The sequence below is a fragment of the Chenopodium album genome, chromosome 24, assembly GCF_948465745.1.
Source record: "Chenopodium album chromosome 24, dcCheAlbu1.1, whole genome shotgun sequence".
Lineage (NCBI taxonomy): Eukaryota > Viridiplantae > Streptophyta > Magnoliopsida > Caryophyllales > Amaranthaceae > Chenopodium > Chenopodium album.
The window spans coordinates 4,814,398-4,928,945 of NC_137857.1; the positions used below are offsets into that span (position 1 = coordinate 4,814,398).

At 33.9% G+C, this 114,548-nt stretch overlaps 13 protein-coding genes across 13 annotated transcripts; 7 read left to right on the forward strand and 6 right to left on the reverse strand.

Moving 5' to 3' along the window:
• Positions 1 to 772: 772 nt before the first annotated feature.
• LOC145610422 (uncharacterized) lies at positions 773 to 3,851 on the reverse strand. The gene is made up of 3 exons (XM_081665767.1): positions 3,378 to 3,851; positions 1,265 to 3,185; positions 773 to 1,146 (listed from the first exon to the last, which is right to left on the reverse strand). The coding sequence occupies exons 1-3, from the start codon at positions 3,849 to 3,851 to the stop codon at positions 773 to 775; spliced, it is 2,769 nt and encodes a 922-aa protein (XP_081521893.1).
• A 375-nt stretch (positions 3,852 to 4,226) lies between these two features.
• Positions 4,227 to 6,867, reverse strand: LOC145610423 (putative glycosyltransferase At5g20260). Its single transcript, XM_081665768.1, has 4 exons — positions 6,607 to 6,867; positions 6,240 to 6,412; positions 5,047 to 5,407; positions 4,227 to 4,895 (listed from the first exon to the last, which is right to left on the reverse strand). Exons 1-4 carry the CDS (start codon positions 6,865 to 6,867, stop codon positions 4,227 to 4,229), a joined length of 1,464 nt encoding a protein of 487 aa, XP_081521894.1.
• Positions 6,868 to 9,307: 2,440 nt separating this feature from the next.
• LOC145612346 (putative glycosyltransferase At5g20260) lies at positions 9,308 to 12,531 on the reverse strand. Its single transcript, XM_081667719.1, has 3 exons — positions 12,392 to 12,531; positions 10,171 to 10,531; positions 9,308 to 9,967 (listed from the first exon to the last, which is right to left on the reverse strand). Exons 2-3 carry the CDS (start codon positions 10,516 to 10,518, stop codon positions 9,308 to 9,310), a joined length of 1,008 nt encoding a protein of 335 aa, XP_081523845.1. The 5' UTR covers positions 10,519 to 10,531; positions 12,392 to 12,531.
• Positions 12,532 to 19,776: 7,245 nt separating this feature from the next.
• Positions 19,777 to 21,617, reverse strand: LOC145611778 (protein transport protein SEC13 homolog B). The gene is made up of 2 exons (XM_081667147.1): positions 21,479 to 21,617; positions 19,777 to 21,002 (listed from the first exon to the last, which is right to left on the reverse strand). The coding sequence occupies exon 2, from the start codon at positions 20,920 to 20,922 to the stop codon at positions 20,014 to 20,016; it is 909 nt and encodes a 302-aa protein (XP_081523273.1). The 5' UTR covers positions 20,923 to 21,002; positions 21,479 to 21,617; the 3' UTR covers positions 19,777 to 20,013.
• Positions 21,618 to 23,644: 2,027 nt separating this feature from the next.
• LOC145611299 (putative 3-beta-hydroxysteroid-Delta(8),Delta(7)-isomerase) lies at positions 23,645 to 25,939 on the forward strand. The gene is made up of 5 exons (XM_081666612.1): positions 23,645 to 23,796; positions 23,948 to 24,114; positions 25,049 to 25,195; positions 25,293 to 25,401; positions 25,505 to 25,939. Exons 2-5 carry the CDS (start codon positions 23,976 to 23,978, stop codon positions 25,758 to 25,760), a joined length of 651 nt encoding a protein of 216 aa, XP_081522738.1. The 5' UTR covers positions 23,645 to 23,796; positions 23,948 to 23,975; the 3' UTR covers positions 25,761 to 25,939.
• A 1,065-nt stretch (positions 25,940 to 27,004) lies between these two features.
• Positions 27,005 to 28,947, forward strand: LOC145612533 (putative 3-beta-hydroxysteroid-Delta(8),Delta(7)-isomerase). The gene is made up of 4 exons (XM_081667886.1): positions 27,005 to 27,143; positions 27,629 to 27,775; positions 27,903 to 28,011; positions 28,686 to 28,947. The coding sequence occupies exons 1-4, from the start codon at positions 27,005 to 27,007 to the stop codon at positions 28,939 to 28,941; spliced, it is 651 nt and encodes a 216-aa protein (XP_081524012.1). The 3' UTR covers positions 28,942 to 28,947.
• Positions 28,948 to 50,910: 21,963 nt separating this feature from the next.
• LOC145611308 (heptahelical transmembrane protein 1-like) lies at positions 50,911 to 53,772 on the forward strand. Its single transcript, XM_081666628.1, has 4 exons — positions 50,911 to 51,494; positions 51,646 to 51,735; positions 52,795 to 52,852; positions 52,950 to 53,772. The coding sequence occupies exons 1-4, from the start codon at positions 51,241 to 51,243 to the stop codon at positions 53,613 to 53,615; spliced, it is 1,068 nt and encodes a 355-aa protein (XP_081522754.1). The 5' UTR covers positions 50,911 to 51,240; the 3' UTR covers positions 53,616 to 53,772.
• Positions 53,773 to 62,118: 8,346 nt separating this feature from the next.
• On the forward strand, positions 62,119 to 63,388 carry LOC145610424 (uncharacterized). The gene is made up of 2 exons (XM_081665769.1): positions 62,119 to 62,629; positions 62,853 to 63,388. The coding sequence occupies exons 1-2, from the start codon at positions 62,119 to 62,121 to the stop codon at positions 63,386 to 63,388; spliced, it is 1,047 nt and encodes a 348-aa protein (XP_081521895.1).
• Positions 63,389 to 67,988: 4,600 nt separating this feature from the next.
• Positions 67,989 to 70,589, forward strand: LOC145610425 (uncharacterized). Its single transcript, XM_081665770.1, has 2 exons — positions 67,989 to 68,159; positions 68,268 to 70,589. Exons 1-2 carry the CDS (start codon positions 67,989 to 67,991, stop codon positions 70,587 to 70,589), a joined length of 2,493 nt encoding a protein of 830 aa, XP_081521896.1.
• Positions 70,590 to 79,298: 8,709 nt separating this feature from the next.
• LOC145610426 (serine/threonine-protein kinase/endoribonuclease IRE1b-like) lies at positions 79,299 to 81,696 on the forward strand. Its single transcript, XM_081665771.1, has 4 exons — positions 79,299 to 79,420; positions 79,647 to 80,602; positions 80,695 to 80,941; positions 81,252 to 81,696. The coding sequence occupies exons 1-4, from the start codon at positions 79,299 to 79,301 to the stop codon at positions 81,694 to 81,696; spliced, it is 1,770 nt and encodes a 589-aa protein (XP_081521897.1).
• Positions 81,697 to 83,032: 1,336 nt separating this feature from the next.
• On the reverse strand, positions 83,033 to 91,686 carry LOC145610239 (putative sucrose-phosphate synthase). The gene is made up of 13 exons (XM_081665536.1): positions 91,261 to 91,686; positions 90,974 to 91,063; positions 90,113 to 90,339; positions 88,362 to 88,425; positions 87,564 to 88,277; positions 86,545 to 86,658; positions 86,243 to 86,374; positions 85,963 to 86,139; positions 85,788 to 85,841; positions 85,635 to 85,697; positions 84,599 to 85,522; positions 84,387 to 84,514; positions 83,033 to 83,681 (listed from the first exon to the last, which is right to left on the reverse strand). Exons 1-13 carry the CDS (start codon positions 91,441 to 91,443, stop codon positions 83,402 to 83,404), a joined length of 3,150 nt encoding a protein of 1,049 aa, XP_081521662.1. The 5' UTR covers positions 91,444 to 91,686; the 3' UTR covers positions 83,033 to 83,401.
• A 5,737-nt stretch (positions 91,687 to 97,423) lies between these two features.
• On the forward strand, positions 97,424 to 102,890 carry LOC145611202 (calmodulin-binding receptor-like cytoplasmic kinase 3). Its single transcript, XM_081666494.1, has 7 exons — positions 97,424 to 97,569; positions 98,430 to 99,118; positions 99,342 to 99,658; positions 101,011 to 101,170; positions 101,258 to 101,347; positions 101,828 to 102,126; positions 102,358 to 102,890. The coding sequence occupies exons 2-7, from the start codon at positions 98,806 to 98,808 to the stop codon at positions 102,562 to 102,564; spliced, it is 1,386 nt and encodes a 461-aa protein (XP_081522620.1). The 5' UTR covers positions 97,424 to 97,569; positions 98,430 to 98,805; the 3' UTR covers positions 102,565 to 102,890.
• A 465-nt stretch (positions 102,891 to 103,355) lies between these two features.
• On the reverse strand, positions 103,356 to 108,722 carry LOC145610277 (putative chloride channel-like protein CLC-g). Its single transcript, XM_081665595.1, has 7 exons — positions 108,313 to 108,722; positions 107,975 to 108,175; positions 107,675 to 107,852; positions 106,877 to 107,139; positions 106,352 to 106,621; positions 105,068 to 106,196; positions 103,356 to 103,853 (listed from the first exon to the last, which is right to left on the reverse strand). Exons 1-7 carry the CDS (start codon positions 108,459 to 108,461, stop codon positions 103,722 to 103,724), a joined length of 2,322 nt encoding a protein of 773 aa, XP_081521721.1. The 5' UTR covers positions 108,462 to 108,722; the 3' UTR covers positions 103,356 to 103,721.
• Between the last annotated feature and the right edge of the window lie 5,826 nt (positions 108,723 to 114,548).

Below are 114,548 nucleotides of genomic sequence, written 5' to 3' on the forward strand. Positions count from 1 at the left end.
AAGTAACCTAAACTTAAGGAATTAGATGTATAGATGATCAATAATAAATAATGATCCAAATTCAGATGACTCAAATGCAATTACTTATTCCAGAACAAATATATAAACATATATACCTAATTATGATACACAATGGAGGAGAGTTTTGACTATATATACCTAATTAAGATTGTTTGGATGAAGGGCATGTTCACATTTACTTAATTTCAGTTCAGTTCTGTTCAGTTCAGCTCCAATCAGTTCAGTCCAGTTCAGCTCCAATCAGTTCAGTTCAATTCAGCTCTTAATTTCCCTCTCTCATAAAATATTTGTTTCAACTCAATTCAGTTCAGTTTAGTTCAGTTCAGTTCTAATCAGTTCAGTTCAGCTCCAATCAGTTCAGTTCAGTTCAGCTCAGTTCAGTAAATGTGAACAGGCCCTAATTCAATTTTGGTATTAAACTGTTAGCAGCCTGCTAAGTGCTAACATAATGTGTCTGCCATCTTGCACCTTCCCTATTAATTTCAATGTATGTGGGATAATTAATTTTGACTTACACTAAATTAAAGTTACTATCTTTGTGACTAGTTAATATTTTTGAATTACTTGACACTTATATTTCTAACTTAGTAAACTTAATTAGATGAACTTTTGACTAGTTAATACTTTTGAATTACTTGAAACTTATATTTCTAACTTAGTAAACTTAGATGAACTTTTGAATGTGTTAGATATGCTATCTTCTTGTATTTGTTTTTTTTTTTTTTTTTGACAACAGCAAACCACAAAGAAACTAAATAGAAAAGTTACAACCGTTAACCCGGCACTTATTAGCCAAGTCATGAGCCCGAGCAACTTGATCCCTGCTTACCTTCCAAACCAAGCAGACCTCTAGAGTGGAAGCCCACTTACGAATATCATAAAGGACCCAACAAATACTTACATCAGTCGTAGTAGAATCATTCAGCATTGTAACCAGGGCTTCTGAGTCAGAGAAGAGGATCAAGCGAGCGATACCTTTATCAATAGCCCACTCTAGAGCCATCAAACAAGCCATAGCCTCTGCATGTAGAGCTGTAGCTGCCTTACCGTAGCCCCTCCTCCATCTTGGGGCTCCACCCCATGTAGAGAGAAATCCCATCCCATACCCGCATTCTTTGTTCTCTTCTGCCAGGAACCATCAAAGAAGACTCGCACTCCTTGGAAGTCTCCCAATGTATTACCAATGACAAGCGCTCTCTGTCCTAAGGAAGTGTGGAGGAAACCAGGCGGAAAAACCCCCCACCTCCCCCTGAGGGATGACTCACACCCTCACTGGGTAAGGGTCTATCCTGAAAAATCCTCAGGTGCTCTGCCGATGAGTCTGCATGCCTTTGTAAAGCAGCAGAGTCAGTAGCCTCCCCTCTAAAGACTCTGGCATTTCTTGTGACCCAAATAGTCCATAGAGTCATTATCAAGGTAGTGATTCGGCTACTATGAATCCCATCCTCGCTATAAAAAAGCAGGATATATCTCTGAATCCATTGTCGCAACGTAGTAGATTCAGCAAATTGAAGTTGATTGCCTAGGGAGCAATTATCCCAGGCCACTTGAGCGGTCACACAGTCTCGAAAAAGATGTTGGACATCCTCATCTTCTTCTCCACACAACCCACATCCCATGTCAACTGGTATCCCTCGACAGTGAAGATTGGCCTTAACAGCCAGACCATTTAGGACTAGTTTCCACATGAACAGGCTCCATTTCGGCGGAATATGGAGCCTCCATAAGATCCTAAACATCAGTGGGTCTATATCATGCCGTAAAGAAGGGGGATTCTTCCCCTGCAAGAAAGCATATCCTGTCTTTGTCGTGTAGTTCCCCGACTTGTGAAAGGCCCAGTAAGTGAAATCCTCCCTCCTAAATTCAGGGAGCTCAAGTTCTAGAATTTCCTCCGCACTGCTTCTTTCAAATTTCTTCCTCACAAGAGACACATTCCATCTTGTAGGATTATGGAGTAAAACATCCCGCACCAGCTCAGACCCGACACCTCGGATAGAATGATCCGAGCAAAGGACCGGGACTTTCCCGTTAACCCAGTTCATACTAGCTAGTTTGACAGCTTCCCCAGAACCAACCTTCCAAGCAAAACCATCCTGGAATTTAGAAGAGGAGTTGTGAAGACCACGCCCACGCCTTCCCCAGGAGGGAGATGCCTTTAACAAAATACTTGGTTTGGAACCCCCAGCAGATCCCTCTCTACCCCCGGAGTAAACCCTCGAAACCAGAAGTTGAGGATTACAGTGCATCCTTTGAACTTGTTTGAAGATCAAGGCATCATTTAGATGGGCCATGGCCCTAATGCCTAGGCCTCCCATCCCCTTCGGAAGGTGAATCATCTCCCTGCTAACCCAGTGCATCCCTCTTTCACCATTTGAAGCCCAGAAGAATCTCGCAATTATTGAGTCTATGGAATTTGCAATCGAAAGAGGAAGTTTGAAACACTTCATGACATGTGAAGAAATACCAATGAGAACTGTATTGATGAGGATAATCTTTGCCGATTGTGAAAGGCGAACAGCGGTCCATTTAGCCACTTTTGCATAAACCTTGTCAACCAGGTATCTGAAAGCATCCCTCTTTTTATTTGGCAGGTCAATTGGCGCCCCAAGATGTTGCCCAAGATTATCCCGATCCTCCATACGCAGTATCCCCTTGAAAATCTGTCTATCATGGGCAGGAGTTTGAGGGCTGAACTTAATAAAAGATTTATTAAGGTTTAGCTGTTGCCCTGAGACCTTCTCAAATCTAGCCAAAATACTCACAATGGCCTGGCAAGACTGTGGATTGGCTTTGAAGAAAATCATAGCATCATCCGCAAAAAATAAGTGTGAGATTGATGGAGATCTCCTGGTAACCCTGATCCCTTTGATGAGATTAATATCCTCAGCCAATAACAGCATTCGAGAGAGGATATCCATACAGAACAGAAACAAATATGGTGATAACGGATCCCCTTGTCTCAATCCACAGCTTGGCTTGAAGGAATCGGTCATCTTTCCATTAACAAGGGCAGAATAAGAAACCGTTGAAATACACTGAGCAATCCATTGCACCCACTGATCGGGGAACCCATAAGCCGAAAGTATACGAAGTATAAAATTCCAGTTAACCCTGTCATAAGCCTTAGACATGTCAATCTTTAAGGCCGCCATCGAGCTTCTAACCTATGAAGTGTTAATAAAATGTGTCAACTCATGGCTAAGCAAGATATTATCCTCCATATATCGGCCCGGAATAAAAGCATGTTGAAACTCCGAAATCAGGGGTGGAAGAGTCCTCTTCATCCGATTTACTAGACACTTTGCAATACATTTATAAACCGTATTGCACAGACTAATCGGGCGAAAATGAGTTGCCGTCTCCGGGTTGTCAATTTTAGGAAGCATCACTAAGATAGAAGAATTAAACTCCTTTAGAAGAAAACCTGTTCTGAAAAAATGTTGAACTGCTTCAACTACCGTAACCCCGACCACGTCCCAGTGAACATGAAAAAATTTAGCTATAACTCCATCTGGCCCGGGAGATTTGAGGTGATGAATAGAGAACATGGCCTTTCTAATTTCTTGACTAGAAAAAGGTTTGATCAAGGCATCCGATTGCTCACAGTCGATTTTTGGTAATTCCATTTCTCGGAACAAAAGATCGATCTCAAGATTGACATCCACACTGTCATCGGTTTCCGGGACATAAACTTTTTTAAGCGACCCTTGTATGAGATCAGCAATATTATCATGATCGGTCACCCAAATATCATCATCATTTCGTAAAGTTATAATTTCCCTCCGCTTTTGCCTTTGCTTCACCCTATTGTATAACATTGGAGTAGCCATATCTCCTTCCCGCACCCACCTCTCTTTGAGGCGCTGCTGCCAAGTGTGCCCTTGATCTTCTTGTATTTGATGGGAAACTATAATCCCATCTACCAAAATAATGCATTAAATGGTTGTCCCAAAAGTTATTGCTTCCAAAGTGCATATTCCTTATAGTGTATTCATCAATTAGTAATGTAAGGTTTGTTGCGTTTGGCACCCTATTTAATATCAATATTGACAATTGTCTACTCAATAGAATTAAAATGTCAGTATACATACTGTTGCCATGCCAATAATTCTAATTTCAAAGAAAAAAAAATCAAATTTGCATGAATAATATACATTAATACAAATTTTATACAATTGGTGATGTTTGATGATTTTTCAAAAATATTATTGATATGGTAATCTTAGATCAAGCCTCCTTAACCATATAGAATGTAACATCATATGAATTAAGTCAAACGGCTTAGAAGGCCTATTCAAAGTAAAGTGCCACCTTACACTCCTTACTCCTTTAACCAACTTCAAATATTCTTTAGTGGAAATTCCTTTCAAAATTGTCTTAATATCAGGAATTCTAGCCACGGGAATATGAATTGAAAATTTACTCCAATCGAGAACATCATTAAACGGTAAAGAGTAATTATCTTTGATAATCACTGGTATACATTCTGCATGTATAGCTTCAACTACCCTTGGACTTGCCACCTCATAACCACTAGGGCACAAGCAATACTTGCTTTGCCCTAGCATTTTGAAGTAATTTAGGGTTTTGGGAAGGTACTCAAAAACTCGAATTTCTTCGTCCTTCTTATCCTTCCATTGCTCAAATAGGTATTTTCTTACATGGCCGTGGGCACCACCGGCGAAAAATGCAAAGATGTTACGTTGACTTATTCGTAACCCTAAGTTTGGTGGATTTAATTTTCTGGGTGGTACTTTAACTTCTGGGATGGAGACATCTCTCATTGGTTGGAATCCTTCTGAAGAATTGGCATTACAAAGTGCTCTTATGAGATTGTTGAACAATTTTGGATTGGCATCTGAGATACCTGGTGCCTAAAATACATATTATGCAACACTTTCATTAGAATTCTATACTTTGTTATCATATTTAGCCAACTAGTGATTAATTAAAAAAGAAAGAGTAACAAAGCTATTATATATACGATGTAAAATTGTGTAAATTAATTATGTAAAACACACATACCCAATCATGGCAAGAGAGCATGAAATGATCTGCTCCATGACTTCTATTCCAATAAGGATACTTCTCAACGACCACATTGACATAGTCCAACGCCACCCTATGTAGAGGACCACGGTTGTAGGAGATGAGGGGTCGATAAAGAAATTGCACCGCGTTGGCTACACTAAAAGGAAGAAAGAAAACGTGTGCCTCGTTAGGGTGGTGAGCCGCGAACTTGTTTAAGCTCGTCTTACCCTCTATTTCGTCAATGAATTGCCCTTCTATGCCATATATGTTTTTCAAAGGTCCAAGGTGCACTAACGGTTGTTCCCCTTCTCTATACGTCCATATTTTGAATCTTTTTATCATCTCTATGTGGCTCCTGCTTATTTTTACTTCATTCGTTAATTGTTCATCATCATCATCAATTCATCATAACAAAAATAGTTAATAACCTACCAATCAACTACATTGAGCCTTTTAACTATAACGAACTCCTATGTCACGTTCAATTCGGCAAGAATTACAAGTATACGTATATCAATAAATTATTCTAATGGTAATCACTATACTAACAATTAAGCTCTTTTAAAGCTCAATTTTCTTATGCTGTTGTCATACTCCGTAACACCCTCAAATTAAGATTAAACAATAATACTAGAACAGGGAATATAAAGTTTAATATAGACTACATTGTCTACATATAGATTTATCAATTAATACATATAAACTACTTCACTAATCACTATCACTAGTAAGTTATTACTCATAAGTTTAGTAAAATGATCTATCACTTGTCTAACACGTAAATAATATAAACCAATAGAACATGCTAGTAGTTTGCAGATGATCTATAAGAATCTGTACGTCTCGAAACATATTTAATTAAATCAATCTGCTTAATTAATTAAGGTACCAATCAATAATGGGTATATACTACTACGTATAATATAGTACTTGTTTGTTTTTAAAAAAATACTCGTAATAATTATGATGCAAGAAGCCAATTTAAACACATACCATTAAACAAGAGCTCTAAAACGCATGTAAAAGAGATTGTTTACTCAAAAACAGCAAATTGCATGTTGCTGCTAATAATTTACTTAAAAAATTAAACAGCTAGTGCCAATAAATAATTGCAGATTTTTTTTGGAATTTTGTAATTAATGAGGAGTAAAATGAGGAAAAACAATAGAGAAAAAGAAAAACTCAACTGATAAAAAGCATGTTGATTTCTGTAAACGGATCCTCTTGGTATGAAAGTTGTTACTTCTTCCTTTAACGTATAATTCCGACTCCGGGCAGCTTCTCGGATTGCTGCCCGAGCCCGAGCCAACCCTTCCTCAATCTTCTCCAAACTACTTTTCTTCTTCTTCTTCTCCTTCTTCTGTTCAATTCCTCATTTCAAAAATGAAAAGTCAAACTTTTTTTTTTCAAGAAAAGTTTATATTTTGTTACGAGTAATAATAATTCAAAACAATAAGATTAACATCAAATCATTGAAATGCATAATAAAATAAAAAAATATAAATTTAAGATCAGTTGTACGCAACCTTATTTGAAAAATACATAAACTTAGACATTTTCACAAAAAAATGATGGAAGAGGTATGTAGTAATAGAAACTTACTTCTAGTACGGTGGAAAATGAGACGTTGTGACGAACGTGATCATTAGGTTCATTATTAACGTTTATGGGTAGATTTGATGGCGGATTCGAAAGCTTCTTGTTAGAAGTTGGATTAGAGTTGAAGTGATTTTGGTTGAAGAAAGATGAATAGAAGAAGATTATTAGAAGAAAAGTAGGAATTAGAAGTAAGAATTTTGTGGTTGTATTAGCCATGAAATCACACAAACCATGCAATAATCTGTTTTCAAGGAGTACTTCCTTTTGTTGTGTATAAATACTTTACAACATATATTTTTTATTATAAAAAATGTAATTAATAAAACTATAAGGTCATTTTTATTGATTTTAGTTCCCTCGAAAAATAAAAATAAAAAATTGATTTTATACTATAGTTTTGTGGGGTCCTCTTCTAGTTAGGCATTGACCTTTGTAAATGGTTGCGCAATCATTGGGCCGGCGTTTATTACCAATTAACCAATTAGTCCGGCCCAAATATTCAACTTGTCAGCAGGTCCATCATACCAGAGTACACGCCACGTCACCAAGTGTTAGTCTAAGCATGAGCTTGAAACAAGTTTAATAAGTCATGATTATATTGCTTCAAAGTGCTCCATTAGAAGGTTAATTGTAATAATTCTATTACATTTTATATTTATTTGTTTATATTATTTTTATTTAGTCAACAAGCCAAGTACAAGCACGAGCCTTGGGTCAGTTGAACTGCCCGAGAAATTTATAAATTAAAAAGATGAGATACTAAAAATAATAAGAGATTTACGTTAGGGAAAATAACATTTTGTGATAACTATTGAGTTGTACACTTGTATAGAAGTAAGGGATACAAAGTTGAAGATACTAGGCGTGAAGGATGTATTAAGATGATGTTGAAGTTGATCATGACTTTTCCTTGGATTTTATCTATTTATATGCAATACTTTTTTTTTGAAAAAATGAGAGCGTCTCATTTTTAATTACTTTCGACGTTATCAAATATATATGACAAAATTTTCTTTTGTGATTATACATATTTCACCCTTACAATTAACATCATGAATATTCAAGGTCAATGAACAAGTTATTTATCTCATGATTAGATTAATGCACTTCATTCACTTCACCTTTATTTGTTAACCATTATGTCCACGTCTAACATCTTCCAACTATCACTAAGCTAGTGGTTGAATCTGTGGAAATTCTATCATACATACTTTGATTAAGTATTCAATAGGATAAAACCTATATAGATAAATAAATTTTGATATAAGTTTTCTAAAATAATCAAATTAAATAATTTATGGTCATAATCCTAAGTCATCAAATAAATGACCATTATAAATTTATAATCATATGTGTCTGATAATTGGAGCAAACAAATGGAAAGCTACACCTATGACTTCTTTCTTAAGAAGCTAATTAGTGTGACGTGAAACCATATTGTTTCTTAAATTATGCACTTATTGCAACATTATTATTCTTTGGAATTTGGTACTTCACTGAAAACAACATTTGAACCTTTGTTGATATCCTACTCTTAAAGTTATTAAAAGATTTCAAAATTTTATGAATGAATTTGCACCAATAATAGATGATATAGTGACCCAGTGAGTGAAAGTGATAGAGTATAAAACATATTTGTGGGCTTCAGCCATCAGCTTAAGCTTTTGCTTGAGTTGGTCCTTTAACATGGTATCAGAGCCCAGGTTTGTTGAGCCGTAAAACTTAAGCTGATGGTTAAGGCCCAAATAATATGTTTTATACTCTATCAGAAAGAAAGATGAGGCAGCAACAAGATGCATTATTCTTTTAGAAAACATGTACTAGTATATTAATGTGGATCATTACTATTATGTAGTAATTAGGCTCCAGTATAAGTATATATTTGGGCGCTTAGTGTCTTGGGTAATTAGTAAATGTATTATAGCCTACATGGCTACATGTATATAATTGTAGCTTATATAAATAGTTGAAGTGCTAAACCTAAACTAATGATAAGCAGATTAATCATTATTATTTCACATACGAGTACATGCTAAGATATTTCATGTATAGTTAGGGAGTAGTTTTAGGATAAATGATTTCTTAAGAACTTTCTCATCAGAAGATCGATGTATTATGAGTGAAGACAAAATGCACCAAAAGAAATTTTGTTGCAAGGTTGAAAACTAATTGTAAATTTTATGAATACTCTGCATATGATAATTATATAAGAGAGGGACTACCATTATTTCAAAAATAACAAATACGAGTCAACTAGATTGTACTAAATGTCAATTGGTAACTTGTGTAAGCAATAAGATGTGCAATCATGCATGAAAAAAGTGTAGTCCGTAATATATTTCTACCATAATATATGTATTTAATGGTGAATCTAACATTTTATATGAGTAAATTACGTTAAAATTAAAAACATTGTAATATAATTAATTATCACGTATATTAAATAACACATTATTGATACAAATTATTGGTAATAACTATTAATAGATTAATTATGATTTCATATCATTTTTATCATATTATATAATTCTATATTAAATAACAATCTTTTAAATATTTGCAACATTTTTTTTTTACAAAATCAGTGGGGTCAATTGACCCATCACAATGAAGATAAATCCGCCCCTGTATGTATTTGAGATTTTCGACAATAAAATTAATAAGGCAGTTTTATATTAAGTCTTCGTAACCATACAGAATGTAATACCATATGAATTAAATCAAATGGTTTAGCAGGTCTATTTATAGTAAAGTGCCACTTTACACTCTTAACTCCTTGTACTAATTTCTCGTACTCTTTTGAAGAAATTCCTTTTAACATCGTCTTAATCTCAGGGATTTTCGACACCGGAACATGAATCGAAAATCGACTCCAATCAAGAACATCACTGAAAGGAAAGGAATAATTATCCTTAATGACTACGGGTACACAATCTGCACGTATAGCTTCAACTATACGTGAACTTGCTACTTCGTAACCACTAGGGCATAAGCAAAACTTGCTTTTTCCTAACATTTGGAAGTAATTTAGATGCCTTGGAAGGTGTTCATGGAGTTGGATTTCGTCGTCTTTCCCCCATTGCTCAAATAAGAACTTTCTAACATGGCCATGGTTACCACCCGCGAAAAATGCAAAGATTCGACGCTTACTTGTCTGCAAACCCAAGCCTGGTTGGTTTAATTGCCTAGCCGGGACATTTATCTCGGGGATTGGTACATCTCTCATGGGTTGGAATCCCTCGGATGTATTAGCGTTACAAAGTGCTCTTATAAGATTTTGCAACAATTTTGGGTTAATAAATGAAATGTCCGGTGCCTGAAATATATATTCAACCATAATTACACTAGATAGGAAATTATATGAAAGACAACTCAAGATAATATCACTTTTGTATGAATTTGAAGTGACTATCATGTCAGCCTATCACGTATATATGTAAATTATAAGGTGGCTTGATTAAATAACGTGATTGTTAGTTAAATCTGAACATAAAGAGATATTAAGTTATAAAGACTCACCCAGTCATGGCAAGAGAGCATGAAATGATCAGCTCCGTGACTTCTATTCCAATAAGGATACTTCTCCGCCACCACATTGACATAGTCCAATGTCACTCTATTGAGCGGTCCACGATTGAAGTCGTGGGGCTTGTAAAATGATATCCTTATGTTTACTATACTAAAGGGAAGAAAGAAGACATGCGCCTCGTCAGGGTTACTAGCCAAAAACTTGTTGATCAAGCTCAATCCATCTTCCAGTTCTTGAATGAAATGCCCTTCTATGCCATAGAAATAGCTCATTGGTCCTTGGTGCACCAAGGGTGGCTCCCCTTCTCTGTAGGTCCATATCTTAAATCTTTTTACCATCTCTATATGACTCCTGCTTATGTTATCAATTTAGCTTACAATTAGTTAAATATAGTAAATCTATGTATTCGTATGTATCACAATGATAATTGCATAATGGATGTGTGTACACATCACATGTAACAACTATTTGATAAAATAACCTTTAACAATTAAATTACTAAATAAATGTAACATGTAACAACTATTTGATAAAATAACCTTTAACAATTAAATTACTAAATAAATGTAACAGTGCTATTCCCATGATTAACAACTAGTTTTGCCGAACTAGGCCAATGTATGATAAAAGTCCTTGCAAATCGCCGGGGCATGCACGAGTCATCATCACTCATGCCATAATTCATGATCGATTACTTAACCCATACAAGCTTGCGCATAGAATGATATGCATGCAACATACAAGTGCATGTGTACTCAAGATGTACAACATATAACATATATTACCCTAAAATTCATACAACTTCTCTTCCAAATCACTCCACCATTAATCATACTTTAAACCATCATTAATTCCAATAATAGGATCATGTGCCATTTCAAATATAATGTACGACCATGTGAATTTGCTACTTCATTCTACTTGTAATACCGTCAAATTCAACGAGTGTAAAATTATATGTAGCGATAATCGTGTAATCATCGTATAATATAAGGTTTTATATTTTCCACCTTCAATTTGTTTTCATTTTTCTTGGATCTCTCAATTCAAAAAGGAAACTTGTTTACAGTATAGTTTAAGGTATGTAATGAGCATTTTCGTACAATGAATTACTTCTTTTTAATAATTATTATGTGCTTCACACCCCGTTAATTAAATTAATTATTACTAAAATCATGTGTATTAGTCTCTCTAAGAATGTTTTTAACTCAAAATTTTGTGTCATAAAAAATATAAATATAATGATCAATAGTAAATTGATTATATTAACAAGTTTGGCGAAAAAGGACCAAAAAATAGCTAATGTAATATAAAGAATGGAAGTGTTACAAGTAAAAATTTATAACGTAGTTTTTTGTGCATTTCCTGTTATGCAGGAGGCAGAGCGAAATTTTAGAGATTATATTATTTTTTATACTTAAATTTGTTAGTTTGTCTGTTAGCTAGCTTCGTATATCATAAGGAAAACCTATTAATCAACTAGGGCACATGCTACTATATGTTATATGTGCATGCATTTATTATTAGAATTGTGATTTAATTGCTTTCTTTACTTTAACCTGAAGACCTTCCCATTTAAATAAATTACGGAAAAGCTCATTTTAAAAATATATGATAAAAAATATTTAGTCAACCATTTGGAATTCATTAATATTATTCCATTATTCCCCTGATTTTATTTTCTTATTGATATTCTATTTATTTTTCCGTCAAAGAAAGAAAGAAAGAAGTCCAAGTTATACATAGACAATATAAGGTATGACATGTTGTTCCCCCTCTTCCTAAAATTTCTCTTAAACCATAACCATTGCATGTATGGAATTATGAATTCTCCATGTACATTTTTCATCCTACACTCGAATGTAATTTTCATCTAGCACATCTTAGAAGATGTTGAAATTTTTGTGTTTGATTAAGAATTAACCTATTCATTAAGTGTAACAATTAGTCGACTTAGACGAAATCCTCATCAATATACTTTAGTAGACTATTATATTCCTAAGCTATATTATATGATCAACACCTCTAAGAAAATAAGAAATTATAATAATACTCATACTAGGTAGGTAGTATTACTATGTATATTTGTCTGAATTTAATAATTTGGCGTATCATCAACGTAAATATAAATTACTATTACTTCAATTTTGAAAGGAAAAAAAAAAAAAAAGAGTAATTAGTTTTAAAAATAAGATAAGAGTAATGACTTACTGATGGAAAGCATATGGATTCCGGTAAACTGAACCTCTTGGAATGAAAGCCTCTTCTTCTTCCGATGTATAATTTCGACTTTGGGATGCTTCCCTAATCGCGGCACGAGCTCGAGCCAATCCATCCTCAATCTTCTCCAAACTACGATGGTCGATGTTGTTGATGTTGGTGGTGGTGTTAGTGTTAGTGTTGTTGCTGAAGTTGTATTTCTTCTCTTCTACCTCTTTCTTCTATACATGCACAAGGAAAATTAATTTAGAAAAAAATTTACCAAGACATTAGAAAAAAATAAAATTCAAAAACAAATTAAAGCAACATAACCAATATATAAAGAACTTACAACTAGCATGGAAAAAATTGAGATGTTATTATGAGAATGGTGTGTATGATTATTAATAATGTTGATTGGAGGATTAGTATTAGAAGGAGGTGGAAAAAGATAAGAGAAAAGATTGATTTTTATATTAAACTTGTTTTGGTGAAAGAAAATCAAGGTTAGAATAAGAAAAGAAGGAAGAATTAGCAAAAATTTTGTGGGTGTGTTAGCCATGGATGAAGTTTATAGTGTTTTAAGTGCTTTTATAATTTTACCTCTCTTTCAAAATCTCTTCTAGGTTTTTTCAAGTAAGAGTTTTTATATTTCTTTGCTTCAATTCTTTCACTTGGTTGTGATCTTATATACTATGGAGTGAATAAAATAAACGATTTAAATTTTCAACATATACAAAGTACAAGTGGACATACTAGTATTAATGTATTATATGCTAGCTTGATTATTATATTGTTACACTTATGCAAAGTAATTAATTAGTTGATTATAATATATGGAAAAGTCAAAGTTTAGGGACTTAGGGTCATATGATGAAGATTTTATGAAGTATTTTAGAATATATGCATGGACTACTAAAAAAGTATCCCTTCGTTTATTTGTATGTTTTATAAGAGTATATTTACCCGCTCTTGTTTATAAGAGAGATGAGTAAATGTAAGAATAAAGGTGTAGATAAAAAATTACTTAGCACATGCCTAAATTAAAGTTTTTTTTTAATTAATTTAGTGAAAAACGGTATTAATAAACTTATACAAAATAGTTGATTGGCTATCTTAATTCCAATATGTATATATAAGCTAATAAGGTTAGCTTATACTCAATCAATTGATAAAGTACTACACATCGAATTATTATAATTTTTTTTCCAATTTTTTAGTAACGTTAATGTCACGGGTCATCTCCCATACTAAGAATGGGCATCAAGAAGTTCACTAGGCAGCAAGGCAACAATCGGGGCTAGGGGGCTTTCCTTGGTGCTCAACTAAGCACTTCCCCTTATAGATTTTTATTTAGTAGGTGCCTTGTAATTTTAGTGAACACCCACTTCACAGTAACACAAGGGCCATTTGGACGGACTAATGGGCTCAAATATGGAGGTCCACCATATGTTGGGCCAAGGAAGACCATGGTGGTGTCGGTTTTCCAAGATGAAGTCCCGAGGTATGAGTTTGGGCAGCGAGCAGTCCGGAAAACGTGAGATGTTTCTAGAAGGTTCCGGGCTTTTCTGAGGTGTTTTTTTTGATAGAGTATTCTAGAGGGGATGTCTCTAGAATATTCAAGGGTCTTCATGTACATAGTAGAAGTGTCTAAGGTCCTCTTTGTATGTACATAAGTGTTGTACGTTCTAGAATGTTCTAGGGTGGTCTTGGACATTCTAGGCGAGGAAGTGTGTAGAACCTCCTTGTATGTATATTCCTTTGGAGGTGAGAACGTTCTAGAGTAGTTTAGAGAAGGGTATACTAGAACCCTCCATTTGAGGAGGTTAAGAACTCTCTAGATGCTTAGAATAGGAGCTTGGATGCCTATAAATAGGCCATCCCCATTAATTTTTACATCTAGCCTACACTTAGCAACAATTGTAAAGTTCTCTCAAGTAATCAAGGTTTTCCTTTGAAATCTCTAGTGAGCATCATACTTCTCTTACTTAGCCAAATTCGTAGCACACTTAGCAAAAAGAAAAGAAGGAAGAATTAGCAAAAATTTTGTGGGTGTGTTAGCCATGGATGAAGTTTATAGTGTTTTTTAAGTGTTTTTATAATTTTAACTCTCTTTCGAAATCTCTTCTAGGTTTTTTCAAGTAAGATTATTTATATTTCTTTGCTTCAATTCTTTCACTTGGTTGTGATCTTATATACTATGGAGTGAATAAAATAAACGATTTAAATTTTCAACATATACAAAGTACAAGTGGACATACTAGTTACCTCACCAAAAAACAAGCTAGCCATACCTTTCAAGCTAGCATAGCTAGCGAGACTAAATGCTTTCGAAATTGCCTCAAATAGCCAAGGTCGGTAGCTTGATTATTATATTGTTACACTTACGCAAATTAATTAATTAGTTGATTATAATATATGGAAAAGTCAAAGTTTAGGGACTTAGGGTCATATGATGAAGATTTTATGAAGTATTTTAGAATATATGCATGGACTACTAAAAAAGTATCCCTTCGTTTTTTTGTATGTTTTATTAGAGTATATTTACTAGCTCTTGTTTATAAGAGAGATGAGTAAATGTAAGAATAAAGGTGTGGATAAAAAATTACTTAGCACAAACCTAAAGTTTTTTTTTTTTAATTAATTTAGTGAAAAACGGTGTTAATAAACTTATACAAAATAGTTGATTGGTTATCTTAATTTCAATATGTAACTTGACAAAAGCTAATATAAGGTTAGGTTATACTCAATCAATTGATAAAATATTAAAATGCTACACATATAAGTTTATAATAATAAATTTCAGTCCTTCTGTAACGTTAGCTATCTTAATTCTACGAAACTAGGCATAAACTTATACTAATAGACGACCCATGGTATTTTTGTAGTTTTAATAAAATTATGAATTTTGGCTAATATTACAATGAATGATATAAAACCAAAATCGGATCAAATCACATTTTCCTACCCTTAATCCCTTATGAACCATATTAGTTTAATTCTCAATTAAGCATATAGCTAGTAGATTGAAAAATCTAGGTTATTTCATAAAATCAAAGCTATTTTGATGGTAGGTTTAAGTTAAGAGTCAATTACGAATTTACCCCCATAGTTGGACGAGATACATCGTCCTTTTTTTTTTCTTAATTAAAGTGGCAAACTAACAACAATGTCCCTATCTTGTACACTTACTTCTTCAAAAAAAAAAAAAAAAAAAAAAAGAAAAAAAAATGTACACTTACATAATGTAAATGTATACTGAAATTATCTAAAGTAAAGTGACCTATAGTTTCTATATAAAATTATTATATTTAAGCTTCAGAAATCACTCCAAATGCCTTATAAAGCCAATGTGTAATAAATTAACGTAGATTGAATGTACCTAAAAGTTTTTGTATTATCTTACAAATCAACGTTGATATAACATCTTATTAACATATATCAGTTCGAACTCATTTTTTAAATATTCATATTTTAAAAATTACTTGATTGAACATAATCTCATCAATCGTATTTACAATTGTATCTCAGTCGTTCTCAAGCTAGTTATCAGTCAAGGCGTCAAGCCACCAAAAAGATAAAGATTAATACACACCACGGTGGCACCTGACACGGACACATGAATAAATCGATGTTGGATTTGTATTAACGTGTTGCAAAGCCTAAGTTTTATCGATTTACTTGCGAAGAACCACCAAGTAGGTTAAGTGAACAAAAACTGTTTTTCAAACTCATCCAGCTACGCTGCTCAACTATGGTGTTCATCCACCACTAAAAACCTTTCATAATGCTTCAACTTAGGAAACCAGTCGGATCATTTGATGAAAGAAAAGTATCATTGCGACCACATAATTAAATCGTGACTGCATAACGGTTGATCGACGATAACACAAAGCATATGCCACTAACCAACCATATACCATATCAGAGATACCGACACGCTAGAGTAATTAAGGTATTCCAAATTCTATGGATTCGTAGATAGCATTACTGAACAAGAAGCATCTTCAATTTTTATGTCATTAATATGATAATTCTAATATTTTTATACATAATGTATAAACTGAAAGTAAATTGAATGTCTATTATAGTTGAAATAAAATTAGTTAATATGAAATGAAAAAATAAATAAAATTAGTTGAAAATACATAAATAAAAATTATTTATGTATTAACAAATTGCGTGACATTATTTATAAATTGATAAATTATGTATAATTATTAGGTAAATATATATTTTGATTATGAAGGTTAAAAATCCAAAAAAAAATCTTAGTTTAATAGTACTCTGTATGTGTTTAAATTGACTTCTTGTATCACAATTAAATATAATTATAATAATATTGTAATTAAAAAATAAAACTTAAAAAATGGATGGTTAGTTTCCAATTAGCTTAAACGTTAAATGAAATGTGCGAAAAGGAGTACATTATTTATGATGTGACATTTGTTGTATACATGGTCTGATTTGTTATTAATTTCTAGACTTCTATAATGTTAAGTGCTAAGAATTCAAAATAAATTCTTTATAATTCAATGTATACCAATTAGGCGTCAATTTGATTAAGATTGTGATGAAAAGTAGAGTTTTTTAGTGGTGGATGAGAGTAAATTTAAACAGATATACGTTATTGGAGTTTTGAAAAAAAAAATCATTCAATTTGCAAGAAACTTTATCAGATCAATTTCATTATGTTTTGCAACACATACATTAATACGAGTTCAATATCGAGAGTCGATCCATTAGCTAAACATACTCACCTAATATTATATTTCGCACTTGTAACTATCTTTTTGTTATACGTGAAATTAAAAAAAAAAAAATCATATGTGAAATTGATAAACTATGACTTAAGCTTTCATTAGCACAAGCACAGCCATTAAATAATACAAAGCTTTAGCCGTGTAGAACAAGTACTCTACAGCTAAGCCAAGAAACAAGATAAATTTGGAAAATATAATCTAGAAAATATATCCTAGGAAATAATATATTCTCCAAACCTAAATATTTCCTAATAATATCTTAACACCTCCCTCAAGTTGGAGTATTAGGGTTGAAAATGCCCAACTTGGAAAGAAGATACTCAAACTGAGCCTTGCCGAGAGTTTTAGTGAATATATCAGCCAATTGATCCTTAGTAGACTCATGTGATGGTGAAATTAAACCTTCATTGATCGTATCACGAACAAAATGACAATCGACCTCTATGTGTTTCGTACGCTCCTGAAAGACCGGGTTCCTCGCGATATGCAACACAGACTGACTATTACAGAACAACTTGATTGCTTTAGGGTGTTGAATTTCCATACAGAACAATAAACCTTTGAGCCACTTTAATTAAATTTGGAAATTAAATCCACTTGTGAATTAAAGTGGCTCCAGACATAGACCTGTATTCCGCTTCTGCAGAAGAAAAAGAAACTGTAGGTTGTTTTTTAGTTTTCTAAGAAATTGGAGATTTTCCTAGAAACACTAGCCATCCGGTCAACGAGCGCCGTGTGAGGGGACACGCCGCCCAGTCCGAGTCACACCATCCCTCTAGAGTGAGTTCACTATCTGGACGCAACAATATTCCTTGACCGGGAGTTCCTTTTAGATAACGAACGACCCTTAAAGCAGCTTCCCAATGTTCTATGCGAGGTTCTTGCATGAAATGTGATAGAATGTGAACGGAGTAGGCTCGATCCGGTCTAGTGGCTGCGAGATATATGAGTCGTCCCATAAGACGACAATAAGCTTCAGGATTCTGCAGTAAGTCGCCACTAGCATGAGCGAGTCTGTGATTTATTCCATGGGAAACCCACTAAGCTTTGCACCTATTATACCTGTTTCAGAGATAATATCCAGAGTATATTTTCTCTGACACAAAAATAATCCAGATGAACTACGAGCCACCTCAATGCCCAAAAAATATTTAAGAGGACCAAGATCTTTCATTTTGAAGCAATCGCTAAGATATGCCTTGAAAGCCTTAAGTGCAGCAGAAACATTCCCAGAAATAATAAGATCATCCACATACACTAAGACATTTATTTGAGTTTTGCCATTAGTATATGTGAATAAAGAATAATCGACTAGGAAACCATACCGTTTCAAAGCAGTCGTCAACTATGCAAAGTCCAGTGAAATGAATTGGCCTTTGATCATACTACCTCCGTTTCATATTATTTGCAACAATTTGACATAAACTAGAGAGGAAAAATGTCTAATCGTTGCAAATAATATGTAATGGAGGTAGTACTTAAATTTTGTTTGACACAATGTCGATCGAATTAAGTTGCAATTTGATGATCAAAATAATTACTCTCTCAGTTTCATAATATATACATATTTGATTGTCTTTCTATTATAATAAAAATCCAATATAATTTGATTGTCTCTCAGTTTCATAATGTTTATTTTTCTTTGTTATTCTAGTTTTAGTACGATAGATAAATTATTGCCATTTCCTTACTCTTTTCTTTTTATTTATTTACTAGTATATTATGTTGAAGAGGGCAATATACATATGCTAATATGCCAATATATATAAACCAATTTGTTGTTGGTGTAGTGGTGATTGGGACTACACTTAGTAGGGAGGACCCGTGTTCGATGCTCCGCAACAACAATTGGGAGGGGATTAGAACCTAACCACCCAGAACTGATCCCCAAATCCGGATTAGCCCAAAGGGTAAACCGAATAGAACACACACACACACACATATATATATATATATATATATATATATATATATATATATATATATATATATATATATGTTTTTTTTTTTTTTTGATTCATATGAGCCACAAGGGCGGGTACAACGGGAGGCGGGGGAAATTCCAGGGCAAGGATCGATCCCGTAACCTCGAGGTTACGAGATGGGAGTGCTACCAGCCTACCATCAAGCCAACTCCACATCCTTATGTATGTATATGTATATGTATATGTATATATGTATGTATATATATATTATATGTATGTATATATATATATTATATATGTATGTATATTTGTATGTATATATGTATATATATGCAATAAATCACCAAACAGGCAAAGACTAGATGAATATTGGAATCTATTAATCGTATAAATTAATCACCATATAAATTTAATAATTAACAACTTTTATAATGAATCATATATTCGCATTGCACTACTTTTTTGAAATCATCATCAATTCTTCTTCACCATTTACCAACCTTCGAACAACAATCCAATTGAATACAAGAAGCAACTTCTAAGACCTTCTTAGACTATGGGAACTATGTTCTTACTAAAATCACCAATTCGCAACTAGCAAACTCAACCCCTATCTGCATTTCTCAGATCTATGTACATTATATCACAAACACAATATGATAATTTGCAGATATTACTAATGAGAAAATGAAATCAATGAATTAAACAATGGGCAAATAACAAATTTTGATGCTGTATAAAATCTAAAACACAAAGGATCACCAAGTATGTCTCTCTCTACCTTGAGTGAAAATGTTGTAAACCAATATCATACTAAAGCATACAATCAACAATATTCACCACACAACAAAACTGCAGCAGAATCGGACAAAAAAACTAGTTCGGTCAAGTCCATAAGAAAAGATATTGTAGTATGGTAGAAATTACAAAGAGAATCAGCAAAAACCTATGGCTCCACCGTTGAAACCTGCTGCCACTCTCCATCGACCGCCTCTTTCCACAATGTAACATTGTTGTCCCCGTCTGCAACAGCCAACAAGTTCCCAGTCAAAGACCAAGATACTCTCCAAACAGGAGTCTTGAAGTCCTTCAATACTCTGCCCTCCCATTGCTCCCCTTCTTTGCCTACAGTCCATATGACCACAGTTCCATCCTGTGAGGCGCTAGCAATTGTCGACTTTGGAAGCCCTAGATTAGGAGCCCAAGCAACATCCCTGACCCAATCTGAGTGCATCTGAAGAGCAGGGAAGCAGTCCATCTTCCATGTCCCATTGTAAAGCTTCCAAACTTTCACGGTGTTATCACAACCTCCAGAAACCAATTTATGAACGGGTTCAAGCAATCCAGATCCAACAAGAGCCCCTGGAGCTGTTGCAGGAGCCCATGAAACAGATGTTACCCCAACTGGATGAGCCTGATCAATCCTGTTTGTGTCCCAACTACCATCAGCCTGAAGGGTAAGAACAGAGATGGTCCCATCGGACGACCCACAAGCCAAACAAAGCCCTATTTCATGAGGTGCCCAAGAAATGGAATTAACTGAAGATTTGTGCTCATGGAACACATGAGCTTGTGCCCACTCATTCGGATTGCCCTCCTTCCAGATAATAACCCTACCATCATAAGAGCATGAAGCAAGAACTGAGCCAAATTTCGGGTGTGCCCACGCAACCTGCCAGACAGGCCCTTGGTGGCCGGTCAATGTGGCAAGAGGTTGTGTGGTGGAATTACTGCTCACACCAATTATCTTAATCGAGGTATCAGACGATGCAGTGGCAACACGTTTACCATAATAATCCATTTGAACATCATGAACAACATCATTATGCCCGGTTTCGATCTTCTGTGCAGGCATTTTCGTTCCTCAGTCTAATCCTTCCTCAACAAAATACAATTTCTTTTTCCAGTCCTCAAATTCAACAAAACTTCCACCAACTACATGAAAAGTGCATTACAATCCAAGTAAATTAATCAATCAAATTTCCTCAAACAACCCTAAATCAGTAAACAAGCACTTAAACCAACATAAAGAAAATGATAAAATCACATCAAACATGCAATGAAAAATGAATTGCAAGCAAAATTCACCCATTTTAAGAAAACCCCAGATAAGATCTGATGTGGGATTCAACAATCCAACGTCAAAATTCAATTCTTTAACCCTAATTCTTCAAATTTTCTTCAGTATGACAATAGAAATCAGATCTATAACATATAAAAGCACAAAATCAAGAATACCCAGAAACTAGTTTAGAAAAATCATGAAAAACAGATCGGAATAATTCACACTAATCAAACAATCAGGCATCAAAATGAACACAAAGAATGAAATCATAATATTTGGGTCTTGTAATAATTCATCAAGTTTCAAAGTTAGAGATCTAAATCAGAAGAGAGAAAGAGAAACATACCCGAAGAAAAGAATGTGCGTGGCCAAAATAATTAGAGAGATGATTGTGAGAAATTTAGGAGAGAGAAATCGGAGTAAAATGTACAAAGCCGAAGAGATTTAGAAATGGGGGTTCATGAACTGCTGAAAATCGGTGTACATATTTTGTCAAATGCAACCAAAAATATAGTAATGTACTAAATTAACCTTGATTTTTTTACATTTTTTTAAAAGACAAACCTTGATTTTCTTTTTTTTTTTTTTTTTGAAAGAACAAACCTTGATTTTAAATAGCCCTTGTTATTATTCTTTATATTTTGAGGAGTTGTGAATTGTGATTTCTAGGTGGGGTGTGTGTGATGTTAGACTTGAGAGCTTATGTTTTAATTCATGTGCTTTTTCTCTTGTAAAACGAGTATGTAATATGGTTGCCCATTGTATTGCTAGGTAGGATACTGGTGTGTCCGTGTGTGTGATGTTAGACTTGACAGCTTATGTTTTGATTCATGTGTTTTTTCTCATGTGAAACGAGTATGTAAAACGGTTGTATTGTATTGTTAGGTGGGATACCGGTGTTTGTGATGTTAGATTTGACAGCTTATGTTTTTTATTCATGTGTTTTTCTCATGTAAAACGAGCATGTAATACGGTTGTCCATTGTATTGCTAGGTGGGATACCTGTGTGTGATGAATTAGTTTGTACTGGTCCTTTCCCTCAAAACATTATTGCTTTGGCGGAAATTGATTTAACTTTAATAAAATGCTCGTCCTACCTTTTCCTAAAAAAAAATTGCGATGGCTTGTTCTACGGTAATTTTGTCTTTAAATATATTTTTGTTTTTCCATAACATTTAGTGATTTAAAAAAATATGTACTCCGTATTATAATGAATGGACATTTAACGTTTTCCCAAAAAAAGAGGCATTTGACATTAATATAATAACATTAAAAATAAACTTGAATGTAAATGTGTGCGAAATGAAATAAAACTACTCACCAAAGATATATTACTCGTCAAAAATAAAAAGTTATACGGTGAGCATGACAAGGAGCAATAATACGGTTTTAATGATTGCTATAAGGATGTGTATATGTACTAGTTGTACACCTCTATGCTCTAACCACTTAGCCATATGATGTTCATATTAGTTAAGTTCGAGAAAAGTTAGGGTTTATTACGTTTGATTTTAAAAGGACTAAATGAAGAAAACATATACAGTTGCATTATTATAAGGGTAATGTTATATGTAGCCCTAAGGGCTATATATAAGCATTAAATACATTCTTGGAAATAATATAAATTTAGGAATTCATGACAAAAACACGCGTAAATCAGTGTAATTAGTGTTTATATTTTGATGATTTCTTAACTTTTTACGATTTTCAAGGGTAAATTTAATGCTTATATGTAGCTTTAAGGGCTATGTATAGCATTTTCCTTATTATAAACAATTTGTATACAATTTTTTAAAGCTACCCAAATATAAGAAAAACTAAAATTTATAATCAAAGAAATAAATATAAATAAGTAATAAAAGCAAATAGTACATGCAATTTAAAGAATAAGTTGGAAAAATAAACTAAGCATTCATAATATTTTGATGTGTAATTATGTCACGTATTTCAAAAACAATACTTTACACGTTTTGATATTCATGTTTCTTTTAAAACCGATTTTATAGGTATTAAACTATTAAAGCTAGAAGAAATTGACATGAATTTAATGGGTGTCAGAGGGGATATGGTTTAAGACGTATCTTTGATCATCAATGACTATATACTTCATTTTTTTTTTTTTGTGTATTTTGAAAACATATGGTCCTTTGACCAAAAAAAAAAATGAAAATTGGAAATAAAAACCATATAACGAGACCAAAAAAAAAAGAAAAGATAAACACAAATTAATTGAAAACAAAAAACAATAACGAACACGATAACTAATTAAAGAGGGGATACCGTTTAAGACGTACCTTTGATCATTAATGACTATATACATTACTTTTTTTTTTTTTTTTTTTTTTTTTTTTTTTTTTTTTTTGTTTTTTGAAAACATATGATCCTTTTTCCAAAAAAAAAAATGAAAAATGGAAATAAAAACCATATAACGAGACAAAAAAAAAAAAGATAAACACAATTTAATTGAAAACAACAAACAATATCGAACACAATAACTAATTAATTATCCAGCTCATGAGCTCCTACTAATTAATTATCCGTTTGTCCAATGAGAAAGACAGACACTACAAAAGAAGTGGTGGAAATACAAGAAGAATTTGGCATTTCCCCTCCATTTTTCTGCACTCATTCTTCTTACCATCTCATCCATTAACCATCTCAAAGGTCAAACTCTCTCTTAAACTCTAATTTATTAATTTAATTCGATTATTTCTTTCCAAATTGTATATGCAATTTTAATTTTTTTTTTTTTTATGAGTTGGGTTGTTCCTTTTAATATTTCTAAAATTTCTCCATTTTTTTTTTCTGTTTGTAGGAAGATCTAGAAGAAATCTTGATTAAAAATGGAGGGTCATCATCCTTATTCACCAAAAGATTTGAACTTGCCTGGATTTGTCCCTAATTTTCTTTCTGCTTCTGAAATTTTGGGTGTTTTTGGTGTTGCCACTGTTATTGTTTTCTCCGTCTCATGGATTCTTCCTGGTAATTTTTTCAAGCTATTCTTAATTTATTGGTTTTTATTTTGAATTGTGCTGATTTTTTTCATAATTATAATCATTTTGTTAAATAGAAAAATTTTAAATTTGATTAATTTTCGTTGACTTTTGCTCTGCATTGGATAATTGTGTTGTATACATTGATTCTGCGACTTAGATTGCTGACTAGCTAATGCATTGTTAGTGAACCACGATAAATCCGTGTTTGTTTGCCCGGGAACTAATTATTTGTGGGACAAATACAGCACTAATGACCTTGTTATAGTTGTTGATTTAATGATTCATGGTGATATGTTATCTCCAATGTATGTTAGGATCTCAAGTGTTTTATCATATGAGATTTGGCACTGTAGGTATATCGGTTGTGTTCGAGTTTATATTTGCTGATTTTGGTTTCAATGTATGCCAAACCATGTACTCAGGCATCAGAAAGTTGCATAGTTTGTTATGCCATGTCCTATTCTGGTTAATTCGGGTTTGTGTTGTGTGTTCATTTCGAATATGTTGGTGTTCTTGTATCATGCACAGATTGCCAACTCCAATAACGAGTAGCGTTTTTTTTTTTTTTTTTTTTTTTTTTTTTTTTCAATTGGTTTGTGCTTGTATTGAATGAAATGAGAAAGTTTAAGTTGAGTAGGACTAACCATATATCTGAACTTTCAAGTCGTTTGTCAAGTCTAGACGATATGAAAATTTCTTCCATCAAGTTGGTTAGGAAGGTTCGTAGGAAATATTTAGTTGTTATTCATCCTTAAAGTAGGGATTCACCTTAATGGTCAACTGTTGTCTGAAATTAGAGGTCGTGAAATCCTGTAAGTTGGTTAGGATTGATCATAGGAAATATGTAGTTGTGATTCACCTTAAAGTACTCCGTATATTATTACTCTCCATTCTCATACACCAAGTTCTCTGTCACACAGGTTTCTTTTCAAAGACAACAAAACTTGAAAGGTTGCTCATATGCTGGTTTACTCTCACTGGTCTAATACATATGATTGTTGAGGGATACTTCGCTTTCTCACCAGATTTCTACAAGGACAAGAATGGATTTTTCTTGGCCGAAATTTGTAAGGCTCCTGTTTCTTAATTGGATTGATATACATTTTTTTCCCCTTGACATTTGAAGGTTGTTTTGCAATTTGTCTAATAATATGGATTTCACAGGGAAAGAATACAGCAGAGGTGATTCAAGGTATGCCTCTTTCGACTCTGCAATTGTTGCTGTTGAAGGAGTAACAGCCGTTATAGAAGGCCCTGCTTGCCTTTTAGCAGCGTAAGTAATTAGCATGCTCTTCATCTTTTATCGTGCTGATAATTTAACTGAGTTTTAACATATGATTATTGACATGATTAGATCTCTCATATAATGCATGCAGGTATGCTATAGCAACCCACAAATCCTATCGGTATGTTCTACAGCTGGCTGTATCTCTTGGGCAATTCTATGGTCTCGTGATATATTACATAACCGCAATATTGGAAGGGGACCATTTCTCTGTGAGTCCATTGCACTACTACGCATATTACATTGGAGCAAATTCACCATGGGGAGTCATACCGTTTCTCATAATCATCAGATGTTGGAGAAAAATTTGTGAATCTGAGGGTAGAAGTAAGATAAAAACCAAATGAAACTTAAGCAGTAGTTAAGTCAATGTTACATGAGTTTTTATTTTTTATTTTTTATGCACATTGAATATAAGCTTCCCATTCTTCATTTACTCAATTTAGAACAAAAATTTCGCAATATTTACTAGTATTATGGATCTTTAATTGTTGAATTAAAGCAACTCCTCTTTTCTGCTGTGCTATTATCATTATGTTACATGAATTCTTTTCATTATATAGTACTCGTAAATTCAGTGTAATTCTGCTTGTGCTACTTTGATCTTACATTCATAATCCTTCAGTCGGTAATATCTTTGAGGCAATTCTATAGTATTTTTATAATACTTGAATAACAATTTGGGAAGGGGGTAATTATTCCTCGAGCCCATTTTACTACGGAGTACTATGCATACTGCATTGGAGTGAATTCACCTTGGTGTTTGATAATGTTCCTCTTATTCAACAGTTGTCGGAGAAAGTCATGTTAATCTGATGGTAGAATCAGGAGAAATTTTATATGAAGTTGATGGTAATATTACCTTATTATCTGTTTGTTGAAGACAATGTTTGGACTTAGTAGAGAGCGGAGAATGTTGTAGATAGGCGGACTAAGTTTAAACTCTGTTCGGATGGTTTTCTACAATGCATTGATGTTTTAACTGAGTTCGATCTATGTTTATAATGTGTTACCCTTGGCCCTTTAATCTCAAGAAAATGCAACCTGATCTGTTTCTGTGCATTACTGCAAGTTTTCGATTTCTTCTGTTACATTGCTACCTCATGGAGAGTTGACAGTTAATTTTGTGCTATCAAGTCATCCTCCTGTAGTTACTGTCATTCAAAGTACAAACTCCCACAGTATACGAGGCAGTGAGGCTGATGAGGAGCATGGTTGAAATCTACTCGTATTTTTTTTTAGCAGAAAGCTTAAGGATTACCTCGACTTCAAAATTCCCCCCGGTTAAAACCGGGGTGGTGACCGGTGAGGTTATACAACTCCATTAGCTCAGGGTCCCTGATAAGTTTAAGGCGGCCCTGAACTTAGCGTGTGACAGCAACCAATTAACTACATGCATTTATTTTGTAACTATATTACTGTATATAATAATCTTGCTTATAAATAAAGTATTAAATATTATATTACATGTTCATGATTCAGGATTGTATATAAATCTAAAATGTGTATGTACTGTCATACAAATCTCAAGTCAAACTTCTCTTTCTCTTAATTATCCAAGATCATTTTTTGGGGAAGAACAGAAAGAAGAATGGAGGTTCATCTTCCAAATTTTCCAAAAGATTTTAATGTTTCAGATTTTATCCCTAATATTTACTCTGCAACAATCATTTTGGGTATTGTAGCTGCTGCCTCAATCGCTGTTTTCTGCCTCACATGGATCCTATCAGGTATATTTTTGTTCTACTCTGTTTATCTCTATTATCACGCCCCCCTTACACGGGATAAAATCTTGGTTCATACAGTCGACCCCATCTTTGGGATTAAGGCTTTACTTGTTGATTTTCTCTTTCGATATATTCATGTTCATTAATTTATCTTATATTAGTGGTAAGTAACTTTAAATGAGTTAATCTTTGTTAGTTGATGGGTTATTTGCTTTGTTTTATGGTTTAACTATAATACTATATATACATCCGTTGTGCCTATTACAATTTGCACAAAAATGTTAGATGTAAATTCCGGTGTCAGGGTCAGATTCAATAGGGTTAGGTTGGGTCAAGTTTAATTTGAAGTTGAGTCCTACTAAATAAATATGCACAAACAAGTCAAAATTTGAATCGGGTTATTTTCGGGTTAGATCAAGTGAGTTTTTAACACATGAATTAACCATATATACTATTTAGCCCTCATCAGTTCATCTTCTGTGACACAGGGTTGTTTTCAAGGACAACGAAACTCGAAAAATTGATCATATGTTGGCTAACCTTTAATGGTTTAGTACATTTGACACTCGAGTTCTACTTAGCCTTCAAACCTGATTTCTACAAGGATAAGACTGGATCCTTCTTCGCCGAAATATGTACTTCTCTTGCTCATATCAATTACTTCAATTTCTTCAGTTAGTTTAAAGAGTGATTATTCTCACTTCACTATAATTTGACTACATTACCTTTTTTTTCGATTTGCTAATATTTTTTATTTTATAGGGAAAGAGTACAGCAAGGGTGATTCCAGATATTTGTCTCTTGATTCAACAACAATAGCTCTTGAAGCTATTTCAATCTTCGTATTTGGTCCAACCAATCTTATAGCTGCGTAACAATTAAGCAACATTTATCTTTTATCTAGCTACTCCGGTAATAGTATACTTCTATGGGTGTGGACTTTCATTATACTCCATGCATTAGCACGAGCACATGCTAGTTTAATTTCAACAATGATTAGTTAAAAATTAGAATGTAGACTAATTTATTTATTATGAGTGTATCAAATGGATGGAGTTATTCTTAGCACGATTATATCGTATTTTTTTGGATGGTGTGATGGGACCTTAATGGACAACATATATCCCGTATAATTTATTTAGTCCACTCGCCCTTATGACTCTCTAAAAAAAAAAAAATTCAATCTAGTCCAACTTTGTAGGTTGGATCCTTCCCTAAGGAGCTAAAGGCAGAGCAAAGGATAGCGAAATATGTACAAATTCTTAGTAATCTTAACATTAATAGATTCCTAGTCACAATGACCTTGATTCGAATAATGCAATGAACCAACTAGATTGAGCTTTGGTACAGAATAGTTGTTAATGCTATAGTATGAGTTAGAGTTCGTTGTTAATTCGATTGGAAACCAATCTGTTTCGAATTTGAATCATGCTAATTGCTAAACTGTGATGTTTTTAAAACCTAATTGGTTACGACTTACGAGTATATAAGATGTCAATATAGCATTACTAGCTAGATTTCTTACATTGTACAACATTTTTGCAGGTATGCCTTAGCAACACACAAATCCTATAGATATGCTATTCAATTGGTTGTATGTTCGATGGAGTTGTATAGTGTTGTAATATATTATATGACTGTTTTCATAGAAGGGAATCAAGTTTCAGCAAGTCTATATTTCTTCTATGCATACTTTATTCTAGCCAACTTACCTTGGGTAATAATACCATCACTCTTAATAATCACATCTTGGAGAAAGATCTGTGAATTTGATGGTACTAATAAGAGCAAAGTCCAGTGAAATGAATTGGCCTTTGATCCTACTTAGAGTTTGTTTGACACAATGTCGATCGAATTAAGTTGCGATTTCATGATCATAATATTTACTCTCTCAGTTTTATAATATATACATGTTTGATTGTCTTTCTATTATAATAAAAATCCAACATAATTTTGGGTTTGTTTATTTTTCTTTGTTATTTTAGTTTTAGTACGATAGATTAATAATTGCCATTTCCTTACTCTTTTCTTTTGATTTATTTACTAATATATTATGTTGAAGAGGGCAATATACATATATATATACCAATTGGTTGTTGGAGTAGTGGTGATTGGGACTACACTTGGTAGGGAGGACCTAACCACCCATAACTGATCCCAGATCCGGATTAGCTCAAAATGTGAACCGAAAAAAAAAAAAAATGCCAATGTATGCAATAAATCACCAAACAGGCAAAGACTAGATGAATATTGGAATCTATTATTAATTGTATAAATTAATCACCATATAAATTTAATAATTAACAACTTTTATAATAAGTCACATATTCGCATTGCACTACTTTATTGAAATCATCATCAATTCTTCTTCACCATTTGCCAACCTTCGAACTTCAATCCAATTGAATTGAACACAAAGTCTGATCCAGCAGGTCACGGAGAAGGTTGGTCACATACTCACATTGAACTATTTTAGAGTACGACCTTTGTGAATGATAATAATTTCTTTATTTTTTTCGTACATTATTACATGTAAATTTACTCAGTTTCATAAAAATTACTGTATTTCCATTTCATATTATATTATGTGTCTTCAATCATAATAACTTTTACAGTCTATTTATTTATGGCTATGCATTAATTTTTCCAATTCATGCATTGTCGGGATAATCAATATATATTTTGAAATTGCTACCCATCTATTGTAGGTGGGTTACAATCTATTTATTTAGTTCTATATAATTGAAAAAATTTAAAAAGGAAAGTTGTGATTTGTTTCTTTAACCGCTGATATATGGGAGTTTCATAAAATTAGAAACGTTGTAATTTTTAATATATACTATTATACTATTTATAAATGTATAAATTCGGTTTAGGCAGTATTTTACAACATTTTACTTTTTCTAAGGTAGTTTTTTACAATATAACATTTTTTTTTATTAGGTAGTTTCTCACAAAATATGGGTTTTTTTAGGTAGTTTTTGACAAAAAGCCCATATAAAAACTAAAGACATATTATCATTATTATTATTGTTATTATCATCGATTGATCAAGGGCCTGTTCACACTTCACATTTACTGAACTGAGCTGAACTAAACTGATTGGAGCTGAACTAAACTGATTGGAGCTGAGTTAAACTGAACTGAACTAATTGGAGTTGAACTGAACTGAACTGAATAGAATTGAGCTGAAATGAATATTTGATGAGAGAAGGAAATTAGGAGCTGAACTGAACTGAACTGATTGGAGCTGAACTGAATTGAATTGAACTGATTAGAGCTGAATTGAACTGAACTGAAATTAAGTAAATATGAGCAGGCACCAATTGTTTGTTTTATTTCCGTAGATGGAAAACAGAAGAGTGGTGATGGTAATGGCGGTAGCAATGGTGACGATGAATATAATATTGTGTGGGTAATGATGTTTGTAGCATTGTGAAAGAGTATGATAAGCGAGCGACATGAAATGAAAGGGGAGTTTGACTTGGTCAAGATGGAGTGAAGGCGAACCCTACGAGCATACAAAATATGGATATCCCTGGAATGAGTAGGGGAGAAATCGATGTCAAAGTCGATAACACGAGCCGTACTATAGTGGTTAGTGGACTACGTCGAAAGCCGGTAGACAAACTTCTCATGTCCACCCTTGGTGATGAAAAGAGATATGGTTACTTCTGGAGGCGTTTTTTTTATACCTAATAGTGTTGCTAATTTCAATAATGTTCATATCCGTCTTTGGAATGGTGTCTTGGTTATCTCCGTGATGACCACGAGGCATTTTGTAAGAGTGTAGAGTGCAATATTATTAATTTATCTTTATATTTTAAAAAATGGTTTTAGTTCGTAATTATGTTGATTTTGTCTTAGGTATTTGTATATTAGTAAGCTTATAACAAAATCACTATGTTTATAAGTCATAAATTAACTCATATTACATAGTAATTGGAAAGAATCAAATAAATTAAAAAAAGGGAAAGGGGCTTGGGTTAGGTTTTAACAAAAAGCTCATACGAAGTATCTTATTGTAACACAAATCAAACTCGTAAAGTAATAATAAAGTATGGCCAATTAGCCAAATTGGTATAAAAGTTAGCACCCATGTGACATATTGGTATAAAAGTAATCACCGGCGACAGATTGGTATAAAAGTTAGCAAGTTGTGATTTATTGGTATAAAAGTTAATCACCGGCGACATATTGGTATAAAAGTTACCATGTGATGACATATTGGTATAAAAATTTTCCAGTGATGACATTTAACCCTCTTTCTTGTTGGAATAATAAGTGTATATTGTACAAATAATTATTTTTATTCTTGTAGCGAGCTCAAATCTATTGTTTTTCTTTATTTTTATTTTTTTTTTGCTTCAAATATTTATTGTAAATTTCTTGGATGCTATTAAAAGCCCAAAAGAAGTTAAAGAATAAAAAAGGGAAAAATAGAAAAATATAGAGAAATATTAAGACTAGATGAAGACCGTGCGATGCATGGTTTGTTTGAATTAATTAAGAATTATTACAAGATCAAGCTCTTTGATTAAATATTTTCAATATTGTATGGAGCTTCTTTTTTTTTTCTTCCCAATATTCAGTTTTATATAAATACATTTGCTCCCTAACTTCTTAAATATTTATTATAACTTATTACATGCTAATTTTAACTTTTGAGACATTAAATCATAAAAGTTTCTCTTTTTATTCTTTTTTTTTTTGAGATTATTTTTTAACTCACAATTTTTTATTTTATTTTATTTTTTTAGTCGTTATCTTAGGTGCATGAGCATGGAGGAGAGAATTATTTGGCATAAAATGAGAATTAACAACAAATAAAATTAATAATTAAAAAAAAAACTCCTTTGGCAAGAAAAAAAGGGTGAAATGTCACAACTTGTTAATTTTTATACCAATATGTCTCAATTTGTTAACTTTTATACTAATATGTTGCCGGTAGCTAACTTTTATACCAATTTGTCACAACTTGCTAACTTTAATACCAATATGTTGCCGGCGATAACTTTTATACCAATCTGTCACAAAGGTGCTAACTTTTATACCAATTTGGCTAATTAGTAATCCGTATTCAACTATTCATACACATAAAACTTTCAATTCACAACATAAAAAACACACGAGATTTATTTAATAAATATAAATACTCCCCGAATAATAAATGATCACAATTATGCAGGGGAAAAGCAAACCTTTGCTTCTTTTCCAGTAAGTGGTTCGTTACATGTCAATAAATTCCGATCTTGATGATCATAAAGATCGTAGACTACCATGTAGCCTGCGATGTGCTTGTGGCCGAGTATGTTGATACCATCATTGGACGTGGCAAAGCTGGTGTAGATTCTCCAATTGGTTCGACATGATATAAATCGAAAATATAGTTTTTAACTGTAGAAACGAGATTGTCTAAGATTTCAGATACAAACCATGTTAGATAAGTCCCCGAATCAACTACTATTTCATAAGTTGTATTCAACGTACCATCTCCTCTTACGAACACGTTGGTAAGTTTGATGAAGTAGACGGTTTCATCATCACGTATTATATGAGCCAAGCTATAACGTACGGGAATGGAGATGCCTTCACCGACAAGAAAAGATCCATCGATGGAATTGTTTAGAGGGAGGCAAAAACCCCACCTTGTTGCAAAGACTTGGGAGGGAACCGATAGCGCACCCGCGCCAAAGCTAGTTATTCCTTGGAAGCAACTACGCGGTGTTGGGAAACAAGTGTTGTTTAAGCCTAAACCAAATGTCAAGGTATAACCTCTACCGTTGTTGTTTCCTTTGTCAGAGTAAGGAAATATGGTATCGGAACCAACTATTCCCGAGGATTCTGAATTATCACCATATGCAACGTGATAATGGCAAATGCTATCACTATTACATGTCCATGAGGGTATGTTAGAATCACAATTTGGATTAAAAAAATCGCATTCTTGGTAACATAATGTACCTGAGCCATGGTATGGAGGCCTCGAGCCTCCATCCATGCATACCATGCAATTGGAAGATTGTACCCATACAAAATCGGATCCCATATCGAAAACCAAAAGTACCACTTCCGATTTTAGTGGGCTACCTCGTTCCAACTTCAATCCAATCATGTAAATTTCATTTTCGGATACGTTCAAGTAACCTTGATAAGGGATATAATGACGTCATAGTTGGGTTTAATGGGATATAACGACGCCATAGTTAGGTTCGTTTAATGGGGGTTTGGTAGTAATCGCAACATCTTTAAAATTTTTGCGGTAGTAATTCACAACTTTTTTAATTAGCGGTAGTAATTTACAAAGTGGTATTAACTTGCGGTAGTAATTGGCAAATTATCCTATTATTAATATGTTTAATTAAGGTAAAATTATTTATATTAAAATTATTTATATATTTAACAAATTACGTGAAATTATGTATATTTTATATACACATATAACTATATTTATCGGTATAGTACTTATTTTGACCATTTTGATTGATTTTTTTCCCCGATTTTTCTCTTTAAAAACGCTCTCTAAACTTTAATTCACATTTCCTTCACCAAATTCTACCAAATTTCAAAGAGAAAAATGTGAATTGAAGTTAGGAGAGCGTTTTTAAAGAAAAAAATCGGGAAAAAAATCAGTCAAAAGGGTCAAAATAAGCGTTAGGTGGGGTCTATAGATGGAAAATCCACCGGATTTTTAAAATGGGTAGTAATCTGAGCATTTATTTAATTTAAGGGGTGGTAATTTAAAATAAAAAATTAAACGGGTGGTTAGTTCGAAAATGATTACATTTTCTGGTGGTAATTTAAAAATTTTCCCTAAGTTTACAATGATGCATCGGGTTTAATTGTTAATAATTTATATGATTGTAGCTTTGCCTCTAATAAAGCGTGAAAATCAATTGAATCGTTGGGGAATCAAAGGTGTTAGTATATGTATATTAGTGAGTAATAAATAAATTCATATTACATAATAATTGGAAAGAATCAAAGTATGACACTATTGAAGAAAAAAGGGAAAGGGCCTGGGGTTGGGTTTAACAAAAAAATTCATATTTTTTAGCACAAACCAAACTCGTATACACAATACACTTATCTATTAAGGATTGACAATCTAAAGTCAATACTCAATATTAATGATGTAATCTTAGCTAATGTTATGCCTTAATTTTAGGAATTATACGTAGTTAGCACCTCTAGTAGTACTCGTAAGTTTAACTGGCTACGAGTACATATATAAGTATATAAGATGTTAATATAGCACAATTAATAAACAATCCTAAACATTGGAGAATCAAAGATGTATATTGTGAGAATAGTGTGTCAATGTAAACATTCAATGAGAAATACACCTATAAAGCCATAATTCTTAAAGCAAGGATTTAGTGGCTTAGTCCTACAACTTAGACGACCCACTTTCTTTAATCAACTAAACACATGCTAAAATGTTAAATGATTCAATTAACCAAGAAAATAAACACATAGAAGCAATAAGTTCATGTCGGAGAAAAACAAACATCTGCATTCTTTTTACTAAGTGGTCCTTTTGATATCTCCAAATGTCGATTCTTGGGATCATAAAATCGTAGACTACCATGTAGCCCGCTATATGCTTGCTTCCAAAAATGTTATCATCCGACGCGATAAAATTTAAGCAATATTCGTTGTTTGGAGTCTTGAACCAATCAAGATCGATATCATTCATGGTAATGAAAATTTGGCTCATTTGAATGGTGATCTCAATATCATATGGCTGGTCATAACACAACAACGGTTTCGGAGGTACTACAATTGGATCAACATTATATAAATCAACTATAGTGTATTTAGCCGTATAAATTACTTTCATGATTTCAACTTCAAAACACGTGATCGTCGTCCCCGCATCAACAAATATAACATGAGTTTTTATTGGATAACGTACCATATGCTCCTACAAGTACACCGGTGAGTTTTATGTAGTAGACACTTCCATCATCATATTTTATCGGAGCGACCCTATACTCCCCGAGAATGGTGATGGTATCACCAAAAAGGAAAGAGCCATCCATGGACGTGTCGGTAGGGAGGCAAAAACCCCATCGGTGGACAAAGAGTTGGGAGGGAATTGATAGGGGACCCGCACCAAATCCGGCAACACCTTGAAGGCAATCTGTTGAAGAAGGAAAACAAGTATTGTTTGTCTCTATACCAAACGTCAAGTCGAATGGTATAGTGTTGTTTCCTTTGCCAACGTAAGGAAACATGGTATCCCAAACAACTATCCCCCTCGATTCCGTTTTATCACCATATAAAATGTGATAAATGCAACGGTTGTCACCACCACATGTCACCTCAGACGCCTCAAGACCACAATTGGGTTCAAAAAGGTCGCATGCATGGTAGTATAAAGAACTTGAGCCATTATATGAAGGTCTCGAACCTTCATCCATGCAAATCGTACAATTTTCCGATTGCACCCATACGAAATCCAAGCCCGTACCAAAAATCATAATAAACTCCAAAGATGGACCCAATCCTAGCTTTATTTAGTCCAACCGCGTACAATTTTTCATCGGTTACGTTCACGTAACCTTGACCGTCCACATCAGCGTCGATATGGCTATGCAGTGGCGGATATTAGACTAAACTATATGGGGCCAAGTTATAAAATTTAATAATTTCTAATTAAAATTATAGATATCTAACTATTTACAAAAAGCAATAATCTGACCGATGTCAAGTTTAAAAGAAATGAAATCAATCGTCCTCACTTAACTATTATAGAAGCTTATTACATACAATTAAAATATGATAATTAAATAATAAATCACTATAAGAAAACAATATGCGAGTTTGATCTAAAAGTTTACTTTACACAACTTATATGGGTCAATAGATGCAAACAATATATCAAGATATATGTACAATATATGTACAAAAATAATATAATTATTTATAAATACATACTATTTTGGATTTGTAGTTGTTAAATTGTAAATAATGAAATAAATTTGTAATGATATAATGATTCGAGCGTAAAAAATTAAGGTCTCGATAAAAAACAATTTAAATACTAATTTTTCTTAATTAAGTAGTAAAAGTATCTATGTTGTATTAGATTTTAATTTTCATTTATTTGAACCAACTTGAAAAAGTTGTTGTGTTTGTCGCTTGACATAATATTTTTATCACGCTCGTCTAATAATCTTACAAAAATAATAGGGGCCGAATCCTTATGAGCCCTAATAAAGATCCCCCCCTGTGGCTATGGAATTGAGCAAGTTTTGGATGTTTTGAGTGATATATCTTATAAGCGTCATATTGATTAAAGATCAGCATTTTACCTAAGATGATCAAAGAAAACGAAGTGGGATGCATCTTGTCTTGAAGAAATGAAAGAAATACAATATTAGATGAATGGTTAGTTGCATATAACCAAGGCTTTTGAGTTGAGTATAATAGTATGGCAATATGGAGAGTGTATGTTTGGATGAAGTAAAAAGGTCAAAGTTGTTTGCATTCATAATCCTCTAATATAATATACAGGAAGAAATAAGTATATTTACTTTAGCTAAGTAGCTAATGCTCGTCATTATCTACTAGGCTACTACCTTACTTTAATGCATGGACTATGACAATGTATAATTTTACTTAATCTAGCTTTACATGTGCATTGAAACATAACTTGTAACTTTATAAATTTTATATGCTATTTATATATGGTTTCTAGCTAGTTGTAGTAAAAGTAATAGTTGTATGTTAAAGTATAGTAGTAAATGCTGTTTACATTTTGAACTCTAGTTACTTTAGGTTTATGTGATTTTATCTTCTCTTGAATCAAATTTCCTTGTAATCAAAGTGATGTAACTCATGTAAGCGTGCTTATGATTTGGAAGAAGTAATATAATCTTCATTTCTTGTGATAAAACTACGTAAATATCAAGGATCGCTGGATCGGAGTACACAACATTTTATATCTTTATTTATAACTTAAATTATGATAATCGATCTGTTGAGATATTTGTGACATGTACTATTTTATATCATCCATATTGACTACTATGAGTCTATAACAATTTTAATAAACATGATATGCAAGAAAAAACCCCATTTAGGAGTATGAATTTCTATCCGTGGGGAAAATGTAGGATTGTATGAATTACGGAGTATATCTTTAAGAATTAAAAGTAAATAAAGGAATATGGAATTGTGCGTACCAAATGCATCCTATCTATATTTTAATAACATAAATTTTTTTACAAGAAATAATACAATACTTTACATAGTAAAAAATATCTTTAAGAATGAAATTAGGAAATCATCAATAATAAGTAAATATTATTTAGAGGCAAAATATGTCATTAATTGATTGACATGTATCACTCTCAAAGTCTCAAACCACACCTTAGTGTAAGTGTGTAACCTAAGTGGCCTGGCTTGCTAATTAAACACATTATAAGTGTATCATTTAACCGAACCTATTTTGATAAATAATAATGAAGGCAAACTATTATTAACTATTTACCCTCCGTTAATTTTATTTATTTATTTTTTTTTTTAAAAAAACCCTATTTACCCTAAACAAACTTATCACAGACATTGTAAGCTAATTTGTGATACATACCAAAAATTGACATTATTTTAACACGCAAAGTAGGAACTTAATAATGTACAATTAGAAGCAATAACATTTTACATGAATGACACTATAACATGCATTGTGAAAATGAGGTGCCAACAATTGTAAAGCAACAAAGACAAATTTCATCATTATTCGTTAAAACAAGAAACATGAAACATTTGTATATGTATATATAATTATATAAATGTATATATATGCTAAAACTGCAAAACAGAAATTATGTACGGTGTCATTTAGTAAGGGGGTTCCGGAAGGTAGACGGGTGGAGTTGGCGAATATGCTTGGAGTGAATGTGGTGGACGTGCATGATAAGTACCTTGACCTTCCAACGGTGATTGGGAGGTCAAAGAGGGTGCTTACTAAGGATATTAGAGAGAAGTTGTGGAAGAGACTCCAAGGGTGGAAGGGGGGATTTATGTCAAAGGCGGGTCGGGAAGTTTTGATTAAGGCTGTGGCCCAATCTATTCCGACCTACGCGATGAGTGTGTTCAAATTTCCCTCCTTCTTTTGTGACTAAATGCGTTCGTTAGTGGCTAATTTTTGGTGGGGGCAAAAGAATGGGGAACGTAAAATTCATTGGGTGGCATGGAGGAAACTTTGTGAACCTAAGGCAGTTGGAGGGTTGGGTTTTCGTGATTTTAAAATGTTCAATACGGCACTTCTTGGAAAACAAGCATGGAGATTGATTCAATTACCAGATAGCTTGATTGCTCGTGTGTTGAAAGCTCGTTACTTTGCTGATGGTACATACTTGAATGCAGAGTTGGGTAATTTGCCAAGTTACACTTGGCGTGGGATATGGAGTGTGAGGTGGGTTGTGCAACGTGGATTATGTTGGAGAGTGGGGGATGGTCTTGGCATCTCAGTGTGGAATAGTGAGTGGATACCGGGCACTCAATCGAGAAAGGTTATTTCTCCTCGTGGAAATTATGCAGAAGATATGAGGGTGTGTGATCTAATGCATCTTCCCACAGCCTCTTGGGATGTGGCTAAAATAAAGGAGATGTTCTTGCCTTTCGAATGGGAACGCATTCTCAGCATACATCTTAGTATGCGCTTGCCTGCTGATTCTATAAGTTGGGACCTTGAAAAGAGTGGTGATTATTCAGTGCGGTCTGCTTACCATGCCATTTTTGGAGAATGGGAGACGGATGTTGCTGGTTCAGGGTCGAGTGCATCAAATTTCTGGGGGAAGATACGGGCTGCTGCTACATTGCCGAGGGTTAAAGTTTTCTTTTGGAGGGCGTGTAGAGGTGCGCTGCCAACAATGATGGGGTTAAGTAAGAGGATCCCAGGCAAAGACAGTATGTGCTCGGTTTGTAGGATGGATGGAGAGTCAGAAATTCATTGTTTAAGAGACTGTATTCCTGCTCGTCTCATGTGGGATGAGTGTGAGGTGGGCAGTGTTATGGTGGGAAGCTTTCAATCGTTTGCTGAAATGGCTATGGCTTGCTTTGAGCGTCTACCCAAGGATGAACACGAGTTATTTATGACAGTTTGCTGGATGATTTGGAACGCTAGAAACAAGTGGATTTTTGAGGGTGAGAAGTGTGATCCTAATCGCTCTATGGAATATGTTCACAAGCTGCTCAATGAGTTGAAAGGGAAGGAAGATAAGGGAGGGGGTATTGGAAGGGGGGTGAGGCAGAAGTGGAAGCCCCCTAGGGGGGGTTGGGTGAAGCTAAATGTCGATGGGGGGTTGTGTGAGGGGCAAGGTTCAAGTGTAGGAGCTGTGATCAGAGATGAGAAAGGAGAAGCACTACTTGCTGCTGCCTGGAGGTGTGAGGATTTATGGGAACCCTGCATTGCTGAAGCTAAGACGTTGTTTTTGGGGGTTAAGGCTGCTAAGGAAGCTGGGCATTCGCAAGTTGTGATCGAGAGTGATTGTTTAGGCCTTATAAACGCATTGGTGTCTCAAGAGGTTGGAAGGAGCTGCTTTCATTTAATTTTAGATGACATTCGTCATATTTGTAATTTTTTCTCTAAGGTTTCTTGGAGCTTCATTAGGAGGGAGGGTAATAAGGTGGCACATGAGCTTGCTCATTGCCTACCATGGGATGTAGGTCGTCATTTATGGTGGAATGATTTTTGGAGCTTCTCCTCAAAAAAAAAAAAAAAAAAAAAAAAAAAAAAAAAAAGATATGTAATGGATCAGTAAGGATTTTTCATCCATATATACTCAAGGTCACAAGGAAAGTATGTATATGAAAAATGCTTTGTATGTATAAAATAGAAATTATGATATCTATAGTAATATATAAAGTGAAAGGGGGTTTTGGGTGATAAATTTTACTTTCCCAAAATATCCCTTTCATCTACAAAATAAATTACCATCCTTATTTTTTAAAAAAAAAAAATGTAACTACCATCCATCTTAGTTCAAAAAAAAAAAAAAAAAAAAAAAAAAAAAACTTCCATCTTTAAAGGAAATTAAATTTTATTATTTAGCCTATATGACATCATCAACAATTCTTAAACCTACCAATTATTTTTTTATTAGAACAATTAAATAGATAATTTTGTGGGAAAAAAAAAAGAATCGAGCTTGATAGATTACTTATATTGCACACGCACACATTGTGTGCGCCTCTTAGCTTGTAAATATAAACTGCAAGTCTGTAAATACTACTCGTATATCAGAGACGTAGATAGATACTATATCATCATACATGATGATGACTTGATGAGTGATAACTGATGACATGGGATGCATTCCATATTAAAATATATACTTAAGGAGTAAGGACTAATTTGATCTTTACACATGCAAGGCAAAGGGTTCATATTGTGCTAAACAAGTTTTCTTTATATTTATCATGGAGTATAACCACCACGTAATTCAAGTAGCGATTTTAAGACAAATCCTATTTTCAACGTAAAAGTTACACTTTTGACTATGTGATAAAAGAAACTTGTTTATTACGGAGATAAATATGTATTTACTCATTATAAATATACATATTTTAAATTTTATAATACCAAATTTGTACTATAATTTTAGATAATGTATATCTTAATTCATTTATACTAGTAGTGAAATTATACTTAATGCAATCATTATGCATCTATCTAATATAAGTATAAAATAACTTGAATTTTATACTTGTATTTGACAAAGAAGTCAAGGTTAGTACCCATGCAATAACTAACCTCTCTTAATTACAACCTTAAGTTATTACTTTCTACAGTAATTTACATAAAAATATATAAATGACAGAGAATTATAAATTGTTATACCTAAGATATACTATAATATAGACATTCAATCCAGTTCAGTACTCATCGTATCTACCTATATAGTTGACACACTTTTTATTAGCATACTAGTTTAGCTCCCGTGCGATGCACGGTTTTAAGCAAATATTAAATCTAATGGTTTTAAACAAATACCGTTAAATTTGTTTACAATAATTGTAAGTGAGTAAATATAAAATTTTAGTAAGTGAAAATCAGTACGAGTATAAAATAAAACTTACTATCATATCATGTAATTTTATTAAAGTCATATTTACTCTGTAGATCAAAAATTTACGAAAGAAATAGAAAAAATGATAAAATTATGAGGATAAACATGGAAAAGCTTGTTATATATGCCTAGAACGGTAGAAGCAATTTACCTTGGAGATAGCAAGGTCTTCTCAAGCATAGTTATTACTCCGTACTCTATATTTTTTAATAGACAAAACATTTTCTCAGTGTTTAATTAGATCAATCCACTAATTTGATTAGATCACCTCTCAAAATGACCTAAAATTACAATTTTATAGGGTTCCCAACTCTAAATTCTCTAATTTCATACTTCCTCCGTTTTCTTTTACATGCAACACACCTTTTAAGCACGCAGTTTTAGGAGATGATTAGTGAGGGTAAACGAGCGATTCTATCAATATAATTTTTACACGAAAATTAGAATAGGGTTAAGTATCATTTGTAAAAATTATAGTGAAAAATTTGTCCATTTACATTACATAAACCCGACCTCAAAACACGTGCCACAAGGCTGTGTTGTAAGTAAAAGAAAATGGAGGAAGTATATCTTACCCACTAAATTACTCAAAGAATTAAAAAGACTAATTGAATTATTAACGATTAAAATTTGTTGTATTTAGAGATAACTTGGTTTTTTTTTTTTTTTTTTTTCGATTAAAATTTGGTTGGTATTTAGAGATAGCTTGGTATTGATATTAGGAAAATGCTATACATAGCCCTAAGGGCTACATATAAGCATTTAATTTACTCTTGAAAATTGTTTAAATTTAGAAAATCATGACAAAAACACACTAATTACACTGATCTGCGCGTGTTTTTGTCATGAATTCCTAACTTTATACATTTTTCAAGAGTAAATTCAATGCTTATATATGGCCCTAAAGGCTATGTATAGCATTACCCTTGATATTAACATCACGCAAAAATATAAAATTAAATTTATACTAACAAACATTATTGCCACTTGTCCTAGTTATCACCCCTCAAACAATTATAAGTTGAACTATTGCCGTTGGAAACGGATTGCATGAAAATTTGTGGCCATGATCATGCATTGAACTTGCTCTAAGCCTCAAAGTCTAAACATAAGACAAAATGAAACGTTCACACAAAAAATTTCAAGCTAAGTTTCCTTTCCAAAAATATACTCCATAATTGTTTTTTGGTAATGCTATATGTAGCCCTAAGGACTATATATAAGCATTAAATACATTCTTGGAAATTATATAAATTTAGAAACTCTTGACAAAAACACGCGTAAATCAGTGTAATTAATGTTTATATTTTGATGATTTCTTAACTTTTTACGATTTTCAAGTGTAAATTTAATGTGTATATGTAGCCCTAAGGGCTATGTATAACATTTTTTTTTTTTTTAATTTTTGATATCATATTAAAGGCTAACGTCATAATTATGTTCACATTGAGCATTTAAGCATATAAATTTGGTGAAGAAAAGTTGTTTTAATATTATTTTTGTAACCAAAAGTAAGAAGTAACAATAATGTTGAAGTTATTCTTATTTTTGTTCTTAGTTTTTTGCTTAGCCAACTTTCAATACATTGAAGGTTGGAGTATGGGGCCGGGAGATTATCAAGTTGTAATCGTGAATGGATTGAACGATATTTTATGGGTGCATTGCAAATCGGGTGATAAAGATCTACAACTTCAAAAACTTCCCAAAAGTGGAAACTACTCGTTCGATATTCATTCTAGTATGGTCATACAACGCCTCTATTTTTGTGGTTTAACTTGGGATGATCATGGACGCAAGGTATTCGATGCATTCGTCGATGAACAAGAATTCGTCGATAGACAATGTGGTGGACGTCATTGTATTTGGAAAGCTCAAGATGATGGTATATATTTGTACAATATATACAAAGCCAAGTACTTTAAGAAATATAAATGGGACAAATATTTATTTAAAGCTAATAAAATAAACTAAATTAATTAAGACCTCTTTGTATTAGGTAATTTACTATATCAAAAACTATAATAAATCTGATATTATTTTAATTAAAGCATCATTATCTTTCGTAATTATATTGATATTGCTTAATTTGAAGTAATTGTTTGGTTCGACTAAATCTGCATGTTAAAAGAGCTTGAAACATGTTAAAAGGAGCTTGAAATTTTATCTAGCCAAGCTATATGTGATTATGACGGTATAAATAAAAGACCAAAATCCTTTGAGAAAAACACTAGATTTCACTTTTTTGACGAAGTCTCAATTCGCCGATGTCATTTATTTATACTTTTACGTGTATAAAATTTGTGATATGGACTGCACCTTCAAAAGGTTGTGGTGCTACACGCACCCTTGACATAATTAATGGTATGGTGTTGTGGACAATTTCTCCTATAAAAAAATAAATAAGAAACAAAAGGAAAGTATGTATACAAAGCCATAAAGAATTCAACCATATGAAAGATAACAAAGAAAAATTAACGAACCAAAATTTCATATTATTTGGATTTTATTATAATATAAAAGCAAGCATATAATAATTAGGCAAAAACCTATTACAAAAATCAATTCCAAGGGAAAAATTCATCAGATCCTCCACTGTAAGTACTAACACTAGTTAAACCCTTTTGTTCAACTTTCCAAGGAACATCTCCACAACACCTCGAATGATCTCTATCATACTCGTAAACATCGATTGTTTTTGAAGCACCACTCCAAGCAAAATTACAAAAAAAGACGGTATTTCCTAAAAAGCTAGGCTTGAAATTAATATGAAATGCTTGTCCATTACTTAGGACTTGTTTACCAAGATCATCGTCCTTTGATTGGCAATGTAAGTTGAGGTTTTCATTCAACAGATTCGTTATTGTCACGGTTGTGTGGGGCCTAGTAATACACGTTTTGTTAAGGTCGATCTTTTGGTTTCCATTTGGGTCACTTATTATAACACGTGATGCAGATACGGGTGCAAAGGTGACAAATAGGGTGAGGGTTAGTGATGCTAACAAAATGAACGAACTTGCAAAATTGGCCATCTTTTTGTGTTTTTCCTATGATCGTGCTTAGAGGTTTAAGGTTGTTTATGAATTAAAGCTTTAGCGAGTGACATATATATATATAAGAAGAAGAACTCACACCGATGAATTATTATAGTAAATACAAAAACATTACTTAATATTCATACTTTAAATTTTGGAAATAAAGTAAGATTCATGTATATTTTTATGATATTCCCTAACATTTTAGGTAATTATTATACGAAATACACGAATGATTGTTAGTTGTTTACTTAATATGAAGGATTGCTTTACATATTACTATGTTGCCTAGTTTAACGTATAGATATATAAGGTTTTCTTTGTCAATTTAAGTATTGTCTATTGGCTAATAAATATGTTGATATATATAAAAATTTCCATGTTCAATGGAAGCAAAACTCTAATTTCCATAAGATGAGAAAATAAGGAAAAAAAATAAAAATGTGTGCTATATTCTAATTTCCATAAGAAGAAAAATTCATACTGATACGAGTGATAACTATTATTTTAGTAAATAGTATAAGTATTATTTTTATACTAAAAAATTTCGCTTAAATTTGGAAATAAAGTATTTACACCTCTTTAGCGTACATATGTTTTTTTGTCAATTTAATTATTGTCTTTTGGCTAATAAATATATTACTCCGTATTGTTTATAAATTTCTATGTTTTTTTTTTTTTGGACAAATTTCTATGTTTAGTGGAAGCAAATCTCTCGAAAATCCTAACTAGGGAAAAAGATGGTAAGAAGGGAAAATGAGGGGAAATAAAATTACGTTTCTGCGCTTTTAGACATGATTGATAATTGGGCTGATATCATAGTCTGTTAGTAGGCCGTAAATCTAACCTAAAGTGCCCAATACAATTTTGGACCGGATATTTAGTTGGCTTATTATTTTCAAGAGTTCTAAAACCAAAGGTATTGTTTATAGTATCGTTCAAAAAAAAAAAAAAAAAAAAAGGTTATTGTTGCAAATTTGAAGATACACCATGGTGCAACTAGAAATAGGTGCACCACGCCTATACTTTTGAACATTTAGTAAAAAATTCTGAACACTTGTAAATTTTGAACACGCAGTAAAAACATCTGAACATTGCAAATTTTGAACATTTAGTTAAAAAATTTGAACAATCGCAATATATCACGCTTATACTTTTGAACATTTAGTTAAAAAAATCTGAACAATCGTGAATTTTGAACATTTAGTAAAAAAAATCTGAACATCGCAAATTTTGAACATTTAGCACAAAAATTTGAACAATCGCAATGCACCACGCCTATACTTTTGAACATTTAGTAAAAAAACATGACAATAAATTTTTTGAACATTTAGTAAAGACATCTGAACAATAGCAAATTTTGAATTATTACAAGTTAGACAAATTTTGAAAGAAGTTTGTCTAACTCGTAATAATTTTATAATATAAACTGAAAATTTACTGTATACAAAATGAACATTTTCTTTATAAAATATGAACATAAAAATTGCATGTTTATGTTCAGTTTTTGTGACGTGTTCATATATTTTTACCAAATGTTCATTTTTTTGTAAAATGTTCAAATTTTTTTACTTAATGTTCAAAAGTATAGACGTGGTGCACCTATTTCTATGTGCAGCATGGTGCACATAATACTAATTGGGTTATTGTTTATAGTATTTATTTGACACTACTCCTTTCATCCTTTTATTTAGTTCGTTTCTTATATTTCACGGGTTTAATGTAAATGAAGGAAATATAAAATTATGTGTATACATTGGAAATAATTATAAAGAGTATAAATTGATTAATAGATACAGACACTTAATTTTAATTCACTTAGTTAGAAAAGCAGACACTTAATAAAGTGACAGAGGAAGCAAATGCTAATGTTGATTTTTTTTTCTTTTTTGAGTAAAGATGAGCATGAATTGGCTATAGATTGGATAAAGCGAATAAGCGAAATAGATCTTATAAGCCAACTCGAAATGTAGCCGAACCCAAAAAGTAAGGGCCTGTTCACATTTACTTAATTTCAGTTCAGTTCAATTCAGCTCCAATCAGTTCAGTTCAGCTCCAATCAGTTCAGTTCAGTTCAGTTCAGTTTAGTTCAGCTCTTAATTTCCCTCTTATATAAAATATTCATTTCAGCTCCAATCAGTTCAGTTCAGCTCCAATCAATTCAGTTCAGTTCAGTTCAGCTCTGTTCAGTAAATGTGAACAGACCCTAAGCCAGCCTAGCGTAAAACTAAATGGTTCAAAAGATTATTTGGATGAAGTACCTTAAATTGACGTCACTCAAAAAGTCAATTGAAAATTCAAAACTAATGTGTAATCAAGCTAATTTGACCTATTCAAATCGAGCTAATAGTAGTGACCTAGTGAGAATGAGTGACACAAACAATGGTACATTATTTTGCCTTAGTATGAAGATATTATTTTTCTTTTCCCCACAAATGAGTATGAAGATTTTATTTTATTTTCCCACAAATGAGTATGATATCATATCATTCATGTATTTATGATGGATTATTGTTAGAGGTTTGGAGTTGCCAAAGGATAAACATTTCTGTTACAAAAAATATAAATTGAATGGACACGTGTCCCCAAAGACATCAAAAAGTAGTTAAAGTAGCCCATTTCCTGTTAATTTGCATGCATATATTGAACGTTGACAAATAAAGTAGGTATGTAGAGCAGTAGAGGTAATACTACACCGTATTACGTATCTCTTGAAATTAATACAGATGATCTTCCCCAACCAAAAAATATCATGCACCTATTGCTAGACTTCCTCCATCTCTTTATTTGTTACTTTGTTTGGTCACATACATACACATTTAATTGATTTAGTTGAATATTGATAGAGAATGAAGCCCAAAAAACCATGACAATAATTTTAAATAGAATTTATCATTAATTAAGCAAAATATGGCTGGGCATGTCAATCCTATGGTCGTTTACACTAATCCTTTATATTGTGAACATGGTTCATATATACAAGAATTTGTGTATCTTAATTATTATGCTCAAAACTTTCTCTCTTTAACGTACGTGCACTAGTATATAAAAATTAAATTATTTTTTCTAATCACGCATTATTTATTGACAAAACATGTAGAGGAAATTAGAGAGAGCCTCGGCCCTCATAAATTTCGAAATTAGAGGAAAACTTTCTCTCTTTAACGTACATGCACTAATATTAAAGTTTTTACTTGGTCCCTCCATAAGTCAAATGAAAAATTCGTTCCCTCTAAATAATTTTTTTTTGGTTAGTGTAGTTGAGCATGCATAATGCTTAATATTCCTATTTTAATTTCCTTGCTTAATCCTTTTTATATGCAAGGTGTTTTACCTTTTTATTCAAGGTCCTTAACTCCTTACTACAACAATTAACATTCACGAATCACAAAGTATATTCAAATCCCTTGGTGCCACATTATTACTAAAAAAAAAAATAAAAAATTAAGAAGGTGCTTATAACATTAGCAAATATTACATTAGCAAATATTAAGCCGGTTAGCTAGCTAGGTAACATTATTCACTTGATTTGTCTCAATTAACTGAACTTAATTGATATGAACTTTTTAATATAAACTTGAATAGCTTCTTAGAATTATCGTAGTTGTAAAATGAATTTAAATTAGATAATTCTTATTTGAACTTAGTTTAAAAAGTCTTACATGCATGTCAAATTGGATAAAGAAGCTTGAAACATTAAAAATAGAATACATATAGATGTAACATAGACACTTTTCAACTATGTTTGCGATGACTCCTTAAAATTTTGTGCTTGTTAATCTTCCCAGTTCCCACCAAGGGTTTACTGATAAAGTATAAAACATATTTTTAGACTTCACCCATTAGCTTATAAGTTTTTGGTTGAGATAGTCCTCTAACATTAACTACTATTAGTATTACATATATAGTCAAAGTTAAAAAAAAAATGAGTCTTTGTTAAATTGTACATATACTCCGTACGTACAAAACTTAAAAATTTGGAAAAAGACCTAGCGACCGGGTCGTCGGGGTGGGGGGGGGGGGGGGGGGAGACTATGAGCTAGTAGCTAGCCAAAAAAATTCAAAGTTGTAGTCCTGTATGATGATCAAGTACAGTACAAATGGATAATCCAGCTGTCTTAGTTGTCAATCATCATCAAATGATACACAACGAACCAAGTGAACCAACTAACTATCTAATACTCTTACTATGTGTAGTAGTAATGAATTTATATGGTGGACCATCATATTTCAGTGTATGTCTTTGCTCTTTACAGAATATCATGAGTGTTGAAGACAATAACAAGTAACTACCATTATTTGACAAATTCATTTATTTTCAATTTTTTTTAAGGGAGAAAGAATCATATTTGACGGCTGTTTATTGTTTCATTTATACTCCGTACAATAAAGAAACAATTTTTACGCGCATGAGCTTTTAATTGTGATGCTGCATTATTTAATCGAGTTGTTACTCGGAAGTTGGAGTTTTTGTTTTGTACAACCGATTTACGAACATTGCTACATTTACCCATAAGGTAGATAACTCATTACCTACAATAAGAGTCGAGACTCAAGAGGTGCTAATAAATATTTAAATGTGTTGAATTGAAATCATTTACATAATACTAGTAGAAGTTTATGTGAATGTCCATATTTTGACTTAAAAAAATCACGGGCTATTATTTATATATAATTTTATTTATTTTGTCGTAAGTCTTTGATCAATCAATTGAATGTTACATCGAGAAAGACCTTAAGGAATCAAATATAGCTAGAGGTCTTTTAGGCGTTGAGAGTACAATTTCATAATCGTATCTCTATTCTCAAGTACTCCATGTATATAGGCTCATGCTTTATCTGTTCACAATTTACTTATTGATAAGTAGAAATATTAACCATGAAGTATATGCATTAATATATGTGATATAAGACATGTCAATTAATTTATTAGAACAAATGAAGTGGGATTTTTGGCCTCATTTAATTTATTGACTATCTATCAAAACATGTTAGTCAAATGTTGTTAGTGAGCACTTAAATAGACTCTTCATCTCAATGAAATAATCTTGACATACTCACTAGGTATAATTGTGTCATATCTCATGTGTCCTTAATCACATTATACTTCATCCCACTCTAAACTAAATTTGACACCTATGTCCTACCATGATACATTCATTTAAATACTTTAAATAAATTATGCGTATTATTAGTTATCAAGATTAATCATTTGCATAATGCAATTATGGCAGAGAACGAAGATGTGTGGTAGGAGATTTTGACAAGAATATATTCTATAAGCGTGATTTTGAAAATAAAGATGTGTGGAGTGTAGTAAATGATATCAGCAAACGTGTCCAATTAAAGTCGAACAATAATTAAAAAAACGATGGAGTGAACCTTTCCTATTTCTAACAAAAAGGTTGAATGCAGGTGGTTTAGGGATACACCTAGTAAGCTGGTAGAGTAATCGAACTAGTGTTGCTAATACGTGACGTTAGGAAAGAGTCAATGCGAGTCGGTCATCCCATTAAGAGGCGGCCAAAAAATGGGGAAGTCCTAAAACGAAAAGATGGTGAACTTCTAAAAGTAGTTGGCGGTTATAAGACCATAGGAACAGGGATGTCATGAGTAAGGTCAAAGCTTTCTCGGTCCAACATGGTAAGTAAAATTAATTTTTTGACCCGTTCGATGCATAAATTGTAAATTATGAATTAGAAATAACAAATTACTTGTGTCGACCGTGTTTTATTGTACGGAGTGTTTTTCTTAAGGAAGCATTGATGTGTTTAGTCGAGTGATTTTTTTTTTTTTTTTTTTTTTTTTGGGGTTAGGTTAGTTGGGAGAGAAATTTATGAGCAATGTAATATAATAAACGAAATCAAACCGATTAGAAAATGAAAGAATTGACATTGAACTTCTATATTAAATTAATGATAAGACAACAATTTATTTTTAAAGAAAGATATGGAAGGAAAAATGCAATGCTAGTGATTGTGATTTTAAATAGATGACACCAAATAAGTAAAAAAAAAAAGATGGCCTATGAGTTGTGTTATCTTGACTTTATTTGACCGGTTTATCAACTATTAATGTATCACTTTTAAATAAAGTACATTCTACGATTGATTGATTTTTGTCTTAAGCTCTTAATCCGTTCTCCTCATGATTCTCCACCATCTACCAAATCCATAAACTATAGCCTCGATCCATTTACCACTTCTACTATAAACGACATCCTTTAAAAAAGTACTCGTAAATGTTTACAGTAACCTAGAATTTCTCCACAAGATCGATAATCATTTATACCTTTACAAGTTACTCCATTACAAACTTACTTTCAAAGACAAAAACAACAATAATCCTCCTCTTAAGGTGCTTCTAAGCATCTTCATAACCTTGCTTAAAAATGCTGACCAAACAAATGGCCAAAGTCCAAAGGTGCGTGTACACAAGCTTGGTCAATAAGTAGTCACAACTTATGGCAACCAAAAATTTTTAAAAAAAGTTGCATAAAATTAAAGACAATCTATCTAAAATCTAAATTATTAAGTAAGTTGGTTGTGTTCTTCTTAAGGGAGGTGACCCAAACATTTATTGCTGACCTAACCATATAATATAAATTTCATACACATTCTTTTCATATATTATTATATATAGTCTCATAAATAAAAAGCCTGTAAATCACTGGAATAATATAAAACTACTACTACTACCTTCACAACTAATAACCTCTATTAAATGCAATTTTGCTAGAAATGTTTGTTTATTTTTCTTTTTTATTTCAACACATTGTAGTTGCGTCATCTCTTACAAATACCCCAATATAAAACTGACACTTTCATTCATCTTACCCACATCTTCTCTCAACAAACTACCCAACTTAGGAGAGAGAAAATCTGGGATTTTTTTGTTTTATTGAATACCCATTTTCCCATCTTTCTGATCAAACAAGAAAACAAAAAAAAATCACAAATTTTGTGTTTTTTGGTGTGATTTTCGATGTGTTCTGCAAGAAACAGGGGAAAACAGGGGAAAACAATGGAAAATGGGAATAATTTCTGTGAAAACAGCAAAAAATGCAACGAAAAATATGGTCAAAAGAGTAAAAATTGCAGGCTTTTGAGCTTTCATGAGTTGCCTGATTATATGAAAGATAATGAGTTTATTCATAAGTATTATAGAGCTGAATGGCCTTTAAAACAAGCTTTTTTTAGCTTGTTTCAATGGCATAATGAGACCCTTAATGTTTGGACGTGAGTAACACATTCTTTCTTTTTGTTTTTTATTTTTTTTTCAAACGGTTCTTTATAACGATTCATGTTAGCCGACCCATATCATTTTGGGACTTCGGCTTTGTTGTTTATGGTTTGATTTTGATGGTGTTTTTTGGGTTTGATTTTGCAGGCATTTACTTGGATTTATTCTGTTTGTGGGATTGACTGTTGTAAATGCAGCCCATGTGTCACAAGCCGTTGATCTTTTTGGAATTTTTAGGTATTTTTTTAATCATTTTTTATCATTTTGTTTGCTTTTTTAATTCTATCTAAGGTTGAAATTGACTAAATTAGCTGAATTTTATCTCATGAGTTGTTCTGATTTCACATTATTTTTAGTTAATTTAAGAACCAGTGAAGTTCATAGAGTAGAATTAGTAATCCAAGTTCAATTTTGTTGGGAAAATTTCAAAGTGAAACTATTAGATCACCTAGATGTTGAATTTTTGAATTACATTTACATATGGAGCGATGATAAAACACTCTTAGGGATCATACGCTTTAGTCCAATCTCGAAGTAGTATTTTTCATATTATGGAATATTCGCAACTAGATTGATTGAAGGGTAATATTGGAATAAACACGTTTGAATCTATCAGATGCAAGGATCAACTAGGATTTTCTCGAAATCAGTGATTCATTCTTTTATTCGACGGTGGGACTCCCAAATATTTTAATCACTTTTAATATACATCAAAATTCCAAATCTAAGTCATGCATAAATGTATTATCTTAACATATATCACCACTATTAAGGATTACAAGTAATGTAGTAGCAAATAATAAAAAATAATTCTTGTATATATGCTTCTTTTAGTCTAAAAATTGACTTATTAGGGTGGTTGTTAATTGTTAAACCATACTTAACTAAGTATTATTTAATTTACAATCTACTTAGTATCTTGTAGTTTTTGTGGTCTCTGAGTAGGTAAACCTACTTAGGTTGTTCATCTCCATGTAATTAGAAACTCGTTCAAGTTTTCGCGTGTTAATAATATTAATAATCCACCGTTTAGCAAGAAATTCATAGTTTTAGCAATAACTTCTTCATGTAATGTAACACAATAGAGTAACAAAGTAGGTAACGAAGACGAAGCAACAAATTAAACTACTCACATTTTTCTTGTAACAGAAAACAATATTGCTGTCAATCCTAAAAACATACTTACACTTCATTCACAATTATGGCAATGTACTATTAGCTTTTAATTTGCTTGCTACTTCAAAAAATTTATGGAATATGAACTTGATTTTCTCGTCAATTTCTTGAATATTTCAGGACTTTTCCCTCAGGAACAGATACAAATTCATCCCATGATTCGACTAAACTCTTTATGGTAAGCAAATTTCATGGTTCACCTACATTTATTTCTTTCGATTTTACTTGTAATAAGGAACTGGTTTTCTTATCTTGTTTACGATTATTGGTTTCAGGGTGTTACAAACATGGTTAACTTGGAGAACATAGCTCATCAAGGAGCTAATCATATAGTGACAGAAGCAGTAAGATGGCCATTTTATGTATACTTAGCTGGCTCAATGTTCTGCCTTCTTTCGAGCAGTGTATGCCATCTCTTCTGCTGTCACTCCCACGACATGAACCTATGGCTCCTACGAATGGACTACACCGGGATCACTGTCATGATCATAACTTCGTTCTTCCCTCCAATTTACTACATCTTTCAATGCCAACCCCTATGGCAGATTACCTATCTTGCAGGGATCTCTATCTTTGGTGCATTCACAATCGCGACCCTACTATCTTCTACCCTGTCATCAGGAAAATGTCGTGCCTTTCGTGCTATTCTCTTCGTGTCCATGGGCTTATTCGGGCTTATCCCTGCAGTACATGCTTGTGTCTTGAATTGGAATAACCCAAGAAGGAATCTGACTCTTGCATATGAGTCTGCTATGGCCTTGTCTTACCTTATTGGGACCGGATTCTACGTGAGTCGTATCCCAGAGAGGTGGAGGCCTGGTTGGTTTGATCTTGCAGGTCACAGCCATCAGATTTTTCATGTGTTCGTGCTGTTGGGTGCACTCGCTCACTACGGTGCTGCCCTGCTTTTCATGGAGTACAGAGACGCGGTTGGATGTTGATAATCACCCCATAAAGTAACCTTGGGTTCACCTTCATTTATTCATCTTCATTATATTCTATAATTTATTGTAAGCTTGATTAAATATTTGAAATTTTCATAGGATTTGTAGATAAACAAAAATTATTATTATTCATTTATTAGCTGTTCAAGGCTCTGATGAGTAGTTCAGCAACACAACATTTGCTTATATATCTGTTGTAATCTATAACAACTAGGAAATCCAAGACAAGAAGCAATTGTACGATACTTGTTTCAGTTGTATGTATAAATTTGTTGCACAATCACACGAATTTTATCGAATTCAGTTAATTAATTAGTTGTATTGAACTCAAGGCATGACTTAACTTACAAGTTACAATCCCGCCTTGCATCAACTGCAAGAACTCGAGACATGACTCTACAATCCCTTTAACATTGCCTTGCAGCACATTGCCTTGCATCTACTGCAAGAACTCGAGGCATGACTCTACAATTCCTTTAGCATTACATTGCATCTACTTAGTGCAAGAAGTCGAGGCATGACTCAACGACGAGCATGACTATGTTTAATCCTACAGCAACGATGCTTCCCTAGTTCTTCAATCAGAAAAACAGAAGTCAGAAACTCCTCCCCAAACTCAGAAAACGCCTCGAGTTTAGCCATCTCCTTACCCTCAATCATGACGTTCAACTCTTCAGCCCACTCAGGAAACAACCCTGCAAACCCATCTTCTTCCAATAGCGCCTTTGCTGTCTCCAAATTCTTCGGCGCCATAGCAAACTTCTCCATCTGAAAAAACCTGTTATAACTAGGCTTTAAACCCACCCACTTTATCTCAATTTTAGCTCCATACATTGTAGCCTTTTTCTTCCATTCACCACCAAATTGTCTTTGCAATTTCGGAGGGAACTCGACTAATGGGTGTCTAAGGAACGCTAGGACCTTCAACGAGCACGGATCACAATCCGTAAGAGCACATATAGGAACATCAATCAAATCGGCCTTAAGCTTCCTAAGGAAGCAATAAGTAGCTAAATCGCGCTCCCCTTTTACAACCACACAACGTGTGTTACTCTTCTGATGAAAGTCAAAACGTGTCAACAAATTTTCCAACCCTCCTTCACCTCCAAGCCATAAGATCACAAACTTAATCTTGGAATCCTTGACAAATTCAATGCAAGAAAGACCCTCCGGCATAGGGATAGGAGTCCCGGGAGGGTCAATGGCATCGAAGATCATAGGCCTATTGCCGATTTTCTTGTACCTAAGCCCAAAGAAGGTTCCATACACACGCTTGGCGCGCAAGGGACCTATGTCATTGTATCGCGGGCCATCTCATCCTCGGAGTCCGTGTCTAGATGACCGTCCTCGAGGTCAGACAATCTACCTTTCTTTTTTTGTGGTGTTATAATAGAAGTTACAACCTCAACAAGAAAAGGTTGTGTAGGGTAATCCCATAGACTATTACACACACTTTCTAAGGTACAATCTTTGTAAGGCCCAAATTTAATTGTACCCCAAGAAACATTCATATTATTTATAGGTACTTTTGTAAGGGATTTAACATGATCACGTAAATTACCTATAGTGCAACCCCACTTAAGGTCTACAAGAAATTCCCTATCCGCCCCCACGAGTACGTGGAGGCGGAGGGTGAGGTAGATGGTGGGGTTGCGGTCAGAAAGACCACATTCGGAAAGAGAGACCGTGTCGAGGGGTTCGAGAGGGAGGAGAGGGCCATAAGGAGAGGTGAAGTGGTGGGATGTGGAGGAGGGTGAAGGGAGGAGGAGGAGTTGTTGATTTATAGGGATGTTATGTTTTTCTTGGACAAGTGTCTTGAGATCATTGATTGTGGCACGAGGTTCGAGGTTGGCTATGTATTCGGGTTTTCCGGCGGTGGTGGTTAAGGGTACTACGGTGATCTTCATCTTGGGTGGTGGAGAGGGGTTTTTGGTGTTTGAATGTTTCAAAAGAGGGGGATGCAAGGAGATTGAAGAGTTGTTTTTAGGTGTTTTTATAAGGTAATTAAGTCTTCGTTGACTTTTGGATTAAGTAATACTTGGAGACCAAGGCTTAAGAATTGGGAACATATCACAGATTTAGGATATGTTTTTATTTTTTATTTTTTTTGACAACCAGGATATGTTTTTATTTGACTTATTTTGTTTGAATTTATCTGAAATCATCTACTCCGTAATATATTTCATTTATGTGGTAAATTGGTAATTCAGCATGTTTAACAAATACAAAGTATTTTATCATATGATGGATTAAGCAAAACCAAATTATTATGATCGCATTAATTTTTAGGATCCAAATCTTTTCATCTAATTTCAAGTAATCTCCCTGTTCTCTTTTATCTTCTTATTATTACTTCGTGAACCACGAATACTAAGAAAATGAAAATTATGTAGAAAGTAACATCTACTTCAACCCAATGTTTTCAATTCTTCTCAGACTAAGCACTGGAGCTTACTCAAAAGCCGAAACCACCACGTCGAATAGATTTAGTATTCGGATACAGGAAAGAGTTAAAGAAAATTCACTATGCTGTACACTTCCATAAAATTACAACATGAAACAGGGAAAGAATCCAGGGGAGGGATTGAATAAGTGCAGCTAGTGCTCATTTCCCATACTAGCATTGGCATCTTTATTGTTACACACTTACACTTGGCCGGGTCGATGCTACTATTTGACAGTGGTAGTATAATTATATGATTATTATGCGACTAATCACTACTGAACCAACTGTAAATATTGTGATTCTGAATTATATCAAAAGCAGTACATGATGTTTCTGGGACTTAAACCATACAGCAGATTTCTGATCAGGCTTTGGAATTTCCGAGTTTTGTCACAATGGACTGGATTTCGGAACTGCTGCACCCTTCCCCCACCTCTCCGATATTGGGGCTGTCAAGCGACACAACATGTGTAAGAGGGTAGTTTCTGCTGGCATGGAGAGATTTAAATGCTTTATTACCCTTCATGATTACACTCTAATGAAATCCACCAAGCAAGCCTTCATATATAAGACCTAGATCTCTAAACATTTTCATATTTTTCCTCTCATTTTTTGATAACCTTTTGAGATTTCTGCCGTTAGAAAAGCAAGTAACAAAAGAGGAATTTTGGCTAAACTAAATGATGACAGTACAAGAAATGTACTCCCTCAGGCTACAAGCTTATTTCTTTTACTAATTTAGTGGTAAAAGGGTTAATAAGATCAAGTAAAATTAGTTCAGGAACACTAAATTTACCTAAGTTTGGGTAAATGAAGTTCACATAATATAAGGACTACCCAAATTCAATTTCCAATTAACATAAGGTTTGACAAGCTCATACTAAGGAAAAACAAGTGAATCGAACATATCCTCAGCAATTACACTAGAAAGTTAAATTAAGTATAGTATTTGTTAACTTAGCTCTGGGACATATTTTGGAGACGGTGAAAAGTCAAATGAAAACTATATCTAAAGACACAGGGAGTACTTGCTCTATCCGGACTTTAAGAAGAAATGGTAAAAAGTAATACTAGTAAAGTATATAAGGATCTGATGTTGATAAACGAATAAAGTATCATAATTGGGAAGAGAGATTACGGAAATATTAAAGTGATACTGAATTAAATAAAAACATCAATAACATAATAGTAAAATAGCCACCAAGAATGACATGTGTCTATTCATGGTGTAGTTTTTTTCCTCCAAATATATGTAAACGGAATTTTGATTATATAATGTTTTATTCTCACCATTTTTAGTATGAATCTACAACCCTTTCAAAAGCCACAACATGTGTTACTATTTCAAAGTAATAGTGTAGTGGCGGTTTTGCCCTTCCCTTTTTGGTAAATTACTTTTAGGCTTTACCCTTGTATAAAGAAAGGAAAAAAACTCCTAAAAATGTGTAATACCGCTTTTACCCCTCCCTTTTAGTGAGGTTAATTTCTTTAATTGTGAAAACAAAAAAGGAAAGTAAACAACAAAGGGGAAGAACATCGAGAATATTGTCCCCTTTTGTGTTGTTGACTTTTTTTGACCTTTTATTTAATTTATTAGAAAAATGGCAGAATTATTTAAGATTAAAACGAATTGATTATTTAAGGTTAATCGGGCTGCCATCTATGGAGCTTGTTTGGTTCCTTTATGTGGTAGGTTGGAAACGTTAGGAGAGTTATGGGGTGCTTTGATGTCCAGTTAATAGCGAATGGCCATTTGAGTTAAAGTCTGTCGATTTGATTTGTGTTGATTGATATATGAACAAATTTAATAGTAATGGTTATGAACAAATGTAATGGTAATAGTTAGGTGTGTGGGATGTTAATTCTAGCCATTCTAATTAAGGTTTGCTAATTTTATTTCTGTTGATTCATATGTGAATGTATTTAGGGGTGATTAATTCGGTGTGTGGGATGTTGGTTTCTTACTATAGAGATGACAATCTATTATTTTTACATGTAATCAGGACACCTTATTTTTAAAGTGAGTATTGTAATCCTTTAATTAAAAAAAAAATGTCACGTAAAAAACGTAACAAACAAAAAAAAAAATTCAATTAAAGGAAAAGATGATGGCAGTGGTGAGGGTCAGTGAGTTTGCTTGATTATGCTTGGGTGAGTTAGTGAGGTTGCTTGCTCTTGATGATATATAGTCTTCCTTGTTTTAAGGAGTCAAGTTAAGTGTTACTATTTTGGTCATTTGACCATCCATACATACCTTTGAATATGTACTATGGTCTTTGGCATTGGTATTGTTATGAGTGTTACTTATTAATGTAGCTTAGTGTGTAGGAGTTTAGCTAGCTTTTTTTTTTTCCCTTTTTTCCTTTTTTTTGTTTTTGTATTAGTTTTTTTTTTTTTTTTTTTTAAAAAAAAAATTGTGATCAAGTTATTTGGGTGCTTGTATATATATATGTGTAGGATAGCCTTGTTTCTGTAGAAAGAGATAATGTGCTCTGCATTCTGAGATTTAGTGGCTTGTGTTTTGCTTTTGCTCAGGACTGACAGAAAGGGTATACAGCAGATCCTTAGTTCTAGCCAAGAAATATTCAGGTAACTTAACTACTGCGACATATTTATGAGCTATGTTCTTCCTGGTGTAGTCTTTGCCTAACCACCAGCATTGTATGGACCCTGTCATACTAGAACTTCCAGTTATTTGCTATGCCAGAGAATTGATCAGCCATGACATTTGATGTTCCTATGCGTTACAGGAGTATGACAAGGACATAGTAGAATTCATAGTCTTTGTGGTTATAAATATATTGTGTTTGCTGTTGTTGTTTGCTTGTGACTGATGGTGTTTGGATAATGTTGATATATGCTTTGTTTGGTGCTGTGTTAATCTAATGGTGGCTTGTATTGATGGTGTCTATTTTGGTTGTGCTTTGTCTGTCTGTCTGTGATGCTTTTATAGCTTCATCGAAATAGGCTTATGTAGTTTTTGGATGCATGCACTGTGATGTGTTTGCTTTTACTGCTGTTTAGTCTGCTTTGGTGGCATGTTCTGTCGTATATTCTGCTATGTAGAATAGATGGTCATTATATATAAGCTTTATGTGTGCCTTTATGGCTGCCTTTTTTTGCTATTTTTGGGTTGGTTGCCTTGTCCATATTGTTGAAAGGATGTGTGTGTTGTGGTGTAGGACCAGCTGCTAGATACCAATTGATGTGAATAGTGTGGTGCTTTTTGGAGGGCTTTAGGGGGGGGGGGGGGGAGGGGGATGAGATAGAGGAGTAGAAAATTGTATTCAGAGTGTAGGAATCATAGTGTAGAGGGCTTGATATATTCCCTTGGCTATGGTCTAAGATTGTAGGTGTTTGTATGGTCATGTATGGTCATGTTTGGCTGGTCTTTGTTAGAGTGTGTGGTATAGGAGGTAGTTGCTGCTGTTAGGGAAATGATCATCTTCATTTGCACATATGTCTTATATTGTAATGTTTATTATTACACACTTAAATTAAGAGTCTCCCCCTATTTACAGGTGATGGATTTACCACCCACACAAGTAGTGATGCCTTTCCGTCCTCTCTTGAAGCAGATTACCAGTTATTTGAATTTCCCTGATCCAGATTACCAATTTGTTGATGAACCTGGAAGCATTGCTTGTGTGGTTGTTAAGACAGACTGTGGTCCCATCGCTTCTGTTTACATTGGTGGGTATACTAAGAGTATAGAAGAGTCTTGTGAGGTGGCTGCTAGAAAGGCTGTGTATGATCTCATGAAGAGATATGAAATAGTTATTGAGGATGTGACTTACCTAAGGAAGCAAATGTATGAGCGCTGTGGTCAGTTATTTTGGTTTAAGAAAGAAGAGCTTGAGCGAATTGAGAGGGAAGAACCCAAAATCAACATGTATGAAGATATTCCTACTGATCTTGGAAACCAACACAAGAAGATAGTTGTTGATTTTGTGGTCATCTTAAGGGCTATCTTTAGAGCAGTTGATATAAGGTGTACTCCGATTGAGACTATTGAACATTCTGCCAAGCAATACACTTCATGGTTTACTATCATGCCTCATCGAGATGGCATAGGATTTCGATGCCTATTTAGTGACTATGGTTCAACAGTGGCTGAAGCTAAGCAGAGCCTTGCTAGAAAGGCTGTTGATTACCTCACCGATGTCTTTAATCTTGTGATAGTGGATACTAACTATAAAGTGACAACGGCTAGGTTTGATGCTGTTTTGTGTACCTTGGAAAGGGAAAGCTATCTGAGTGTGAAGGAGCGTGTATTGGGAATTAAAGAGCAGCTTAAACCCTCTACAGTGCTTGTTGAGCAGGACTGTCTCACTCCTCTTGGACAGGAGTTTCAGGTGCCCGTATCCATCCCACCTGTTCTGCCTCCTAAGAAGCGTCTCCTGCGCCACATTTATGCAGAGACAACTCCTGTTGCTGATGTTGGCTGTGAAATGCACTCAGTATTTCCGATGTCAGAAGATTTCAATGGCTGTTTCAAGCGTGCAAAGTTGCTGAGGGACTAGATAGGCTAGGTGTAGGAATGGAAATAGAATGTGGTGCATGTCTTTTGTTTTGCTTCTTTTGCTGGGGTATTAGGTTATGTTGCTTTAGTAGTCTATGGTATCGGGTATGTGTAAGAACTAATCATGTATCACTTTCTGTTGGGAATAATAGCTAGGACTTTAGATTTAAGTATATAGTCAATTATGTAATGTAGTGACTTTGGTGATTCCCTCGCTTGTATGGATTATGCATCTGAATTTGCCTATATATTGAATTATATAATGCAGTTAAGTTTATTTTCGTATGGATTTGGTAATTGGTTTGCCTTTACATGTTATTGTAGCTTGCTACTTTACAGCATCTATTTTCATATAGATTTGGCAAATGATTTGCTTTTACAGATTATTATATCATGTTAGATTATAGTATACTCAGAATATTTTGTTGGTTAGTATTGCTTTTCTATTCATTTGTTTAGTAAAGTGATTGTTTTATTGCAGCCATCTGTTTCATGGGATTTCTTAGAAGTAGCTACACTTAAAGGTTATGGTTTTGAGTAGATAGAACCAACATATAAGCTCAGATATGAGTAAGTGCTCTAATATGTCTTCAGTTTGTTAGAATAGTGTTGTAGTGTTTTTTGTGGCCTTTATATGACAGCTGGTTGTAGATCGACTTTTACGAGAACCATCATCTTCGGGTGGATACAACACCAAACGCCTAAGGAATTTACAGACAGAAGCTCAGAGTAAAATAGAAAGGTATATCATAGATATACACTTAAAATTAACTTTTTTTTGGCCTGCATTTTAGGGTTGTTAGCTGTTTAGGTAGCAATGCTTTTACCTTGGAGTTGAATCATTCTCTATAGGTTCTGTATTCATCAAGAATTATGTGGACAGGATATGCAGCATCATAAGTAGCTTTATGTAATCTATGAACTGTGTAGACTGGCTGATCAAGGCCATTGACAAGGAAAAAAAAAACGATTCTCATCATACGAATTACTTTTTCCTAGGATTCAAACGCAGCCTGCTGCTAAGGGTGCAAAGATACCACGTACAAGGCATCCTGTCATGAGTAATTACATTTAATCTCAATTTTACAGTCTTTGTTGTGTATTGTCCTTTTGAATTCATTAATCTATATGTGAATGTTTCGAAATATGCTATGGTGAGCAGAGGTCCCTGATGCTGTAATTGGCCAGAAACTACCTGCAGAGGCCTATAAACTTCCCCAGCCAACTCGATGCTGCAAGTGTAGGGCGCTTAAATTTGCCTTTGAGACGCTCCATTTCTGCTGCTGTGATGGTGAAGTTAAGATTGCAGCAAATGAACATCCTCCTGAATTGATGAAACTGTTCACTTCTATGGAGGAGGATGCAAAGCATTTCAGAAGATATATACGGTTGTATAACAACATGTTTGCTTTCACATCATTGGGTGGCAAAACCGATGCCAAGAAAAAAAGGGAATCTATGTGTTTAAGTTGCATGGGCAAATCTATCATAACCTTTCTGGTTTGATTCCTGGAGATGAGGGACCAAAATATATGCAGCTTTATTTCTACGATGGTCAGGTTGAAGCTGAAAAACGTTTGCGTTGTTTTCCAAAGCTAAGGAAAGATGTCTTGGCTATTCTTATGAAAGTTATGGAACTAAATCCCTATGGTAGGTTCTTTCGATCACTAAAAGACATTTCAATTACTGAGTCTACAGAGATTGTGCTTAATAAGACTACGGTACCAGATCAGCGCGTTTACAATGCTCCATCCACTGATGAAGTTGCTGTCATCTGGCCAGAGAACACTTCTTCAAGTGAATCAGAAAGTCTTCACATTTTGGTTACAGGGAAAAAAGATTCATCTCATAGGATCATGCATTATTATGGATGTTACGATCCATTGCAATATCCACTGCTTTTTCCCTATGGTGACTGTGGTTGGACTCAGGGTCTTAAAAAAATGTCTAAGGGTGGAGAACAACAGCTGCAGACTCAACCAGATCCTGTTTCTTCATGCATTGTGCATTCTACTGAAGATTTGTTGGAAGAGGAGGCTAGACGTAAGTATCTTCTGTTATTGATGCCTTTTATAGGAACACTAGATGTTTGCTTTTTTTAAGAAATTATAATATATTAGGCAAAAGATGAATCACTTGGGTGACCGAAAGTCTGTTGGAAAAAATGCAGCACTTGAATAGAGTATAGATAAAGCTGTGGTATTTTGAGGGGTATATACTGTAAATTATGTGTTGCTTAGTTTATCTGTTGTTGTTTTGTGTATAGGTGCCAATGGAGGTTCATCAAAATCTGATAGACAAATTTCAGCTAGGGAATATTATGCCTACAAACTTCAGTGTCGCCCCAATAATATGCTTCTTAGAGCAGGGAGATGCTTCCAGCAGTATATTGTTGATATGTATGTGAAGGTGGAAAATACGCGTTTGGATTTTTTTCGTAAGAATCAGCAAACTATAAGAGCTGATCTTTATCAGGGAATACTTGATACTATTGAAACTAGAGAAAACTGTGCAGCAAATGTTGGGCGCAGAGTGATCTTACCTCCAACCTTTATTGGTGGCCCTCGAGATTTAAAGAAGAGATATCTAAATGCTATGTCATTAGTTCAGAGATTTGGGAAGCCAGATTTATTTGTGACAATGACATGTAATGCTAATTGGCCTGAAATCAAAGAACAGCTTGCTGTTGGAGAAGAGGCACAGAATAGACCGGATATAGTTGCAAGAGTCTTTAGAGCAAAAGTGCTTGCTCTGAAACACTTGATTAAAAAAAAAACGTGTTTGGGGAGGTCGCAGCAATGATCTATATTATTGAGTTTCAAAAAAGAGGCTTACCACATGCCCACTTTCTCATCATTTTAAAGTCAGACTATAAGATCAAATGCCTTGCTGACTATGACAAATTTGTGTGTGCTGAAATACCTCCTGTTAGCAATAGCTATCTAAGGAAAACCGTACTTAAACATATGATGCACGGTCCATGTGGTCACCTTAATCCAGAGTGTCCCTGCATGAAGCACAAAGAGAGCCCGGGTCACTGCAAGTATGGTTATCCTTAGGGATGTCAGTGGGGCGGGTCTAGTAGGAGACCCGCCCCATCCCCGCCCCGATGGGGCGGGGATGGGTATAGCTTTGGCGGGTCGCGGGGCGGGGATGGGTCTAAAATCCATACCCGCCATGGGTGATGGGGCGGGGTTGGATTTTAGGCAATACCCGCCCCATCCCCGCCCCGCCCCGCCTGACCCACCCCATCCCCGCCCTGCCCCGCCTGACCCACCCCATACCCGGCCCAGCCCCGCCTGACCCATCTCATACCCGCCCCATACCCGCATTATACCCGACCCATATGTACATATATCATTAATTTATTTATTATGTATATAAAAAAAAAAAAAAAAAAACTAATTAATGAAGTTTCTGGAAAAAGCCCACACACTCTCAATTTCTCATTCTCAAACTTTCAACCCTAGCCGTCACACACTCAGGCTCACTTTCTCCTCCATTTCTCACTTTCTCCTCCATCATCTACAGATCTACTCCTTTCCGTCAAAAAAAAAAAAACAGATCTACTCCTCTCAGGCTGTCACCTTACTTCCACCTTTGAGGCTGTGAATCTCGTCGCCGGTAAACGAAGAATCTGACCAGAATTTCTTCCAGGTAATCTCTCTAACTCTTTCTCTTTTTTTTCCCCCAATTATTTTTTCCCTTATCATTTTATCATATGAAAAATAAATTAACTAATCAACTAAGAAATTAATTAAGAAGCCATTAGTTTGATTATGTATGAGTTCATTAAATTGATTTGCGTCTGTGAGTATGTCCTAGACTCCTAGGTAACAAAAACATTTTTTTTTTTTATGAAAAATAATTTGAATAATTTGCTATTATGTTTGATTACTTGTTTTTTGAGTTGCATGTGTCTATTTGCATTTTATTTTGTATTTGTATTTGTATGACGATAATTTGTATTTCTAGTTGCATGATATAGAATAATTTGTACTTGTATGTTCAATTATGTCTACTGTTAACCATAGATGTTGATAATTTCAAAGTATATGTTGATAATTTGTATTTGTATGGGAAATTGGGAGGTTCAAGGGTTAGATACTCCAATCATCATCTTCCCTTTCATTCTCTTCATTTGCACCAGAAATTTTACAGGAAACACTCAACTCTGCGTCCTTCTTCATTGTAGAAGAGAAAGAGAATTGAGATTGTCAATTTTTTTAAAAATAAAAAATTTGGAGATTATTTAAAAAAAAATAAAATAAAATTGTGGGGTTGATGTCCTTGATGATGCGTGATGGTCTTATTTATATGCAAGATTAACTTGGTAAAAAAGGAAAGTCATATAGATATTAGGATGGATATTATAGGATAGATATTAAAAAAGATTAACTTGATGATGCGTGATTGTCAATTTTTTTTTTTTTTTTTTTTTTTTTTTTTTTTTTTTTTTTTTTACAAAAGTTTTGTGTTGACTTGTTGAAAGTAGTAGTTTAATTTGTTCATGAATTGACCATTAAATTACTGCAATTTGTTTTTAGGGGAGAATGACATCAAAGAATGACAATAATGCTAGTGTTCCCACTTCAGCTAGTAATACTCCAATTACATTGGATGACGATGAAAGTCCCATGGAGACTAATTCCGATCCTTCTGTCCTACCAATAACTAGTAGGCATACTTCAGCAGTGTGGTCTGACTTTAAGAGAAAGAGGGTTGGTGATGCAGTAAAAGCTGAGTGCAACCATTGCTCTAAGCTACTTGCTGGTGGGTCGAAAGCAGGAACTACGCATTTGAAAGATCATTTAAAAATATGTCCAAAGAGAGTATGTCAAGATATTCGACAATCAAGATTGTTTGGTACACAAAAAAACTTGAATGATAAGAATGAAACGATGACATTGGCCCCTTATGAATTCCACCAAGAAGATGGAAGAAGAGACTTGGCGGAGATGATTATTTTGCATGAGTATCCAATTAGCATGGTTGAACATATGGGTTTTAGAAAGTATAGCAAGACACTCCAACCTGGATTTAAAGTGCCATCTCGCAACACAACAAGAAAAGATATTATGAAAAGATATGAGCTTGAGAAGGAGAATGTTGCAACCTTGTTGAGGAAAGCAAAGGGCAAGATTGCCTTAACTACTGACATGTGGACTGCTGACAACCAGAGAAAAGGTTATATGGCGGTCACCTCACATTTCATTGATAATACATGGAAGTTGCAAAGTCGGATCATAAGGTATTGTTTTCTAGTTACTTATAACTTGTTTATTTTTTTGGTTGCCTTTGTATTGTTATAGTTTTTTGTGTGAGATTTAAAATGAAAACATACCTTTATACTGATGTTCCCTGGAAAATATCATAGTAATTATAAGTGATGATGATAGGTTTTTATTTGTCAATTTCAATGGTGTTGATAGGTTTTTATATGTCCCTGCCCCTCATACTGCCGAAGTCCTTGCTGATGCATTGAAAGAAAGCATTCAATCATGGAATCTTGATCTTAGGTTGTCTTCTATAACTGTGGATAATTGTTCGACTAATGATGCAATGATGGAAATTTTGAAAGGAGTGTTTCCATATAGCTCACTTTTATTGCGAGGTGATTTTTTTCATATGCGTTGTTGTGCTCACATTTTAAATTTGATTGTTCAAGATGGTTTAAGTGCTGTGGTATCAAATGGTGTTCAAAGGATTAGGGATAGTGTTGTGTTTTGGACTGCTTCTGATAAGAGAGTACAAAAGTTTGAACAAGTTGCTAAGCAAATAGCTCCTGAGTGTACTAGAAAGTTAGCACTTGATTGCAAAACTCGGTGGAATTCTACTTATGAAATGCTTTCTATTGCTATTTGTTATAGAGAAGTGTTTGTTGTTTTAAGTGCAAGAAATAATTTATATAAGAATCCACCGACACCTGAAGATTGGGAAAAAGTTGAGAAAATATGTGAACATTTAGAAGTGTTTAGTAAAACTACCCTTAACTTTTCAGGAACAAATTACCCCACTGCCAATCTTTATTTTCCTAAAATTTGTGCTTTGAGAATTGCTATTTCTGGTTGGCTTTTATCTCCTCATGATTATGTAAGGAAAATGGCTGACATTATGTTGCTGAAATATAACAAATATTGGGCTAATGTGAATGGTTTAATGGGAGTGGCAACAATACTAGATCCTAGATACAAAATGGCTCTTATTCGGTTTTATTTTGCAAAAATTTTTGATGAGCATGACTTTGAAATTGAGGTTGGTAGAATTAGTGATCTTCTACGAAGATTGGTTGAAGAATATGGCTCTAAGATCGGTAAAACTCAAGGTAGTAGTAGCCAACAACCTTTTGATTTGGGTAGTAGTAGCAAAGCCAATGAAGAGGCCTTTATGCAAGAATTTGCAGAATTTTTGCAACAAGATAAGGATCCAAGTAATGAAATTTCTGAATTGGATAAGTATTTAGATGCTGCTAATGTGCCTCTAGTCCAAGATTTTGATATTCTTAATTGGTGGAAGACAAATGGAGGCACATATCCCATTCTTCAGCAAATAGCACGAGATATATTGAGCATTCCTGTTTCTACTGTTGCATCGGAGTCCGCATTTAGCACAAGTGGTCGGGTTCTTAATCCTTATCGTAGTCGGCTTTTACCGGAAGCAGTCGAAGCTTTAATGTGTACTCAAAATTGGATATGGGCTACTCTTAAAGGTAGATAGCTAAAATAACATTTTATTTAATTACTACTATTACTATTATTATTATTATTATTATTATTATTATTATTATTATTATTATTATTATTATTATTATTATTATTATTATTATTATTATTATTATTATTATTTTTTAATTAAGTCACATTGTTGTATTTGCAGATTGTGGAGAATTCAGGAATGATGAGTATGCCAAATTAGTGGGTGAATTAGAGGAAGAATTTGAAACATGGGATATCGATTCCGGAACAAGTGGAGTTTGCACCGAATAATGGATTTCTTATTATGTATTTTAATATTTGTAAACTTGTAGTATTTTTAATTTTGGACTTTGGACAATTTGAGTTACTGTTATTTTTTTTTTTCAATATGTGAAGTATGTACTGCATTCTTTGTATTTGAGTTGTACGCTGCTGTAGTATAGAATTTTTTTTTTTTTTTTTTTTTGTTGGAATTGATTTAAATATATTATTTGTGGTGGATTTCAGGTGGGGATTTGGTGGGTATGGGGTGGGGATTTGGTGGGTATGGGGCGGGGATTATGTGGGGCTAAAACGGGGATGGATATCCACATGGGGATGGGGCGGGGGTGGTTTTGAAGTTAGACCCGCCGGGGCGGGGATGGGGAAAGTTTCCAGACCCGCTGCGGGGATGGGGGTGGGGATGGGGATGAAAATGGGAGGCGGGGATGGGGATGGAAATGCCAAAACCCGCCCCGCCCCGCCCCGTTGACATCCCTAGTTATCCTAAGAAATATTCTGATGAGACAAGAAACAACTCGGATGGGTATCCACTGTATCGAAGACAGAATTCAGGAGAGATAGTCACTGTTCGAAAAACTCCCATGGATAATAGATGGGTGATTCCATATAACCCCTATCTATTATCTTATTTTGATTGCCATTTAAATGTTGAGGTTTAATCTACAATATCAGCAGTTAAGTACTTATATAAGTATGTTTATAAGGGGCATGATAAGATATCTTTTAATGTTGTGCAATCTGGAGACGACATACCTGTTCATGATGAAATACAGCAATATCAGTCTGGTAGATGGGTTTCACCCTGTGAAGCTGCTTGGAGATTATTTGGCTTTGATCTTTATGAGATGCATCCTCCAGTTATGCCTCTTGTTGTACATCTACCTAACTCGCAGACTATCAATGTTAGGCCTTATGAGCGACTAACATCAGTGGTGTCAGATGATAAGCGTTCAAGAACTTGTCTAACAGAATTTTTTAGTATGAATGCTAGGCTAGGTTCTGGAGCAACATGGTTGTATAATGAGTTCTGCGAGCACTATACATGGAATGCATCAACTAAGCGCTGGAACAAAAGGCAGAACAAAAAGATTAGCATTGGAAGATTGGCATTTGTTGGACCATCCGAAGGTGAGAGGTATTTCCTGAGGTTGTTGCTCCACAATGTTAGAGGTCCTACATCATTTGAAGCACTGCGAACAGTAAATGGTCATCTATGTAGTACATTTCAGCAGGCTGCATTGAAGCTTGGACTATTGGAGGAAGATAATTCGGTTGATTTATGTTTACAGGAAGGTTGTGCTGTTCAAATGCCCCATGCAATTCGCAAGCTTTTTGCTACTATACTTATTTTTTGTCAGCCTAGCGACCCTCTTTCTCCGTGGATGAAATATTATGACTTCTTGTCTGAAGATTTTAGACATAAGCATGCTTCTAATCCAGCTAAAGTAAAACATCTTACTGTAAGATCACTTGAATGGTTAGTTGAGTCTATGGGAAGTTCTCTTGCTGTATTTGGACTAGACCATTTAGTAGACGCAGATGATGATGAGATACAAAGGACAAAAGATATTGAAGATGCACTAAATGCTCCAATACCGCAGCAATGCTTAGAATGCAGAGCAAAATTAAACCATGCTCAGTTAGAGGCATTTGATGTCATCATGGATTATGTTACCAGACAGAAGCATGGAGCATTCTTTATTGATGGACCTGGTGGAACAGGAAAAACCTTTTTATATAATGCATTGTATGCAGAAATAAGGCTTATGAATAAAATTGTCCTGCCAACAGCAACATCGGGTATAGCTGCTGCTAACATTCCCTCGGGAAGGACTGCACATTCTCGTTTTAAAATTCCCTTGGATACTAATGAATCTCTTGCATTCAATGTGCCTAAGCAGGGAAGTCTTGCTGCATTACTCAGAGAAACAACACTCATTATTTGGGATGAAGCCTCGATGGCAAAAAAAGAAAATGTTGAGTCTCTTGATGTCTTGCTTAGGGATATATGCAACCCAGAGTTGCTGTTTGGTGGGAAAATTGTCGTATTTGGAGGGGATTTCAGGCAAGTCTTACCTATTGTGCCACGAAAAACCCAACGAGAAGTAGTCGCTGCAAGCTTAGTTTGTTCTGATTTGTGGCCAAAGCTAATAAAATTCAAGCTGACAGAGAACATCCGAGCTAGGCATGATCCAGCATATGCTTCGTTTTTATTGGCTCTTGGAAATGGCCAGCTGCAAGAGAGTGAAAATGCATATATTGAATTGCCATCAAAAATTGTCCAGCCCTGTGATGCTGCTGTGCCACAGAATGTGCATCTGACTTCAGCTGCATTTCCTGAAATGGATATGCCTCCATTTAGTGAGGTTATCTTTACAACAAGAGCTATACTAACCCCAATGAACGAAGATGTAGATGTTATAAATGCAGTATTGATTGATAAGTATCCAGGTGAGGCAGTCACATATAGGAGCTATGATTCAGTGATCGATGATAACTGCTCTATTTATCCTATTGAGTTCATAAATAAGCTCTGTCCTGGAGGCATGAGCCCTCATGAGCTTGTGTTGAAGATAAATAGCCCAGTGATTTTACTGCGAAACCTTTTACCATCATCAGGCCTGTGCAATGGAACACGACTTTTATGCAAGCGCTTCTTTCCTAATCTTATTGAGTGTGTGATTGCTGTTGGGCAGAATAAAGGAGAGCATGTGTTAATACCAAGGATAAACCTAAGACCTTCTGCGTCTTCAGAATATCCTTTTCAGTTTCAACGGAAACAGTTCCCTTTGAAACTAAGTTTTGCAATGACAATCAATAAGGCACAAGGACAAACACTTAGTAGGGTTGCAATCTATCTCCCACGATCGTGCTTTTCACATGGACAGCTATATGTTGCACTTTCGCGGGCTCAAAAGGCAACTAATGTCAGTGTAATTACTGAATCCCAGGATGATCAAGAACATTCTGGTCAAGTCAGAAATGTCATATCTTATGACATTCTCAAAATGGCTGGAATTGTATAGCCACATAAGCAGGTTACACAGAATATAGCTTCCTGCTGTTTTCCAATTACAGTATTTATGCCCTCTATTATACTGTGTGGTGTGTAGATACAACAACTGATAGTAGAATATTTGCTGATGTAACAGCACAGTCATGCAGGTCTACTTATTTTTTGTTGTAAGACACTATTGATCGCTGTATAGAAATTGACCTTCAGATGTCATATGATTTTCAGATGTGAATAAGTCATTTATATAAAGGATTCAGGGGAATTTTTCTCACATATTCTGTTTTGCACTTTCTGCTTCCATTATAATGACATTCTCAAATTGCTTGTAATTAATCAGCTATATGATCAGAGAATAAGACACTAACTGCTTCTGTTTTACTGTACTTCTGGTGTTTATTCCCTTTGTCAATAGTCTTTCTGTTATGAATCCTTTTTTTTTTTAAATTTTAGAAATTCTATTTTTGTTCTGTATTAAGATTTACTCTTGCACTACCATGTTTCTAAGACTAGAGTTGTATCTAATGTGCAGTGCTACACCAAGGAGTCAATGATTCTAAAGCTGCTCAAGCTGGAGTATTTATCTAATCTGCAATTGCATAGCAACCAATCTATAGTTCTGGAATTGCAAAGCAAGATAATCTTTTGTTTCTATGTAATAAAGACTAATAGCCAGCTTAAGAAATTAATAGACAATGCTTCTGTGAAATAAATGTATATACATATGTATATGTTTTCAGGCTTTTCTTTAAGTGCATGGCTCTTCGTTTAATACAATTGAGACAATGTTACTTTGCTCCAGGCATGCTACATGTGTTACCTAATAGTTTTATGACAGACTTTCTAAATGGTATGATCAAACAAGGCCACATGATTTTGAAGGGAGCATAAAAAAAAAGAGAAAAATGAAATGAAGCAGAAAAATAGATTAGATTAGGTTGGAGTTAACTGACAAATATCTATAAGATTTTGTTAAAAGACAGAATAGGTGAATGGGAGGAAATTAAGGAAAACCATTTGACCATGAACTCTTAAAGCTTCCTTGAAAAAATTATAGTACAATTTGATTTTGTTGCAATGAAATTTATAATAATGAACTTATTATGTTAACATAGTTAAAAATTTCCGGTCATGTTTCCGTAGTCCAATTAAGTGGCATCGTATCGTCCAATGAAATATTGCAAGAAATATGAGTAAATGATTAGCATAAAATCTAAAAATTTAATCATAATCAATTCTACATTAAGGGTCAGTTTTTGACAGCTTTTTTGAAAAGATTAAAATACAATTTGATTTTGTTGCAATGAAACTTAATACAAATGAGTTTATTAGGTTAGCATAGTTTAGAATTCCCGGTCGCATAGTTGTTTTTGTGTAATCCGATTAAATGGCCTTGTATTTTTCGATGAAATATAGCAAGAAATATGATTAAATGATAAGCATAAATTTGATAAACTTAATCATGACCAATTCTATATTGCAGGGTAATTAGAATAATAAATTGTGATTAGCTAATTAGTGTATACTCTTGACGAGTCATCTATTTTAACGATAATTCGTAGACAACGTGAATTAAATGTAACTTACTCTAAAATGCATAAGTACAATTTTATACCCAACTAATCTAAAGAAAGTATGGAAGCACATGATAAAATAATTCAACTAAAGTACAAGCTACATATCACAAAAAATCATCTTAGGCAAACTAGGAGCATTGAATGCTGGTTTTAAGCAAAAAAAAAAAACAGCAGACCACTATTTACACACACAGTAACTTTGAATAGAGTACCCTTTGCTAAGCTTCCAGTAAATTGAGGTCCCTATAAATTCATTGCTACAATTGAGCTCAAATTAACATCATAAGCTAGACTATTAATCTAAAGAAGCAAAAAGAAGGAGCTCAGTAAAATAATTAATTCTTCAACACCAACGTTGCTGTCACATTCTTTGGCTCAATCCACTGTCAGGTATGAAGAGACCATATACCTTTCAATTTCTTTATTTGAAATTTACAGTCAAATTAAGACCCAATAATTTGCTAGCTTATTGTCAATTTATGCATATACCAACATCATAGCATTTATTATAAATCATTGGATACTATATATGTAGAAAAAAGGTATTTTTTGTCGGAATGCTAGCTGTTTATGTAATATCGTAATTGTTATTGTTTGTGCTGTTAATGCAAATGTGTTAGCATGTATTTAGACAGTAATTAGATCATTACAGGACCCTAACGCTATGAAATTTGCAATATAAAATTTGTTCTGTGTTAATATGAAAAACGATCCTTGCTATACTCCACAACTATAGATTGGTTGCTATGTTAGTATAAAAAACGATCCTATTCATTTACCAGCATTTTATATCTATGTTGTGCAATTCTTTTATAATTCTGCTTTAATTTAATTGAATTCAAGGTTTTACAGACTAATTTTATCTAATTATTGTGATAATCAGTCATATACTTCCCATGATTTATTAACCTAATTGTTGTTATTATGCTTGCCAAATTGAGTTGAATTAGTAATTATTTAGGTACAAATGGTCATTGTGTTCAGATAATGCTGCCTATGAAATATATTAATACAAATCTGTCCACCATTTGTATGTTACTTTCAGAATAAATAATGCTAGGTTCCTCTTTATCATTGTTAAAAAGTAAAAATAAAATTCAATACTAAATTATTTTACTGAGTTAGGTGTTAAGCTTTGCAATCAGTGAGTTCAAATAATATTACTTATCAACAATATTATAGCCAAGCAGCTTACTTTGTTATAGAGCAAATGCAGTAACTCCAAAAAAAAAAAAAAAAGAAGGGATATTTACAAATAATTATTATAAACAAAACGCCTTCTGTGTAGAATATGTGTACTATCATCATGGTTAATAATCCTAATATAGTAGCTTTTAAAATGAAATTTACTTTTAGTGATGAATGCCAATTGTGAGGTGTAAATTGGCTGTGATTCTGTAGTAGACTTTCTAACACAATATGTGTGTTTCAATTTCCTACACCTTGATGGTGTTTTTGAAATAGGCAGTTCTGTGATGGCACCTCAACGACGGTTTCTTAATGAGCTTAATGCGTCAAGCAAATCGTTTAGAGTGAAGGTCTTTATTGCGGAAAAAGGTCGGCCACAAAAATCTGAAAAGAAGATCATATACCAGTACATAATAGTGCAGGATGACAAGGTATATTCTAAATAGTCCATATGCAAATGCACACTATGCTTTCTATAGATCATTATGTGCAGATGTGTGATTACATGTTCTTGCTGTGTTTTGTGTACTAGAAAAATCGCATGAAGCTCACACTCTTTGGTGATCAAGTTGAAGCGTATAAACATGTGATTCTGTTTAGAGGCAATTATGACATTGCTAATGCCTTGGTTAGACCACTTGATCCCCAATATAGACAGAAGGAATCAGATCTTCCATTTCAGATGGTATTAGGAAGTAGGACTGTCATTCAATCCTTGGATCCCGAAGGAGAAATAATCTTTCCAAAATACCAATCCCTTGCTTCTATTCCAAGAGTTGCTGATGATGATGCTAGACATGGTATAAAATAAATCTGAGCTTCTTTTCCAATCCATTTATGCTTTTACATATATATATATATATATATATATATATATATATATATATATATATATATATATATATATATATATATATATATATATATATATATATATATATATATATATATATATATATATATATATATATATATATATATATATATATATGCATGTATATGTTTTGCTTATCACTTAAAGACTATTTACACTTTTCTCTTTGATATAGATATACTTGTTATTGTGCTGTATGTTGCAAAAGAAGCAAGGAAGATTGTGACAACTCTAAATAAGGAGTCTTTTGTGCGCGACTTAATGGTGATAGATCATAGGTAATTGCATCTACTACTTAAATAGATAAGCATGTATATTACACAGTCACTTATCCTAAAAGTGAAATATTTATGTATCTATATCTATATATTTTCAGCACTAATCAGCCAGTAAAGGTTTGCACCTGGAATGATTTGTCTGGACCAGAATGTGAGACTCTTGTATCGGACAGTGATCTGTTTAGAGTTATAGGAATAACAGCCCTACGTCCTATCACTCGTAAAGGTAGCTCATGATACAGCATGAAAAACATTTGCTTAACCTGCCCTAATTTACACAGCATTAATAACATGATATGCACTTAATATTGTCCTAAAATTACAGGCTTCCAGATTGAATCAACCATGTCTACTGAGATAATCAGAGAACCTGAAGGTGAAAAGGCAGCAGCACTGGCTGAGTGGTATACTAATGCAGACTTTCTTAGTTAGATTCATAACTACATTTAAACTCTTATAATAGTATTCCAAGTAATAACCAGCACATGCTTTGATAACAGGGCAAGGAAACATCGGTGTGTGTTGATTGATCAGCAAAACAGAGTTACAGCTGCCTGGAATCCACCTACTGAGAGGATTTTAACCACCATAGAGCGCATCAGAACAAAAAAGGTATATATACTATCATTGTTCTAAATTATCTTGAAAATATGCAAGTGAGACTGTCAGTGCAGTAAGAGCTTTAGCATACATTGCATGTTATAGCTAATCCTGAAGTAAAGTGTCTAAATCACACATTAACACTTGTAACATAAAAACCATGTATTAAAGGAATTCATTTTCACTCAATAATTAGCAAATCTGTGTATACACCAACATTTCCATCATGTAGACATTCCCTGTATTTAAACAAATGCTTTCAGTTATATAAGAACCTAACATCTATCCACACAATAATATTATCAATTATATCATAATATAGGCAACAACAACACTTCCACAAGAATTCTATTGGCTGAGGGTTGTAGCACCAGATCTTGCATTTGAAAAGCTCAGGGCATACATCGGATGTTCTCACTGTGGTAAGCGCACATACTTGAATGTTGGGGAAAGCTTTAACTGCATAGCTTGTGGAAGAAATGAAGTATCTGCTACATACAGGTAAAAAAAAAAAGGGAGAGCTTCACCGTAAAACTGTTGTAGTCTTGAAATTCTATATATATCTGCAGCAAGCATATACTAACTTATAAGTTCTTGCAGAGCAACAATCACCTTCAATGTCTCGGATGGAACTGGAGCATTACAGTTTACTGCATTTACTGAAAACTGCATTCCATTACTTGGATTGTCAGCTGAAGATCTCTACCAGATGAAAATATTGGTAGATACTTAACTGCTCTTAGATCATGCTAGCATGTGCAATTCTTTTCGTGACTGAGGCAATTTTATTTATATTGCAGGAACAAACTGATAGGTTTAACGAAATTGCTCTCAAACTAGCAAGCACATACTTTCTTATCAAGATTGGTCCTACTACCGCCTTGGAACAAAATAAGGTTCTCCAATGGGGTCTAAAAGCTGTTGTAATGGAATACCTCGACACAGCTGCTGGAGCAGGTAGTAGCACTACAGCCAGTCGTTCTGTGCCTGCAACCAATGTTGCTGCACCTACAACCAATGCTGCTGACCCAGCAGGTGATGCTGCACATGCATATACTGGCACAAGTGATGGCAAAAAACCAATTGATGCAGAAGTTTTGAGCAAAACAATCAAGAAGGAAACTGTTCAAGCTTTTGATTCAGCAGTCTGGAGTCAAGAAGAGGAAGATGCATGCATCTTAGCAGAGACAATGGCTGCAGCAGATCAGGCTGCTCAATCTTAGACTGGAGATTCTGGACAAAAGAGATCTAATGATGATGATGAGACTGTTGTTACTACACCAGCAAAGGATGTCCTTGAAGCAATAACACAGACAACAGAAAAGATTTCAGACCCCATCAAGGCAAAAGAAGCAGAACAAATTGCTCGTGCTGTTCTCAAAGGAAAAGATGTTAGCATCGATGGAGAAGAAAGTATTGCAGGGAAAACAGAAGGCATTAAGCAGGAAAAGCAGACCATGCGTCGAGCCCTCGTCTTTCCAAATGATGAGTCTGATGAAGACATATAAAAAGAAATAAACCAGATAATGCAGATCAGTTGGGTAACAGCTTCATCTATAAATGTTTCCTAATATATCTACTCCTTACGGCTAGACTACAAGCTTAAATTTTTTGCATCATGTTACTTCCATCTTAGATCGGCTATGCTTTAGTATATATAGCTTTTGCATCCAATGGCTTACATAAGAGAGAATGTTACTTCTTATGAGATAATGCAACCTCAACTAAATGAGTATGCATTATCATTTAGCCTTTTGGAATATGTGGCTTTGAATAGGAACAAGTTCTATCACAGTACATGTTCCTATATAACACCACTTTTTAAAGTACTAGACTAAGAAAGTTGTTGTAATTAGTTAGCTTTTGCAGCCTGATTACTAGCAAGACTTTAGATCATCAGGCATCAGGCATTATGTACTTTTGAAAGAACAAGCTTATTATGTAAATATAATGTGAAATATTATTATTATTATGGTTAGTTAGGTGCTTTGGATGTTTTAATTCCTTCCCTATCAAATTCACTAGAGAAGTAAACACATAAATGCACTAAATTACCAGATATTATCTAATATAACAAACAAAAAATTTAAGACAGCTAAAGAGATACCATCAGCACTTCAAAATGCACCATACTTTCATATTTCATTAGATAATAGATCTTTACACCCTACTTATATGTTTACCTAGCTAATTTACAAGGCATTCACCTTTGACAAACTAACTATAATCTACCACTAAAAAAATCCCCCTGACAGACTTTAAATCTGCTAACATTTCTGAAATCTAGCCAAAAAACACCACACCATCAACAAACAAAAAACAACAATGGTGTCTAATTCTTTACAGGTAATTTTCAATCGGGAATTTTCATGGCAAACATGGAAGAGTCTTTGCTTGTCTCTTCATTTGCTCCCTGATAATTCCCCGAATCAGACTTTGCACCACTGTCATCATCATCATCATCGTCATGCTCATGACTCTCTGACTCAAATGATACATCAGACTCTGCAGCAGCTTTTTCCTCGTTCTGAGTTTCAGACTCAGAATTCATATCACTTTCAGCATTCTCATCAGTCTCATCATCTTCCTCGATCTCCTCTTCTTCTTCAGTATCTTCCCCTTCTTCTGACTCACCTCCTTCTTTCTTCCCATCTTCCTCAGCCGTATTTTTCCCTTTAGCGTCCTCCTCGTTCCCTTCTGCCTCACCTCCTTCCTTAGGATCATTTAGAACTTTATTGCTTTCTGACTCAATAATAATCACAGGCCAATCTCCACAACCATCTCTCTCGATTTCTCTTTTTCTCTTCTTACTGGATTCCCCTTTTTCCTTTTTGCCTTTCCCTACCCTTGAAATTTCTTGTTCTAGAAATTCCAGGTGACTATTCATCTTCTCCGTCATATCTGTCACATACGCGCGAAAGCTTGCAGCATTCTCTTCCTTTGATCTCGATTCATTTGATCTCCAAATCGGCGGTGTAAACACCCTCCCAGAAGTAGCAGTACTGTCAGTACTAGCCATTGTTGCACGAAAAGAACTTAGTTTTTTAGGAGAAAAAGAAATAGAAAAAGAAGACTGAAATGCAGACAGGAAAAGCAAAGCAAAATTTATGGACCACGCAACCCAAGTATATCAATTGACCAATCAAGTAGCAAATTCAACAATCATGACAACATCTAAAAGAATATAGACCTTAAGACTTCCAAAGTACAACTTTGATGTACGTGCTCTTAAATAATCTAAAAATAGAAAATAGCTTTTCATAACTTTCCCTACATGCACAACATTTATATAAGCGTGTCAATCGAGTCTTCAATTTTATAGATACGCCGAGCTATCACTCTAAAGACCTGTCTTACAAAAACGTTAAAAAAATTTAAAGGACAATACTTAATCGGCACAATAAAAATTTATTCAGTATTAGATAACACAAAAAAAAAATCGGACATAATGTAGCCCGATATCCACTAAACTAATGATTGCATAACGTATTATTTCTAATCATTACCTTCTAAAAAACATTCCCATAATTTAAAACAACCATGTTAAGTAGCAACAACCCCACCATTTATACCACCGAACACAACAAATCCTTAATTCGTTTCCTTTAAAACCTTCGATTTATTTCAATCCAATACGTGTGAATTGGGCTATCGCGCGCATCGCGCGCGATGGCACAACTAGTAACATAAAAAATTGAAAAGAGTTCAACAACGGTACGTAACATTTTTATTTATGCATGTTACATGTAAGAAATTTTGACTGTCTTCTCAACTAAAGCTAATTTCCTACCAAACACCTCTCACTTTCCCTCAACCCCGATCGCCGGCGATTCAACCTCTACTTCCTCTCTCACTCTCCAGATTCCCTCACCGAACACGTTGACCACCACAATAACCAGGCAAGGTGAATACATTTTATCCTTACTCATCGGAATTAGCTGTTTGGAGTTGATCAATATCTAAGAATTTGTTGAATTCTGGTAAATTATTGATACTAATGATTCAATTCTTTAAATATTTGAGTTTTTATAAGATTTTTGAGTTTTCTTTGATTTGTATGAGAGTTGACTTTGTGGATCTCTGTTAATTAAAGCCAATTTATTGGGATTAAACTGCTGCATGTGTTTACCATTCAAGATCATATGAGTTACAGGCATATATAGATATCTAAATTCATAATAACATTTTGGCTTTGTCAGGTATACATGGATTCTGAGATAGTTCATAAATCATGGGTAAAACATGGCTTTTGTAAGGATTCATGGGTAAAACATGGCTCATACTTGGGGAGGTTCGATTTTGCATACTATTATAATCTTTGCTTGAGGTTAGTCTCTTCTAGTATACATTCCTTAAGTCCACTTATGCTCATCATAATCTTGTTAGGAAAGATTTAAACAATTATGAATTTTGTTTAATTTCTTGATTTTTGTTTTCAATTAATTAAAGATTTCTAATCATGAATAGTTTTATTTATTTTTTTTCGAATTTGGGTTTAACCATTTGTTCCATTTTAATATTTACAATGATCTTACCAACTGTTTATTTTACAGTTTATATTACCATAATAATATAAGTAAATCATTTGGAGAACTACGCTATGATGAGTTTCATAAGCGGTTGGTTCGTGGTGATCGTGGTCGTTCAACTCCTGTGATACTTGACAGATTTCTGAGTTTTTTGGCTAATGAATTCCCTATGAATGAAATCTTTACGTGGTTTATGAAATCTGATTATTATCCATATAATAATCGTCAATGGTGTTGGGAGGATAGATTGGTTGAGAGTACTTTGGAAATTGATGAGATATCAAAATGGGATGATCAGGTGAACGAAAGGGGTAAAAAACTTTTGATAGATCAATCGAAATTGGAAGAAAAACTTGATGGTCCATCCCATTCCGTGGATGTTACTGACATCGAACTTGGAAGAATGATCAATCAAAATTGCAATTTGAGGGTTTCTGATCGTGTAATTGCGGAAGGCTCTAATGAAAAAATCGTGTATGAAGGAAATTTTTATGGACGTTTGGCGGCTGTCAAAAAAATGAAAAAAGCACATTATAAGCCAAATGAGGTCCATAAACTTCTTGCTTCTGATCAACACCAAAACATAGTGCGATATTTTGGGACAGAGTTTGACAATGATTTCGTGTATGTTTTCTTTGAAAGATGTTACTGTAATCTTTCGGACCTAATCTATGGTCACTCCAAAGTGTCACCCGAACAAATAAATTCAACTTTCTCTACTGAATTTGAATTTAAACAGAAAGACAAAGATTTTTGTCGATCAGACTTGTGGACTCTTACCGACTTTCCAACCAATCGGATGATTGAATTGATTAGAGGTATTGTATCTGGCTTGGAACATCTGCATTCTCGTGGAATTATACATAGAGATTTGAAGCCTCAGAATATTTTAATAGTGATGGTTGAGGATAAATTTGTTCCAAAAATTTGTGATCTAGGTATTTCCAAATCAGTGATTGATGGTAGTCTGACCTACTCTGGTAAACTGTACTAATGATTTTCTCTTGTTTTTTACGACGTATTTCTTTTTATATTTTCTCCCTGAACCCCTTGTTTCTTTAATTATATGTAGGAAGCGGCGGCACAGCTGGATGGAGAGCACCAGAACAGCTGTTGAAGAGGCGATACTCAAATGCAGTCGACCTCTTCAACTTAGGTGCTATTATATACTTCTGTTTGACAGGGGGTTATCACCCGTTTGGGGAACATTTCAAGGTTGATTACAATATCACAACGGATCATAAACTATTCTCCTACCTCTCCATCCCCGAAGCATTGGACTTGGTGAAGAAACTACTTCATCGGGATCCTGAAAATAGGTATTTTTCTATACGAAGCCATATATTTATTGATTAACCAACAGAACAATGCATATAGAAGAGAAGCCTTCAGGAGAATCAGGACACAAAACATCAAAAATCAATGCCTCCTATCCTATAATTACACACTAAATATCAGCATTTAAAGCATTGAAACAATTACCTTCCTATTTCCCAGTGACTATTCTGTTTAGTTAATACGTCAGGAACCACCATTACAGCTGAGTTGCAGACCACACATAATACACCAATGTTGTATGTGTCGTGTACACATGCTGATAATATCTTCTGTTTTTTTTTTTGGTTGTAGACCGTCAGCAAGCGAGGTGTTGTGTCATCCTCTATTTTGGGATGCAAAGCAGAGGAATGCGTTTATTTGTGACGTTAGCCATCGCATGGGACTAGAACCAAATTCTTCTCCCCTTCGGAAGTCTATTCAGCTCATTGCTGAGAAGAGTAAGAACTACAAGGGATGGAAGAAGTTAATTCATTCAAGTTTAGTTGATGACCGTACTGCAAGAAGTAATTATGATTTTACCTCGCTATATGATCTCATACGTTTTATGCGCAACGTAATAACCCATTATCTGGAGATTCCTAGCAATATCAGGATGATCATAGGTGGTGTTGACAGCTATTTCAGAAAGTTGTTCCCGGAACTCATCATCCAAGTCTTCAATTTTGTTCAACAAAATCTTAGCAATGAAGACATTAGTACTAGCCTACTAGGGATGTCAGTGGGGCGGGTCAAGTAGGAGACCCGTCCCAATCTCGCCCCAGTTTGGCGGGTGGTGGGGCGGGGATAGGGATAAAAACCATACCCGTCATGGGTGATGGGACGGGGATGGATTTTAGGTTGGACCCGCCCCATCCTTGTCCCGCCTCACCCGCCCCACTTCGTACCCGTCTCATCCTCAACCTATACCTACATTTTTGTATTTTTAAATATAAAATATATATTATTATACTATATATTTTATAAAAAAAATTATAAAATAAAATAGTAGATTTATAATATGGTAATATTATAAACAAAAAAGTGTATAATATTAACAACAATTTTATTTTATTTTTTTTGTAATTTATATTATTTATGTAGTATTGTGTATTGAAAGGTGGGAATTAGGTTGGGATGGATATCCAAGTGGGGGTGGGACGGGATGGTTTTGGAATTATACCCATTAGGGCGGGGATAAGGATGGATTTTGGACCTGCCACGAGGATGGGGCAGGTACAACTTTTTGTATGGTAATAATTTGAATGGCAATTGCTCCTCATGAAGTACCATTGAAAGTAGTTAAGTAGTCGTAGTTTGTACATCTACTCCAACCCAATGTTTTCAATACTTCATTACCTTACTTTTCATCTTAATCATTTTCATCCATGTTAATTTTGGAACTTGCTTCCTTTCATTCATTAAAAAGTGTCAATTAATATTTCCAAAGGTTAACAACCAAATTCCTCAAATTATAATGATAAATATTTTCAAAAACAAGATAATTATAACTGTATCAGTAGAGAATTGAGGATAACAAAATTCTGTTAGCCAGTCCCTCGTCATTCTGTTGACTAGACCCTCTACCTCTAATTTCTCCCCCGTAAAGAGAGAGGACCTTTTGGTTGATAAATTTTGTTTTTCCTAAAATACCTTACTACATTTTAAAAATTACATTATTACCAAAGATAAGTGCAATTAAAAATAAAATAAAAAATTCTCCTATCATAATTCATAACTACCCTCTCATTTTTGTCTAAAAAAACTAGCATCCTTAAAATTTAACAAAAACAAAAAAAAATTAACAAAAAAAAAAAAAGAGTAAATAAAAAAGATTTAAAAAAAAAAAAACACTACCATTAAGAAAAAAATTCATCTAAAAAAACAGAAAATTGATCTTGATAGATTACTGATATGCACACACATGAATTTCTCTTAGCTTGTTTCCATAATCCCAAATATAATACTTGGTAATTTTTAATCTTGCAATATACGGAGTATGCCAGTAATGCCACGAAATGAAAACTTGACACTAATGTTATACACTGCAATACAACCGATAATGAATGCTTCGGTATTTTACCAGACTAAAGCACTGGAGCTCACTCGAATACTGAAACCACCACGCCGAACAGATTAAGTTTCGGATTACAGGAATGAATGAAATGAACACAAATCTAAAGAAAATCTACTATGCTGTACATTTTCAGAAAATTACAACATGAAACAGGGAAAGAATCCAGGGCAGGGATAGAATAAGTGCAGCTAGTGCTCATTTTCCATACTAGCATTTGCACCTTTATTGTTACACTTGGGCCGATGCTACTACTTGACAGTGGTAGTATAATTATATGATTATTATGCGACTAATCACTACTGAACCAAATGTAAATATTGTGATTCTGAATTATATCAAAAGCAATACATGATGTTTCTGGGACTTAAACCATACAGCAGATTTCTGATCAGGCTTTGGAATTTCCGAGTTTTGTCACAATGGACTGGATTTCGGAACTGCTGCACCCTTCCCCCACCTCTCCAATATTGGGGCTGTCAAGCGACACAACATGTGTAAGAGGGTAGTTTCTGTTGGCATGGAGAGATTTAAATGCTTTATTGCTGACTCCCTTCAGGATTACGCTCTTATGGACTCCACCAAGCAAGCCTTCATAATCGGTGTCTCCACATTCTCCAACAAAGACCACCATCTTTGACAGATCAACGCCCCAACGAACATATAGATACCTGAAGATTAAGGATGCTTCACAGTTTAGACAGATTATAAAATACGGAGTACCAAGCAACCAGGTATGTGATAAAAAGGAGGGAACCCCAAATAATAACCTTCTGAAAGTTCTGATGTTAGAAAAGCAAGAAATAAAAAAGGATTTTGGCTGAATAATAACCCCAAATAATTGCACTCCCTCAGGCAAGCTTATTTCTTCCAATAATATTAGGGGTAAAGGGTTAATAACATCAACTAAGATAAATTTAGGAACACTAAATTTACACAAGTTTGGTAAATTAAGGTCACAGAAAGAGCTACCCAAATTCAATTTCCAACTAATATAAAGTTCGACAAGCTCATATAAAGGAAAATCAGGTGTCGAATGTACCCTCAACAATGAGACTATGAAATCAAATGAAGTACAGTATTTGTTAGATTAACTCCAGGACAGAAATATAACTTCATCAACTTCTAAAATCTCACTATGTTCTGCTTTGCCTATACATATCCTAAATTGTACAGGTCTATCTAAGGTTTCAAGAAACAGTGAGATTCTCAGCAAATGTACATCATCAAATAGTAAAGCTTTGTTACCTCCATCAAGGGGTGCAGAAGAGCTGAAGAGGTTAATAGATGTAGACGAAATTTTAAATTTAAGCTACAGTAAACCCCCTAGATACATTACCAGAAAATGCAATTCCATATTACAGGGGTAGTTTTACCTGAGGGCTTGAGAACGAGATGCCAGTACGGGAATCACATTCATTTTAGTCCCGTTTTGACAATAGATCACATGGCAGCGAAGACCCTGAATTCTCATCGACTTGCGGAGCTCCTTGCTAGGGGGAACCTGCAATGAGGAAAGCAATAGATGATAATCAACATCAACTATTCTGTTAAAACACCAATTCACAGTTCACCTTATAAAAAGTACCTTATCTGGGTTCTTTATCTTGAAAGCAAAGCAATAATCTGTAGAAACTTCATTATCTTCAGTGACAACTTGTTCTTCGTTATCATCTTTCTTTACAGCAATTGAAGCTGCCCAGCGAAGCAAAGTCCTCCGGAGGCCTTCTCCACCCCACCTGTATTCAATGTGTGAATGGTAATCTGAATCTGCTACAATAGGACTCTCCTCGGGGGTCAGAGATGAATAGTACATATCACTGCCACTGTTGCATATGTATGCATCAAAATCATTAAGATTGAAGCCCTTTGATAGCAGATATGACTGAATCTCCGGCATAGAATAGGAGGTTGACAATATAAACCCAATTGAACCTTCAGTCTTCTCTTTACCAGCAGCATCAAATATCCTACGAATAATATCAGAAAGTCCGTCTTCATAATCTCCATCTACAGCAATAACATATATATGTTTTCTCCTTCTAAATGCTGGATATTTACTAGAAGCCAGATCTCCTTTATCCGAGAACCTAGCCTTACGAGCATCTTTCGAATCACCCTTTGACCATGACATAACAGCATTCTCAAGATTGTTTTTGCCACCATTTCCAAGACTCTCAACATCTTCACCCTTATCCCCATCTAATGATATTGAGAACTTCAAATTTAGAGATATATCTTTTATGTCTCTTAACGAATCACTAGGAGATTCAGTCTCTTCATTTTCAATCCCTTCATCACTAGGTTTTTGCCACTGTGGCTGTCTTTGTCTGCAACTTGCTATTCGAGATAAGTATGTCTTGCAATGCTCAGGCCACGAGTACAGATGAATATTTTTCAGTCCATTCTGCCGACATTTTGCCCATAATTGCTTATCTGCAACAAGCTTCAGCAAAGCAGTAGCAAGAGATTGCTGCTCATGAGGATCCACAAGCAAGCCATTGTCAAGAACCTGTTCACAGTTTTATGTTAAAATAAAAAATCAGAATAAACAATTACACAGCCTTAATATAGAAAAAGCAACATATTTCAGAAAAGAGAACTGGCTTCATTAGCTAAATTACCCTCTGGATATCAACAGGACCTCCATTTTTTGTAGCGACCATTGGTAAACCATGAGCTGCTGCCTGTAAGAAGTAATAAACGTTGACCAAAATCTCAAGAGAAAAATACGTGCAAAAAACTTTATAAGTAGATTTGTCATGTTAGATAAGTACCTCTATTAAAGTTAGCCCGAATGGCTCAATAAAAGCTGGATTAATAAAGACTCCCTGCACCGATACAGAAACCATTTAAAAATAGATCGGATTGCTACTTTTGGACAGTGGATAAAACATTACCTGACAAAATAAGGGATTATACAAAAGTCAAAACTTAGTTATGCTTAAGTACCTTCGTCTTTGCTGCCAAGCGATAAATTTCAGGAACATCAGCTTGGTTGTGATGTTTGGGATATGCTACTTGACCATAAAGGTCATATTTATCAATTAGCTTAAGCACTGACATGAGAACTGAAGAGCTGGTGCTAGACATCTCGTCAATACCATCCCGATTACCCATAATAAGAGTCTGCAAATATCAAAGGCAAAAAATTCAATTTAGTAAAAATAGTGAAGGTGACATCATTAAGAAGTTCAACTATAAAAACATAATATCATGGAAGTAAACGTACTAGGTTAGCTAGCTCCCTTAATGGACGGCATTCGCCAAATGCTTTGACCAAAGTCGTAATGTTCTTCTTTGGGTCAGGCCTAGCAAGGGCAAGGATCATTGGTTTTCTTGGGTTAGTAAAGAAGCGCATTATCTGCAAAACAAATATATACAGAAAATTAAACTCAGAAACAAGAAGGTGCAGTAGAAGGGTGTAAACTGGTGCTGTGGTGCATAATGTTAGAGAAACAGCATCCAACCATGGACAAAAAAAAATAAGGGAAGTTAGTGCTGCGAAAGGGGAAAAGAGAGCATGTATAAGACCTCAGTCCAGATAGGCGGAGGTGATGTGGGATGTTCTTCAATTTCTTCTGCTTCACCATCCAAATCAACCTCATGTGGAACAATATGATGGAATTCCATTCCAGGAGGAATAACCTGCAGAACATGACAAACTTTCAAAAGCAGATTAAAAAAAAAGTGAAGTACAGTAACATGCAACCCAGCCGTTTGGGTGACCTCAGATGGAGCAAAATATTAACATGTTTTCCTAAATCTATCAGTCAAAAGTTTATATTCATTAAGAACAGCTCTTCAATGATGTCATTTGAGACAGACCAAATCTGATCAGCAAAGATCTTTTAGCCAATGCATGTCTCATCAAGTGTCCCAAACATTTTCACCTTGCCAGCTTATAAAAAATAAAGGTTATTTACTCCGTACAAGATGAATTTTAGTGGCAACATCTAGAGGAAAGGCCACGAGATGCCGGGATGAGAAACAAAGGACATAAAATTATGAAACATTGTAAAAAGCCCTGTTTTCCGTAATGAGTACTAGTATATACTGAGTAGCATAACAGAAAGCTTAACAGGTGAAAGTGTAATGTAACTGCCGCTAGATACTAGAAGTGCCAACTGCAGCATCAGGCAACTCAACATCAGGCACTAAAGACACAAATCATGTGGAAAGATTTGATAGAGTTCCAGACTTTTTTAAAGACACAATGAGTAACACAATAAGTGATCACAGCTACACATCGTCTGAATGCTATACTATGCATGGCACACACGCACCGTAATTCACCAGCCACATGTGTCAGCCAAAATCCTAATTTAAAAATAAAATTTTGAAAAAAAAAAAAGAATTAGTTAGGAAAAGTTTTTTGAGCTTTGATTAAAAGGATGATCAACAAGACCAAATAGATTTCAGATAACAGTTGTCATTAATCTCATTATCATAGTGGTTATTCAAGCATCCAAAAATTCAATTATATAAAAAACCAGCAACCAACTGGCCACAAACTTTAAATCTATATACCACTAAGTTTCAGTGAAACTTACAACCATACGGGGCATGAACCTTCCATAACAGCTTACACCACGCTTCATCCTTGCTCGGAGTTTACGTTCTAACACGGGATCAAACCCATCATAGAGCCGCCACTGCTCTTCTATTTCTTGTCTTGTACTAGTTATGACTATCTCAGAGGCATCAAGTGATAGCTCTTCAGCTTCTATCCTACGCATCATTTTGTATGTATTATTTATGTCCTCTTTAGACATCCGACCTTGTTTGAGGAGCTGCTCTAACTTGTCTCGGCCAAGAGAATGCCCTGTTAAAAGCATCGGAACATTTAGAGCACCAGAGAGCAGAGCAGCAGAATCACCAGCATCAGCATAATGTCCATGAATGGCAACTGGCCAAACTGTTTCACCACCACCAATTTGTTCACCTAGAACTTTGGACATCTGGACTATGTGGTTTAAAGCACCATCAACAAATTCTGGAATGTAAGGCCAAAGTTCTTCTTTTGGGATATATTTATCCCTAGGTCCAAAAGGTATACGAACAATGTAAGCACCACTGCTCTCTCCCATCTCATCATCATCATTATCATCATCAAAACCATTGGAATCTGTTCGATTCAGCATCTCAGTAGGCTCTCCGTAACTCCAATCCACATCAGGAGAAGAAACTTGCCTAGTTAGCAAATCAACTCGGTAAACTCCTGGCATTGAACCAAGAGCCCTTGCAAGCTCAACTACATATTTCACCTGTAATCCAAAAGCAGAAAAATCCATACTTAAAAGTCTGTTCATCATGAGATAAAGCTATGAATCACACAAACTTAATGTTACCTGACCACCAGTATCAGAATCACGACCAAGTTCCATGTTTTCGCCTCTTATCAAACCATGAAGACTGCATATAAACAAGTGGGGAAAAACTTAAGCCATACTACATAGGAGAGGAAAAAAGGAAAAAAAAAAAAAAAAAAAAAAAACAATATTTTGCAAATTTAAAGTTGATGAGCTGCAAGAAATATGTAGCATGGATCAAAACATTCCAAAGAACCCCTAAAATATTTTATCGAAGATATGGAAATTCAACATGATGTCAGAACTTAAGCCTTAGGCTTATATGATTCTGGTGACAGATCCTCAATTATTCTAAAATTCATGGTATTAACCATTAAATTACTAAACATGTAAATCATAGCAAAATTCTTGCTCTAACTTAAAACTCTGATAATTCACAATATGATATATTCTATTTTTTTAATAATTGGTTTGATACTCCAATTTATCAAACCTACATCAAAACCAAAAATATATCCTCATTCTTTTATGTCTAGTAGATCAAATTCAACAATTGACTAAGCCATTACATCAATCAAAAATTTTCATTGACTCAATCTTCAAGATCAGAGAATGATAGCTCCACATTATCTGGTTCTAGAGGTACAGTGACTTATAGGTTTTATGAAGTTTACATCATGCTGATCATTCAAATTACTATTCAGCCAATGAAATTGGAGCGAGAAACTAAATTTTTTAAAAAGGTCAAATGAAGTTTCTCTCAAAGCAAAGAACAAGCTCAATTTTGATGAAAATACTTACAAGAAACCTGCTCCTAATTCTATATTAATAAGAGGGAATACAGTGAGCCTGTGATGTAAGAAAATATATTGTAAGAAGCACTTTGTATTGCAAAAGTCTACAACAAATTGAAAATGAGATAGAATATAGATGTGAAGCTGCAAAAGCAATGGCATACTGGTTCAAGATCAGAGGCTCTAGCATTTTCTCATGGCTTGAATGATAATTATGGTGTTTTGAGGGTGAGATTGAAACAGAACAAAACAAAGTCAGAAATAAATGAGCAACTCAATCTTACTTACAGTTTTACAGACCTTGAATCGGTTCAAGTAACATCCTTAAAGTTCTCATCTCCATGCCTTATATCATGCTATCATACGTGAACGGGTCTGTTCATCAAGGAATTCTACTTCAAGGTGACTAAGACCACATACTCCAATCCAGATCCAAGAAAATCAAGCTTGGAAATTTATCAATCAGCTAAAAATCTAATTAGTAACCAACCATGTTCAAGTATTCCTCATAAGCTGAATACAGAAAAATGCCTAAAGCTGTTGCAAAACTCATTTGGCTTGCCAAGTTACTAGAAGAATTATAAGTCCGACTCTACGCATCATGTTCTTCTGCACTGTAATAGCCAGTCTACAGTACATACAGCTAAAAACCCAATGTATCATGAGCGTGCTAAGCATATAAAGATTGATTTCCATTTTACAAGGGAGAAACTTATAGAGGGTCTGCTTCAGCTAACTTATCTTTCTACACACTTTCAATTGGCAGGTACTTAAAAAAAGATGCATCAAACTAGGAATTTATCATACTTAATAATTATCCCTTCTTAGCTTGAGGAGCGTGTAGAAACTGAAATTGGTTGCAGAGGGGCCATATAAAGTAGCGCTCTCTCTTACAATGTTACTTGTGTATCCCGAGCAGTAAAGCAAAGCTCTCTATGCAGCCGCTTTCAACATATACTTCACATTACTTAACTATGATGCAACATGAAGTATTACCTTATCAATACAAGGTAGAGCTTTTTCCCCTTTTGCTGACTGATCCAAGTCTCCATAGCATCAAGAGAATTTATTCTTGGCAACCTAGGACGGTTGCTTTCACCATGAGCTGAAACATCCTTCTCTCCCTCGGATAAGTCCTCCGACATTTCAGCAGTTGCTTCTCGACGACCTCTCTCAAGCTCCATGCGGCGTTTTGCCTTTCGCTGAGCTTCTTCATTCTCAAGCTGTACATCAAGCAAAAAACATGAGAAACACATGTATATACCAAGCCAAGCATCACATGCCCAGATAGTACTAATTCAATAGAGTTGACTTAACAGGCACATATCAGTCAAAATAAGCTACTTAACACAGTAATTCAAAATAATTAAATAAATAAAGTCAAATTAACACATATAACACCATTTTATGCACACGAATAATTTGACTGACCAAAAAACCTTTATGGAAAAAGGCAGAAGTGTCAAAATCAGCAATTGACTAACCATATGATGATGTACGGAGTATTTATACACTACCCACTAGCCAAGTACATGTTCCACTAGCACAAAAATCATACATTTCTCCCCTATATAAACCATCCTTATACACCCCATCCCAGCCAACGCTTCATAGTCTCTTAGCTAGGTACACCCGAGTGTATAATCGACACTCTTGATTCCAACAAGAACAACCAACCAACCAAATAATCAAACACCCAAACAATAATAAATGACCATCAAGGTCTCAATTACTGCTACTTCTTTTCCAAAATTCGCGGTCATTCTAAACATTCATGAAACTCAAATAATTAGTAACACACAGAGATTAAACCAAACATCATCAAAATGGAAATCAAATTAACAGAATTGCAATTACCTGCTTCTTCTGACGAGCCAAATTCCATATTCTCCAACACATATTCTCCAATCTAGTATTCCTCTCTTGAGGACTTCTCGTTGCTTGTGCCTGAAAACCCATCAAATCATGCAAAAATCAAACCTTTTTTTCATCAAAAAATAAAAAATTATTACAACCCCACTTAATCAGATCAATCAAAACTCCAAAAAAATAATTAATTTACCAAAATTCACATAAAAAATTAAAAGATCAACACACTAAGATCAGCAATCTGACAAAATTCGATGAAAATAATGAAAAATTACCCGAGCCCATGAACGATGAAGATCAGTTTCATCAAAACCAGTGATAACTTCTTCAACAAAATATCGAGTAGGACTAAATCTTCCTCTTTCTCTCAACAAAAGAGATGATTTTGCATCATCAAGACCAGGACCCACATCCAAAATTGCCTCTAAATAACTGTTAATCCAATCATTTCCCGCCATTTTAGTCAATCAGAAGAAACTAACCCAAATACCAGCAATTGTGATTTTTCTTCTTATTAAAGTTGAGATTTTTCTGGGTTTCTTTTGTTTCTGAAAAAGGGTATAAAAAAGATGGGTGCTTTTTTCGAGAGTAGAGGTGCAGCAGAAGAACAGGGTGATTTGATTTTGGGGAGTGTGTGTAATTGTATGTGTGCCACAGAGTTGTAGGAAATGTTGTGTTGAGGAGGGAGAGTAGCAATTAATTTGTTGTGTATAATTATGGTAATTTTGATTATTAGTATATAAAAAGAAAAGACATATTTTGTCCGAAATTATTAGTCACGGGTCATGTTGATATTGTAATCTAAGGTATTTATGATTTTTATTAACAAGTTATACGAGTAATTATTTTAAGTAAATCTAGTGAAGTAATTTGGATTTTTAGAACTAAAAAGGTGAAACTTATTACGAAGTATAAACTACTCATATATACTAAGTAAGAGTTTGTTAAATTATGAAATAAACATACTTTTTGATCGCATTTAGTATAAATTACGCAATATTTTTTTTAATCATACTAATGTAATTAAAAGTCGATCGACTTTAGTAATTTATGTCTGGAGTAGGTAGAAAATCTCATATATGAGATCTTATTAATTACAAATTATAATGATTTATGAAACTATAAATAATTAATGTCAAAGGGTGTTCATCTAAGATATAAGCATAAGATTTTTATGAAACGGAAAAAGTAGCTAGTTGAATTATGATTTGAAGTACTACCTATGAATATTAAGGGTCTGTTCACTTCAGCTTAATTTTAGTTCAGTTCAACTCCAATCAATTCAGTTTAATTCAGTTTAGCTCATTTCTGTAAATGTGAGTATACCCTAAGTCTTTCAAAATCATGTAGGGGAGTAAAAGCTAAATTATTATTTTATGATTCTAGAATTTTAAAATATGATTTTGTGGCAAAGTATGATTGTATGAAATTATATGCCAATTTTTACAAACAATAAAAGAGTAGGGACGCAAGAGACTTTTAGTGATTAAGTTTTTGTCATTTAGTAACTTTTTAGCTGGTCTGAAAATAATTATGAATAATTGAATAGAATTAGTATACTAAAACTGATTTTTGAGTTTTATGTGAGTTCTTAAAAGAAAAAAGGGAACCGTTAATAATTTTTAGGTAGCATGTCATGTGTTATGTTATACGGAGTGTTAATCGCTTTTGAGCTAATAATCATCCGAGTTTGTTAGGGTCTTTTTTTAATTTTGATGTTGTATTTTCTTTGATATATATTTTTTCATTTTTTGGTCTTAATAGGTTGTTGTCTTTATAAATCGATATGATCAAATTATCTTTATTATTGCTAGTGTTATTATTCTTATTCAAACTTTCAAAGTAGTTATGACAGCTTTGTATTAAAGGTAATTCTGTCAAAATTAATTAAATTCACAAATATAGATGGAAATTCTAGATCTTAGACGGCTACATTAAATACAGCCCAAATTTTAACTAACTAAACTGATTAACATTCGCTAATAATAACTCCATACATTATTATACCCGTGTGGCCATGCATTAGTGTCCTCTTACAAAAACAACACTTAGGGCCTGTTCACATTTACTTAATTTCAGTTCAGTTCAGCTCCAATCTGTTCAGTTCAGTTCAGCTCCAATCAGTTCAGTTCAGTTTAGCTCTAAATTTCCCTCTCTCATAAAATATTTATTTCAGCTCAATTCAGTTCAGTTCAGCTCTAATCAATTCAGTTCAGCTCAATTCAGTAAATGTGAACAGACCAATATTTTTTGATTAATTAGCATATTGTATTGTGTTTAGCTTGATTTCTCTGAAAAGAATAGTGCAATACCACAATACTCCCTCCGTCCCTAAATTACATTTCTACTAATCTCTATTATCTGAGGAATAAATGATAGAAATAGAAAGGTAATTTAGGGACAGAGAAAGTAGTATTTACTACGTTAAAAAATTCTGAATATTGGTCCACTTATATTAGAGGATGAGATTCTGGTACTTCCTACGGAGTACATTGTTTTCACGCAATTTAAGGAAGATGAACCGTCATTTTCAGTTCAGTTTTATAAACAAATAAATAGAGAATTTCCAGTCGAAAAAAAAAAAAAGAATTCACCAATTTGATATTGTAATTTTGGACTATACTTGCCTCCTTTTGCCACGTACAAATGTACAATGTTTGGAGTATTATAAATATTTGGTTGAAATTAGCGGTCCGAGGAAATAAGAAAATAGCGAAGGAATCATTCGAGGTATTATACCATTTGGACGATCATATATAATTGATTTTTCTTCTTTTTTTTTTTTTTTTTTTGAAACAAAACGAGCGATGTATAATTGATTAATTTAATTGACATTAACTGTATATATGGTGCTATCCCCCACTTGTATTTGCTTCTAATATTTGTTAGGCAAACTTCTAAAAATTGATTTAATTTTAAGAAAATAGTATAGGGTTTGCAACATACTATATATTAATACGTACAAATTATATTATTATTGACATTTTATAACTTAATAAAAGACATTTGAATTATTATAAATTTTTTGTCAAAAAATTTTATTCTAAATTCATCAGTAGCTATTATAAGTGACAGTGTATTCATGCTAGCATTAAAATGTTGATTATGTTACAATTCATATGGATCCAATCATCTTTAGTAAAAAGCATATACATTTCAAGCATTTAGATGTTATCATGGTAGTTACAATTTATATGATTTTGAACCATGATTAACAAGCTAAGACTGTATAATAATAGGGAGTAAGAGTATACATCCTGAAATCATTTATTTTTGTAGGTATTTGATATAAAAAGTTTTTATTAAACATATTGTCATCATCAAGAGCAAATGGTAGATTGGTATTAAAGTATGTAATTGAAATTTATGATGTACATAGTTTGGTCCTTATTCAACCATTTTATGTTTGCGTAATTTTTTTTTTTTAAATGTAAGAAAATATAAATATTAGGAAGCCCACCTCACGAGGTAAATTCCAAATAAAAAGGGGTGTAACACAAAAACTTCTTAAGAGGTCACCTATATATCATAGTATTATTCTTGTCCAAACAAGCTTAACTGTAGAGTTTTTATGGAACAGATGCATTAGTGTTGATATGATCACAGTATCACACCTTTATGTTTGCCTTAAATGGGTTTATAAAAGGCATAATATGTCGATCGGAAGAATTACATTGTAACTTGATAGATTGATATATAGAAGAAATAAGATTAAACTATCGATCTGTCAAGTTTTTTTCTACCTTGTGCTAATATCAGAATATGACTAGGTGCAAAGAATAATTAAAGGAATGACTTTGCTGGCTTTAGGTGTATGTGGTTACGTTGACTCTTGATTAGCTTATTGAATTTCATGTTTTTAACAAAAAAAAAAGTCAACTTATTTTGTGTTAGAGGAAAGCATGCATAGCATCTTGAATATGACATGTTATCAACTGATGATATATATATTTTGTTGCCTAAGTTCCAAGAATTTCCTCAACTCATGAACAATACATCAGAAATTCAGAATTAATACATGGAATAATTTGCACCATAATAAAGTAGTAGTAATAGGGAGTACTACGAATCTATGATGTTATTTTCAACTTTATCGATCAATTAGTTGACAAATATATTAAGTGACCAATCAAATTAATGACTAAGGTCTACGCTTACATCCATTTTGTTGTGCTCGACTTATTAATCAAATTCATATAAGTTCCTACGGTATAAACCCATGAAAAATTCATGTTAACTAAGGGTCTGTTCACATTTACTTAATTTCAGTTTAGTTCAGTTCAGCTCCAATCAGTTCAGCTTAGTTCAGTTCAGCTCCTAATTTTCTTCTCTCATAAAATATTTATTTCAGCTCAATTCAGTTCAGTTCAGCTCCAATCAGTTCAGTTCAGCTCCAATCAATTCAGTTCAATTCAGCTCAGTTCAGTAAATGTGAACAGGCCCTAAGTATATCTCAATTCTCAAACAATAAGATTTGTGACACGTGTCAAATATAATCTACAAAATAGGTTACCGATTTTTTGTACCATTCTTGTGTCAAGGGCTGTGTTATTAAATTATTTTGAGATAAATCAAAGATGTTTCTATTTTGGGAAGATGGCTGAAAGAGTGAAAGATAGTATTTGACAATTTTTCCTTTATTTTTTTTGTCATGAACTTAAACATACAAACTATTAAACTATAAAATATTTACAAGTACATCGTAACCCTTAAAATTAATAGAGAGTGCTTCCTTTATTTCCAAAATTTTATAACGCATCAACTAAAATTTTACAAGTCAAAGTGTTACATTTTTTATAAAACGAAACAGTAACAGACATCTATCTATCTATTAACCTATACTAAAAACAAATACTTTCATGACAGCATGACACTTGTCATTACCTTATGAAAAAAATTCCCGCCGTTTATTTTTTTTTTTTTTTTGCAAAATCTTTAAGTAAACTATTTATAGTACCTTATATATTTTCTTTCGATTTTGACAATCATATCTCATATATATATCCAAATAAAATATTTCTTAATATTTTTTTTTATATACTTTAGATTTTGTTATATTATTGTGAAAAATATTTAACAACCATGCATTGCACCTAGACACCTAGTGTGGAACACTAAACGCTATAAATGCGCAGGTGTGTACGACATTAAACGGTAGGTTTACTTCCCGCCACCACGTGCAATTTGAGATTTGTTCCAATGTAATCGAGTACACTGTGTTATCATAGGCAACCCACTTAACTCCGTTGATTTTTCATTATACCGTGCAAGTTTCCAACTTGTGGGCCCAAACTACTTTGATTTTTTCCGAACATTGTTTGGAGGTCAACTTTTGAGAAAATTAGAGTCGTGTAATTTTATCATCACTATCTTCAATTTTCCTAACTATTGAAAGTGAATTTGTACAAGATATAAGGCTATTTATCAAATTAATTTGAATATACAGAATAAGACAATAAGTTATATCATGTTAAGTTGATAACATATACAAGTTAATCAAATATCTGAAATAAATACGTCTTTCATTCATCATTTAAGATTTTTCGTATTAATAATTATCATAGAAATACCCCGTAGAATTAAATTATGCTTGTGGTCTTTGTAGTGTAATTTTTGTAGTACAACCTTCAAGTTTGAATAAGATTACGGTTAAACTGTTATGATTTTAATAAAATAAGGCAATATTTTTTTGTTTCCTTTTTTTCTAACAAAAAGGGAATGCAACTACAAGATTAAGACTAGATGCAAAATTGCAAATGTAGAGACTAAAGAAATACTTCAAGCCACCCCTTTGTTGAATTGTTAGACACTTTGAATTTTGGAAGTTTGAACACAATGGTAATTAGCCGTAGGGAAGTAACACTTTTCATTGTTGCAAATTTCCAATACAAATGTAAGTCAATATGTCATACATCTAATTTTGCATAATAGATAATATTATCCTTGAGGCTTAGTCTTGTTTTTGGTTGCTTACTAGAGCTTGGATTAAGAGAAGTTTATTCGCTCACACTTGGTTCAAGGTCGATAATTGATGCTTTACACACACTTTATCGAATCTCACCTACAAGTCGAAAGCCTAACTGTAACTTGAAAATTTGTTATACTTTATCAAATATCACTTCTTGGTCTCACCTACAACAAGTTAAAACTCCAACAATCTAACCGTAATTTGAAAAAATGTTGCCAAATTAGTCACGATATGGATTGGAAATATACCCTCCCCAACAAGAACATTCACCATCAATCATTTGCTCAAGGAGAAACAAATTGATGGAAGTGAATATACCAAATCAAACCTTATGTTGCGTGAATTAAACTTTCCTAGTTTCTCCACCAACAGTCAAAATATTCCAACTTGACTTAAAAATAAAAAATCAAAAAATTGCGTCAACAGCCAATTGGGTGTTGCATCAACCATAACCCCACCTCCATTTCCAGCTATTTGCCTCCCTTAAAGCTTTTCTCCAAGTCACTCTCTTCTTTCTTCTTCTTATTTATCTTCTCTTTTTAGTTTTTAGACTCTTCAAAGAACAAAAATTGTTCTTGATTTTCTCTCTTTCTCTGGTCAGCCGCCTCTTTTACAGGTTTATTTCTATCACCCATTTTCACTAATTTTGTATTGCTTGTCAATTAAAAGTGAAACTTGATCCTTAAAGTTCAATGCTTGGGATACTTTTGTACATGGGTTTGTCTCAAATCATGACTTTGAACACTTTTTTGCTGTCTTTTTTTAGGATTTTGTATATGGGTTTATCTTAGATTTTGATTCTGAGCATCTATTGTGTTGGAATATGATCAATAATGCAAGTTTTTTTTGTTTGCTTTGTTGTATTTTATAATTAATTAGTTTAGGTTTGTTGGGTGATCATGGTTTTTGCATTTTTGTTAAATTTTGAGATTGGACTTTGAGTTTGGATTTATGTCCTTAAATTGGGTTTTGCAATCATTTTTGTGCTTTCAATCATGAACTCTTTTAGGTCATTAGATGTGATTCTCATACCTGTATTTGTAGCTGGTTGTTTTTTATAGTTCCAAATGTTATCTAATTTTAGTTTATACTGAGTTTGTTGGCTGATTAAGCCCGGCCTAGCTAATTTCGAGGGCCGGGCACGTGGGGCGGAGGCATTGTTTTTGCTCTAGCTTGCAGGTGATAATGAGGCATTATTAAGTTGGGTGTTTACTATAATGAGGTGGTTGATGTATGGTGTTTTCATTCTGGCTGCTTATGTGTACATGTTTAGCAAGTGGGTAGCATGAAATTCTGTACTCTTAATAGAATAATATAGTTTGTATTAACATTAGATTTTATATGATTGAGTTGTTGAGCCATTATAATTTGTTTTAACATGTGATTCTGCATACTTTGAGGTATTGCAATATGGTTTAGCTTATTTTTGTAAGTTTCCCCCTAGTAGTCTGACCTTTTGGGGTTTCTTGATCTCAGCTTAGCTCCCGCGGCAGACAACTCAGACTGTGGGTGTATACGACAGTCATTAGTCTTCGATCTTCATCCATTACCGCTGTAAATTGGCATTTTTTACTGCAACAAGCTGCAGATCTTGGCTCTTTAATGATTTACTAAAAAGAGGGGGCATTGCGCTCTAGTGACGGACCGTCTATTCAATTTCAGTTGTAGCTGTCCTGCTGTATATCTCCATTGACGTTGCCAGTAGCTGATTTTGTACTGGTGTTTTTTGGTTCTTTAAAATTGTTGTTGTGTGCATATGTGGAGTTTCGGGGACTATTGTGGTTTGTAATCCATTCTTTTATTTAAAATGAGTGTATGAAAAACAATCAATTACTAGTTGCGGTTACCAAGTATGGGTAGCCATTGTACATTAAAAATTCTGATATGCATCATAAGCATATCATTTTGTATTCAATGGCTGCAAGTCTTTGCCATTGATGTTTCCTCTGAGGCTGGAAGGAAACTTCTCCGGGATGACATAAAAGAAGAAGCCACACCACCTGCAGCTCATTTACAAAAAGACCAGAATGGCTACCGTTATTCAAAGCTTATGGCCATGGCTGCACCTGGAGTACTACTTTTGGGTTGTTTATTTATGTGGCCGTGCTGTCATCCTAAGAAGAAGGATATTCACTCTGCTGATTCACATAGGGATTTAACTGCAAGTAAGTTTTAATTATTTGTGATGGCAAAATTGCCACCAATCACTTCTTGCTGGGTTGTTTTGTATCTAATGAATGCCCAATGACTTATTGGAAAGTTTCCATCTTTGCTTGTATATGTCACATGCTGATTAATCCTTCTATATTATGTTTATTGCTAACTGTAAAACAAACACAGAGCATTATAAGTTTGTCAGATGGCTGACTGTTGATGATTCTATTGCAGTGGACTTATCATCCTCCTTTGAGGCAAATCCAGAAAGGGCTAATGCTAGTCCATGGAGACCTGCACCACCTAGCCCCTCTCCATCGCGCTTTCCACCATCCAGTCCAAATCCATCGCGACATCCTCCACCTAGTCCTCGGTATGCAATGTCGCCAAGGCTCGATAGGTTTGGATCAGTTCATCTTAATTTTAGTCAGATTGCAAAGGCTACACATAGTTTCTCATCATCCTTTAAGATTGGTGAAGGTGGTTTTGGAACTGTATACAAGGCCCAGCTACCTGGTGGACAGTGGATTGCTGTAAAGAGAGCTAAAAAGGTACGGAATTAGAGAATTTTTTGTATGAATCCATATCTTGCAGCATTTTATATTGAGAAGCCTTTGTGAATCAACTTGTTCTTGAGGTTCAACCCCCAAAAAACTTGGGAATTAACCTAGAAATTTATTGTACTTCGACGTGAATATACCTCTGCAAAATTTAAACAGGATACTTAGATGACTTATTATAAGTCAGAATTCATTTTACAGTACAATTCTGTTCAATCACATTGAATTCTGACGTAGTAACTAAGAACTTGTCTGATTTTTAGGTGACTTTAAATGACCTCAAAAGATCAAATGGTTTAGATTAATGCATGTCTAATTATCTCGTTGTATTAACTTTGACTAACATTCCTAAATTAAGCTGCCAATTATATTGGAAAGGATTCTAGGGAACTTAGGATTTTATGTCAAGGTTAAGTGGGATAAAGTTTGATCTCCACAGTCTAGAAGAATATCTTAGAGTTTGTTATAGATGCGAGAATATGATAGTACCCTCAAGTTCTTTCTTGGCATGCCTTGAAAATTACAAGGAATATTTGAAATTGATGATGTGATTGCTCTCTTCATCTCCTCATCACATAGTGCCCCCCCCCCCCCCCCTCCCCCCTCTCATGATGCAACTAAAAAAGACGGAGGAAGCATGTAGTAGAATATGTTATTGTGTATTGGTCTATTGGATTAAGGTTCAATCTAAAACAGTCTCTCTATAATCGTAAAGGCAAAGGCTTGCAGATTGGTAAAACCCAAGACAGGACCCCTATTAAAGTCATTGGGATGAAGTTTTTTGATGTGTTGAGTTCCATGTCTATTCTTCACACTTCGAATTTTCCATTCCTAAACGAATGAGAGTCATAATTGTGCCGTTCAAATTTTAAATGCAAAACATGTGTGTTGCAGCCACCATTTGTTTGGTTATGTCTAATTTTCAACTGTTATGTAATTCAGTATATAAGCCTAACAGCCTGTCTCTTTCCATTGGCCCTCCGCAGAATTATATTGTTGTTACTATGATTGAGTGTAAAATTAGTGTATAACTCTGGCAACAAGCACTTTCACTTAGTCTTACCTCTCTACCCTGGCAGTGAGTAAAATTATTTTTATTTTATTTTATTTTATTTTTTTGTGATGTTATGAAGAGTGTAAAATTGTCTTAGCAACAAGCACTTCTATGTGCTTTTGCCCCTTTATCCTGGCAGTAGAAAACAACTTTTATGTTGCTGTTATTATCAAAAGTGTAAACATAGTTTAATTAATTGGCCATGTCTGTGAATGCTCCCACTTTTAGTTTTGTCCCTTTATCCTGGCAGTGAGCATTAATTTAAGAACTTGCTTTTGCCTTGCCACAGGAACACTTTGATTCTGCCGAATTCAACAGTGAAGTCGAGATTCTATCAAAAATTGAGCACCGCAACCTGGTCAGGCTGCTTGGATATGTTGACAAGGGAAATGAACGGCTTATAGTTACTGAGTATGTTTCAAATGGAACTCTCAGAGAACATCTGGATGGTAAGATTTATTCAGGAATATGATACTGCATCATAAATTCAGTACTTGGAAGTGTAAATCTCATGTTTAAACTGTTATATTTGACAGGTGTGCGGGATAGAATTCTGGATTTTAAGCAGCGTCTTGAGGTTGCAATAGACATTGCACATGGTTTAGCATATCTTCATCTATATTCAGGTAAGCAAAACCATTGTATATACGAAGTATAAATCTTATTTTCCTTTTAATTGTGCTAAAGTTAAATGCTTTAGAAGAACTATAGTGCATCATATAGGCACATAAGGAAACAATACTAATTGGTGGAACCTGCTCATTTTAAGTGTGTGTATTATTTGGATATACCTTCTCATTCTCTGTCCATCTACAAATACAAAAAATAATCTCATTTATTAGATTTCAAATTTGGAACTTGAATGATACAAAACAAAAAATTAGTATCAACAAACGAGTAGATCTGTTCTTGACAATTCTTTCTGAATGGGGGGAGTTGGGGAAAATTATTCTAGGTTTTCGAAATGTGGTCTTGGACATGCAATCAATCAGTATGTCCTGCATCATATTGTTGCATCATTTTAGATTGCTTGTCATGTCCGTCCATTGATTTCTCTTTTCCTTGCAACATTCTCATTTCTTATCGTTGGTTGCTGATCATTATAGAGAAACAAATCATCCATAGAGACGTGAAGTCTTCCAACATTCTCTTGAATGAGAATTTAAAGGCCAAAGTTGCAGATTTTGGATTTGCAAGAGTTGGTCCTGCTGAGGGTGAGCAGACTCATATTTCAACCAAGGTCAAAGGGACTGTCGGATATCTTGATCCGGAGTATATGAAGACGTATCAGCTCACCACGAAAAGTGATGTCTACTCTTATGGGATTTTGCTTATAGAAATTTTGACTGGACGTCGTCCTGTGGAACCCAAAAGACCTATTGAAGAAAGGGTAACCATCAGATGGGTAAGCCTCTTATTTTCTTGCCAGGTTCTTTTGGTTCTGTCATAGTTTGACTGAAAATTGGAACTTACCATTGCATATAATCACGTTAATTCTCAAGCCCATTGATCTTTGAAGTATCCCTTCGCCATGATCCCCTACCCCCCTCGTTCCCAAATTAACTCAAAATGTTATGTGGAAGATATGCAAATCTCGATATCCTAAAGTGACACCTTTAAAAAAAAAATTATGCAGGCTGTCTTTAACTACAATGAAGGTGATGTGCTGAGGCTGGTTGATCCACTAATGAATGAACGCGTAGATGTAGAAATACTCAGGAAGATATTTTGTTTAGCATTTCAATGTGCTGCACCCGGAAAAGCTGATCGGCCAGACATGAAGTCGGTTGGGGAACAGTTGTGGGCTATAAGGATGGAGTATCAGAGGTCAAGACGAGGGTAGATGATGGGGGATTTTCATGCTTCCTACTTCGACATATAATGGTGCATTTCCTCTTTTCACAAATTTGTTTGATGGTGAGAAGTAGCTTGATCTGTATGCTTCAACATTTATCGAAATACAAGTACCATTTATTGGGATGTTATATTACATTATACAAGGAGTATGGAAATTTGCTGCTTCAATAGAGCCCTATTGTGTAACTCTGATAATAAGTAAAATAACATTTACAAAGGGTGTACCTAAGCTACTCATTTTTTTGGTATGCCTAATGGTCAAAATCTGTATGTAACCCGACTTTGACAAATAGACAAATATGGTTTTTTGTATACCTAATGGGTTTTTTTTTTTTTTTTTTTTTTTTTTTTTTTTGGGTTGGTGCAAACCTAATGGTCATATGTAATTTGACACCTTTTTATGAATGATTGAATTTTTTATAAAACTACATTAGTTTGTTTTTGTAGATTAATTACCTTTTGCACGATATTTAAGGAGTTGAGAGAGAGAATGTAGTCAAAATCTATATGTAAACCGACTTTGACAAATACTAAGTAGCCAAAGCCAACACAAAAATATTACTTGTATTATTATTTGTGCTCCAATGGTTATCTACTACGGAGTACTAGCTTGTTATTTAATATTTTTGAACAATAGCTTGTTATTTAAATGAGCATCACTTTTTAAATTTATTATGCATTATTTTTTAATGACTTTATTAACGAAAATGAACATTTAGTTAATATATTATTTAATCAGCACAAAGCAGTTGAGCGTGGTGTTACTATTCATTAACATGATAAAAAATATTTCCAATTAATCAAATGCTCAGAGTAATACAATGGCCAGACAAAGAATGCACAAGTAAAAAAACCTTTGCATTTCCCCTTTACAAAAAATATCAGAACTTCAGAAGGAACCAGAAAAATGCGATGAGTGGTCGACAACTCTTAAACATCTTTCTCCATCCTTTCTAACAAATGCACATCTTGCTATCTAGGCTGCATTGTTATGATTCAATTTCAGCCTTGGTTCCCTTCGATCACAAGGAGTGAATCGAAAATCTAAAGATACTGAGAATTACAAGTTTTCACTTGAGCTAGCTATCTATAACTACAAATCTGAACAAAAAAAGATGTCTTCCAATTTGTGGAAGATGATGCCTAAAAGAATTTTGCAAAGGGAGTAAGCTGGAATCTTAACCTTTTCCTCTTATTCACCAGAGAAGGATGCAAACCGAGTATGTGATCTGGCATAAAATCATGTCTTGTCAACACCCCCACAACAGGTGGCCTCTGCACCAAGTCGTAAACTTCAGTTAAAAGACACTGTTGGAACATAAGTAGTAATAAACGGAAACTACTCAATTCATCCCGATTTTTGATTCCTTGCCCAAGGGATTAGTTGTCACATTGTCCCAGATTACAACTTAGCATGCTTTTGGATGGAAACTATGACAAACTAATAAACATGCAGATGAACCTCAAGATAAGGATCCTCCACAATCAAAATTCTTTGTTTAACTCTATTTGAAAGAAAATGAGCAAGCATCTAACTACTGGATACCTATTACCTAACACTTAAAAAAAAACATAACATTGTCCTTCAGTAAATATATACAAGTACTTTTTATACAATGTGGGTGTGAAGACAAGATTGTTATACTGTGAAGCCACTGAAGTGTTAAGGTTATAACAGTTAAATGTTTAGTCTAAGTCTATTCGAAGGTACTCTACTAGTCTTTCTAGACTAAGGAAGAATCCATATTGGCAAGAGTGTGAATGTTGCTTTGATACAACAGAGACGCAACTTAAAGATGTTTGTACTTTGAGCATTTATGAAAGTCCAAAATACAATAGCATAAGCTGATGATCATTAGGTCATTATGCTCTTTTATTGAGAAATATTGATATTGGTCTATCATCTCTTGTTAACATATGTCTAAATTCAGCCATGAAATTGCTAGTTCAACTTACACTAACATAATGACAGCTATTTAAGGACAGAAATTTTGATTGCACAGTGAGATGGGAAATATATATGGGACTTAAAGAACTGCTACTAAGCTGAGAAATTTAAAGAGCATAAATCCACCAATATTTTTCCTAGGAAAACTGACTACTTTCCAATGTTTGTGAGCCCTACGGCCCTACCTAGTCCCCTCCCACTACGGGGGTTGTAACAAGTGAGAAGTTCCCCAAAGGAAGTGGACATATGCAAATTGACCAAGTGCCTCATAAAATGGACCAACTATGCAATTTAAGATGTTTTCTTTTCAATCTTCTGCAAGGATGATGCAATTTAAGTATGGAGGTTTTAGCTTAATAATTTATTGATGGTTTAAGAAAGCTTGTATTTTCTTTGTTGAGTGGGCTGGCATTGGGGGGGGTGTGTGTGTGTGTGTGTGTGTGTGTGTGTGTGTGTGTGTGTGTGGCGGAAGCTACAATCAATAATGCACTGAATATAATCTTTGGAAACGTGGGGACAAAAAGGAGAACAAGCAACTTACATCAGCTGTCGTTGGTACCACTAGCATGTGCCTGAGACCAACTTCTCGGAAAAGTAAAAGAGCCTTTGCTAGAGACATCGTCTCCACAACTGTATAGGGTGAAGTATTTGTAAATGGACGAAGATCAACAAACATCTTCAATTCTTCATCTGTAAATTCTACATCTTCAATGTCATCAATACTGCTGGACCCACCTTTTGCAAAATCCACAGAAGAGAACTGCTCAAGTACATCAGCACCAGCTGACACTGGTGCGAGAACAAAAGCTTTCTTCTTCAGCAACACAATAAGATGAGCTCGAAGGATTAAGCCGAACAAAACAGGAGTTGCAGATTCTTCTGGTAAATTGAGCACAGGAAACCCATTGTGTCTTGATCTTTTGAGAGAATCAACTATATTTCCAACCTTTTCGATCCCACGAAAATACTCAAGTGGCTCAGTAATTACATCAGCTACATTCAGTTGCCTCATGTATGGCTCAGCATGGGTTTCTAGGTAAGGGAAGCCCTTCAGCTTCATCATGATGTCATATATATTGGCATTAAAACTATCGGCCACAGTCTTAGAGACAAGTAGAACTAACATTACAAGTGGCAGTAGCAACAGATTATTGGTTAGTTCAAGAAGTATAACACACAATGAGACCGTCATTCTCATAGACCCTCCAAGAAATGAAGCAGCACCCAACACAGCAAAGAGACCATGGTTCAGACTCGACTTTGAACCAATCAACATCCCAACATAACGCCCAAACGATGCACCCGTCACAATAACAGGTATGAAGAGACCAGAAGGGAGCACAATAGCATAGCTAAAAATGCTTAAGAAAAAGCAAGTTACAAAATAAATAAGCATGGATGTGCCATGAAATTCAGAATCGGTGCTGTGACGAAATAAGTTTCGAATGGCGTCATCATTTGTGTTGAAAATCAAACTGGCCAGATCATTGTAGTGTCCGGGTGCACACTGGAACTTCTTGTAGTTACCAGACCGGCCTATAGTAGGACAAGCCTCCGGCAAATCACCTGAACAAGGTTGGCAAGCTACAAACCATGGAAGTCCAAACAGAAGGCAGGAGGTGAATAAAGAGACTATACAAGCAAGACTTATTTGGCATACAATGCCTTTCCTGAAAATGTAGATCAAATGGAAGGGTCAATAAACTGACAACAACAACAACAACAAAGCCTGAGTTCCAAAATGATCAAATCAACCATAACCAAAAATCAATTATCTGTGTCTCCAATATTAGTTTAGTTGTTGGAAAGAAAAAACAGGACTTACCTGTTAATAAAATTGTAAAGTCGAAGAACCTTTTCTAGGATGAAATTGTACAAGGCTCCTAATAAGCCCCCTACGGCTCCAAGCAGCAGCACATATGGCACATCATAGAGGTAGTATACCACATTTTCTTTAGTGACATTAAACATTATTAAACCGCCAGTACCAAAGAGTCCACACTTGCCACTGTAACACAAATCCATGAAACTTCGAAGCATGATAGCAACAACTGCTGTACAAAAGAATGCTCTCCACATGAGTGCACTTCTCCACCTGGAGATTGGAATAACAAGGAAAAGTTAGTCTGAAAAGTAACCCCAATTTCTGAAAATATGCTCATCCATGTGAAGTAGAAAAATGTGTAGAGTTGAGGGCCTTATAATCAACAAGAAACTCTGAATCTAGCCCCACATTGAAAAGCATGTTATAATACTAGCTTGGATACTAAAGTAAACTTTTATAATGGCATTAGAGAACGAAAAGATAAGAGAGTTTCAAGAAACTGAACAATAGAAGTATCCACAATACCAAGAAGCCATTTCTTCCAAAGCAAATAACACACCACCAACAGGAGCACGGAAAGCAGCAGCAATTCCAGCAGCGGTACCACATGTTACAAGATCTCTCCTATCTCGATCATTTTTGAAATAATGAAGCCATTTCCATGTCAGACCATACTTCTTTGATCCACCCTGACCGAGCAACGAAGCAACACATGAAGCCATGTGCACCATGGGGCCTGCTTTTCCAATCATAAGGGAAGATGAAACAGCAGTGATACTGCCAATAATCTGTAACAAAAAAAAATGTTTATGTGAGAAGAAAGTTCCATATAAAACCAGAAGTGATATTGCACAGAAAATATGCACAAAGTCCAAAAAAAGCTCTACAATCCTAGCTTTATCCTCAAAAAAGCTAATATCTCTGTCCAAACTCATTAATAACAAGCCTACGGAAATAGAGTTTACATAGAAAACAATGTGAAATAGAACCACTTCAAATTTTATTATTCTAAATACAATGTGAGCATGCTACTAGTTGAAACTATTTCCTTTTAAATTCTTTCCAACTAACTAGGTACCACACAAGTCCTGACTGGTTGAAGGAAAGTAAGCTTCGCTGAAGCATTATACAGTATTCCAATGCATAATGTAGCAGAGTAACAGACATCATACATCCATGCCTCCGATAAAAAAGAAGCATGAACAAGAATTATCTAATTTGCACCAATGTCACAATAACTTTAAGTGTTCATGAAGGGTGATGTAAATCAATACAATTACTTCAGTTGAACAATCAAGCATCAATCCTAGTGAATTTTCTAACCTTAACTATCAAAGTCCTTGGAGAAAATATGTCAGGTGCATCCACACCATTCAAGTAAGCCTTAACTTCAGGTATACCTGACCCAGCAGCCGCCGGCGATACAAGTGCAGTAAACAATGATGCAAATAGAGTTAACCCAAGATTACAAGCTGTAAACACCAAAAATGCTGACAAATGCCTACATTAAAGCAAAAGCATTACAGTAAATTTTTGATCAAACAGTCCAAAATCACAAACCTTAAAATCAATTACTTGTACTCCATATAATGTAAGGATAAGATAAATGATAGAGAAATTAACCTGTTATACAACATCATATTGGAAGTGATAACAAATTTCTTCCCTGCTATATTCTCAATACCATAATTATGGAAGAACCCAATTAGACTGACAATTAAGCCAAGAAGAAAACACAATGCCCATTTCATAAACATGTACTGATAAATCTGAACTTTCCCTCTACTTCTCCAATCTTGCTTGAAAAAATCATTCTCAGTAATTCTGCAAATAACAACCAAAAATAACCCAAAAAAATTCAATCTTTATAAATAATCATACTAACAATCAAAAACCCAATACCCTCTATAATTATGCAAAAACCCCAGAAATTAAAACCCAATAAAATTAGATAAACATACTCATAATCAAAACTTTCAATTGGACAAACATTGACACCAACAAGAGCAAGTTGAGAATTGGTGCTGCTGAGAGAGAATCGACGCCTAGAGGAATCCATTAGAGGTTCAGTGAGTGATTCTTCATCTCCTCCATTAATGCGTGAAGTCATTGTTGAAGCTTTTGCTAAAATAATTTCACAGCAAAAATTTCATTCAAGAAAAAAACCCAACAAAAATTTGCAGAATTTCCAGAAATTTGAAGCCGTTGAATCAAATTTTGGGAGTTATAAGGGGTTGGTCAAGTACAGAAGACAATTGTGTGCGTACTAAAAACAATTTCGTTGAATAATTCTGACTTACGTAGTATTTTTTTTACCAAAAATAAGGATAGTGGTTGAGGAAGCAAGTATGGTTTGGACGAGGCTGCCATAAAACAAGTATTTTATTTATACCATACTTAAGCAAAAGTATTGGTTTTGCCTTGTTTAAATAAAAAAAAAAAAAAAAGAGTGCTTTTGCCTCAAGTAGTGATTTTACTGATTTTTACCGCAAAAGTTATACTTTTACAAAGGTCTTGTTTGGTAAAGAGTTTTTTGAAAAGTTTTTAGCTTATTGATCACTATTAGAGGTTTGACTCATTTTAAGAGCTTTTTGCAAATAGCTTATTGAAAAATTAGCTTTTTGGATATTTAATGCGCTTAGGCCCTGTTCTTTTGAGCTTCTGGGCAGAGCAGAGCAGAGCAGAGCAGATTTCAGCAGAGCAAAGCAGAGCAGAGCAGAGCAGATTTCAGCAGAGCAGAGCAGAGCAAAGCAGAGCCGAGCAGAGCAGAGCAGATTTCATTAATATTAATATTATTATTATTACTAATATTATTATAATTACTAATATTATTATTACTATTATTATTATTATTATTATTACTATTATTATTATTATTATTATTACTATTATTATTATTACTATTATTATTATTATTATTACTACTGCTACTGCTACTGCTGCTGCTACTACTACTACTACTACTACTATTATAATCATTAAATTTTATTATTAAATATTAATTATAATTAATAATATTTATATTATTAAATATTAATTATATTATTATTATTAATATTATTATTATCAAATATTAATTATGTTATTATTAATATTATTATTATTATTAAATATTAATTATATTATTATTAATATTATTATTATTAAATATTAATTATTATTATTATTAAATATTAATATTTAATAATATTATTATTATTAAATATTATATATTATTATTATTAAATATTAATTATATATTATTATTATTAAATATTAATTATATATTATTATTATTAAATATTTATTATTATTATTATTAAATATTATTTATATATTATTATTATTAAATATTAATTATATATTATTATTATTAAATATTTATTATTATTATTAAATATTATTTATATATTATTATTAAATATTAATTATATATTATTATTATTAAATATTTATTATTATTATTAAATATTATTTATTTATTATTATTATTAAATATTTATTATTATTATCATTAAGTATTAATTATTTATTATTATTATTATTATTAAATATACATTATTATTATAATAATTCAATATTAAGTATTAATTTTAAGTAGAGCAGAGCAGGGCAGAGCAGAGCAGAGCAGAGCAGATTGAAGCAGAGCAGAGCAGATTTAAGCAGAGCAGAGCAGAGCAGAGCAAAGCAGAGCAGATTTCAGCAGAGCAAAGCAGAGCAGAGCAGCTCTAAAGAACGGGGCCTTAAATAGCTAATAATAAACAGTTTTTTACCAAACACTTTTGCATAATCAGCTTTTTACAACTAGCTAGTCAAATAAGCTAATATAACCCTAGCTAGTCAAATTAGTGAATGCAATCAGCTATATCAATCAGCTAAAAGCTACAGTAATTTCCAAACAGGGCCGAAGAGAAACTTGTATATTTCACTAGTTCTTTGGAGTTAAAAGATACTACATCCGTTTCTTTTTAGTTGACACGTATTCCTTTTTAGGAAGTTTCTTTTTAGTTGACACGTTTTTTTTTAGGTAAATTTTTTACCTTGCATTTACAAGCTACCCCACTTGCTTTTTCATGCTCTATCACTCTCTCTCCTCTCCTTAATATATGTGCCTAAATCAAACGCATCAACTAAATAGAAACGGAGGAAGTATTATACTAGTTCAGTTGGTTATAACCTTCAAAGATATTGTGTTTAAGATTAAGGATCTAATCTCGTTTACATTACTAACATTAGACTATTTGTAATCCTATTTTTGTGGTTTTCTCTGCCTATAAAAAAATTAATTATAAATAAATAGTTTGGTATTTGTTGTATTTTTAAATTAATAAGAATGGCATGATAATTGCTTATACTAATATTTCTAATAAGGTCAAAGATCTTAAATGGCAACTACATCTCAATTTTCATTAAAAATGGCCATGTGGGGCTAGGTGAAATATTATAATTCTTTGGAAATTTTGCATTAAACCACCTTTTATAACCCTTTAATTGCAGGAAACCACCTTATAAAAATTTTTTCGCAAAAACACACCTTAATCGTAAATTTTTTTGCAATCATACACCTTTTCCCGGAAAATACCCATTGATCTTGTATTCCGGGGTTGACTCGACCATGAGATGCCCTAAAACCGCTAACCCTCCCTTTTCCCCAGCCACCCACTTCACGAAGGTACGAGAATTGGGTTTAGGGCGGCTTGAGGGTTGGGTTTAAGGACGGGAATTGGGAAAGGGAGGGGATGAGGTCGTCGGCGACGAAGGAGGGAAGTGGTCGCCGGCCACTGGAAGTGGGTGGCTGGGGAAAAGAGGGAGGGTTAGCGGTTTTAGGGCGTCTCATGGTCGAGTCAAACCCTGAAAACCAAGTCAATGGGTATATTCCGGGAAAAGTTGTGTGATTGCAAAAAATTTTACGATTAAGGTGTGTTTTTGCGAAAAAAATTTTATAAGGTGGTTTCTTGCAATTAAAGTGTTATAAAAGGTGGTTTAATGTACATTTTCCTAATTCTTTAATTGATAAGGAGTACAATATTCATTGATAAGGGCTCTTGCTTTTATGCTACGTCTATTTTGGAGTGGTTCCAAACTTTCAACCCGTTTATTTACGATAGTCCTTGTAAATTGCAAATTTGCAATGTTACTTGAATATAATGGCAACGGATCATGGATCCTACCTAGATCCATGTATCCATGCATATCCATATTATATAAAACTTTTTTTTAAAAAAAGTATAATAAAATGTGATTTATTGAATAATATTATAAGAATATCCGGTATTATCTATACCCTAAAATATTTGTTTATGTCATTAGTTCTTTGTCTGCTATTCTCATGTGAAGAGAGTCGATAATATTGTGGCTCATTTGTTGCAAGATAGGACACTAATAATAATTCTGAACATATATGTATGTACTCTTTCTCCAAAACTTTATAACTTTGACGGAACTTGATTTACAATAATATTGCCAACTCACTTTTTCCTCAAAAAAAAATTTATATGTAATTTTCCTTATTAATTTGCCAGCAACTAAAGTTGTGATATAAGAGCAAATCAAAGAGTTCCTCGAATAAGGCTAGTTATGACGTGCACATTGCACATGTTAGCCGCTCTAGTCTTATGAAGAGTAGTTATTAGGATTGTTTTTTTTTTTAAAAAAAATAACCTGGAATACAGGTTGCTATCTCTTGTATAGTTGTATTATACTTCGTACCAAACAATCCTTAACGGCTGTCATCTGAAGCATTACTATGATTTATAGGGGATAAATAGTTACTTGTGATAATCACCTTACACCAGCTAGGTATTTGGTTGATCATTGGAAAATTTCTTTGTTTAATCTATAAGGTTAGATTCCTCCACAAAATCTAAAGGATTAGATTCCCTTAACTAAATCTAAAAGGATTGGATTATACAATGCTAACTTATCATGCACTACTTTAATTCAATGATGCATACAACTACACTACATGAGGTTGAGATGTTGGAATAGTAGTATCGTTCTCGACCTCGTATCATTGAGGTTTAGGTATCAAATTAAATTTCATGGGGCTTATTTAAGGGAATTCTCGTATTTTTTCCTCAAGTAAGCGTCTTTCATACCAAAAGAATTTAATACAAGACTATACATAGTATAATTTGTGGTTGGTACACCCAGGTGTACCATGTGCATTATGCACCCGGAAAGAACATTAGACATTTTTTTAAAAATAGGCGAAAAAAAAGAACATTATAAACATTTGACTATATTATTTTCATACATAGTATTGTACGTAATGTTATTCAAATAAAAGACCAATCCCAATTTTCATCTCAAATCAATAATAATTTAGTTACTTGTTCAAATCACATGATGAGTTGATCCTACTTTCATATTAAAAGCCGCCTCCATATAATTTAATCATTAAACTAAGCTAATTGACATCTCCATAATTTCACTTTAATTCGAGGCCTGTTGGCGTAAGTGCGTGCCTAGCTAGCATTGGAGTATTCGTTCACAACGGAATATATATTTAACTAGTTATCCATGAAAAACAAAGAGTACTTATAGCAGGAAATTTCACGTACTGAAACCTTTGTTATCACGTGTTGTACAATAACTTAGAATATCGAAGAATTTACGATAAATGGCTAAATATGAAGAAATTTCTCACAAAACGATGATTTAATATTGGAGTTATACATGCATTTCCCCAAATTTGTAGTAGTGCCATGTGTATTGATTCGTTCAAGCTCAGATTTCTACTAGATTATGACATGAATTCCAAAAAAATAGTAACAACTTGCAATTAAGATAATTAATATAGATGTATTATCGAATTACTACAAAAAATGGCTTTGTAAGTAAATATAGTTTACAAGTTGAAGAGGAATGATGAACACATGTATTACTTGTATGTGATAGAGAGATTATTAGAAAATTCCTTAGCCTGGAGTGTATTCCATTGATCAAATATATAGAGTTACACACAATAAGATAAGATACAATATTCACAAATATTGAAATTTTTTCTATGGAGGCGGATGCACGATGCTCCGTGCATCCGTTTTCTCTTTAAAAACGCGGAATGAACATTCCGTTGTTCAGTAAAGAACATACATTTGTTTTTGTAAAGAACATATAGCTTTTTCATAAAGAACATCACATATAGCTGTATTGTAATGAACATATAGTTGTTTTATAAAGAACATATACCTATTTTGTAAAAAAAAAACATCCAACTTCATGTTCTTTATATATATCTAAAGAACATCTTTAATATTAATTAAAAACATGATAATTAGAGGTGATCAACTTCGGCCCGAGCCGACCCGACCCGATCCAACCCGAAAATAGGGCGGGTTTAGACAAGCCTAAAAATGCATTTTTAGTTAAAAAAATCCAAACTCGGCCCGAAAAAAATCCGAAAAGCCCACTACATTTTCCGGGTTTTTTGGACACGAGATATTATGTTATGGCCCAGTCCAACCCGAATTTTTTATCACCTTTAATGATAATATAATGTAATGAACATTATTTTTATTCAACCACCATAATCTAAAGACAAAATTCAAAGAAAATTTCAAAATAAACAATTAACATATGTCACAAATAAAAGTACATTATTCTGACAATCAAAGAACATGAAGATAAAGAACATTATTTAACTGCATGTTATGTTCTTTACAATTTTATAACATGTTCTTTGCGCTTTAACGGAATGTTCTTTACATTTCTATACAATGTTCTTTACAATTCTATAATATGTTCTTTTCACATAAACTAAATGTTCTTTATATATCTATGCAATGTTCTTTCCGCTTTTTTTTGGAAGAGATGCACCATGTGGATCGTGCATCCGCCTGCACGAACCATGCATTGCACAAATATATCCTATATACACAAATATATCCTATGACAAGATTATCTTCTAATAATCTCCATCAGTATGGATTATTAAAATTTAATATACAGTGATTTTGTTGTTAAATTCTTCAATTTTATCTCTTATTTACTTCTGTTCTTTATTACTTGACCCGCTTTGACTTTTACACTATTCACCACCCCTCCTTTGATCGTTTTTTGCGAGTAATATGTAAGGAAAAATATATTCATATAGGATATTTTTGAATTCATCTAAATAAGTACAATATCATACTTCCTCCGTTTTTTAATAGTTGCAACACACACTTTTTCACGGTATTTAAGAAATATGGGGCTCACATGATATTATACACTTTAA

Coding starts and splice junctions, on each gene's coding strand:
- LOC145612533 (XM_081667886.1), top strand. CDS start 27,005: ATGGAGGTTCATCTTCCAAATTTTCCAAAAGATTTTAATGTTTCAGAT. Junction 27,144..27,628: donor CCTCACATGGATCCTATCAG/GTATATTTTTGT, acceptor TCTGTGACACAG/GGTTGTTTTCAAGGACAACG. Junction 28,012..28,685: donor CCAACCAATCTTATAGCTGC/GTAACAATTAAG, acceptor ACATTTTTGCAG/GTATGCCTTAGCAACACACA.
- LOC145610423 (XM_081665768.1), bottom strand. CDS start 6,867: ATGGCTAATACAACCACAAAATTCTTACTTCTAATTCCTACTTTTCTT. Junction 6,413..6,606: donor CATCATTTTTTTGTGAAAAT/GTCTAAGTTTAT, acceptor GGAATTGAACAG/AAGAAGGAGAAGAAGAAGAA. Junction 4,896..5,046: donor TGCTCTCTTGCCATGATTGG/GTATGTGTGTTT, acceptor TATGTATTTTAG/GCACCAGGTATCTCAGATGC.
- LOC145611299 (XM_081666612.1), top strand. CDS start 23,976: ATGGAGGGTCATCATCCTTATTCACCAAAAGATTTGAACTTGCCTGGA. Junction 24,115..25,048: donor CGTCTCATGGATTCTTCCTG/GTAATTTTTTCA, acceptor TCTGTCACACAG/GTTTCTTTTCAAAGACAACA. Junction 25,402..25,504: donor CCTGCTTGCCTTTTAGCAGC/GTAAGTAATTAG, acceptor TAATGCATGCAG/GTATGCTATAGCAACCCACA.
- LOC145611202 (XM_081666494.1), top strand. CDS start 98,806: ATGGGTAGCCATTGTACATTAAAAATTCTGATATGCATCATAAGCATA. Junction 99,659..101,010: donor CTGTAAAGAGAGCTAAAAAG/GTACGGAATTAG, acceptor GCCTTGCCACAG/GAACACTTTGATTCTGCCGA. Junction 102,127..102,357: donor AAAGGGTAACCATCAGATGG/GTAAGCCTCTTA, acceptor AAAATTATGCAG/GCTGTCTTTAACTACAATGA.
- LOC145610422 (XM_081665767.1), bottom strand. CDS start 3,851: ATGGCTACTCCAATGTTATACAATAGGGTGAAGCAAAGGCAAAAGCGG. Junction 3,186..3,377: donor AAATTGACAACCCGGAGACG/GCAACTCATTTT, acceptor AACACTTCATAG/GTTAGAAGCTCGATGGCGGC. Junction 1,147..1,264: donor GAGTCATCCCTCAGGGGGAG/GTGGGGGGTTTT, acceptor GGTTCCTGGCAG/AAGAGAACAAAGAATGCGGG.
- LOC145610424 (XM_081665769.1), top strand. CDS start 62,119: ATGCAGCTTTATTTCTACGATGGTCAGGTTGAAGCTGAAAAACGTTTG. Junction 62,630..62,852: donor GTTGGAAGAGGAGGCTAGAC/GTAAGTATCTTC, acceptor TTTTGTGTATAG/GTGCCAATGGAGGTTCATCA.
- LOC145610425 (XM_081665770.1), top strand. CDS start 67,989: ATGGGGATGGAAATGCCAAAACCCGCCCCGCCCCGCCCCGTTGACATC. Junction 68,160..68,267: donor CTCCCATGGATAATAGATGG/GTGATTCCATAT, acceptor TATGTTTATAAG/GGGCATGATAAGATATCTTT.
- LOC145612346 (XM_081667719.1), bottom strand. CDS start 10,518: ATGGTAAAAAGATTTAAGATATGGACCTACAGAGAAGGGGAGCCACCC. Junction 9,968..10,170: donor TGCTCTCTTGCCATGACTGG/GTGAGTCTTTAT, acceptor TATATATTTCAG/GCACCGGACATTTCATTTAT.
- LOC145611308 (XM_081666628.1), top strand. CDS start 51,241: ATGTGTTCTGCAAGAAACAGGGGAAAACAGGGGAAAACAATGGAAAAT. Junction 51,495..51,645: donor GAGACCCTTAATGTTTGGAC/GTGAGTAACACA, acceptor TTGATTTTGCAG/GCATTTACTTGGATTTATTC. Junction 52,853..52,949: donor ATTCGACTAAACTCTTTATG/GTAAGCAAATTT, acceptor TATTGGTTTCAG/GGTGTTACAAACATGGTTAA.
- LOC145610277 (XM_081665595.1), bottom strand. CDS start 108,461: ATGACTTCACGCATTAATGGAGGAGATGAAGAATCACTCACTGAACCT. Junction 108,176..108,312: donor ATTGAAAGTTTTGATTATGA/GTATGTTTATCT, acceptor TGTTATTTGCAG/AATTACTGAGAATGATTTTT. Junction 106,622..106,876: donor TTGGAAGAAATGGCTTCTTG/GTATTGTGGATA, acceptor TCCAATCTCCAG/GTGGAGAAGTGCACTCATGT.
- LOC145610239 (XM_081665536.1), bottom strand. CDS start 91,443: ATGGCGGGAAATGATTGGATTAACAGTTATTTAGAGGCAATTTTGGAT. Junction 88,278..88,361: donor ATTCTGATACTGGTGGTCAG/GTAACATTAAGT, acceptor TTTGGATTACAG/GTGAAATATGTAGTTGAGCT. Junction 86,140..86,242: donor TAAGGGAGCTAGCTAACCTA/GTACGTTTACTT, acceptor TGATATTTGCAG/ACTCTTATTATGGGTAATCG.
- LOC145610426 (XM_081665771.1), top strand. CDS start 79,299: ATGGATTCTGAGATAGTTCATAAATCATGGGTAAAACATGGCTTTTGT. Junction 79,421..79,646: donor TATTATAATCTTTGCTTGAG/GTTAGTCTCTTC, acceptor TTTATTTTACAG/TTTATATTACCATAATAATA. Junction 80,603..80,694: donor TGGTAGTCTGACCTACTCTG/GTAAACTGTACT, acceptor AATTATATGTAG/GAAGCGGCGGCACAGCTGGA.
- LOC145611778 (XM_081667147.1), bottom strand. CDS start 20,922: ATGCCTGCACAGAAGATCGAAACCGGGCATAATGATGTTGTTCATGAT.